This window comes from Zalophus californianus, chromosome 11, assembly GCF_009762305.2.
Source record: "Zalophus californianus isolate mZalCal1 chromosome 11, mZalCal1.pri.v2, whole genome shotgun sequence".
NCBI classification, from domain to species: Eukaryota; Metazoa; Chordata; class Mammalia; order Carnivora; family Otariidae; genus Zalophus; species Zalophus californianus.
The window spans coordinates 96,315,172-96,437,067 of record NC_045605.1 but is presented as its reverse complement, the minus strand read 5'-3'; the positions used below and the strand labels follow the sequence as shown (position 1 = coordinate 96,437,067).

General features: G+C 51.5%; 5 protein-coding genes across 17 annotated transcripts; 2 read left to right on the top strand and 3 right to left on the bottom strand.

The window, feature by feature from the left end:
- Positions 1-2,095: 2,095 nt before the first annotated feature.
- PEX16 (peroxisomal biogenesis factor 16) lies at positions 2,096-10,419 on the top strand. Of its 4 annotated transcripts, none has more exons than XR_003517640.1 (11): positions 2,096-3,136; positions 3,340-3,375; positions 4,160-4,236; positions 4,587-4,720; positions 4,857-4,957; positions 5,697-5,777; positions 5,863-6,018; positions 6,116-6,192; positions 6,323-6,442; positions 8,089-8,153; positions 8,708-8,783. XR_003517640.1 is itself a non-coding variant. In XM_027581275.1 (11 exons), the coding sequence occupies exons 1-11, from the start codon at positions 3,025-3,027 to the stop codon at positions 8,764-8,766; spliced, it is 1,014 nt and encodes a 337-aa protein (XP_027437076.1). In that variant the 5' UTR covers positions 2,096-3,024; the 3' UTR covers positions 8,767-8,863. The 4 variants fall into 4 exon arrangements, 3 of the variants coding, with proteins under 3 accessions (XP_027437076.1, XP_027437075.1, XP_027437077.1); XM_027581275.1 differs by having other exon boundaries at positions 6,120-6,192; positions 8,708-8,863; XM_027581274.2 differs by lacking the exon at positions 8,708-8,783 and having other exon boundaries at positions 6,120-6,192; positions 8,089-8,360.
- Positions 10,420-11,090: 671 nt separating this feature from the next.
- On the top strand, positions 11,091-12,873 carry C11H11orf94 (chromosome 11 C11orf94 homolog). 2 transcript variants are annotated; one of them, XM_027578059.2, is made up of 3 exons: positions 11,091-12,254; positions 12,487-12,560; positions 12,723-12,873. In XM_027578059.2, the coding sequence occupies exons 1-3, from the start codon at positions 12,151-12,153 to the stop codon at positions 12,842-12,844; spliced, it is 300 nt and encodes a 99-aa protein (XP_027433860.1). In that variant the 5' UTR covers positions 11,091-12,150; the 3' UTR covers positions 12,845-12,873. The 2 variants fall into 2 exon arrangements, with proteins under 2 accessions (XP_027433860.1, XP_027433861.1); XM_027578060.2 differs by having other exon boundaries at positions 11,956-12,254; positions 12,487-12,873.
- Positions 12,874-12,938: 65 nt separating this feature from the next.
- MAPK8IP1 (mitogen-activated protein kinase 8 interacting protein 1) lies at positions 12,939-32,128 on the bottom strand. Its single transcript, XM_027578053.2, has 12 exons — positions 31,907-32,128; positions 20,962-21,067; positions 18,756-19,061; positions 17,068-17,149; positions 15,967-16,779; positions 15,706-15,781; positions 14,968-15,140; positions 14,646-14,755; positions 14,437-14,553; positions 14,275-14,345; positions 14,045-14,143; positions 12,939-13,702 (listed from the first exon to the last, which is right to left on the bottom strand). Exons 1-12 carry the CDS (start codon positions 32,005-32,007, stop codon positions 13,630-13,632), a joined length of 2,127 nt encoding a protein of 708 aa, XP_027433854.1. The 5' UTR covers positions 32,008-32,128; the 3' UTR covers positions 12,939-13,629.
- Positions 32,129-34,849: 2,721 nt separating this feature from the next.
- CRY2 (cryptochrome circadian regulator 2) lies at positions 34,850-70,219 on the bottom strand. Of its 5 annotated transcripts, none has more exons than XM_027578055.2 (12): positions 69,974-70,219; positions 60,464-60,572; positions 57,490-57,632; positions 55,728-55,912; positions 54,891-54,979; positions 49,881-50,021; positions 48,482-48,793; positions 48,086-48,237; positions 47,759-47,961; positions 47,341-47,427; positions 45,828-45,969; positions 34,850-37,149 (listed from the first exon to the last, which is right to left on the bottom strand). In XM_027578055.2, exons 1-11 carry the CDS (start codon positions 70,186-70,188, stop codon positions 45,830-45,832), a joined length of 1,776 nt encoding a protein of 591 aa, XP_027433856.1. In that variant the 5' UTR covers positions 70,189-70,219; the 3' UTR covers positions 34,850-37,149; positions 45,828-45,829. The 5 variants fall into 5 exon arrangements, with proteins under 5 accessions (XP_027433856.1, XP_027433859.1, XP_027433857.1 ...); XM_027578056.2 differs by lacking the exon at positions 34,850-37,149 and adding an exon at positions 45,189-45,641; XM_027578054.2 differs by lacking the exon at positions 34,850-37,149 and adding an exon at positions 45,191-45,572.
- Positions 70,220-99,489: 29,270 nt separating this feature from the next.
- On the bottom strand, positions 99,490-107,798 carry SLC35C1 (solute carrier family 35 member C1). 5 transcript variants are annotated; one of them, XM_027578524.2, is made up of 3 exons: positions 107,776-107,798; positions 105,561-106,087; positions 99,490-101,813 (listed from the first exon to the last, which is right to left on the bottom strand). In XM_027578524.2, exons 2-3 carry the CDS (start codon positions 106,054-106,056, stop codon positions 101,254-101,256), a joined length of 1,056 nt encoding a protein of 351 aa, XP_027434325.2. In that variant the 5' UTR covers positions 106,057-106,087; positions 107,776-107,798; the 3' UTR covers positions 99,490-101,253. The 5 variants fall into 5 exon arrangements, with proteins under 5 accessions (XP_027434325.2, XP_027434323.2, XP_027434322.2 ...); XM_027578522.2 differs by having other exon boundaries at positions 107,664-107,795; XM_027578521.2 differs by lacking the exon at positions 107,776-107,798 and adding an exon at positions 107,446-107,656.
- Between the last annotated feature and the right edge of the window lie 14,098 nt (positions 107,799-121,896).

The window sequence follows — 121,896 nt, the reverse complement described above, 5'->3', positions numbered from 1 at the left end:
TCTCTCAGCCTCTCTCTCTCTCTGTCTCTCATGAATAAACAAATAAAATCTTAAAAAAAAAAAAAGTGAGGGCCTGGGAGACCCTAACCCCGAAAGAAGCTGTGGAAAGCAGGCCAGCATTAGACCCCTCAAGTCTCCTCCTTCAAGACGCTGGGATGCCTTTCTCTGGGAGATGGGGGTTTTCCAGGAAAGTCCAATTTTGGAGGCCAGGGGTAGTGGTTGCCACAGATACTGATGGTGGGTCTCTGCACATCTGGGAATTAAAAGGAGATGAGGGGATGCAGGGGCCATCCTGGCGTCTGGAACTTTGAGCCTTCAGCATCCCCTGACCCTCATCTCTAGCCTGGAGCTGGAGTGGGGGTGGACGAATCCCTCCCCAAGCCCCTCAACAGAGACTGGGGATGGTGGAGGGGGGTAATAAATGTGAGGGAGAGGGTACAGCACACAGGTCAGGGCCTGGCCAGGGAGTGTGACAGGAGCTGGGGCTTTTGGAACTACTTGGTTACTCACAATGCTGGCCCCACCTCTCCCTTAACCTTACCACTCAGGGGAAGCTGCTTGCTGAGCCACTTCCTGGGCCTCCAAGAGGTTGCTCTGGGGCAGGGGGAATGGGAGCCAGGGGGTGGGCCTATGAAAGGGTGCTGGTCTTCTAGGCCCGAGACCTGGTTTACCCAGCTCTGCCCAGGACTTTGCTGTGTGACCTTAGTCCAGTCAGGCCCCCTCTCTGGGTCTCACTGTCCTCCTCTGTACTTGTTAGACTGGTCTAGCTCTCTTCTCCTGTGGCTCAGGGCAGACTGAAGGAGGGAGGTTCTGGGCCACCTGCCCAGAGGCCCTTCCAGCCCAGCCAGGTGACCAATGCCAGGCAGGCACCCAGCAGGGTGGGGCTGCGCTGGGTGCCTCCGGCACACACGGTCCACTCTTTGTTTCTGGGACCTAATCAGGCCTGAGATCTGGAGAGGAAATTCAGGCAGCTCTGCTGCTGCCAAAGTGGCTGGGCCCACGCTCCTCTCCCAGTCCTGCAGGGAAGGAGAGGTTCAGGAACAGGTTCATTAAGATGGTGGGGTACATGGGGCACCTGGGTGGCTCAGTCGTTGGGCGTCTGCCTTCGGCTCAGGCCATGATCCCAGGGTCCTGAGATCGAGCGCCACACTGGGCTCGCTGCTACGCGGGAAGCCTGTTTCTCCCTCTCCCACTCCCCATGCTTGTGTTCCCTCTCTCACTGTCTCTCTCTAATAAATAAAATCTTAAAAAAAAAATGAAGATGGTGGGGTACAGGGAGGAAAGGAGAAAGAGCCCCACACTGAATGCCCTGAGCGCTGGTCTTAACCCCAGCTTCTAACCTGACTCACCACCAAATGGCTTCACTGTATCACTGCCCTTGCTGGGTTGTGGGCAGTAGGAGAGAGAGCAATGCTGTGGGAGACACACATTGTGGTCCATTTGGCCAATGCCATGCTATGTGACCTGGGACAAGTCCTTTCACCTACTGGGGCCTCTTATTCCCCAACTGTGAAAAAGAGTTCATACCTAGCTGGCAAGGTGGCCAGGAGTGATGTAGGAATGAGTCTGGCCCCCAGGAAGTGGTGAGAAACGATGTTGGCGATGCCTACGACCACCCTGTTCTGCAAGACCTGTAGCCTCTCCTGAGGCCCCTGGACACATCTCCCTGGGTCATCATTGCTTGGCACGAGAAGCGAGAGCAGCTCTGATTCCTCACCTGATAGAGAAAACTAAGCTGGAGAGGAGGGTGGGGAAGAGGGAGAGGGGAGGGAAGGAGAGGCTGTGGCTTCCTAGTAAGGTGTGTTGCTTAAACCGCCTAGATGCTGTGGTCAGACCAGACCAAGATTCGAATGTGACTGGGCGTCCTTAAGCAGATCCTTTCCACACCTGCAGATAACATCCCGTAGAGGGAATCAGGTAAAATAATGTATTACTCCTCTCAGAGTACCTTGAGCCAGTCCGCAAGGGCTCAGCCCCTTGACCCCACCCAGGCTCCGCCCCTTTCCCCACGGAGCCAATCAGTGGCGGCCTCCCCGGAGCGTCAGATTCCCTACCTCTGGCCGCTCCTCTCCCGCCACAGCCCCTATCAGGGAGGCCGCCCGGTTTGGGAAGATTCCCAGGCGTCTTCCCCGTCCCTTGGGGAAGAGCTGAGGACCGGGAGGTGCATCCAAGGGCCGAAAAGCGCTTTGAGATTGAGCCCGAGTTCAAGGACCAAGTCTCCCCTCAAATCATTTTACAGATGGGAAAACTCGAGACCCAGAGAAGGGAAACACTCGACCAAGTCACCTCAAGCCAAGAGCGGAAGGCCGAAACAGTTTTCTCCGCGAAGATGGGAGTGCGTGTCCGCACAGTCCATGCGGGAGCTGTGGCCGAACACTAACAGTGGCTGACCAGGGAATCGAGACTGCGTGGAAGGCTGGATTCTTCCTTGCCTCAGTTTCCCCAGCACTACGTCTAGTAGGGGTCCGGGGACGAGGCAACTGGCTAAACGGGCCCCTGCCAGGACTCTCCCCGCACTCCCCAAGTCTGATCGAAGTTCCTTTAGCAAGCTACCTCCCAGCCCTTTAAAATACGGTCCTCCCGTTCGAGCCTCTCGGCGTTCTATTGGAAAGACTCCAGGATCCTAGTCCATTCTCTAGAATGAACTGCTCAGACTACCGCGGGAGCTTTCTTGGAACTGTTAACTGCGCAGGCGCAAAAAGCAACCCACCCAGAAGGCGGAAGCAGAGCCTCCCAACAACGCCGGGGGGTCGGGGGCGGAGAGTGTGCTTAACCAATGACCTGAAGGAGCAGGGAGGGCGGGATTAGGCCCGCAGTTGCTAAGCGCTACCATAGTGGGAGGTGATTTAAGAAATGGGGTGAAGGGTGGTTCAATGGCCCTTCACGTCATCATCCTTCTGGCCCTCGGAAGTTAAGCCACGAGGAGGCGGGCCTAGGACCGGAAGCAGGAAGGAGGGCGCAGGAAGCAGGGTGCTACAGCTCGTCGTACTGTCGGTCCGTGAGTCTGTCGGTCCCGAGGGCAGGATGGAGAAACTGCGGCTTCTGAGCCTCCGCTACCAGGAGTACGTGACTCGTCACCCGGCCGCCACGGCCCAGCTGGAGACGGCAGTGCGGGGCCTCAGTTACCTGCTGGCAGGTGCTACCCTGACCTTTGCCCTACCCCTTAGGGGCTCTGACCTCTGACCCCACGGGCCCCTTCCCTTCGGAGTCAGGGTAGTGATCGCTGTGCTTGAGAAGTTCCTTCCACGTTCCCATAGGGCACAGGGAGGGGATGTCCAGGGCCCCGAAGCCGCAGGCTGAGGCAAATGCTCACCGTCGCCTCCTGTACCTTCTCCCCAGGTCGCTTCGCCGATTCGCACGAACTGTCAGAGCTGGGTGAGTGGGGCTCTGGGGTGGATGGGGGGCGGCGGGGCTTCCCAGAGGGGGGACCACCCCGGTTCGCTGTCCTAGGTTTTCCGTTACCTGGTCCTGTGCTGAGTCGGACCGAAGGTCCAGAGTCCACTGTCTCAGGTCCCCCATAGTCCAGAGACAAATCTGGGGACCTTGACTGGTCAGGCGGCTGGCCCAAGTACCTTGCCTGCCTTTGCCCAGTTAATCCTCCCTGTAGTCCTACGATGTACTGTTACTGTCCTCAGTGTCCAGTAAAGGGAACAAATTCAGCGAGGTTAGGGGACAGCTACTGGTGATCCCGGAGCCAGGATTCAAGCCCGGATTTTGCACATTCGAGAAGCCCCAGACTGTGACTGCCTCAGGCGTGTTTGCCCAGGGAGCCCCGGAGGGTAGTGGAGGTAGAGGTGGAGCCGCCTTTCAGGGACAGGCCGCAGGGAGCTGAGGCCTGGAGGCGAGACCACACATCCATGGCTGCTGAGAGCGATGGTCAGTTCTGGGCAGCTGGCTGACCAGGGCTCTGCAGCAAGGCAGTAGCTGCTTTCTCAGAGAGACGAAGCCCTCCTTTCTTGTTCCAGCCACCCACACAAGATCATACTGGGGAGTGGGCAGCTCTGAGGAAGTGGGTGGGGAGGCGGGTGGGTTTCCACACGGCCTGTGGCTGGCGGAGTAGAGCAGGTAACAGGTGATCCCTGCAGCTGTGGGGAGAAGGGGAGGATGTAGAGGCCGCAGAACCAGCCCCTCACGGCCACACTTTTCCCCCCGCCCTCAGTGTACTCTGCCTCTAACCTGCTTGTGCTGCTCAATGATGGGATCCTGCGGAAGGAGCTTCGGAAAAAGTTACCTGTGGTGAGAATTCTGTCAGGAGCTGAGGGCGGGAAGCATAGGGACTTGGGAGTGAAGCAGTAATCGCCAGTCCAAGTGTGTAGCGTGTCTCAAGAGTGTGAGACATGCCTACGTCCATCTGAGCTTCAAGCCATCTCATTAGGTGGAGGGTCAAGTTGTTAGTGCCCCTGTCGCAGATGAAGAGACTGAATTTCAGAGACATAGGGTAGCCTCTGCTATCTGGAGAACTCAGGCCTGCAAGGGTAGTCTTAGGGGAAAATCCACCTCTCCTGTCAGAGGAATCACCTAGGAGGAGGGCCTGGGACTGGGCCCCCCCGCCCCAACCCTGATCTCTTGGCCTGGGGTCCTTGCAGTCGCTGTCCCAGCAGAAGCTGCTGACATGGCTGAGCGTGCTCGAGTGCGTGGAGGTGTTCATGGAGATGGGGGCCGCCAAGGTGTGGGGTGAAGTGGGCCGTTGGCTTGTCATCGCTCTCATCCAGCTGGCCAAGTACGTTGGGACTGAGGAGGGCAGGCCCTGGGTGGGGGTGACTCAGGCCAGCAGTTCGTGTGGGGTTCACCAGAGCACCCCTGGCCCCCTGCTGGCTAGCCACCTCCCCCGCAGCCCTGTCATACTCCCAACCCAGGGCTGTCCTGCGGATGTTCCTGCTGATCTGGTTCAAGGCTGGCCTCCAGACCTCACCCCCCATCGTTCCGCTGGACAGGGAGACCCAGGCACAGCCCCCGGGTAAGCTGTTTCCACGCTCTGGAGTGGCCTGGCACATGGAGCTAATTTGTGGGTTTAGAGCCAGCCAACGTGAGTAGAGTGTTGTCTGTTTATGGAGCACATTTATCCCCATCAGCTCAGTTTGCTGTCATCACCCTGTATTGTACAGAGAAAAAAAAAGAAAGATGAGGCTAGGGGCAAAATCAGAACTTGAACTCAGGACTCCTGGTGCCAGAGTCCTCATTCCTTTTTGTGGAACGGCGGACAGCATGAGTAGGAGATAGAGGTCCTGCTGACCATGTCTTTGGGCCTCGTTCTGTATATCAAGAGCCAGAGTTGCATAAGGCAGGGTACCTGGCAGATCTGTCCCTTCGGGGCTTTGGACTCCTCACTGGTTGGCCTCCAGGCCTGATGCCTCTGGCCTTCCGTGGGGACCGTTCTTTGCTTCTCCACCTGGTCATATTGAAAGCAAAGGACTGAGAAGACATGGGCCCTCCCTCCATCACTCCAGTCCCTGGGAGGCCTGGCTTCTTGGCTGGCTCCCCTACCACGAGTCATGCTGCGCTTTCCCCATCCGGGGAGAGTGCTGACGCACAGCTCTGGCGACAGCGTCCTGCCTCAGCTGCCGCTGTAGTACAGGCTTACCCACGCCCACCCATTCCCCCCTTAGCCCGGGGGCGTTCACTGCTTGTGGGTTCTCCGCGGGCTCTGCTGCAAACATGTTCCTCTGACAGCATGGCCTTCTGTCTGTCCCTGCTAGATGGTGACCAGAGCGCTGGTGGCCAGGAGCAGTCATACGTGGGGAAGCGGTCGAACCGAGTGGTACGAACCCTCCAGAACAGTAAGTGTAGGAGTCATGGCCCCGGGTGCCTCAGGGCAGAGGTCAGCCTGGGCCTGACTGCTCATCCGCTGCCCTTGTGTTCTAGCCCCATCCCTGCACTCGAGGCACTGGGGAGCGCCCCCGCAGTGGGAGGGCCGGCGGCAGCAGCAGCATGAGGAGCTGAGGGTCACCCCCCCCACCCCGCTGGGGCTGCAGGAGACCATCGCAGAGTCCTTGTATATCGCCCGGCCCCTGCTGCACCGTATCCTCTGCCCGCCACTGGCTGGCCCTGTGGGGCAGGCCCCATGGGGAGTGGGTGGGTGGGCCGTGTGCCGGAGACCTCCTTGACACCTTGGCCGTCAGTGCTCAGCCTGGGCCTATGGGGTCAGCGGTCGTGGACACCCTGGCTCCTGTCTGGGGTCGTGGACGTGACCAGGTGAGCCCAGGCCTGCCTGGGGAGTCTGCTCCCTCTGCCGGGCTTCATGCCGCGGGCCTGTCCTCACCTGAGCAGATGCCCCCCTGCCCGCCCCACTGCTGGCCCTGACCTTGTCCCCTTCTGCCCCCAGCCTGAGCCTCCTGAGCGACAGGAAGGGCCTGAGCCGGAGGGAGCGGCTGGAGCTGCGGCGCCGGACCATCTTGCTGCTCTACTACTTGCTGCGCTCCCCGTTCTATGACCGCTTCTCTGAGTGAGACCTGGCCCCGGCCCGCGCGCACGCCTCCCCCCCACCCCAGGGGTGTGCCATCCTGCGCGCAGTGGCGAGTGCCAGCCCGGCCCTGCCTCGGGGCGCTCCGGCCACAGGCCCGGGGCTGCGGGAGGCACGCAGGGGTGGCGTGCCTGGGGCAGGGCCCCAGGGATGGTGGCAGGACCGGGCTTTCTTCTTGCTCAGTAGTTTGGAGCCCCACTTTGCAGAGAGGCCCTTGAGGTTCAGAGAAGCGGGGCACCTTAAACAGAGCTGTCCAGCTAGCCCATGGCAGAGCCAGGGGCCACCGCCATGCCTGTCCCTACCTTGCCCGCCCCTGCTCTGTCACCTGTGAGGGCCCAGCGCTTCCGGCCTCAGCCAGACCCAGAGGGCCCACTGGCAGCAAGTAGGGGGGGGCTTGGGGCCAAGTGCCCCAAGGCCTGCCGGGTGACTGCCTGAGGTCAGACTGCAGTCTGAGGAGGGGTCTCTGTACGGCGACGGGGACCAGGAGACAGACTGGAGGCTCCCGTCTTAAGTCCTCTGCTGGAAGACTGCAGTAGTCCCTGGAATTACGTTTAATAAGATGGCCGCACAACCTCTGTTTGGGTTTGGTTTGGCTTGCTTTGGTTTTGAGGCAATAGGATGTGAGTTTGTGCCATACTTAATACCACCTTGGTGAAAATAGCGTGGCCTGGTAATTCCTCTTTCCAGATAAGTTTGCAAGCTCACAAGGTACTAAAGCCAAATCCTGTTCCCTGCTCTAAAGGAATATTCCAGAGACTTATATGGACCATATGAGCTCCCCCCACAGACAGCCTGCACTTTGCAGAGGAAGCGAAGCCCCAGGATCGCGGAACTGAGGCATTTTGAGGCGACAGGACCCGCAGAGGTGGTCCCACAGGTGGCAAGCCTCTAGTGTGGCCCCTGCTGAGCGGACCAGCCTAGCACCCTCACAGCAGTGGCCCAGACTGAAAAAGGTCTAGAAACCTGCTGGAGAAGTTCCTGGTTACCCCAGAGGACAGGGAGCAAGCTGCTGAGCGGCTCTGGGGTATAGGCTGTGCAGGGAACGCTCTGTCCTTCCTGTCAGAGGCCGAGTGTCATCTCGGGCCAGGCTGCCTTGCAGTCGTGTGACCTGGGCCAAGTTACCAAAGCGCTCTGTGCCTCCTCTGTGCAACGGGGACGTGCTCGGGCCTATCTCATAGGGTCGTGGGAGCCCTTAAATGACCTCAGACATGGAGGAGCACCTGGTACAGAATCACTTAACAAATGCCGAGTCTTACCATCATTTCTCTTGTTCCCGTCCCCAACACTGTCGTCTCACCCCAGGTTCTCCTGTGGGAAAGCCCTGTCTCTTAAAAACAATAGGGCCTTGGCCCCTGCCCCCGCCCTGGGCCTGCTCACTCAACATTGGCTCATGAGGTTTCAGTGTGGCTCAGCGCTTCTGGCTTACTGGGGGTTTCTTGAAGGCAGGGCAGGGCTGGCCTTCCCTTTGGGCCCTCACCATCCCTGTGCCGGGACTGCCCCAGGAGTGTGTTGGCTCAGGACGAGGGAGAGAGCGGCGGGAGTCTGTGGGACACTGTGAGGAAGCACCAGTCCCAGGCTGAGCTGTGGGCAGCCCGGGCCAGCCTGTTCTGCTCATCTTCTCTCTGCAGGGCGAGGATCCTCTTCCTGCTCCAGCTGCTGGCGGACCACGTCCCGGGCATTGGCCTGGTCGCAAGTAAGTGCAGGGTTGGGGGTGTGATTACCGAGTATCGCAGATCTTTCGAGTGGCCCTGTGTCCCTGACTTTTCTCTTTATCTCCTTGTCATTTGATTCTTGACACAGGAGAGGGAGCCCAGAGGTCAGGTTGGGTGGGTGGCAGCTCCTGGGCAGGGCCAGGCCGGCCCGTAGAGCCTCAGGTTGCTGGAAGGCGTCCTGTACTGGGAGGAGTGTTGGGCCACACTAGGCTGTCAGCCTTAGCCCGGCCTCGGGATCCTGGAGCCGTACACCCCTGGGGCTTCTCTGGGGCTTCTGTGGCGGGGCTGAAGCCCACCAGGCTGTTTGGAGCTCTTACCTCAGCCATGTGGCTTCTCTGAGCCTGAGGTCTTTGCAAAGGGGGACAGAGGTCGCTGCCGCTGCTGCCTCCCGAGGGGCAGGCAGGCAGGAGTCAGTGGGGCTCTGGCTGGACGGATGTGAGCAGCCGTATTGGGGCAGCGTGGCTGAGAAGGGCCTTAGGTAGAGCAGAGTCAGATTGGAGTCTGGCCCTCAGCCCCGAACCCTCTCTCGTTGCAGGGCCACTCATGGATTACTTGCCCACCTGGCAGAAAATTTATTTCTACAGCTGGGGCTGACCCATCCTGGAGAGGGTGCACGGAGGGGCAGGGGGTGCCCCGGCCGTCAAGTCCCCTGGGGCCTCTTTGCCCTAATAAAACTGACTCTGGCAGCGTCCCAGCACGTGGCCTCTCCGTGCCCGCCACCCAGGGCTCCCAGCTCTCCCCCCTGGCCCACCGGGCACCCCCCCACCCCGGACATCCTCTCGACTTTTCACCCTCTGGCGATGGAGCCACTGTGGCCCGCACGTTGTCCCTGGGCTGAGAAGCCTCCTGTCGGGACGGGGACCTGGGCTCCTCTGGCCTCAGAAAGCTGGGGTCTAGTGTCCTTGAGCGTGGGAAGCGGCTTGCTGTGGCAGCCGCGGAGGTGAACTCAGCTCCTCTCTCACTGGTCCCTGGTGACAACAGACAAGGTCCAATGGGGCAGGGGGTGACCGCTGCCCATGTGGCCTCTGGCCAGAGGCTCTGTCTGCCCCTTCCCTGCAGGGCCCTGTCCTCTAGCCTGCCAGCCTGTGATGGAGCCTGGTGAATGGTGGGCCCGGCTTGGTGCAGTGACACCTCAAGCCCCGAGCCCCTGTTTCACAGCTGGAGGTGTTCTCCCACAGGCAAAGAAGGTGAGGCACCAGCCAGCCCTGGGGCCGGTGCTGGGGGCGGGCGTTGGAGGGGCTGGGAGCCCGAGGGGGTGCAGGTTCAGGGGGGAGGAGCTGGGGGTCTCTGCACACACCCCCTGCCCGCTCCCTGGTGGCCAAGTCTCCTGGGGCCGTGCACAGGCTACGGCAGGGGGGTGGGGGGGCACAAGCACCCAGACGGGGCAACTGCAGCCTGGCCTTTCTGCCTGGCCCGTCCCCTTCCTCAGCCTCCGCCCCTGTCCCCTTTGCCCTGTGAATAGACCTAACTCTCCTGCTGGAGTTTCTAGCAGGGTGAGCCGCCTTCCAAATTCTGAGGGCTCCATCCGCACCACTTCTGCCCTGCCTCACTTCCTCTGACACCTGGGGGGAGCCACGGGAGGAGGGGCCAGCCTTCCTCTGCTACCCTCCATGCCCCGCAAGTGCCTCTGGGAAGGCACGCCCAGGTCCTGGGCCAGAAGGTGAAGGGACGAGCCTTCAGGTGGTCACAGCTTGGGGCCCCGATCTGTTGGGTACAAGGACCGTTGCTGGGCACGTGCCCTGTCAGTGGGCTCTGGGCCGGGGGCTGTGCGTGCGGCGGGAGGAAAGCCGGCCTTGCTGTTGGGCGCTAACCCATCCGCAGAGACACATAAATGCAGCACGCTGGGGCGTGGGAGTAGGTAGGAGCGTGTACCTGAGGGAGTCTGGGTCGGAGGTGGGTGAGTGGAGGTGCTCGCTGCCTGGACGGATGCCTGTGGAGGGCGCACCCGTCAGGGAGGCCTCGGTTCAAGCAGGGGTAACCCTGCGCCAGTGTGGGGCCGGTGGGAGAGCAGGTTGTGCAGTGAGTCACTGCTGGGGCAGAAGGGAGGGAGGAACAGCGGGAGGGGGTAAGGTCAGGGCCAAATCCAACAGACCCTCGCAGGCCAGGCAAGAAACTCAGACCTGCTTCCGGAAGGCAGTGGGGAGGGGAGCATTTTAAACCTCATCTCAGGGCGCCTGGGTGGCTCAGTCCGTTAAGTGTCTGCCTTCAGCTCAGGTCGAGATCCCGGAGTCCTGGGATTGAGTTCTGCATCGGGCTCCTTGTTCGGTGGGGAACGTGCTTCTCCCTCTGCCCCTCACCCCGCTCGTGCTGTCGCTCTCTCAAATGAAATATTAAAAAATAGGGCGCCTGGGTAGCTCAGTTGGTTAAGCGACTGCCTTCGGCTCAGGTCATGATCCTGGAGTCCCGGGATCGAGTCCCACGTCGGGCTCCTTGCTCAGCAGGGAGTCTGCTTCTCCCTCTGACCCTCTTCCCTCTCGTGCTCTCTCTCATTCTAATAAAATCTTAAAAAAAAAATCATTAAAAAATTAAAAAAAAAATACACCGCACCCCAGCGGTCTGGTGTGGGGGGCTTCCGACAGGTGGTACTGGAGGCTGAGCACAGGGACATGGCAGCAGAAACGTCCAACAGTGGTTGGGGCCGGATTAAGGCCGTGGCTGGGGGATGACAGGGTGTCGGTGGCACCCAGGCAGGCTAGGGACTGGGTGTGGATAGAGAGGGAGACGGTGGCCTCTCAGAGGCAAGGAGGATGAGGGACAAGGGACTGAGTTGGGCAAAGTGTCCAGAACTCAGGGTTTCCCGGTAGCGGTGAGGACAGAGGACGGGGACACGGGCTTGTGAAGGACAGTGGTGTCCAGGACACACAAAGGGAGAGGACCACTGAGCGGTTAGTGTGTGGGCTCAGAGCACGCGGGGACAGTCTGAGGAGATGCCAGCACCTGTCACCCTGGGGGTTACTGAGGACCAGGAGCCAGGGCTGCCCTCTCCAGGCCTTGGGCACGTCGGCAGTCAGGGGCACAGGACTGGACCCCCGGTAGGTCTGTTCTTAGAAGCGACGGGGTTTCCAAAGCTCAGAGCCCTGCCTAGCGCTCAGCTTCTGACTCCATAGGTCTGGAGGGGGCCAGGGGTCTCGGGTTTAAAGCCCCAGGGCTTCCGAAGGGAGCTAGGCCCGCGCGCCACTGACGGGGAGCTGCGCAGGAAGCAAAGAAAGGGCCCCACAGCTTTGCCTCAGCCTGAGAAGAGACCGGCTCCATGCTATCACGTGGCGTTTATTCATTCAACAAATATTTACTGAGCATCCACCAGGTGTGGCTGGGGATCCTGCAGTGAACAAAACCAGTCTCTACCCTCGGGAAGCTTCCACTCCAGGGAGCAAGTTGTGGGCTTTGCCACCTCACTCAAAATCCGTCTGTCCAGCTTCAGGGGTGGTGCGGAGCCCCGGGGCTGGGCTGTTGGAAGCTTCGGGGAACTGGGGAAGAACTCTCTCAGAGCAGGCTCCCCGCCCCCGCCCCAGTGTCATCTCTGAGTGGGTCGGAGGACGTTCTTGGCATCACTGAGGGAGGGACAGGGTGGTGGCAGCAGGAGGTGGGGATGGTTGGGGCTCTCCGCGTTGACCTCTCCCGTGTGCCACCCCTTGAGCAGAGGTATGTACCTTACCTCACAGATGAGAAAACGGAGGCCCACGACTGTGACCTGTCCACCTCCCAAAAGGCAAGGTGGGGGTGTGAACCGAGATCAGACTCCAAAGGTCTGTGCCCTTAACCCTCGGGCAGTGACACTAGAGCAAGGTGCGGTTTGGCACCTGTAGGCCGACAGCGTCAAAAAACCAAACCAAACCGAACCTCAGCGGGAGGTTTCTGGCCTCACCGCGGAGCCCTGGAACGACCGGCCTTTGTGAGGTGGCCCTGGCGGGTGGCAGCGGTTCCGTCCTCCTGCCGGGGGAGGGGCGGGCAGAAGCTGGGGGACAAGGGCAGGAGGAGATGGTTCTCGCCATGCTGGGGGCTCTGTATCCCAGGGCGGGGCTGAGCCTCTTCCTCCTCTACCTCGTCCTGGCTGCTGCACTCCTCCGCCCCCAGCCGCTGAGGTAACTCCTGGGAGCACAGGGTCAGCGGTCCACCGGGCGGGGGGCCTGGAAGGGGGGGCCCGGAAGGGAGGGGGACTGCGTGCTGCCTCCCGCTCCCCACCCTGCCCCGGGGGACTGGCTGGTGCTGTTACCCCGGGCGTCGGGGCTCACCCAGGCCCCCACCCTGAGCCTTCACAGGGAGGTGGTTAGCAGGCTGCAGGGCCAGGGCTGAGCACCCCAACATCTCCCACAGGCCTCAGCGATCTGTCCCTGAAGAACTTTCAGCCCCTCTGGAACTCTCGCAGCCACTTTCTGGCCTAGTAGATGGTAGTATCTCAGCCCTGCCCGCCCCCCTGCCCCCCCAATGTGGGACACATGCCGGGGGGGGGGCACCCACGTCCAGCCGCGGGGACTTTTCATCCCAAACAGCACTGTTCTGGGGTGATCTGGGCAGATTCCCCTGCCACCCACACCCCCTTCTCTCCTTAGACTATGGGGTTCGACCCAAGCACCCCTGGCCGCGAGGGCCTCGACCCCTTCTCTCCCGGGCCCAGCAGCGCAAGCGGGACGGGCCGGACATGGCTGAGTATTACTATGATGCACCCGTGTGACGGGAGCCCCTTATAAAGCTATTCTGTGCAGCCAAGGCTTGGGCTTTCCTGGCACGGACACCAGCTGGGGGCGGGGGCAGGGAGACACACCCACTGCGGTCCAGACAGGAAATGGCACTTTAATAGGAGGGGCTGGGGGCACAGGACCAAACTGGGGCTACAGCCGAAGCAGCCAAGAGGCCCTGGCTGGCCCGGGCCTGGCCCGAAGCCTCCTTTTCCTGCTGGGCCGGGGGCCCTGCCGCAGCGCTCTTCTTCCCTGGTGAGGCCCCACACGTGCCAGGGGCCAGCGTGCCGGCCACCCAGAGGCCACACAAGTGACAGAGGGGGACAGGGACTTCACCCCCACCTGCCGCAAAGTCCTTGGGAGGTGGCTGGGCTCAGCCGGGCGCTGGGGATGGGGGGGTGGGGTGGGCACTGGCAGGTGGCATGGGCTTGGAGAAAGAACCAGAGGCCCTGGCAGGGGAAGCGACGCCCTGGGTGGGGCCAAGCCCTCGGCTCCTACGACGGACATCCTTCCTGGCCAGAGGCCTGCCACCCCCCCAGCCCCGCCGCCTCCCAGTCCCTGGGCAGCCTGCTCTGTCCTCCATAGATGCATCTAGTCCCATATATTACAATAAACTGCATTTGCCTCTCCCTAGAAACCCCGCCCTCGGCCAAAGGCCCCCACTTCCCAGTCCTCGGGTGGTGACGGGCGCCCCTCCTCGAGCAGTGCCTGCGTCCCATCAGCAGCCAGGTGTCCCAGCGCAGCCTGCGGGCCCAGGGATGGAGAGGGCGGGGCAGCGCGGCTACTCCAGGTAGATGTCTTCCGTGGGGCACGTGTACTCCACGAACTGCTTGTAGAACTGCTGGAATGCTCTCCTAGGAAGCAGGCAGACACCCAGGTGACGGGAAGAACCCCATTTCCACCTGCAGTTTTTCACCTGGAGCCTCGGCTCCCCGGGTAGGGCTTGGGCTTCCCGGGAGGGAGCTGCTCGCTCTGCTGTCCCTATGGGGTGCTTCCTGCGTGACACTGCCGTTGAAGGAGGGGCCCAACAGCTGGTCGGGAGCTTCTCCTCAAGGCCACCCAGCAGGGCTCGAGGCCACAAGGCGTGCAGAGCTGGGAGGGGAACTGGCATGTGCTCTGGGGCTGGGTGCCCGGCAGGGAACACGCACACGCACGCGCGCGCACACACGCACACACGTGCGCGCGCACACACATACCCCACGGATTCTGCCAGGGCTTTGGTGGATTCCTCGGAAACAAAGACATGGCAGGCAAACCGGTGGTCAGCGGGGTGCTTGGTGATGAACCCAAAGTACCTGTATGAGGAGAGCCATCTGTCTGAGGGCGGCGCGGGGGCTCAGCCCCCTCCAGACATACTCACAGACCCACACCCGACACAGCCCCAGGCCGTCCCCTCACACATCACTCTCTGTCCCCTCCCACTTACTTATTGTTCTTCGGATGGTATCCACAGAAAGAGATGTTTTTTAACTGGAAAAAGTGGCTACATTTATTCCCCTGCAGGAGGGAAATGAGAGGCAGAGTGTCATCAGCCGACAGGGGCCACAGGTGGGAGATCTGGAGGGGGGCGGGCGGCTGGGGCGGTCACCTTGGCCTCCTGGGAATCATCAGCCTTGACGCCGATCTTCACGCCCCGCATGCTGATCTCCAGGACGCAGCTGGATGGCGGGTTAAAGTGCACGGTGAGCCGGCGGGTGGTGGCAATCTGTGGGTGAGGGGCGGGCATCAGGCACTGGGCGCCCCTCTCCCCAGGAGAGGGCGGGGGTCCCGGGCCGGGGGGGCGCGGGGAACAGGCACCTTTTGCATAGCAGCACAGAGCACGTCGTTGCCCTTGTGGTAGGGAACCTGGACGGAGCCCAGGAACTTCACCCGGAACTGGTCCACCCAGTCGCTGGTTTTGGTCAGGGCTGGAAAGCAAGCGGGAAGTGAGGGCTGGCTGAGCCAGTAGAGGGGGTCGCAGTCCCCGGGTGTCCCAACTCGGCCGGGCCTCCCTTTTCTTGGTGGGAGACGCACCTAACGTCCCCTTTGCCAGGGCCCTCCCTGGGGCTTTGAAGTCATCTGGCAGCAAAGGGGGAATGGCAGGGGGGCCGGTGGCGCTGAGGAGGGGAAAAGATGCTACCTGCCATATGTTCCGGCTCCTTGGTGACCTCGATGGCATAGTAGGCGGGGAAGACCCCCCGGGCGCCCGTGCGCATGTTGTAGGCCTCGTACCAGTAGTCCTCAGCCTGCAGCTCCACCAGCAGAGGGTCGTCCACCTCGAGCTCCAGCTCATCTTCATGTCGAGGCACAAACCTGCCCCCCCACAAGGGCAAGGCAGGAATTCACCTGCAGGGCCTCCCCAGCCGGGTCATCTCTCCGCTCCCCACACAGCCCTGGGGGCAGGCGGCTGCCAGAGCGGCACCAGTTCAATAAACCTCCGTAAAGTCTCCTGGGTCTGTGCTCATGCTAGTTCCCGGGGAAGAGCAAGATCGCGCAGACGGGCACCTGCCATCCAGGAACTTGTGGGCTCAGGGAGGAGGTACCCAGAGCCACTCGAGAAACACAGAGGTAACAGGAGGTGAGCACTTCCCTGTGGAGGGCGGGCAGGGGTGTGCCTTGTGCATAGCTGGGCATCATCTCTGCCGGGCACCCTCCCCGGGCTCCGGCCCCCAGCCAGACGTGCGGCTCGGTCTCAGGCCCCAGCAGCACGGCCAAGGCCACACTGCCCTCAATTCCGCCGGGGTGGACCCTGGCCCCCTGGGGCTGAGCAGAGGGATGAACGCCAGCGTGAGCGCTGGGTCTAGGCCACGCAGGGATGGCAGCGGCTGGGACGGGTGGCCCCACTGTTGCCTGGCTGGCCCAGCCCTGCGACTCTTACCTGAATATGGCCCGGTGTGTCTGCTCCCGCTCCTCGCCATTGATGACACAGGAGAAGAGCCCGAAGGACTCTGCACCTGCAAGCGAGGGGGATGAGCTGGAGGAGAACCGACCCACTCCGGCTGAGGTCTGGCGGGGGGACAGGTAGCAGGCTCTCAGTCCTGACACCTTGAAGCAGACGGGCAAGGCCGCCTTCCAGGAACACCCTCGATTCGGCGCTGCCCCATCCCAGGCCCCCCCACCGCGCCCGCTGCAGACTCACTGGAGGAGCGAGAGCGGCCGCTCATGAAGACGTTCAGGAATTTCTTGGAGAAGTGGACGTCAGGCTCGTCCGGCGTGGAGTCCTCGGAGAGACAGGCCGGGGGCCGCGGCCGGGGGGCCTCCTCGTACTCCTCCCCGATGGCCGACTCATAGGGCGAGGAGACAGATGCACAGTTGTCATAGACGGTAGCCGAGTCGCTCTCGTCGCTGTAGTCTCCGAAGCATGGCCGCAGACTCACCAGCTCCAGCTGTGCGTGCTCATCCACCACCAGAGTGTACTTGACCGAGTCGTAGGACAGGGCGCTGGTGTCCGAGCTCAGCGAGGCCCGTGGAGGTGGCGGCGGCTCCCCGAGGCTCCCCCGCCACCCCCCGCCCGGCGGCTCAGCCCGCTCCGGGGACGACAAGCAGTCGAAGCCCTCGTCCTCCTCACTAATGGAGGGGTGCGGCCGGCCCGCCGCGGAGGGGTAGGCCGCAGGGTCTGGATCGGAGCTGACTGACATCCGGCTCTCGGCCGGCGGTAGGAAGGCAGACGTGGGCTCTGCAGGGTCCGGTGGCCTCTGCACCGGCGTCAGGTAGATCTCCTCGGTGGCCTCTAGCCGCACGTCCGCCTGGTAGTGGATGCGGTCTCGGTGCGAGTGGCCCCGGCTGCTTGGGGGGGCTGCGGGGGGGCCGCCGGGAGGGGCCATCTGTGTGGCAGTGCTGCGGCGGCAGGGGCTGTCGGTAGAGGTGCCTCGGTCCTTGGTGGTGGCGGGGCTGCTTGGGGGCGGCAGCTCATCGCTCAGGCAGATGTGTTCATGTGGAGGCGTCTGCTCCCCTGGAGGGCAGGCAGGTCAGTGCTCGAGGCAGGAGGCCTCGCCCTTGACTCCCAGGCCACCTGCCCCCTCCACTGAGCACGTGAAGGCTCCCGGGTGCTAGGCCACGGTGGGCTCTGGGGCCAGTGCTCTCACTCCCGTCCCAGCCGACTTCAGATGGGCCTGCTCAAGGCTGTTTGATGGACGGTTTACCGCACCTCGGCAAGATGGAGCCTGCCGGGTTGCTCTCTGCAGGGGAAACTGAGTCAGGGCAGGTGGAGGGCCAAGTAAGGGAAAGGGTCCTGACTTACCGGTCTTCAGGGGTGACGATGACCGAGACACCCGATCCTGCCAACTGTGCTTCTTGCCCAGAGAATTATTATTCAATGTGTCCTGTGCAGAAAACAAAAGGCCCTTGTGACAGAAGGCGTCAACAGTGCCCGGCACAGGGAGGTCCTGGCCCTGCCCCCATCAGGCCATCCCTAGGCCATTTGCTGCACCCCCCCACACACACACACACACACTTGCCAAGGGCCTCACCCCCAACCCTCCTTGAATAGCCAGGAGGGGTGGCAAATCACAGCCCTCCCAGCCAGACCTAATAGCTCTAGACGGCTCTCCCTCCTGGCTCAGGGAAGCTGGCCAACCCTTGGGGAGATGCTCTTATCAGCCTCAGCAAAGGTGAAGACCAGTATGTGTGGTGGTGAGTGGGGGAGGAGAGAGGGAGAAGCACGAGCCGTGTGAGGACAGAGCCAGACCCCAGTCCCAGACACAGGGGCTTTACATGGTAGATGCTCACTTCCAGCCAAGTCCTGGGACTCAGGAAGCTATGGCCTAGGGAAGGGGCAGGGATATCCTAGGAGAAGCTGAAAAAAGGACGAGGAAGGGTCTCGCAGCAGCTGGCCTGGGGGCCCGGGATGAATCATCCAAGTGATGAATCAATAGCATGGCTCCCCCACCCCTCCAGGAGCACATGACTTGAGGAATGACAGATGTAGTTGTCAGCAGCCTTCCTTCCTGGATCTCCCAGGCCGCCCAACCCACATCGTTGGTGCCCTGGGACCCCTCTCCACCACGCCTACAAACAAGGCTCCCCACAAACGATTTAGGCTCCCTCCCCTGGGAACACACTCATAGGCCCTCACATTCAGGAGTCTGGCTGCCAAAATCCACCCCAGAGGATTCTGGGAAAGGGACCAATCCTTTGCCTGCAGCCCCTGCACCCTCCACCAACAGCCCCACCTCCCTGAGTCCCTCTTCTGTACCTCTCCTGACTGGGCCTGGAAGACAAAGGGCCACAGCCGGCTCTCCCCCACCCTATTCAACCCTCCTTGGCATCCAGCCACCCAGCCCAGGGGCCCTGGGCCCCCAACTCAGCCAAGCAGCTCCGCCTCCCATGCCTCTTCCCTGCCTTCTGGGAATTCCCAGCTGCCCACATCTCGAACTGCCTGCCCCCCTCTTCACAATTCCTCATGACCTTCCCCCAGCAACGACCACTGTAGATGCTCTTTTCTCCAGGCCTGTTTCTGCCCTTCACCAGGACCTCCACACCCTAAAGGGGAAACCCTGCCTCAGCCTGAGGTCCCAAGCTCCAAACCCTTGCGACTAGCCCTCAAAGCTCTGTTCTGTCCCCAAGCCCCCACTGCTCTCCTTACCCAGATCCTTCCACTGTCCCTCTCGCTCCCTTCACTCCTTCAAACCCTCCTCAAGGGTCCAAACCCTGTCGGCCTGACCTGGCCCCTCTCCCTCAGGGCAGATCGTACCTGCCCGCGGAGACCACCTCCCCTGGGCCCTCCCCCTTGGGAAGTCTCACCAGGCCGACTTCTCCCAGCGCCCGCCCGCAGCTCCCTCTCCCACAGCCCCTCCTCGTTCCTCTAGCCCGCGCCCCGCACTGGGCCGCGAGTTGCTCGGCCCCCACCCCACCCCCCGCCCCACGCCTCGCGCGCGCGGCCTCAGGGCACCGCCCCTTCAGCCCCGCCCCACGCTGCCGGCGCCTCACCTGAGACCGCGGCACCTGCGGGAAAAGGTTGAGCGTGGTGGGCCGCTTGGGCCGATACGTGTCTCCGCCGCCCTGGCCCTGGCCCTGGCCCTGGCCCTGGCCGCGGGGCGCGGGCTCCTGGCGGGGCTCGGCCTCCGGCGGCCCCGCTCCCGGCCGCCGCGCTGCGCGCTCCTCCTCCTCCTCGTCGTCGTCCTCGGCGCCGGGAGTGTCCCCCGCCGCGTCGATCAGGTCCATCTGCAGCATCTCGGCCTGCAGTCGGCTCCCGGCGCCGCCGCCGCCCCCAGACAGCAGCCCGGCGCGCGGGGGCTGCGCGGCGCGGACGGAGGGGCGTCAGGGGGCGGGGCCGGGGCGGGGCCGAGGCCGCCGCGCACCGGCCCCCGCCCGGGCGAGTCCATTACCTCGGCCGCAAAGGGGGAGGGCACGGGAGAGAGGCAGGGGGCCCGGCGAGAGGGGGCCGCGCCCTCCCGCCCCCCGCGAGGATGCGCGAGACCGACTGCTCCCCAATCTAGTCGGCGCCTTTGGCAGTCCACACCGTCCCCTCCCCACGGTGCCCGCCTTCCTGACTCTCTGCACCCTCCCTTTCCCTTGGCAACGGCCAGTGACCTCACCGGGGTTGTAAGCCGAGCCCAGAGTGAGGTCACCGCTGTTGCCATGGGGACGCAGGGTCGCCAAGGAGTTCGGGCCCCACAAGGGATGGACGGGGGGGGGGGGGAGGTTAGTATTTGAAGGGGGCAGCGAGGAAAACTGGGAAAATAGTCTCAGCCAGGCGGAGGATATGGAGGGAGGGCGGCAGTGCGAACAGGAGGACCTAAGCGCGGCCGGAAGAGGGGTGCCGGGGGGAAGGGCGGGGGGGCACCCGGACGCGGCACCTCTCCACAGTCCGAGGCCCCTCCAACCTGAGGTGTTCCCTCGGGCCATCCTAAAACTCGATAACTAGTCTACTTTCAGCTCTGCCACGAACTCCCCAGCACCCTGGACAGATCCCCTGCCCCGCCCCTGCCCCCAGCATTCCCTCACCTGTTAACTGCCTTCCAGCTTCCCAGGGAGGTGAGGACTCACTGGCGACAGTGTGTGAAAGCCCCCTAGAGCTTGTCTAAGGCCCCACAGGGTACACCTCCAGCTAGTACTGCCTCAGGGCCCTGGCTGGTCGCAGGGACCACCCTCTCCAAAACTCTGCTGGTGTGTGTTGGATGAAGGGGTGGTGTGGAATTCCGGAAGAGGTGTGTGACCTTAAGAGAAGCTACCTCAGGGCCCTGGGACCATTCCCTACCCTTGCTGGCCTGGTCAGAGCGGGGAGGGTTGGGGCAGGGGGTACTGCAGGGTCATCCTCACCCCTTGGTTTCCTCTTGCCTGGCAGAGCTTACAGAATCTCCGTAACAGGCAACAGGAGGTCACCCGGAAGCAGGCACCGCCCCCCCTCCCCCTCACACGGCAGCTCTCCTTTGCTAACCATTCTCCTAATACCACCTCTGCTTTGGCCACCCACCCTGCTGGGGGCTTCCAGAAGCTCTGGGCTCTGCAACCTAGTCCTGTGCTTTGCCTCCCGTTTCCTGGCCAGTGGCCCCTTCTTCCTGTTCTGAAAAGACACAGGGGGATCCCTGTCTGACTCAAGCTACCCAGATGCTGAGGACCTCCTGGCAGGATTCAGAACTCAGGGAACGGACAGAGCCATCTGTCCTCTGAAAAAGCCAGGAGACCAAAAGCAGCGGCAATGCTGGGTTAACCCTCCAGAGGAGCCTTCAGAACGGGGGGCTGGGGAGGGTGTGTGGGGCTGTGTGGCGTGGTTTGGTGCAATGGCAGCTGAGGGAGGGCCTTGGCTCTTTTTCTCCTGTCCCGAAGCACTGCAGATTCCACCAGACTCCACCCTTGCTCTGCCTCAGGCCCTCTGCCAAGGCCGCTCTGGAAAGGGTTTAGGGTAGTCCTGATCCTTCCTTTAAGCCTGGCCCTAACTGCTACTGCCTTCCATCTGAAGACCTCCTGCCCTCTCCCTTCTTGTGGGCAGTTGAGGGAGCTGCCTCTTGCCTTGGCCCCCCTGGCAAAAACAACCAAAAACTCCTGATTGAGCACTTCATTTCATTTCATGAGGATGCCATATAGACCCTGAAGGCCCTTTTGTAGATATGGGGATGCCTTCACTCCTGTCCCAACCCACCCTGTCCCTCACAGTCTCCCGCACCCCCCGGGGCTCCTGAGAGCCGGCTCTTACCCGCAAGGACAGAGTGTCTTTGCACTGCAGGCTAATGCCACACTCCTCGGTGATCTCTGAGAGGTCTTCATCCTCAAACTCCTCCAAGCTGATGTCATGGGTGAGCCTGGTGAGCATAGGAAGCCGAAGTTACCAACCCAGGGGCATTACTTAGCCCACGGAGGTCTTCCTAGTACCTCTTCTAAGGGGCGGCCCCTTGAAGGCAGATCACAGCCCCCAGAGGATGGGACTTGGTGTCCACCTGCACTGAGGCAAGGGGTAACAGGCAGGGAAAGGGGAGGCTCCAGGTTACTCCCACTCCTCCCGGCTGGGAGCTATCCACTCTGTTGCCAACCAGGAGGCAGTGCCTGGAAGGCCCAGCTGGTCAGAGCCTTGGCTCGGCCAGAGAAATGCCTCCCAGGGTCAAGGCAGGTGCCGAGGCCAGTTCACCCACGGAGAATGCAGAGTTGAGAAGCGACTCCAAGGGATGCCTGGAGTAGGGGGTTCCCCGTGCAACCCCTGCAGCGACAAAACCCCAGGTGCTGGCAGAGGCCCCTCCCCAGCCTCAGGAGAGTGCTCCATGCCCCTAGCCCAGGAAGACCAAAGCCTCTTGAGCCCTGTGAGCAAGTGAAGGGAAATCTGGTGTCAATGTGGCGAGTTTCAGCCTGTTCCATGAGAGACTACACCCCCATTCTGGGTTCTTCATTTCATCTCTTCAACCACAAGATTGCTTGCCCAGCGCACAGACCCTGAACAGAAGGCTGCAGAGGGCTCAAGGAAGGCCCGAAGTTGGGGCTAGAGGTGTCATGAGCTCAGGGGACAGACCAAAGCACATCGGTACCACAACTCTAACTGGCTGTGCCAGAACCCTCTCCCCCCGCCCCCCAGGCCAGTGCTGTGCCCCCAACCCCACTGCAGCGACTGTCGGCTTGTCCCCAGCGCCTGGCTCACCACCAGCCCTGGGCACTCCACCTGGCTTGGTGTGGCTGGGATGTTTGGGAGAATTCTGTTGGAGGAAGTTGGGGCCAGTTCTGAGCCTTTTTCCAAATAACACCAGGAGATTGAGACACAGAGCAAGGGACACCCAGGAGTCCAAGGTCACCCAGGAGAGGTGGTGACCCAGCCCCCGGGGGGGACCTAGGAGGCCCACACCCCCTGCCTCTTGCCTCAGTCAGACCAAACAGAGACCCAGAGCTCCATGGAGCTGCCCCCCCGGTGTCCCCCGCCCACCAATCCCTATACGCCCTACCAGCGCTCCCACTGATCCTCCAACCAGCTGTCATTGTCTGGGCTTGAATCCATCTTCAGCACCAACTTCATGGAGAGCCCTGCCCGGCCGGGGGGCTGCAGGGCCCCAGGGCCACCCTCTCATGCCCAGAAAGGTTGGGAGGCCTGGGCTCAGGGCAGGGCTGGGGCCTTGGGCCTCCACTGCCTGGGCCTGCCTGTCTGCGTCCTGCCCGCTGCAGAAGCCTGGGGAGCTCATTAAAAATAGATGGGCCAGCAGAAGAGGCAGTGGCTGCCGACCTGGGCCCCAGCCCCAGCACTTCCCAGCCCAGCCCTCAGCTGCAGGCAGCTGCCTTCCCAGCCCGGGCCGCCCCGCAGTGGCGCTGAAGCTGAAGCCGCCCCTGGTTGCCACCTCCCCCTCGGGATCGGGTTACTGCAATCGAAGCTACCGGCTCTACCTGCCCTTCTAATGCCCCTGTCGGGGGCTGCGGTGGCCCCCCTCCCTGGCCCAGGCTCATAAGCAGATGGCAGAAGTCTGGGATGTCTCCCCCCAAAAGCCAGCCCTGATCTGCTTTAAAGGGCCAGCACCACATTCAGGGTGCCCGGTGGTAAGATGGGGGGGGCTTCTGAAATTTTCCATGAATGGATGCCCCCATCTACACGGCAATGCGCTCAGCCCTCACACCTCCTCAGGGAGGCTTCTGCGGGCCCAGGCAGCATCCAGACAGTGGCAGATGACCGAGGAGGGTCTGGACTGCCTCTACCGACAAGCTGGATGCACGACAGAACCCCGCCACCCCCGCAGAGTTTCATCCTTCAGCACCCAGGACGTGCCTATGGGCACAGGAGGCTCCATAGCCAGGGCTAAGGACAGAGCAGGTGTGGACCTCTCAGGGCAGGGCTGGAAGGTAAAGAGCTTTCTGTCACCGTGGAGCGCCATCCACAGAAGCTGGTAGGCCCCGGAGGGAACAGCAGAGAGGGCTTCTGACCAGGATGAGGGAGCTGGACAGATGAGGTGCTCCTTGAGACCGGGGAGGAGGACCCAGGGGCTGGCACCAAGTAGGTGGTCAAAAAGCCCGGCTGCCTGGACAGTCAGAGAAGGCACTGCAGGGACTCTGCCAGCATCAGGGAGCTGCAGGATCACGGGGCATCTGACCCAGAGGTGCCCTCAGGTGCCCCCTGCTCTGCCAGGAATCCCTGCACACCTGTGCACCTCCTCCTCCTCTCTGCCAGGTCCTGGCCCGGCTCCTGTCTCCGCAGCCCCAGACCTCCCCACTGGCCTGCTCACCTCAGTGCCCCCATACCAGAAGCACTCCACCCCATCCACCACCCTGCAAAGCTGCCAGAAACACCACCCTTCTGTCCCCCCCCCCCCACTCACAATCCCCTAAGGTTCCCTGCTAGTGGCCGACCCCTTGGCTTGGCATTCAAGGCCTCCAGCTCTGGGTGTGGCTGCATGTGCTTCCTGCACCTGCCTCCCCGGGCTCTAGTCCAGGGCTTGCTTCTCGAGCTGTGCTTGCTGGAGAAGGTTCAGTTAAGCCCACTCCTCCAGGAAGCCATCCTAGCCACACCCCCCCCCCCCCCCCCCGCCGTGCCAGTGCCTTACAGCCCGCCTGGCAATGTTCATTGGTCCCCGGGCAACCCCTCACTTGTGGCTGGTGTCACCATCTGTGTGGATGCAAGGCAGTGTGGTGAGACAGACAGAACCAGGCCTCTGTCAGACACCCCACCGGGCTGCTCCGAAGGTGGATGGAGCTCGCACTGCCCACCCTCGTACCCAGCAGGTGAGGCACGCGGGCCCCCACCCGCCCGGCTCCAGCTGGGCTGCATGCTCCTGGAGGCTAAAGCTGGTGGGTCATCTTGCACACGCGAGGCCCCGAGTACACGCCTGCCAGATGTTTGTCGGCGGACATCCTTAGCATCTGCCTGCTCCTCCCCAACCACAGTGTTCAGGGCAGGCCCGCAGGGGAGCTTTCTCAGCTCATCTCTACACCCTCAGCATTACCCTGTATCCCACAGACCGGGATGGCAGGTCTGGGGGCAGGCAGGACAGCCGTAGCCTCCTTTACAGCGAAGGGCACTGAGGTTAACTGGACGGTAGCGGGGGGAGCATGGGGCCGGGCCTGAAAGCCCGCACCGGCTTCCAGCTCCAGTGGGGCAGGTGAAGGGAGTTTCTTATCTGACTTTTTCCTCCTAAGTGTGGCAGGATGGCAGAACAGTCCCCGCAGCAGGCTTGGGGACAGGAGGTGCAGGATCAAATCCTGGCTCCTTCACTTAGGACTGGCCGCTCCATTTCCTGAGCAGCTGTCGTGCCCCGGCCGCCAACTGGCTTCGTGCTCTGCGTCTCCTTCAGTCCTCACCACCACCTGGGGAGATGGTCTTATTTTGCCCATTTTCCAGATGAGGAGCCCTAAGGCTCCGACAGAAGGTGCCGTGAGGTTTCCCATAGCTGCGCACCCCCTCAAGGGCGCCGCTGGGGATTCCCCGAGTGGAGCGGTTGTGAGTTGGAGTGCTGCGAGGGGGCCACAAGCAAGGAACAAGGGGACGGACTGGTCAGGCAGTCGCCTTTGCAAGTCACCCCCCACCTGCCCTGCCCCTGCCCTTAGCTCTGCTTTTCCAGGCACTGGATGTTCTGGGTCTCCGTGGGTGGGGTGGGGGGAGGTGGGCTTCGTGGAGGGAAAGCTTAACAGACCCTTGGGCCCTCCAGGCTCAAGGCAGGCAACTGTGGGGAGGAAGGGAGGAAGAAGAAGCTGCAGGGGAGGAGGGAAGAGGGGAAGGAGGGAGGCTGTCCCCTCCTGATCCCACCAGCCCACCTTTCCCCTGCAAACTGGAGCCCTGAGCACCAGGGGGCCGTCTCCAGCTGCATCACACAAGCCCCCGCAGGTCGGCGTCCCTCACCTCCAGATCTGGAGGCCTCAGAAGCAGCCTGTCCTCGGCGCTGCTTGTCCGAGCTTCCCGAGGTCTCATCCAGGTTACCGTTCGGTGGCTCTGTGTCATGAGTTTGCTCTCCTGGGACCTCCCTGACCTCTGGAGTCTATCTTTATATTTGAGGCCCTTCTTCCTGCATGAACCTCACCTCCCACTCTGGTGCCCCAGTCCTCTCTCCTGGCCAAGCTGGGTCCTCACTGCGTTCTAAACATGCCGCCAGTGCTCCCCACCTCTTCCTGCGATGAGCTCTCCAAAATGAACAAACACGCCCTCGCGCGTGGGTGCTTACTCTGTGGCCTTTCCCCTTCCACGTGCCGTCACGTCTCCCTGCAGTCCTCCTCGTCCCACCAACAGCAGCCTAGCCCGCTCCAATTCCTCCTCCCAGCAGTGGGCTGGGTTAGGAGTGCGTGCAAAGTATGGGTTAAGTGGCAAAGGCTTTAGCTGAGTAAGGCTGAACCTGAGCCAGGCATTTGGCTGTCCAGAGGCCATTCCTGTCTCCCCATTCCTGGCTGTCTGGAAGCGGCATCAGGATGCCCCTGAGGGACCCTGGGTCCCGGCCATGGTGCCCACGGGCCCCTCTCATAACTGAGAGCATCTGTGGTTCCAGTGTCCAGCCTGTCCCTCTGTGGCCCTGTGCATGCTGAGCCAACAGCTGGCTCCCAATGGGTTCTCCGCTAGGCAGTTTCCCCACTTCCCACCGGCTCCTCTACGGGCCACTTTCCACGGGGCAACCAAAAGCAACATCTGACACACAAATCTGGTCTGGTCACCCCTCCCCAGCTCAGAATCCCTTAGTAGCTTTCCCTGGCCCTTAGGGAAAGGGGCGCAAATTCCCTGTGGCCTGAAGGCTCAGGAGGGCCCCCCTCCACTCTAGGGTGTCATCATCGCCCCCCCCTGCCCTGCCCACCCCCCTCCAGCCCCAACCAGCTCCCTCAAAACCTTCCCTGACTTCCCTGACCAGGCAAACAGCCCTGCTACTGGCTCTCTTAGGCGCACCTGCTGGGGTTTCTGACCACTGTGATTATAGCTTTGGGTTCTGCCACCAGTGGGCAGCTCCCCTTGGAGGCAGCTGGTCCACAAGGCAGGACCATGTCTCTGTTTTGATCAACAATGTGGTGCCTGGTAGCTACTTAATAAATGTTGACTGAGTGAACCAAAGGTCCTTCTAGCTTTTCCCCTTAAAATTCTCTAAGTCAGTTGTCCTTCCAGCGCAACTTTCTGTGTTCCCACCTACGTCAAAACCCGGGGCAGAATGTGCAAGCGGGGTGGGGGTGAGCCCTCAGCTCTGAGTGGACACTGGGGTCAGGCGAGGTTTATTCCTCTAGTCCCTACCTCCCTCCCCGACCATGTCCACGCTGGAGTCCTCACCAGCGAGCGAAACGCTGAGTCCAACCCTGGAAACAAGTCCTCAGGGCCAATCCCTACTTGGGGTTATAATGTGTCTGATGGGTTTACAGTGCTGGGTGCTGATAATGTAGCCGGAACTCTGGGATCCAATGATTGGGCTTTTGAAAAGCTGCCCTGAGAAAACAATCCCACATGTGGAAACCTTTATACCCAAGGATGCGTATTTTGCATAACTGCAGACTGAAAACAACCAAATAGCCAAATAGCTCAGCACGGGGCGGGGGGGGGGGGGGGGGGGGGGGGGGTTGCTGGTTAGATGGGGGCTGTCGGGGGTTGGAATATATCATCCAGTCTCTCGGACAAGCATTATAAAGCCTGGGCATGAACGTGGAAAACCGCAACTGGCATAACGAGCAAAGGGAACGGAGGACCCCATGGTTTCACGTGAGGAATCACACGCAGCAAGAAGCACGAACACGGACATGCCTGTGAGGTCTGGTGGGACCTGGGGAGATCTCTTCTCCTCTGCTCCCCCCCGAGAAGCTTTCTGGACTGGGTCATGCCAGCCTGGCCCCAGGCTCCCACTTGGGGTCTGGGGCTGCTGGCCCTGTCGTGGAGCACTTTCCTGAGGGCAGGGGGCCCTCATGTTCCACTTGGCACCGACTCCCTACCCTTGTTCCAATGCGTGCACAGAGCCCAGGCCCTGGGACACCGCCGGGAGGAAGGGGCAGAGGAAGGACGGTGCTGGCTGCTCTGGGTGCCCGGATGAGGCAAGGCCCACAGTCAGGGCTGGGAGAAGACTCTCCAAAAGAATACAAGAGGAGGGCCAGGGGACAGAGATAACATCCTAGAATGGGTAAGAACCCCTAAGTGGGGATGGTGGCAGTGACCCCATTTTGTAGGATCCGGCGGGGCGGGGGGGCCAAGCCAAGAATCCAGAGGCCGACTTCAAGGCTCCAACATCAAAGAGGCGAGGGGGCGAAGACCCTGCGTGGTCATGTCTGGGCAAGTGAGGCAAGTCAACACTCTGGCCCCACTTTGGGGTTCGCTAGGAGCACATTCTACCCCAGATTCTGCAGGGCTCGGAGTTGGGGGGAGGGTGGCTCCAGCAGCAACAGCGGTTCCAGAACTCCTCCCCGCCGCCGAAACAAGGCTGCTGGAACCAGCCTGGTGGCCACGTCCTACACCAGCTCCCTGCTCTCTGCTGCCCCCTGGGTAGTAATGTCCTCTCTGAGGCTTTCGGGGCCACCTCTCTAAGCTGAGACTCCCAGGGTCTCTGGCCCCAGCCCCATCCTCTCCAGTGACCCCAGGCCCCCAGCCAACTCTGCCTGAATGCTCCAGTTGGGTCCCCAGTGCCACCAACCTCAAACTCAGGAGGTCTACTAAGTTCACCTCCCTGCCTGCCACGCCTCTCATCTCCCACAGGGCAACCCATCTCCAAGGGGCCCAGCATCATCCTGGACTCCTGCCTCCCCAACCCCTTCAACCAGATACCTCCCCCAGTGGGCTAACCCTCCCACCCCCGAAATCGTCCTCACGTCCTCTCCTGCCCCTTCCTGTCACACGCAGGATGGCCAGCCTCCCAGTGGTTCCCTGCCTGCCTGTCCATTCTCTACCTAGCGGCCGGTGTGACCTTCCCAAGACAGCGATCCAATGCTGCCATTCCTGCTAAATCTTTGCCACTGCCCACTGACCCGCAGGCCTGGGCTTCCCTGGGCCTCTGGCCTCAGTCACTGTCACACCAGCCAGCCTGTCTAGTAAGGCCTCGTCTGTCTGTCTGACTCCCCTCTACACCTGCATGACAGTCAGGCCCACGGCTGTGCCTCTGGAGCATCTGTCCAGGGAGCCCTCCAAAGTGCAAGTATTTGTTGAGGGAAGCGAAGGAATGGCCACGTGTGTGTATAATCCCATGAAGAGATAAACGAGGAGGTCTCTGCGCCTCTCGGTAGCCACATCTCTCATCTGCAGGGCAGCTTGGGGAGGTTGAAACCACACCATCCTGGCAGTCACGAGGCCTGGGGTCTGCCACTCATGTGCTGTGTGTTCTTGGGGAAGCCACTCACCCTCTCCTGTCTCCTCCTCAGTAAAGGGGGGGCAGTCGGGATGAGCTGATTTCTGGGGTCCCCTCATCCAGAGCTCTCCTCCCCCATGTCCAGGGCAGAGGACCCGCTGTACTTTCCCGGAGCATCCTTCGTCCCTCCCACATGGCCCGCTCCACCGCCCCTCCCCTTTACCCCACCCCGCCCCCAGCTCAGTGTAGCCAAAGGCTATGTTTCTAAAGTCTCTTTTCTAGAGTTTTCCTTCTAATGAACATGTATCACTTGAATGTTAAATTCTCTCTTCTAAGGCGCCTGGGTGGCTCAGTCGTTAACCGTCTGCCTTCGGCTCAGGTCATGATCCCAGGGTCCTGGGATGGAGCCCCACGTCGGGCTCCCTGCTCCGCGGGAAGCCTGCTTCTCCCTCTCCAGCTCCCCCTGCTTATGTTCCTGCTCTCGCTATCTCTATCAAATAAATAAGTAAAATCTTTAAAAAAAAAATTCTCTCTTCTAATTTTGTAAGTTACAGAAGTAATCTATAGCTCCTTGTAGAAATAAGTCAAATCATAAGAGCAGTGTGTCAAATAAGTGAAATCCCTCCCCCAGTACCACATCTACAATAACAGGTAACTGACTGGAGCATTTCTATCATCAGAAGGGGGGGGGGAGAAGAACACCCATCTTTTTAAACCAACTAGCAACAAACGGACGCTCTCTCTCCAGCCTCCTCATCCACAGTGTGCTTACCCCCTGCACACACTCTCCCCGACTAGTTCCAGGCTCTCTTTTCAGGGTGGCTCCGAAATCAGACTACCTGCATCCAAACCCCAGCTCTGCCACTTACCTAGCCTCTGGAGGCCTCGGTTTCCTCATCTGCAAAGTGGGGATAATAGTAACGCTCTGTTTATATGGCTCTGGTGAGGACGAAACGCTCTTGCATAGAAAGCCCTTGGAGGGGCGCTGGGCAAAGTGAGCGCCTCCCAGGGACTGGCGCGTCCCCTCCTTATCCTCTGACAGCAGAGTCTGTTACTCTCTGAGCTCCAGGAGGCCTTCGCACACCTGATCCTGCATAATCAACCAGTAAGGCATTCTTGAGCACCGACTCTGTGCTGGACACTGCGCAAACCAAAGTTTAGGTATTGTGTCCTCTGCCTTCTGGAAGTGGACAGTGGTGCAGGGGACGCACACGTAGTAACAACCACAGCCCTCGAAACAGCCAATACATGCTGTCCCATCCAGGTCCCAGGACCGTCCTGAGCAGGAGCCAACCCTGGCATCGTAGAGAAGAAACGGGGGCTCAGGGGGTTAAGTGCCCAGTCTTGGGGCACACAGCTAGGAAGGCTGAGCCAGACTGCAAACCCGGGCCAGTGGGATCCATGACCCCACCAAAGAGCTGTGAGAGAGCAGTAACCACCCAGGGTTAACCCGAGCTGGGTGAAGGGCTGTGCAGGGCAGGACAAAGGAAAGGTCAGCGGGGGCTGCTGGAGCAGGCAGGGCGGGCCATGTGGGGCTGGAGACACTGCCCTTATTATTCCCAGAAGCTGGCCTTGTCCCCACAGCCAGGCCACAGTGTCCTGGAGGGCTGGCCCACGCCTTAGCCTTGGCGCGCTGCTGTTCTCACCCACCTGGCCCCGATAGAACACTCTCCCTGGCTGGTATCCACTTCATCGGTTCCCCTCACTAAAGCATCCATGATAACCTGCACTGTCACTGGGGATCTGGAAGCAGGTAGAGGGAGGCAAGGCTGTCCTTTGGGCCCGAGACAGGGCCTGGAGGCTGAGTGGCCAGAACACACACAGACAGCCCCAGGCTCTGACTTCCTCAGGGGCCCTCAGGCAAGCCACTGCCTTACTGAACCTCAATCTTGTCATCTACAAAATGGGCAGACCGATACCCACGCCCATGAGGGTAAATGAGCCTGCACTGGGAATGCTCTGAACAGTAATGAGCTATATAAATGCTCACCAGCATGGAGGGCGGACACTTGTTGAACACCGACTTGATGCACACTAAGGAATCAATATTAATTAGCTCACCTGACAGATGGGACTGGCGGGTCACTCAGCTAGAAAGCGGTGGAGCTCAAATTTGAACCCAGGTTCTTCTAAGCAGTTCCACTGCAGAGGGGCCTCCTGGTAGGCAGACAATATTTGCCTCTCGGCATTGCGGGTCATGCCAGGGGGAACCGGTCTCAGACCTCAGCCTCATGACCACAGGCACCAACCACAAAGGCCCCAGTCCCAGAGCCCTCACGCTTGGCCTCCTCCATCTGGTCCCCTCCCTCTCTTCTTCCCGGCTCCTCAGCTCAGGGCCTCAAGGGAGGTTTCCAGTGCTGATGATGCCATTAGAGATCCCCAGGGGTCCCTACCCACCTGAGGGCCAGGGAGCCAGCAACCCCTTGGTCAGAGAGGGGCTGGCGCCAGAGCCCAGCTGGGGCCTGGCTGGGGTGAGGGGCCCAGGAGAGGGGAAGGCGCCAGTTCGTTAGATGGAGAAACAATGGGGTAAGTCTAGGCCTCCTCTTAGGCTCTGCAGCAGTTACACCCTCCTCTTCCTCCTCTCCAAACGGGGCCAGGATTATGATGGAGGGATATCCATCCCTTCCCCACAACACCCACTGTCCGCCTCTCTAAAATCCACCTTCCAATACCAGATAGTGGGCAGAGAGTGGGGTGAAGGGGAGCTCAGAGCATGGTCCTGGGTACTTGCTCCAGCAGGAAAACCTTCCACCCAATGTCCTTGGCTACTCCTGGGCTGTCCAAACCAGACTTCCCCAACCAGAACTGGGCGTGGAGTCTCCTGGTTGAGTCTGAGCCTTCTGCACCTGCACACACCTGACCAGGTCAGTGCCTGCTCAAATCCACAGAGCATCCTGGCCATGCCAGTCTTGGGAGTTAGCCCCTCTGACCAGACAGGGCTGGGGGAGGGGTCCACGACTTCCTCCTTCCAGCACCAAGGTTGTCAGTTGCCCTGTGAAACTGGGACCCACGAGGCACCCCAGCCTGCTCCCATCTCTATTCAGAAGCTTTCGGACTGGGCATAAGGAAAGCCTTAGCCTGCCTGCCTCCTCCGGGATCTCAGTCCAGACCCCAGGCCCTGCCGCAGTCCCAGAGTCGGGGAGAAGGCGGCTTCCGCGCCCCCTCCTCCAATTCCAGCTCGGAATCTCCTAGCCTAGGACATGGAATGGCGGAGGGAGCTGCACCACTGGCTATGCAGCGGCTATCAGCCTGGACTTGAGGCTGAGGGGGGTTTCTGGGGACTCTGTCCAGGGAGGAGACCCCATCCCCACGCCGCCCTCTCGTTCTCGGGATCGGTGTGTGTGTGTGGGGGGGGTGTGGGTGTGTGTGTTGGGAGCTGGGGGCCGGGGGCGGCGCGGAAGCCGGAGCAGATCCGCCCGGGCTGAAGGGCGGGGCGCGGCGGCCGGGGACTCTCACCTGAAATTGGGCGGCGACGCGATGTGCAGCCCCAGGAACGGGGAGGCGGCAGGCGGGGACGCGGCCCCCCCGCTCAGGCCGCCGCTCTCTCGCTCCGCCATTCTCCGGCACAGCCCTGGCCATCCGGGCGGAGCGCGGCGCAGAGGCGGCGGCGGCGAAGGCGGCGGCGGCGGAGGGGAAAGAGGCGGGGGCGCGGCGAAAGGCCGCCGCCGCCGCGGGGCTCGGCTGGGGCGGGCGCGGCGGGCGCACCTGCGCAGGGCAGGGCGCGGCTCCGGACCGCGCGCCGCTCTCGGGACTAGCGCGAGCTCCGCCGCGCGCCCCCGCGCCGTCGCCGGGGTCTCGTACGCTCCGCCCCCGCCCCGCCCCCGGCCCCGCGAGCCCCGCCCCGCCGGCGCTCTCCGAGGTGCTGAAGTGGCGGCGCAGCGGCCCCTGGGCTGGCCCAGCCCGGCTCTGAGTCCCACACTGAGGACTCTGCCCTCTTCCCCATCCGGCAAGGTCCTCGTGTCCTGCGGGTTCTGCCCCTCGGGTGGGCCTAGAGCCCGGGTATAAGGGAATTGATGGCGGGACGCTGGTCCCCAGGGCCCTAGTTGGTCCCCAGCAGCAGACAAAGAAGGCGGACAGGAAAGGAGGGTCATTGGAGGAAGGCAGAGAAAGGCGAGATGGTGTCGGGTGTGGGCTAGAGCAAGCCAGGTTTGGAGTCAGGTGGTGTGAAGCCTGGCTTCCCAAGCGAATAGGTAGTGTGGCCTTGCATTAGTGACTTCACAGTCTTAAGTTTGATTTTCTCATCTGTGAAATGGGGACAATAATGGTCCCTCTCATGGTTGTGGTGAGGATGAAAAGTGATACAAGTATGTGGTCACTGGAGGCAGGGAACACTCCACCTCCTGCTAGGATCCAGGTCTCACTTGAGGGACCCTCTCATGGTCTTTCCCTAGAGGGTCTTCTCGCTAAGATTGACCCAAGCTCCCCTTCAGCCCCGAACAGCTATTAATGGTGAACTGAACCCTTCCTCTTGGCTTCTCTGTTTCTCCTCCCTCACACCAGGACTTTCCCAGATTTCTCTCACTTCTCACTTAGCACCTCAATTGCATGTCCTGCAGAGCACCTCTCTTTTGCACCCACAGACACCCCATGGCTGGCTTCTCACATTCTAAGACTAGGAGCCAGCCTTTATTCCTGCTGCCATAGTTGACTTCTTGGGATTCTTCTTGCGGTTTTTCTGTTCCCTCCAAGATGTCTAACCTCTGCCAGTTTCGGCCATGGGTCCCTTCTGGTCTATCCCCTAAGAGGGCTAAGCCCGTGAGTTCTTCTACAGAACACAGACTACTGGACACTCAAACTGCTAGCCAGGGCTAGGGCCCCAGCTTTGGTGGGTCAAGAGCCTCCGACCAAACCTCACTGGTCTCTCTGGCCTCCTGAGAACTGCAGAGGCCTGTCCTTACCTCTCTCTGAACAAGGGGCAGAACAAACTGTTTCACAGCTTCTGGGATCCTATTTGCAAATCTGGACTGCTTACTGATGTCACCCCCTTTTCCTTCAATGTAGCACCCAGAAAGGAGCTGCAGGCACCTGCCCTTCAGGAAACAGCTCCCCACCTCCAGCCCTGAGAACATCCTATTACCTAGTGCCAAAGGCTCTTCTCCCTGCCTGTGGGCCCAGAGGAGTGGCCACTTTACCTTTCCTGCTATCCTGGCTCAGCCTTTTTTTTTTTTTTTTAAGATTCTATTTATTTATGTGTGTGTGAGAGAGAGAGAGAGAGAGCGTGAGAGGGGGGAAAGTCAGAGGGAGAAGCAGAGCCCCCGCTGAGCAGGGAGCTCGCCGTGGGACTCGATCCCGGGACTCCAGGATCATGACCTGAGCCGAAGGCTGTCGCTTAACCAACTGAGCCACCCCAGCGCCCTCAGCCTCCTTTCACTAGGACCAAACAGTAACCACCTTCTGCTCAGAGGCCTGGCTTTTGCTCCCAGGAAAGCAGTCTTGCCACTGAGGCTAATAATTGTTGCTTAAGAGTGTGTGCTTGCCTCAACTAGGAGCATCCTCAGGTCAAGAGTGTGTGTGTAAGAACTCCATTTTCCAGAATCTTCTGCTTAAGAACAAAGCTATTGTAGCTCCTGAGGCCAAGCCAAAGCCACATTAGAGAGAAGCCAGGAGATGGGAGAGGGAAGGACAGGTCCAGGTCTTGGTGGGAAGGAGCTTCAAAGCAGAGCTAAGAATGAGATAAATCCCAGCACCAAGTTCCTCCCTTTCCCCCCTTTCTCACTCTGTGCAGGGCAGTTTGTGTATTCTTGGGCCCTGTCTGAGCCCCTGCCCACATGAAGTTGGGGTGTGGTATGAGCTAACAAAACTCTTCCAGGGATCCAAGGCTAGAAACCATTGTAGAAAAGCCCATATACACTGCAGAAAGAGGCAACTCTCTGGCCAGATGCCATGAGACAAAGCCAGCATCCAGGCCCTGGGCTTGGCTGTGGGCAGATCTCCAGCACCTAGCTAGAGTCAGTGCTTGCCGCTTGCATCCCCTCCACACCACACAGTGCTCAAGTGGCTGAGTCGAGATAAAGGATGGCTTGAGGGCCTGGAGAGAACCCTGCCGCTGACTGAGGTCAGCCCTGGGGCTTTAGGTGGCCCAAGAGGCTGAGTCACTGCAGGATAGCACTCAGGAACCTCATCCTGGGCATGGAGTGCTCTGTACCATTCTGATGACTAACCGCCCCCACCCCCAACTCTGGCCAAGCTCTGGAGCTGCCACTAGTCTGTCCTGCCTGCTCACCTAGGGGCCTCCTGCTTCCTCCATCTCTATCCATCACTCTCCTCCCTGCCGAGTCTGAGGAGAGGTGAGAAACTCCTGGTTCCAGCAGAACCAAGATGGTCTGGCATAAGGCTTCATTCAGGCTCAGCCTTACCGACTCCTTCCCAGACCTCCCACAAGATTGATGACAACACAGCTTTGCTCAGACAGGATCAGACATTTATGAAACAAGTGAATATTCACAAACTGTGGGAGAAACACACCTTCCCAGTAATAAGAAAATCTCTGTATAAAGTGCATTTTGCCTGCGACCATCTCTTCCCCATGCTGGCCCTTGGATTAGGATTTGGGTCAATGTTCTGTGGCAGCCCCGGGGACACCTGGGCCAGAAGAGGGGAGGCATGAAGCCATCGTGGAGCTCTGGGCCACTGGATGCACCCTCCCCTTACCCCCACCCTCCCAGCTCCAGGAGTGGACTGCTCTATTCCACTGGGAATGGGCCAGCTTGCCAGGGATGGTGAAGGAGGGGGAGGTGGTCCCGCCAACTTGTACCTCAGGGAAAAGGGCCATCATCTAATAGGCAGGAAAAGGGAAACATCCTGGTATTTGCAGGTGCTGCTAAACAAATCCTGACTCTGGCCCCAAGCCCTCGGGCATTCTCAGTTTCTCAAAATAGCCCTTCCAGACTCGCTCTCCTCCTCTTCTGGCAACAGCCCCCAATTCTCTTTCTTTCTGGCTGGGGCTAGGGGAACAGGGAAGACCCCAACTCAATGCTCTGAAAAGACACCATCACCCGCGCCCTGCTTCCCCCACATGATTACGGGACATTTCTAGTGGGGGTGACATACATACAACAGTTGGACTCTAAAGCAGCTCTCTGGCTGAGAAAACCTGAGGACATCTCAGGAAGAAGCCTGTCAAGGTGCTGGACAGCTGAGGGAACAGAGGCCTGACCCCAGGGTTCTGGTCCGAGGACAGAGAAGAACAACGAGGGACAGGGCAAGGGCCAAGGCAGTTAACAGCTATGAGGCTAGGGAAAGGTCACAGGGGAGGTAGAGAGGAAAAGGCCCAGAGGCCAGCTTAATGTTACACGAGGACAAAAATCCAAAGAGCAACTAGCCTCTCAGTTACACACGCACCTGTACGTACACACACGCACGCACGTGCGCGCACACACACAAACACACACACTTTGTGGCTCAAGTGCAGGCCACAGGGTGGAAGGAAGACTTGCTCCAGCTGACCACACAGTCCTTTTCATTATGTCTTTCTCAACATAGGCCTTCGACAGTGGGAGGGTCGAGGTGGGAGGCTAGGCCACTCCTGGAATGCAAGGCCTTGGCTTCTCTGGGTCAAACCTCCCACCTGCTGCTTCTGGAAGGGTTGGTGTGCTGGGTGAGGTCTCTACTCGGACATTTCCCAACTGTCCTGGCAGTTCCCACCCGAGGACACCTGCCGGGGTCCTTGGTGTCCAGCTACTGGGAGAGCTGATATGGCAGCTTGGATGCTGATCAGTCCCAGGCAGGCCCCAGAAGCCTACAGACCACGGGACAGAATGGCTTTCCCAGCTGGGTGTCAGCTGACCTCAGTGGCGGTGCTGCAGTGCGGCCAGGGGAGCCAGGGGGCTTTCTGCCACCCGAACCTGGCTTCTTCCCGGTGGAGGCACTGAGTCTCCACAGTCAGCGCTGAGGCTGGCGCTCAGCTTCTGAGGAAGGAACAGTAAAAGCTGGGATTCAATTCCTAACCTGAGGTTTTCAGCCCCAGAAAGGTGGATGCACTTTTTAGGCTGGCGTCTACAGTACTGTGTACACGGCACACTAGTCAGATATCTGGGTGTACCTCCCTATGATGGTGGCAAGTTTTCAGATCTGTTTACAGCCTCACGCTCAGTCCCAGATGCCTGAGAGGGCTCTGGAGGACCCAGTGGCAGGAAATTTTAAAATAAGGAAGAAGCCAGACCAGGTGATTGTATCTGGACAGCATCTGTCTCCTCCAGCCTGCCCAGCCTTCCACGTCATAAAGCAGGAACACTGCAGGGCCCTGGCTGCTTCTAGAATCCTATGCTCTGGACAGAAGCCAGCAATGTCGCCCTCCCGCTCCTCAGTCTGCTGTGATGAGAGAGGGGTGGGGTGGGGTGGGGCAGATGCCAGAATCCCAGCTAGGGTCCCACTACTCTTCTATTTGGACAAGGCAGCTGGCTCCCAGGGGCAGGTCTGGCTGAAAGTCACTGCCATGACCTTCAGCCTCGTGTCTGGAGGCTGAGGCGAAGCTGCTACATGTACTCCTCCAGCCCAAGCAGTGATCAGAATCACAAGAGTGTAAACAGATGCATGCACACGCAAACAGGCACACCACTCCTTCCCCCGCACACGCGTACACACATGCACACATGTTCGCTCCGTCTCCGTCGGTGATCAGCTTTGCTGCAGGTCGCACTCTGCTGCCGTGGCGGCTGCTCGGGCTCCCAGGCTTCACTCACGGAGCTACAGTGCTGCGGCTGAAAGAGAAAAACAAGGGCACAAAGGAGTGCTCAGGAGGCTGCTCGGTTGCCTGGGGACACAAGCTCCTCAGGCTGCTTCTCTGGGGACACTCAGACCGGGAACTAGGAAGAGCCTGGCGTGAACTGCATGGGCCACAGTACCTGGGATGCCACCGGGGGCCTGATCACTGCCCCTCGGAGGCATTGATGTAGGACAAGCTCCCCCTGCAGGCCCTCTGAGCCTCCCTGGTTCCAGGGCTCAGGGCAGGGGGAGGAGGCCATATGGACTCACCTGAGGCCTTGGGTGATACTCGCTCAGAGGACAAGGGCAGTTTTCAAATCGAGGCACAGTGGCGGCTGCCAGAGACACTCAGAAAACAAGCTGGAGAAGAGAAGCCAGCTGGGACCAGTAATTTGAAGACGAAGGCAATGACTGAGTTTAGAATCAGCAGGTGAGCACATTTCCACATACAGATAAAAGAACCCTGGCACTGTGTGAGAAGATGGGGGCGGGGGGGGGCAAGTATCACAGAGACACAAGGAGGAGTCATTTTCAATATTTATAACATCCTGAACTTGGAGCAGAGGGAAGCAATGGCCTCATGCCTGCTAACAGAGGACAGGGTAAGCCAGTCATAATGCTGGGTTGTCTGCTTAAATAGTTCTAGTGTATCTGAGAGTGTACAGAGACGCGGGGTTCCATTAAAGGTCTGTAAGTTTAAATGATGGTGAAGCAGATGATAATAAGGTTCACTGTACCTAGGGGTGGTCAGGCACTATACAGTTGTATTTTTTTTTTAAAGATTTTATTAATTTATTTGACAGAGAGAGAACACAAGCAGGGGGAGTAGCAGAGGGAAAGGGAGAAGCAGGGAGCCCGATGCGGGGCTCGATCCCAGGACCCCGGGATCATGACCTGAACCAAAGGCAGACGCTTAACCAACTGAGCCACCCAGGCACCCCTATACAGTTGTATTATGGCTGAACTGTGTCCTCCCCCAAATTCATATGTTAAAGGCCTAAGCCCCAGTGCCACATAATGTGACTGTATTTGGAGAAAAGGTCCTTAATCAGGTAATTAAGTAAAATGAGGTGATTAGGGTAGGGCCCAATCCCATATGACTGGTGACCTTATAAGACGAGATTAGGACACAGGCACACACAGAAAGAAGGCAGCCACCTACAAGCCCCGGAGAGAGAGAGGCCTCGAAGGAAACCAACCTGCCAGCACCTTGCTATCAGATGTCAAGTCCTCAGAACTGCAAGAGAATACGTTTCTGCTGTTGGAAGTCCCCCAGTCAGTGGCACCTTACAATTGCTGCCCTCACAATCTAATATAGCTTGCGATCCTGTTAATCCTGAAGATATGGTCTCCATTTTTACAGATGAGAAAACAGAAGGTAGCGAGGACAAGTGGCCCAGGATGATAGCATCAAAAGTCGCCGAGCCAAGCCAGGAAACTCAGGTCTGATGCCAGCACTCGTAGTTTTACCATGAAGCAATCTCTCTATCATAGTATTGCTCATCAAGACTTACAGAGGATATAAAAGGAAACTCAACATGGTGGCATGAAGGCCAATACACATCCGAGCAACATAAATGGAACTTCGGAATCTAACAGAAGAGGGAAAAATGCTCTGAAGAGTCAAAGACACTAGAGTCAGAGATTCAAAATCAGTCTTCTGACACATGCAACCCTTTGAAGACAAATGTGAAATGTGAAGATTTTATCTGGACGATGATAAGTTATCTAGAAGCTAGGGAATATAAAGAGCAAACGTAAGGGCGGGTACCTGAATGGGTTAGTAGTGAGTGCCTCATTCTTTAACATATGTATTATTTTCAATAAATATTTTCCTTTAAGCTTGTACCATAATAAGCTAGCCATGTTTTTCCTATAAATAAATATATCAGTTTCTAAAACATGCACATGTTTATTGAGACATGCTGTGATAATATATTTTACACACAGGTCTCGCTCTGGCCTCTGTTAAGCCAGAGATGACTTTGCTTCTGAAACTGCAAATTTCAGGATTGGAGAGCATACTGGAACAGGTCCTTTTCCCGATACCTCTGTTTATCGTGTTTTCTCCACCTTTTTGGATAGGGGAAGATAAAGAGTGCATAAAGATTCCTTAGAACACAGGCTCTTACTCTGGGGTTCTTGGACTCTTTAGTGGTCCAAGGATAGGCTTAAGGGGCAATCCATGAGGCCCTTTAAGATCGGTGCACTCTCCTGTGTGTGTGAATAGCTACCACTTTCTGGGGAGGCTCCAACCTTTATCAGACTCTCCCAAGCATGGGTAACACCAATAGGATTTGCGAACTAATGCCTACATATGGCTGGAAAAAAATATATTACTAAATTAATTTCACTTATTTCTCAATTTAGTTACTAGAAATTTAAAATTATACTTGGGGCATGCATGGTAGATCTGACAGGACTGATCTAGAGTTTGAAGCAATGAAGTCTTTGTAACTAGGGAGAGAAAAAGCCTCCTCTTTTCCAGATTCTCTGATCAAACACCTGGCAATCTAACTGTGTAGGCAAATTGTTTAATTGTAGCCAGTGATCTTCATAGCTTCTGGCAAATTTGTCTCTAAGTGCTTCCAATAGTTGCTTATAGAGCTAGGGCTTAGCAACAGAAGGTGAGTGGCTCAGAGGATACTGGGTATGTGTTAACAGACTAAGGACTTCCAGGCTCCCTCTCCATTTTGATCCTACAAGGAAAGAGACGTGCACTTATTTCATTGGTCAATGGCACTCCACAGTGGCTGTCCAGGGTCTGTATGGGGCCTTTATGGAAGAGCGGACAAGAGCCCCCTGCCTTCACTCCTGAGATCATGTGAATAATGGATCCATGTACTTGCTAACCGCATTGGCTAGCTTTTGGTTAAAAATGCCCTTTTCAGGGACAGGTTTAATTCAAATACTTAGACGGTCTTTTTACCAAAAAGCATCAGGATCCTTTCTCTCTCTCTCTTTTTCTTTTTTAGCTGTTCATCTTTATTAAGTTTTCTTGGGGAATGCCTAAGACTTCCCAGGTCACTGAATGTATAGCAAACACTATTTTTGAATCAGGTGACTTTGTGAGCATCTTTAATCAAATTTATAAGATTATTTTCTAATATGCTTTGCCTGTCAACTTTCTTGGTGATTCTTTTACACCCCACAGTGAAAACGACCCATCATACAATCTGTTGACAGCATTCACTGAATTCGAATTAGGCTTATAATGAATCTCATGTACTTTAAAGTATGATAATCAAGAGGCTATGTTCTTTCATGTGCAACATTTCCCTTTTTTATCTGGCATACACTGGTAACGAGTGGGAATTCCAGTCTACTACGAGAGCCTAAGATATACCCTGTTGCCTCCACATCTAAAATCCGAGCAATGCATTTGTCAGCTCAAGTACTCCGCATCACAATTCAACATTTTCCAAAGGAAAACAACAAATGCCTAAACTGAGAAAGGAAGCAGTCAGGTGGTTATAAGGCTAACACTTCAGACCCATGCTGACTTGGGCATAATTGTATTATGGGGCAGGCTCGGGAAGGGAGCTGATAGTGTGTGGCCATGGATAAGCCCCCGTGACCCAAGTCCCTCTATGACCGGTTCAAAACCACAAACACAGAACACCAAGGTTTGGAAGAACGAGCTTGTTCTTGTCCACAAAGTTAGTCAAAGGCCTAGTCAACTAGTTCCTCAAGCTGCTTGATCAGCAGATAACTAGACAGTTCCTGTGCTCTTGTTCTCAAGCCAGAGCATAAGTCTGCTGAAAAAAGGGGCTGGGAAAATGAAATGAGGCCCTGCAGGAAAGTGATGACAGCAGCACTAAAAGAAAGGGAAGAACAGCTTGGGGGAAGCACCAAGGGAAAAATCAACTCATGAAACATTGCTGAAAAATCAATCTCTCAATTGTCCAATTCTTTCGACCTGTCATTAAACACAAGAACCCCAGAAGCAGCTGCTGGAACACAAAGCGGGTTAATACTGCCTCCCTCAGTGCACCCAGTGTTAAGATTACCCCCCGGGTACCTGTGTACCAGATGCTAACAAGAAAGCCCAGTGTGTGAGGCCACCATGTCCCTGATCCTAGCCTAGGACAGGTGTGCGGATGAAGTGCACACAGGAGCTTGCGTCAGCAGAGGATTCGCAACAGCTCAAGGTTGGCGGAAACTTCGTTTGGAGCCGGTAACCAAGTCTCAGGGCCCAGCAGCTTGAAAGGAGCAGAGGCTTGCTACAGGCTCCAAGTTAGGAACAGGGAAGAACAGAGGTTCAGCTGGGCTCTGATGGGCCAGGATGGGGTACAAAGCTGGGCTCTCAGCTCCGTCTCTTTCCTCATGTCAACGACACACTTTCCCTTCCTGCACCATACAAATCCTACAGCAACAGGGAGGGGATGTCAGTCAGCCAACAGCTACTGGGGACAGGGTGGAAGGCAGTGCAAAGGGACACCACCATGTGTCCCAACTTCTCATTTCCATGGTGAGAAGTGAAGAGGGGAGGCAGCTCGGCGGGCAAAGGCTCCCAGGCCGTGAGCGGCAGGACGGCAGCGCACTGCCTGGTCTGAGCGGGAAGCCCGGATACCACAGTGTCCACTTCCACTGTGTTGCATTTCAGACTGCCCACTGCCTTTCACACATGCTGGTTCACGTAAGGAGGGATACACAACTGAAGAAGTGCCAAAATGACGAGGCGATCCCAGAGGTCAGGCTTTCCGCAGTGAAGCTCCAGGTCTAACCCAGCTCTGTGAACTGTGGGCAGGGGAGGGGAGGGGCGATCCTTGGCCAGGAGCCTTTTGTATTCAATGGGGCTTCTCTCAACAGATCGCGGTGTACCAGCTGACAGGCACACGGATCACGTGAGCTGGTTCCCCATGGTAAAATGTTTGGACCAATAAGAAAAATCTGTACACAATTGGAGGCTAATGGAATCCTGGGCAGTCAGCAGCTTTGCGGATTATGGGGAAGCCTCTGAAATGATAGCTATTTGGGGACTGGCTTATTTTTCCATTTAGTGAACACTGTACAATAAAACCAGATGCAGAACAGACATCGGTGTGGGTTTTAGGTAAGCATGAAACCTACTGATTATCAGGGCGTGTTTTACACTGTAAATCATTGTCTGCCCTGTGAACTGCCACAGGTCTGAGGCACTAGAAATAACAGAACCACGAAACGATAGAGCTCAGAGCTAAACAGGGCCTCAAAAGGTTCAGGATGGAGCCTTCAGGCTGGTAAAGATTGATTAGTCATACTTTACAGATACAGCGTCACAGAAAGGCTAAGTACCCTGCTCCAAGGCACACAACTAAAACTGACTGAGAGATGAGGGGAGAAGGGGCAAGTCTGCTTCTCAGTATAACACGGTGTCAGCTTAGGCCATGTGGCCACAGCTGCATGGTCCGCTTAGCCCAGAGTGCTGCCTCTGACAAACATAACAAAAATACAATCCAAGACGCCCTGAGAAGCGTGGGCAAGATGGGAACGTGATTTCATCTCCGTGGTGCATTTATTTGTTCAAAGGCTTTGTGTGCGTATGGTTTTACATTTTCTTCCCCTGCCGTGTATGCTCGATGGGCAGGGCAGGGCAGGGCAGGTGACAAGATGCTATTCTGTTTTATTGATGGGGAGGCTGAACGCCCTGAGGGCGAGGCACTACCGGCAGCGGACAGTGAAACACAAGTATACTCTCTTCGCTCAGGGTTTCCAAAGAACACATGACTTCTTCTCCAGTCTGTCTTGTCCTCTGGCCTCCTGGCCCTCACTTCTGAGCAATTAGCCATGATGAAGGGCACGGCAAGCCTTGAGAATCAGTCCTGAAGATCCCAACAGGCAGAAGAATTATTTCCTGGAGAGCAAGGCCAGAGACAGGCTGACCTCTGCACCCTTGTAATGTTTTCACTTGGGGCCATGGCTATCGCCTCTCAGCTGGCCCCCCGGCTGCCGCTGTTTCCTCTGCAGGACCCAGCCCAATGCTTCCAAGATTCCAGTTTGATCATTTCACTCTCCTGTTCCAAAATGTTCCTTAGCGTCCAGAGTATACCAAGGATTCACCTGCCTGACATTTAAGACCCTTCATGATCCAACCCAACGGTAGCCTTATATTCTTCTAAAATAACAATACCTGTAATAATAATACTGGATACTTATGAACTTATGAGCCAGGCATTGGGCTAATTGCCTTGCATATTACCTAGACACTGTTAGCGGTCTACCAGTATCCACACTTCCTTGCTACCAAAACCTAGATTTTGTTCAGTGGCTCATGGGCTGACACCGTGTTATACTGAGAAGCAGACAATGAATCATGATTGCTCTAAGTCAGTGATTCTCAAAGTACAGGCCCAGAACAGCAGCATCATCAGCTGCTGGGAACTTGTGAGAAATGCAAATTCTCAGGCCCCACCCCAGACCTACTGAATCAGAAATTCTGGAGGTGGGGCCCAGCAATCTGTGTTTTAACAAATCCTCTAGGGGATTCTACTGCTTACTCAAGTTGGAAAACCAATGTCTAAGCCAATCCTTGACAATCTGGATCCCCACTTCCCATGTTGGGGGCGGCTTTGTGACTTAGTCTGGGCTCATGAGACCAATGTGAAAAGCTGGGGGAGGGGTATTCTGGGAAAGCTTTTATTTTCTTGGTAAAAAGGAAGAGAGGCATCCCCTGACAATCTTCTTAATAAAATTGCAAACCTCCACTGTGCCCCAACCTTTACTCTCTATCTCCTTACCAACTTTAATTTTTCTTCATCCCACTTGGAGCCTCTTGACTCTACTTGTATATTGTGTTTCCTCCACCAAGATGTACCCAAGAGGGAAGGCCTTTGTCAGTCTTGTTCAGCATGTCCCAATAGCCCAATGAGAACAGTGTCTAGCAAACTGTGCTCAAAAACTTGGTGTGTGTTTATTGATGAATGAGTACAGCTGTCTCTGCGATTCCTCTTCTTTCTTGCTTTGAATGAGGAATTGATGGCTGAGGCTGTGGCAGCCACCTTTAGACCATGAAGCAAGAGAATCGCAGAAAAACTGGCTCTGACATTGCTGAACCACCAAGCAATGCCCACCTCAGGGCCTCTTGTTAGGGAAGAAAAATAAATCCCTATTTGCTTGAGCCACGGCAGTCAGCTCTCCTACTCCTAACAGCCCCATGCACTCCTACGTGACAGATATATTTAATAAATTTAACCTTTGCAACAACTGAATTTAGAGGTGAGGAGCGAAGTCTCATAACAGTTAAGTAATTTGTATAAGATCATGTGATCCTGAAGCTATTTTCCTTGTGGCCTAAATCCAACTCACCTTTCAGCCCCAGTGTAAACATCTGTGTCGCATTCCCTGATCACCCCAACCCACCAAGAGCCGGCTTGAGGTAAGCATGTGCAGTCTAGATCATCAGTCTAGGAATTGTAAGTTATTTGTCTTCTTTTTCTAAGCAGACTGTTAAATGCTTGTGGATGGGCATCATAACACATCTTATATGCTTATGTTCTCCTTCCTCACACACCTGCTGACAACAATTTCATTCTGAATTGGATGCCACTAGCTTACTGAGCAACTTTTTTTTGACCCAGACATTTAACCGCTGTATTCTTTGATCTTCTCACCTGAAAGTCAGAGTACCAGCCTGGCAAGCTCCAGATTTGTAAGACAGAATGAACTTTGCTTAGTACTACAGAGCTAAGGGATAACGAAGAGAGAATTGGTTCAGATACTATCTAGTAGTATCTAAGGGTGCCGGTGCTTCTAGAACAAACCAGTACAAATCTATCAGCAATGTCTATGACAAAGAGCCTAGTAGGGTAAAGGGCACAAGCATCAAACACTTGCTGTCTTACCCAGCACTCAAGCATAGACACTCAAACCAGATGGCCCCACCTGGCCCTGAAATGGAAGGGTCAGGGAAAAAAGAATCAATTGGCTCCACAGAGAAAAAAAATCACTCTCCAGTCTAATGACGCAGACGTGGTACATAAAGAACACCTGAGATGACTCACAGAGAAGAGTAATTTAAATTTCCCCAAGAAAGGCATGAAAGTCCTTCCTCCTCTGTGGAAGGAGCCAGTTTTTAATTTTTATTTTTTATTTTTTATTTTTTAATGATATTCAGGGGGCTTCCAAGAAAGCTGAGTGCTGACAGGGAAGTGCAGAGCCTCGGCCACGAGGAAGGTGAGAATGGAGGAGTGGCTTTAAGAGGCACAGATGAGGGGCAGCCAGACTCTACTGGTCCTCAGCTGGGGCGGGGCCTCCCGCCACACACAGCCCTCTGCCTTTCTTCCAAAGGTGAGTGCTGCCCTCCGCTGGCCTGCCTATGGGACAGAGCCTGTCCATGGTGGCAGCCGGTCCTGGAGCCTCCTCAGACCCTGCCCCGGGGCCATTTCTCCCACAGCTTCACCTCCGGGGCTCTGCTTTCTTTTTTGTTGGATTTGACTCACTTTGATAAGTAGAAAGAGCCAAAAAACATTTTTTTCCTTAGTTGGTAAAGGCTTTACTTTTAAATTTCCTTTTAAAATTTAAAAGGTATACAAGTCAGAATGATAGAAATTTAAAGTTGAAATCCTAAAAAAAAATCATGCAATCCCCACCCGGTTTTAATCTAGTTTGCTGGGTTTTAACCTTCAGCTCCAAACCCACGCCCCACTTCTCCCACCTTCCTTCCCAAAGGTGAATCTAAGCTGCTGTCACTCACTCTCAGACATCCCTGCTCGGCAGCTCTGGGGCGGGTACCTCTGCCACCCTGGCCCGTTTGCTGAGTTCTTCACCCGGTGGCTCCTCGGCTGCTTCCAACTTGCGCTTGGGGGACGCTGGGCCACTGGGTAGTGCTCTTGGGCCTATAGGGAAGCAGGTCCAAGTGTCACACAGACTGTGCAGCAAGCCAAAATGACCTGAAACTGGGCAGTGGCAGCTCTTTAAGGGGCAGGGAGCCTGCATCGAAGCCATGCCAACATGTTCCTCCTCAGGCCTGCTCCTCAGCCTTCCTTTCAGCAGTGACCTTGCCCGGAAATGTCTAAGGAGAGCACGACCCGGGATGCTGGCAGCACGGCCAGCTTTTGGGCCCCAAGCCCCACGGGCTCCAGGCCAGAGATGGGAGTTGACGTGTGTGCTGCCCTTGCTCCGGGGGTCAGGCATTCCCTCCATGATGCCGGATCAGCCTCCTGAAGCAGCACCCTCGTCTGTGGAGCCAGCCTGGCTGGGCAAACTAGAAAAAGCCCTGGAGTTCTCGCTGGTCTCATCTTAGTGATATTTATCCCTGAGCCAAGGAGTGGGGGAGGTTAAGAATTCAGCCCCATCACCGGCCTGTGCTGCCACCTCCTGCCTGGACGACCACGGCTGCCTCCTTTCTAGCCTCCCTGTCCTCACCCCTGCCCACACTGTCCCCTCCACACAGCAGGCAGAGTGAGCTTCTGACAACCTAGATCAGATCCCCACACCTCCACCCTGCTGACCAGCCGGCAGTGCCTTCTCAGTGCACCGACGACAGAATCCTACTTCTCCTCATGGGTGTGGAGCCTGGGGATGCTGCTCCTGCCACAGCTCGTCCGCGTCGCATTCCAGCTCCTCCCTCGAGACATGCCAGCCACACTGGCTCCCTTCCTCTGTTCCTTGCATGAGCTAAGCTCATTCTGTCTCTTGTCTTTTCTTGTTATTCCCTTTGCCTGGAATGCTCTTCTCCCAGTTCTCGGAAAGCCGGATTCTGCTTGTGACTTGGGTCCCTGCTTAGACTGGCGTTCCCTCACTACTCCAATCTAAAGTACCATCCCCCTTCCCTGGCCACTCTCGTATCAGGTCATTCAATTTTTTTTTTTTTAAGATTTTATTTTATTTATTTATTTGAGAGAGAGAGCACATGAGAAGGGGGAGGGTCAGAGGGAGAAGGAGACTCCCTGTGAGCAGGGAGCCCAGTGCGGGACTCGATCCCCGGACTCCAGGATCATGACCTGAGCCGAAGGCAGTCGCTCAACCAACTGAGCCACCCAGGTGCCCCAGGTCATTCAATTTTATTTTCCCCAAAAGCACCTGTTATCTGAAATGATCTTGCACGGTTCCTTTACTATTTGTCTCTCCCAAGTGGAATATAAGCTCTATATATGGGGCACAGACTCATTCCAGCTTTTGTCCTGAGCCCTCAATGACTCAAGTGGCAGTAGGTCTGTGGTGTCCTCTGGACGGACACAGGCCACAGGAGGCCAGCTGCTACTCACCTGCACTGCTCCCAGTCTGGCCCGAGCTGGGCTCTGCCACCGGGTTGCTGAGGTCTTCCACACAAGAAGGGACGGACGCCAGCAGACCTGGGAGAGAGGCACGGGAGCAATCAGAATGCCATCTCACAGGACTGCAGAGGGCCACAGGGCAGTTGAAGACAAGATGGGGTGACAGGGGACAGGGGGTGCTGGACCATGACTCTGACGTTCCACCTCTCTCCACTGGCCACAATTAAGAGAGGCCTGATCCAGCCCAGCCTGCAGTGCCCTGTGCCCTGAGAAGTCAGGTCAACTTAAGAGCTGAGAAGAGAGCACCTGGTCTCCCTTTGCAAATATCTGGAAATCCCCATAAAGCCCGCAGGTACGTCCTTCTCTTCAGTGAGCTGGGGGGTGGGGGGTGGGAGTAGTGGCTCCTTACAGAGTCCCCGGTAGCGGGAGAGCTGCTGGTAAATCTGCTTCATTCGCTCAATGTTGAGCCGGCTGGTCTCAGCATGGTTGACAATGGGCCGGGGGTAGTCCACACCAATGATGCACTTGGCTGCCTTCTGAATGGACTCGGGGGCATTCCAGGGCTCATAGATGTATCGAGAGGGGAATCCTTTCAATATGGGCAGGTATCGCCTGAAACACACACATCGGACAACTGGTCAGCACACGGCGACTCTCCTTCAAAGGGCCACGGGTATCTTATCTTAGGAGCCAGCCCCAGCAGCCAGGAGCCAGAGAGCCTGGACCGCAGCCTCACCTGATGTAGTCTCCGCTGGGGTCTGTGCGGCGGCCGAAGCCCACAGGGCAGTAGCAGTGAAAGAACTGCTGGAAGAAAGCACTGCAGGACAGCCACATCCAGCTGCCCGCATTCACGCTGAAATCTGCATCCAGGAGCAGCTCATCAAATACCTACATGGGGAGAGGGTGAGACAGTCAGCCTTGATGGGGACCTACTGCCAGGTGCTCCCCAAGTTACCACACGGCCCATGGAGAAGAGAGAGCCGAAGCCCTTCTGCTGAGGGCAAACCAAGAAGGATTTGGAGGGGATCCCCTGGATCCAGGGATCCCACCCCAGGCCTCAGGCCAGAAGAAGGCTGCCCTTGCTGGGCTTGACAAGAGGGTATGGGCTAGCTTCCCCGGAGAGCGCACTCACCCGGACCCCGCTCTCCCAGCTGACCCAGAGGTCCCCGCGGGTGAGGAAACAGGCCACGGCATGCCGGGCCAGATGGTGGATCCAGCCCTCCTGCCTCAGCTGGGTCATGATGGCGTCGATCCAAGGGAAGCCTGTCTTGCCCTCGGCCCACTTGGCCAGGGCCTCGGGGTTGCGGTCCCAGGGGATCTGGATGCAGATGGGGTTCCCTTCCATTCGGTCAAACCTGGGGTTGTTGGTGGCTGCCGTGTAGAAGAACTCTCGCCATAGCAGTTGCCCAAACAGGGAGAGGGGGGGCGTGCTGTTCCGCTTCACCTGGGGGTGGGGGTAGCACACGCATATAACACTGGCCCAGCTCTCGGCGCCATGTCACTCAGATCTCTCCCACAGAGCAGTCTGGAGCTGCTACAAATGTGGTGGTTCCAAACCCCTAGACACATGGAGGGGACCATGCCCTAGCAGTGGCCCAGCGTGCTTGCAGACTGAAACCCACAGCACTCCCTGGCTGTGTGCACCGGGAACCAAACTCCCCAGGCCTGGCCCATGATCCTTGTCCTCAAGGGTGCCTGCTTGGCTCTATTTTCTAGAGTCAAAAGGCGTTTACCCATCAGCATGCATGCATAAAAAATGCTCAGTTTAGATTCTGGTTAAATAAGTGATTACAACAGCCTGGATCTGGGGCCTTGAGGGAATTAAAAGATCAGACCAGGCCTCCAAGCAAATAATGACTTTCCTAAAATCACAAGATTCCAAACTGGCAAAGCCACCCCACGCCACAAAATCCTGCTACAGGCAAGGACAGGGAAACAGCATGAAACGACACAGACGTAAGGATGACTTGCTGAATGCGGATAGTTGGATGTGTCGCCCTCTTTCCTTCTGGGGGCAGGTGCACTACTACCACAGGGTTATTTGCCTATGGTCCATACAGGACAGCCCCGCATTCAGCCCGGGTCACTTCCCCGTTACTGGTAGGCAGGTTACTGCTCCTGGGCTCCCCCGTTAAATGCTCCGCGCCAGCCCCACAGAGGGTTGCTGTGCTCCTCCGCTTGGGACTGGTTCCAGCCTTGCCCTCCCCGCCTCCCAGCCCAAGTGCTTGCCCGGCAGATCTTCCACCTGGAGGGTCACACCCTGAGGTCAGCTTTTCGGCCTGTCCTGCTCTACTTGATACCTGGAGTTTATTTAGATCAGCAGTTTGGGTGGCGCTGGGTTCTGCCACCTCTTAGGTGGTCATCCTAGGGAGGATGTGACTCCTCCCTATCTTCTCTGGACTGTACACAAACATAAGCACCCCCAGAACCCACAACCCGGTCCCCACCACCAGGGCCAGCGGAGAGGGCTTCTTTGCAGGGTGTCTGGCCCGCAACCGGGGCAGGGCGTGCTGCCCTCGCCGCGCCCTCACCTTTTTATACAGGTCCCATAGGCGGTAGTAGAAGAGACGGCTCGAGAGGCAGCCAAAGCGCAGGTAGGGGCTGAGGCCCGTGGGGCTGGCCAGCAGGGAGTTGGCGTTCATTCGGGGTCTCTCATAGTTGGCAACCCAGGCCTGCAGCGGGAAGAGAAGGCGAAGAAAGGAAAGGCCTGGACGTTGCAGAGAACAACCCTGAGGCACTGGCACAGTGCTTTACCTCGCGGCTCACCATTACGTGGCTTCTCCCGTGGGGTCCGGACAATCCTCTGGGCCAGCACTTATCGGTACCTCCTTTTGGAAACGAACCACAAAGCTCAAAGGATTATGTGGCTCTTCTGAGGTTACAGAGGTGCTAAGAGACAGGGCTGGTCGGACTTAGCTTCTAACTCCAGATTCCAGTTACAGCTGATAACTGTTTCTACCTCAGCTCCTCGCACCCTCTTTTCCTCTTCGTGATGCCTCTTTCACAAACTTTACACCCTCTGCAGACCTCCTCCTCCACACTTCCCCACCACCCCTCAGCAGATGACTTCCCTTCCTTACTGTAAGGAAATGCAAGCCTTTGGCTGAAAAACTCCTCAACTCTTAGCCACCAAATCTACAAACTCACCTGGGTCCACACCTCCCCATCTCCTCCCCACTGCCTCTCTGGTGACTCTGCCCAAGGCCAAGGTCTCCCCTGGCTCTGGAGCTCTCCCCTCTTCCCTCCCCTGTACCTTCCATCTCTCCCTCTCCAGTTTCCACACCAAGAACATTGGGAAAATCATCTAATTTCTTTGCAAACAAAAGAAGAAAAAATAAAGAACCTCTAGGAAGCCTGTGGACCTCTGTCCCGTCCACTTTCTTCTCTCCACAGCCCATGTCCCATAGCCACCTGCACTTCTTGGCCCATCCCAGCATGGCTTCTGCCTCCACTGCTCCCTCCAAGCTGGCTCCCACAGAGTGCGGGTGATCTCCGTGCCACTGAGTCCCGCAGGCACTCGCCTGCCATATTTTCGGACCTCTCAGCATACCTCACCCTACTCTGGTCTCTACACCCTCTGTTCCCTTCGCCTCTGGACTCCACACACTCCTGGCTGCCTCCCACGTGGCTGGCTGCCTCCCCTCCCAATCCCTTCAATGTTGGCACCTCAGGGCTCTGTGCTGGGCCCCTACTCAACTGTGTTCCTGGGGAAGCACGACCAGTCCCATGGCTCCCAATGCCACCTCTGTGCGGATGATCAACACGTCGGTGGCTCCAGCTCAGACTGCTTAGCTACTGCTTAGCTAGACTCCCAGATCACTCTATCCAACTCCCTGCCGGGATCTCTACCTGACTGCTATCCAGGCCCCTCAAAGTGTAACAGCTATTTTCTACAGACCACCCTTCCCTGGGCATTTCTATCTTAGAAAGCGCACAGTCATCTACCTGGGTGCCCAAGCCAGAGGCCCGGTCATCACCTTTGACTTCCTTGTTGCCAAGTCCTGTCAATTCTACTGTTCAAATACTCCTCAAATCTGTCCTTTTCTTCCCCTCTTGCTACCAACCGGGTTCAGGCTAAGATGTAGACAAGACAACTGTGACAGCCTCCCAACTGACCTCCCTTCTCATCCCCCCCTAATTCCATCTCCACACTGGGAGCAGAGCAATGGCTTAAGAACACCCTTCTGCAGGAACAAACGTGTACTGGGATTCCTGTTGCTGTTAGGATCAAGTCCCAATCTTAAACATGGCTTACAAGCACCCCACTGTCTGGATGAGCCTGTCCTTCTTAGGTTCATCTCTTGCCACTCTCTTGTAAGCACCACACTCTTGCGGGCCTTTGCACACGCAGCTCCCTTGGCCTGGAATGCTGTCCTGCTTTTTACTCACTTTCCCTTGGTTAACTCTGACTTTTCCTTCAAGTCTCAACCTAACAGTCCCCTCCTCTGCAGGTAACCGCTCAGGTATCAGGTTAAGTGCCTCTGACAAACACTAGGTATATCTGTCTGCTCACACCCTTACGCACCTCCCTCTGAAAGCCTTTTTAAGTGAAATACAGATACGGAAGTAACACGAATGTGTGGCTTAATGAATTATTCTAAGACAAACACTAATGCAACAATCACCAAAGTTCAAGAACCAGAACCTTGCTGGCCACCCCAGAAACCCCAGTCACAGTCCCTTCCTGGCCCCACAAGTGAGCACTCACCGAACTTTTATAATAATCACTTCCTTGCATTTAAAAATGTTGATGTTTTCCTATTTTTGCAATGCGTATTTGGGAGGGAGGGCTTTATCTTTTTAGTCGTTCCTTGCATTTTTTAGAGGGGGGAGGAGCAGAGGGAGAGGGAGAATCTTAATCTGAGCCTGACTCGGGGCTCAATCTCAAGACCCCAAGATCATGACCTGAGCCAAAATCAAGAGTTGGACACTTAACCGACTGAGCCACCCAGGTGCTCCTATTCCTTGCATTTTTAAGTGGGTTTTTTTTCAACCACATGTGCATCCCTAGGCACTATAGTTTAGCCCTGGCCATTTACAGGACTTTGATGTGTTATTTAAGTTTCTTTTAATCTATGTATTTCCGGTCATTTCTTTCTTTCCCTTGCTTTGTGGAAGAATCCAGGCCATTTGACTTGTACTGATTCTCACAGTCTGCATTTTGCTGATTGCACACTCATGGTATACTGCCTGCAAATTGGTGGCTGGTACCAGAGACAGGATTGGACTCAGGTTTGATTTCTTTGGCAAGACTGTGGGGGGACAGAATGCCTGCCCTAGCTCTCTTTATGGGGTTAGCAGTCATTAATGTACAATGCGTCATCATTGAAGGCTGCAAAATGCTGGTATTCCAATTCTATCATTCCATTTTCATTTAAAAATGGGGATACTTTTAAAAAGAGATGCTTGCCCTCGTCTACTATTTTGGGTAACCCAGTAGTAAAGATCATGTGGATTGTCTCCCCTTTTTGGTGACAGCACCTAATTTTCTTGTGGTGATCCAGCCTTCCCTAATCTCAGTCCAAGTGGGTGCAGTGCAGCTAAGCTCACCTTCTGACTCTGGGAGTAGGCTCAGGATGCAAGTCTGACGAGGGAGAGCACCGCTTCCTTGGCCATGATGACTGAGTCAGGGACTGTCGCATGACCCAAGCCAGGCCAATGAAAACACTCCTCGGGACTTTTCCTGAAGCTTTTGGAAAAGAGGCATACCACACTTCCTCTGGTGTGCTAAGCGGATTGAAAATAAGCTGCTGTGACCACTTTGCCACTATTTAAGGAAAGCCTACCCGAGAATAAACTAACAGAGAGGAAAGCCGAGCTCAGAGATGGAGAATGTATTCCCAGTAGCATTATTTGGACATCTGGGTCCAGCTGTGCCTAAAGGCTACACCTTAGACTCTTAGTTACATGAGCTCAAAAACACCTTTTCAAAAGCCAGCCTGCAAATACAAACTGACTAATAACAAAAAAACTCTCTTGCTCTTTGCTCTCCTAACCCTTTGAACCACTCCTTTCCTGACCCACAGTACATGGTAATTTCTTGTTTCATGTCTGTCATCTGCAATAAACTACTCTCCTGGAGACAGACTCCATACTTGCCTCACTGGGCAGTCTTTCCAGCAGCTAAGCCATCTTGACATGAGTAGATAGATGCTCACTTCAGAGTCAGAAAATGGAAGACTGAAATAAACCTCCTCAGAGCCCGTTACACTCCTGCTCACAGGCCCCTTTTCCTCTCCCAGTCGTAGGACACAATGTCGCCATTGGCCACCAGGGAGTCTGAAGAATCCTGACACAAGGCCCTGTGACAGACCAGACCCAGGGTTATGTGGAAAAGGACCCCCTGACTTGGTGATCGAAGGGGCAGCCCTCCACGAAGTGCTTTTAAGGTGGTGATATTCCACAAGGCTGTAAGTTAGCTCTTTATACTTGTCAGTCTTATTCCACTCTTGCCATCCTGTTTGTCACCTCCACCACTCTGCCCCCTCGGCCTGGCCTGTGTCCCCAAACTGATCCCAAGAATCTTTGGGTAAAGCTCCTGATGTGGACAAGGACAGCTGGTCCTCCCCAAAGCCCTTGGACATCAGTCTCATCCTTTTCAGTTGGTGGGGCTGGCTGAAGGTAACACCCAGAGAGGGACATCAAGGCCTATGGACCTAAGGGAGGTGGGATCTGAGGCACATTTTCACTGCTGGTGAGGCACCTCCAGGGCTGGGAAGCATTTTTCCTATGTAGGTCTGCCTATTTTTCCTTGTTCCATAGTTATCACCTGGCTGCTGGGCCAAATGCTTACCTATCTGAGAATACAAAAGGTTGTGAACCCGTCTACAAACGAGCACTAGTGGACAGAAAACCAGCAACTGACTCAGTCACGAGAACCTTCTCTGCTCCTCTAGCCCCAGGGTCATGGAAGCCATGTGACATTGTTAAGGAGTGCCTTTGGGGCCTCTGCCTCTTTCCTTCCCCTTGTCAAGGCCCACTTCACCGGGAGGTGGGCTATTTGTTCTCTGTGTCCAAACAAATGGAAATCGATGCCTTGGAGGGGACCCAGCAAAAGGTGAGGAGAGGACACATAAACACAAAGAAATTAATCTTATGGACTTCCTTGACCAGATACCCTCTCAGGAAGGGGAAGCTGCATAGAGATGAAAGAAAAGCAATCTAGGGTAAGTTCTGGAATCACACAGAACAAGATCTAAGTCTACTATTTCCTAACTGTGTGACCTCAGGCAAGTTACTTATCCTCCCTAAACCTTACTTTTCTGATTTGTCAAATGGAGAGCTTAACACCTACCTGGTAGGGATGCTGAAAAGACAACAGGAAATAGCGCAAGTAGGTAATTTACCCAGTGACCAACATGTGGTAAGCACTCACTAAATGGTAGCTACTATTACTGCTGTTGTTACTGCCATCAGGGAGGTTTTTCACTTTCAAGCACTTTGAGCTAAGAGGCACTAAAAGCCATGAAGCTGACCCTCACATCCCCTGTCACCTGGGTGCTAGCACCCGAAGTTCTGTGTCCCAGAAGTGGGGGCCATACCTTCCGTTCCAAATGCTTATCCAGGCGGGCCAGAGCTTCTGTCTCTCCTCCTTGCCAAACAGCTGGGCCTAGTCCTTCGGTAGGGAACCCTACGCGAGGAGGGAGAGAAGGTCACAGGACCAGAGGTCAGGCCATTTCAGTGATAGCTCAGCAAGTCTTGACACATCGGTATGTTCTTTGAGCTTCATGGGAACTGAACCGTTTGTTCTTGGTGCTGCTGGGGTTGAGATCATCTTAACATTTCGGCGTTTGCCAGGTCATCCCGGTTCTCTTTCTGTCGTGACTTTTCTGTCCTCTCCCTTGCCTTCCCTACCCCTGCCACTCCTCACTCCAGGCACACGAGAACAATCCTGGCCTGCCCGCCCTATTGGGTTGGCGGGCAATGAGTGCTGTTTTCAGGTGAGAAAGGCTAACTTTATTCAGATCAAAAAATGGGGGGTGGGGAGGAAGGGGAGAAAGGGTTCAGTCAGTAACCTGAGGGGCTGGCAGACCCCCTCTCAGTGGAAGCAACACTAGTTAACTTGGTATTGAGGAGCCCACTGATGCCAGCACTATACTGTGCCTGTATCTTTGGAGAGAGAAAAGTACAAAAACAGAAGCAGGAATTAGAAACGTAACATTATGTACATGAGTAGGAGCAGAAAAGAGACTGGGAAGACATGCTCCAAATTAAGCAGTGGCTATCTCTGGGTGGTAGGGTCATAGTGATTGTTATTCCCATTCTGGCTTCACTGTATCTTCAGCACTGGGTATAATAACATGTACCACTTTGACAAAGCAGAAAAAACCTGGTCAGTTATTTTACAAAAAAGGGGGCTCTGGGCAGGAAGTACGCACCCAGCTCCTCGAGGGAGGGCACGCCATAGGTGTCATCATGGTTCTCCTGGATGTCGGCCCTGCAGCTCTCCATCTGCTGGCTCGTCACAGAGCCCACGGGCTTCTTGGGCAGCTCCATGCGGCTGATGATGGCCTGAAAGCGCTTGTAGGTAAGGGGCGGCTTCTGCCCATTCAGCTCAATAATCCTGGGAAACCCAAAGCACACCTAACGTCATGCACGAGGCCCTTCATTTCAGGTCCCTGCCCACCCAGAAAAGAGCCCAAACTTTGAAGGCTTGGAGCTTTTCTCATCCACTCATGGGTCCCACCCCTAAATGGAAACGAAGGGGCAAGGGAGGCTACACCTCCATTTTACCGAGAGGGAAAATGAAGCCCAGAGAGCTGGAGCAGGTGCCTCAGGTAATGGAGCAAGGCAGGGCCAAAGCTGGGACTCAATTCCGGGTTCCCTGGTGTCGACGTGGAGCCTCCTAAAGACAGAGACTGACCGTATCTCTCTAATCACAGAAAAATCCCCGCTAGCCTTCTTGGTACTCAGCCTGTGTGTCCAAGTCACGGGAATCCCCATGCGCCTTCCTCTCCATCCCAGCGTAAGCCTTCAGGAAGTTCTTTGATAAGAACTGCAAACATGTTCCTTTGTTGAAAAATCATTGCCTTCTTGGCCCCAATTTATTAGAACAGAGAGGTGGAGAACAGCCTATTCTTCATAGATCAGAGACTGGGACTGGGATTAATAGCAACAACTATTTAAAGGGTGTTTGGCAGCTTACAAAATCTGTTTTCATGATCAAGGGACACAGAGCTGCATTCAGCTAAGAAAAGAAAATACTGGACTGAGGAGGAGAATCAGGCCATTTCTATAGAATGCCTTGGGGTGGTCTGGAGCCAGATTCCCAGGGCTCTTCCTGTTGGCCAAGCGGCAGCTTATGCAAGACCTGGCTGGCTGGGTGAGTTCACTGTGGGGATATAAGGTTGGCTGCAGCCCCTGCATACCTCCCCCGTCCTCTGGCACGCGGCAGGAGGAGGAGCTCCACACCCAGCAGCTCCTCCTGAGAACTAGCTCACGTGCAGAGATGTGTGACCTGGCCTCCTGGCAGCCACCACTGGGTCTGGGAGAGGGGGGCAGGGACCAGTGACGGCTGCTGGCTTGGCAGGAACAGCAGCAGGAGGGTGACAGCTCTGCCAGGGAAGGGGAGGAGAGGGTTTCCTCCTAGATACTCTGAAAGCAGAGGCCTGTCCCTAGGGAAGGAGGCTGCTCTGTAGTGATGGGTCCCCTGCAGGGAGCTCTAGAGCCTCCTGCACATCTAAATGCATGGCCTAGAAACCCAGATAGCCAGAGGAGCCCAGGGAACCCGCATTAGGTACAGAAACAGGACCTATGAGAACAGAGCTCTGTCGGGAAGGCCATAACAGGCAGGGTCCACTGAGGTCAGAGGACAGCCTTTCAGGAGCAGGACAGAAGTGGAAGCATGAGGAGGGGACAGGACAGCAGATTAGGAGCAGATCTATGAAGATCTTGCACGGGGATCCTCACTGTTCTCACCCCTCGGGCCTAGTAAGCCTCCTTGCACCCAAATCGGGTAAAGCTCTTTGTGATCTGTTCCACAGGCCCCAACTCCGGCCCATTCCCCTCCAGCTTCTAGAAAATGCCATACTTCTTGTGCCAGGTGGCTTTATTGGTAAATCTCCCAAAGTTCCGCTCAGCAGGGGCCCAAACCACCAACTCCCACAATTGGCAACCTGACCCCTGGGACCCATGTCTTACTTGTCCAGGTCATAGAGAGTATGAGAGTTCTCAGTCACCACCTCCACGCCGGCCTCCTTGGCCATCTTCATGATGGCTGCATCCCGTTCTTTCCCAAAGGGTTCAGAGTCATATTCAAAGGTCAAGCGGGTCACCCCCCATTCCTGTGGGGAGAGAATCTGTTATGCTAAACACTGTCTGGGGAGAAGAATGCAGCTCAGGACTCAGCTCCTTCCTAGGAAGAGACGAGTCTAGAGACCTGTCAGAATGGGCTGCAGAACAAACTAGGGACAAAGATTTGAACTGGAAAGCAAACAATCTGAGGTTCCCAGGGTTGAGGAAAGCAGGCCTTTGAGGTGAGGCCACCAGCATGGCAACAGTGGAGCCCGAGGCTAGTGGAATTAAGAGAGAGGTGGGTAGCCCTGTACATTTGCTGTGTCCTGGGGTAGGAGAATGCAGCAGGAGGGTATAAATACAATGCTCCCAAGGGAGGCCCCAGTCCCAGAAAGCAGCACTGACTCACTGGTGCAGACAGTGGGGGAAAAGATCACTGCCTCCCTCCTGCCCAGCATGCCTTTCCCAGAGCTCCTCAGAGCCCTACAAACTTCTGGCTTAGTTTTCTTGGCAGACTTGCGCTATGTGAAGTGTCCTAATGGTTTCCATAGCAACCCTCCTGAGGCCAGCAGCAAACAGAACTAACAGGCTCTAGCTCTCAGAAAAGCTGGGGAAGGAGGAGCAATCCTTAGTCCAGAGGTCAGAGAAATCAGATCAGAAGGGCCACATGTTAAAAAAGAAGGGAATTCTTTTCCAAGCCTTTAGTCTTTTCTGGTAGAATTTTCTAGATTTCCTTGCAATGCTGGGAGAAAGCTGGTCCAGTAAAAGGTTGTACAGATAACCCACAGAAAGCCCTAGAACATGACTAGCAAGAAGAAAACTGCATTCCAACCAAAGTCTCTGGTCATGGCCCCTTAATACTCTAAACCCCTAGGGCAAATGTCCTGGTCACGCAGGACCTAACTCAGTCCTGCCTGTGGTGTGGGTCCTGAGCAGGGCTGGCTAGCCCTCATCCAGGATAACGGGACTAAATATTTATTGAGCCCTATGAGCCAGGTACCATGCTTAGCAATTCATATAGATGACATTGTCAAAAACTCGTTAACTTGGTGAATAATAAAAAAAATATTATTAGATGCCACTTTCTCCAAGAAGCTTTCCTTGACCTTATCTTTCAACAGGATTTTCCTGCACGTTGCCCTTTTCCCATCACAGCATTTATCATATGGCAGTGAAGTTGCTCATTACTTGCCTGTTTCCCCCATTAAGAGTGTGAACTCTCAGAGCAGAAACCATGCTGTCTCATCATTACCCTGGTACCTCACTGGGGGCCTAGGACATGGTAGAAGCTCAATAAGTATATGGTAGTCACCTCCTGTCTGCAGGGATGCGTTCCAAGACCACCAGTGGATGCCTGCAACTGCAGATAGTACTGAACCCTACACAGACTGCTATGGTTTTTCCTATACATACTTACTTAGGATAAAGTTTAATTTATAAGTTAGGCACGACAGATTAACAAGAGTAACTAATAATAGAATAGAACTATAAAATATACTGTAGTAAAAGTTACGTGAATGTGGTTCTGTCGTAAAACACCCCCTTGCTGTACCTTACACTGCACTGTCCCTTCTTCCTGTGATAACGTGAGATGATATAATGCCTACGCGAGGAGGTGAGTGAGGGGACGGACGCAGGTATTACAATGTGGTGCTGAGCTACCGATGACCTACTGACTCTCTGTCAGGAGGAGGATCATCTGCTTCCAGACTACGGTTGACAGCAGGTGACGGGTAAGGGGACAGGGGGACTATTATATGCTAAAGGACTGAATGATCTCTCTGTACCTCTGGGCCATTGCTGGGTTGGCCTCTGAGGTGCTAGGGGGAGAGAGGGGAGACAACGCAGAGGAGGAGAAGAGGCCACTGTGTTTAGTGGTATGCTGGTTAAGAACACAATCTGGAGCCAGAGAGCCGGGGCTCGAATCTCCGATTATCACCTCTCAGCTCCACAACCACGAAGCTACTGTTCTGTCATCTGTAGAACAGGGATAGCAGCCCATACCTCTGGGGCTGCTATGAAAATTAATGTATGTAAAGCATTTACTTAGAAGGGCTCTTGACTCCTAGTCTGTCCTCAGTGAACACCAGCTATTTCCAGCACGGTGTGATTTACATGTGTGTGTCTGTGTGGGGGTGTGGGGAGGTGAAGTGAATGATGAGTGAATGATGAGGTATTTCCTAAGCTGCCTGCCTTGACAGCAGACCTTTCCTCTGGTCTTTTCCCCCCGGGAAGGGTAGGGAAGGGAGCTGGAGTGGAAGGGGGTATGAAAATGATCCTGCAGTGCTGAGGATGCGGAGAGACTATCCTAGAGCCCTCTGTCCACGAGTAGTTTTGCTTTATAAAGAAAGGGGTTGGAGCGGGGGTGGGGAGGGGGGAGCCGGCTACCTGATAGAATAGACTGAGGCCTACATGGTACCCAAGTGAAGATTTTATCAACCATTTGCCCCAGGAGCACGGAGCTCCCTCAAAAAGGCTGACTTTTCCACCAATAAACAGCACATAGCAAGACAGGAAACGCCCCGTGCTAAAAAGGAAAACTTGTCCTCAAACTCCTGGCATAGGAAGAGCCCTAATAAATCTTGTTGGCTGGAGCCAAGGAAACATCTGAGGAAGCCAGTGGCATCCAGGGTGGGATAACTTGCCACATCCCTTGTCTGGACTGAGCTGGGAACTTTCCAACAAGACACTGGTTTCACAGAACTTTTTCCTTAACACAGTTTCCATTCTGTTGGCAAACTGATCAGCTTTGCTCCCAACTTCCCTACAGACCAGCACTGACCAGTTTCCTTTTCTGAGTCAGAATATCACCTCATTCAGTCTGAGGGGAAAGTCTAGAGAACAGAACCTCCCCGTCTTCTCTAGGGCTCTGCACACTTACCTTGAATAATCTTGGGAATACGTCAGCGGGCTGTCCCCGGACTACAAACAGGCGAGAGTTCAGTTTCCTTAAACTTGTATCCAAATCTTCCAGAGACTGAAGTAGGAACCTGCAGAGCCCACACAGGCCTTTTAGGGGTAACGTTAAGAAAGAGGCACTCTTTTTCCTAACAAAGCAGGGAGATTCTGGTACATCATTAGTACTCTACTCCAGCCAGAACGTGGTGGTGCATCAGCACAGCCTCCACTGAAATCCTGACTTGGCCACTTCCTAGCTGTGTGACTTCAGGCAGTTACTTAACCTGTTTTGTTTTGTTTCTTCTTTCTAATCTGTAACATGGAGTTGATGTTAGTACCTAGCTCCTAGAATTGCTAAGAAAAGAAAATCAAATAATGCATGAAAAACATTTAGTACAGGGACTGACATACAGAAAACCTGGGACAAATGTGAGCTGCTCCTAGAAGCCTGGGTGGCTCAGTTGGTTAAGCGACTGCCTTCGGCTCAGGTCATGATCCCAGAGTCCTGGGATTGAGTCCCACATGGGGCTCCCGGCTCAGCGGGAAGCCTGCTTTTCCCTCTGACCCTCTCCCCTCTCATGCTGTTTCTCACTCTCTCTCTCTCTCTCAAATAAATAAATAAATAAAATCTTTAAAAAAAAATGTGAGCTGCTCCTACTCTGGGGTTTTTCTGTGATCTGAGGCAAGGCAGTCCCTCTCAGCCTCAGGCACTGTGTGTAAATATCCACCTATCACAAGGCTGTTGTGAAAATCAAAAGGGAGAACAGGGGAGAAAGCCATCTGAAAAACAAAAGCAGTACCTCGGTATAGAAGCCTGAGGTCCTACTAGAAAAGAGCAAGACTGCAATAGCGCTGGCAAATCCTACCTACCTTGTCCACCCTGCCTTTCTGTATTCATGCTTTGGGCTGCACATATGTCTACTGCCACAGCCCCATAGCCTGGGCTGGGTCCCCAGTTCCCAGGGTTTCGTGTGGCAGGTGGCTCATCTTCCAGGGCTCTGGCCACCAGATTCTCATCCCAAGAGGGAGAAGGCCTTAGAAGGTAGTTCTCTATAGGATATCCTCATATGCTTTTGGGGGTGGAGGGCTAGGGGGGCAACCCCAGATACTCAAAAGACCTAGCCTTGAGAGCCGATCACTGTGAAGAAGGAAACAGCATTCACTGAATGCCTTTGATGTTTATTTTCATTTGACCACAAACATTTATTTACTGTTCAGTTAGGCACAACTACCCCTCTGAGAAATCTATCAGTACATTTTTGTGACATATGTTTTATTTTTAATTTTTTTAAGTTTATTTTTTTTTAGTAATCTCTACACCCAATGTGGGGCTCGAACTCACAACCCCGAGATCAAAAGTTACATATTCTACTAATTGAGCTAGCCAGGTGCCCCTGACATATGTTTGTTTGTTTGTTTGTTTGTTTGTTTTAAAAGATTTTACTTTTAAGGAATCTCTACAACCAATATGGGGCTCATACTTATAACCTCCAATCAACAGTCGCATGCTTGGGGCGCTTGGGTGGCTCAGTCAGTTAGGTGTCTGACTTTTTTTTTTTTTTTAAAGATTTTATTTATTTATCTGACAGAGAGAGACACAGCGAGAGAGGGAACACAAGCAGGGGGAGTGGGAGAGGGAGAAGCAGGCTTCCCACCGAGCAGGGAGCCTGATGTGGGGCTTGATCCCAGGACCCTGGGACCATGACCCGAGCCAAAGGCAGACACTTAACGACTGAGCCACCCAAGTGCCCCAAGTGTCTGACTCTTGATTTTGGCTCAGGTCATGATCTCAGGGTTGTGAGGTTGAGCCCCATGCCTAGCACAGAGCCTGCTTAAGATTCTCTCTCTCTCAGGGTGCCTGGGTGGCTCAGTCAGTCAAGTGTCTGCCTTCGGCTCAGGTGATGGTCCCAGTCCTGGGGTTGAGCCCTCTGTCAGGCTCCCTGCTCAGCAGGGAATCTGCTTCTGCCTCTCCCTCTGCACCCCCACTTCTCCACTCATGCTCTTTCTTGTGCTCTCCCGCTTGCTCTCAAATAAATAAATAAAATCTTAAAAAAAAAAGATTCTCTGTCTCCCTCTGTCCCTCTTCACTTCCCTCTCTAAAAAAAAAAAAAAAGAGTTGCATGCTCTACCCACTAAGCCAGCCAGGCATCCCAGCATGTGTTTTATTTTTAAATTAAATGAAATTAGCATTTTAAACAGATAATTATGTAATTTAAAATTCAAGTTATAAAAAGGTACCTCGCAAAAAGTCTCCTCTTTATCCGTCAGGAATTTAATTCCCCTCCCCAGAGGCAAACAGTGTCATCAATGTTATTATCTGTCTGTTTATGCTTTTTAAGCATGTTTTTTTAGTTCTTTCAATACATTTTGAAGGGAAATATTGTCTTCATTTTATAGATGAGGAAAATGAAACACAGGATAATTAATTTGCTTAAGATCATAATTATTAAGCAACAAAGCTGCCATAGGAAGCTGTGTCCCATCTCTAAAGCCTTTTAGTGGCACACTGGACACGACTCCAGGGGCTGAGATGCTGCCAGACCTCAACTGTTTGGAATCGCTCTCCGACAAACACAAACCTGCATATAGGTAATCCATGGACATTTGGAACCTCATGGGGAACTAAGCCCCGAAAGGTCAGCCTGCTTCACAGATACCCTTGCTATCTACATTTTGCCATCTCCCACCCATCTCCGTCAATGGTGGAAATCACTAGATTTTATTCTGAACCCAATGAAGCCCCATGCCTCTTCTGCAGCACATTGCATCCCCTGACTGCTGCTGGCTTACAGGAGCAGCCCCTGTTCCCAGGCTGCCAACTAGAACCAGTACCCTGCTGCTGCCTCTGACGTCAACATGACACTCCTGGGGCAGCAAATGCCGCAGACCCACATTCCAGCAGAAGTGGAGTCCCATGCTCAGCCCAAAGCATCCTGCTAGCCTGCAGAGACTCTCCAAGAGAGGCAGAGATGAGAGACTATTGCTTTCCGAAACGCCAAGCTCTGCCTCTGTGAATTTTTGTTTTTAAGAAACTGACACCCTCAGAAAAGGAAAGCTAAGCCGGGAGTGACGCACTTGCACTTGTTTTGGCCTCTTCCCAGGTCACACTGTTCCTCTCAAGAGGAAAAGAAGAAAGGCCCCTGGGAACAGCCTTCTACCACCTTGAAACCTGGGCCCTGCTGGGGAGAACGCTCAGAGGTAACTGGAAACTTAAATTCCATCACCTCAGGGCACCAGGTACCCCATGTGAGGCTCTCAGGAATGTCCCTGCCATGCCCAGAGGTAACTGGAAACTTAAATTCCATCACCTCAGGGCACCAGGTCCCCCATGTGAGGCTCTCAGGAATGTCCCTGCCATGCACATTGGTGGCTTCCTCCCTCACAGGCCACCAGGCTGCACAGGTTTTCAGTTTCAAGCTATAAATAAGGCTGACGTGAATGTGAAAGCTAGGCTCCAGCTGCCTCCCCAGAGCTTTATTTCTAGACCTCATTTACTAAAAGGAGAAATTCTGAACTAAGCATCTCTGAAGTAAGATAAGTAAGATAACCTCACGAGAGCCCTTTTCTTCTTTGACAAGAGAAGTCTACAGCTGAGGTAGGAAGCAGAAGGCCCAACTCTGAACTCCGCAGCCAAATGACAGTAACGGTAACACCATTAACTAACATTTAATCAGCATTTGCAATGAACCCAGCACTGGTCTACTTATTTTACATACATTATCTCATTTCCTTTTCAAATAGATCTGTGAAGTAGGTACTATGATTATTTCCATTTCACAGATGCGGAAACTAAAGCATAGACTGATTAAGTAATTTGCTAATAAGTGGCCAGAATTCAAACCAGGCAGTGTGGCTCAGCGTCTGCATTCTTAGCCACCAGGCTCTACTGCTTCTGGAGCAGGACCTCCTGCCTGAGCACTGAGGCTGTGCTGTCCAAGACGCAGCCTCAAGGGGAACCACAGCCAACACCTTTGGCCCCAGATCCTTGGTCTTCTGAGGCTCAACAGCTGTGAATCACTCAGAAGCTTGTTGAAATGCAGAATCGCAGGCCTCCAGGATCAGAATCTGCATTTTAGCAAGAGACTCTGGTGATTCCTTTGCACACTAAAGTTTCACCAGCACTATTCTAGAAAACTGAACTCCACTTCTAGCTTCTGTTTATAAGATGCCTTTCTTTACTTCTAATTTGTTTCTACTAAAACTTCTCTCTTTGAGATCCTGGTTTCGGCCTCCTCTTTGATGCTCTAGATATGCTCTGTTACTTCCAACTTCCCTCCTGAGTCCAGCCCTACAGGGCTTTTCCAGGAAGGAGGTTTAAGGATGGCCCCCATAAAAGGCAACAGGCCCCCAGGAACCCCAGCCACCAGGCAGCCAGAGAAAGAGAACCCACTGCTACAGTACCTCACCTGCCAGGTGACAGTTTTGCATAACACCAAAGAAACAGGGAGCGGCATTACCACTGGGCAAATGCTTGCTGGGGCAGGTGTATGCATTCTGTTACTGGAGAGAATTTTGGGCCTTTTGCCCTCCTTTAAAACCCTCCTCTCCACATGGCCAGTTTCTCTTTACTCCAATGAGGGTGGACTCTAAAGAAAACTGGCCTGGGCATTGGAGATGGTGGCATTTGGGGCTGGCGGCTCACCCTTGGCAGCTCCAAGCTGAGCTCACATGGCCAAAATTCAGAGCACACGGTCCTGTGCGAACAGTCAAAGCTCACCCTTAGGATTAGACAACATGTGCGACTGAATTACATTATGTAAGTGCTCTGGAGCTAGAGGGGGACAGCACTGGAGAAGACCAAACAGGGATTTCCAAAAATACAGAAAGGACTCTATAATTCAGGCACTCTATGGGGCTAGCCCTTTAGAATAAGACAGGCGGATCTTTAGAGAAAACCTTACCTAGAGATGGCAGATTCTGCATTGAGGAATATTTTATTTGTTGTTAACAGGAGGAGGGATGATAGTGAACTCCTTTTTGGATCCAGATTGCCCTTGACCAAGTCTCTCTGCATCCAGCCAAGGTTATCTAGCTGTATGATGGTATCATAGGCCTGCCCAGACTGGCTACATAGGATATTAACAGAAATTAATTTATCCTAAGTAAGAGAGCATAAGCCCCATGAAAAAGGGTGGCCCAAACCCACAATCCATAGCAGGGATTGATCTCTAAGTATCACTCACTTAAAAATATATTTATTCTTTCCTAATTTCAAAGAAAAAGATGAAGATTTTCCTCCCTTTTCGGCACATGGAAACATTTCCTCAGCAGCAGAACAGTGAAGTGACTCTTTTGGGTACCAGTGTGAAAAGCTCAGAGAAACTCAGATTTCTCCCCCAGTAGACTACAGTTCTCAATCCCCTGCTTGCTGACCAAGTCCCAGGGACGAACCAACCAAATCGACAGTCTCATAGTGATCAGCTCCCAGCACCGGGATGAAAGACATATTGTTCTCACCAGGCATCCTGGAGTTCCCAGTTCACCTCATTAATTAATTCTGAGCTACATGGGCTGATATTTTGTTTCTACCAACTCTCCCTGTCTGGAAGCTCCTGAATACAGGTGCAGCACAGAACTAGGGAGAAAATGATTTAAATACATGGTGCAGTGAACTGTTGCCAACACCAATCGAAGTTGCAGGAGCAAGAGGAAGGCAATGAAAACCCATTTTGAGTACCCATTTTTATTTTTTAAAGATTTTATTTATTTATTTGACAGAGAGAGACACAGCAAGAGAGGGAACACAAGCAGGGGGAGTGGGAGAGGGAGAAACAGGCTTCCCACCGAGCAGGGAGCCCGATGTGGGGCTCGATCCCAGGACCCTGGGATCATGACCTGAGCCGAAGGCAGATGCTTAACGACTGAGCCACCCAGGCGCCCCGTGAGTACCCATTTTTATTTACTTATTTATTTATTTAAAAGATTTATTTATTTATTTATTTGACACAGAGGGAGAGAGACAGCGAGAGAGGGAACACAAGCAGGGGGAGTGAGAGAGGGAGAAGCAGGTTTCCCGCTGAGCAGGGAGCCCGATGCAGGGCTGGATCCCAGAGCCCTGGGATCATGACCTGAGCTGAAGGCAGACGCTTAACAACTGAGCCACCCAGGCGCCCCTTGAGTACCCATTTTTAAATCTAGAAGCTGATCACTCCCCCTTTTTTGGGTGGTTCTCACTGCAGTACCTCCTTCCACATGCAGCAAATCTGGGCAAGGTGGGGCTGGGAAAAATGGCAAAGGGCTTAGCCAACTAGTGCTTGACAAAAAAAGTCCTGAGGCTCACTGAGCTACAGTTAGCCCGTCAGCTTCCCACTACCACCAAGGCAAGGAGTATGCCAGCCTTTCTGCTCTGCTAATATACATATTTCTTGGTTGCCTTTCTCTGTCCTCTTTGACTCTTAGAAAGTGCCATTTATGGTTATTGTAATCTGATTCATCTGCTGAAAAATGCTGTGCAGGAGTTAGTGTAAGATGTGCAGGAGAATAGACATCTGAGATCTTGATTTGCCCCACCTCTTGCAGATGGCCCATGGCTCACCCTTTCTAGGGAGGCTCCTCAAAGGCAGCAACTGAAGTATCTGCAGAGCTAGGATGTTATGCTGCAGCACAGTTGTCCCAGATCACTCCCAGATCCAGAAACAGCCACCGGAAGATTACACAGACCGTAGTTATGCAGAGGTATAGCTGGCTCCATCACTGCCCCAACCCCCAACTGAGTGTGTAAAACAGTCTGCAGTTCTGCCCTGATCTGATCACGGGAGCAAAGAGAATGGTGGCGGTGGCAAGCGGCGTATCTGCTTCCAGGCCCAGGAGCAGTTATCATATTCCATCTGTTTTGTGTTTTTTCACCTCTTCCTTCTTCTTCTTCTTTTTTTTTTTTTTTTTAAGATTTTATTTATTTATTTGACAGAGAGAGACACAGTGAGAGAGGGAACACAAGCAGGGGGAGTGGGAGAGAGAGAAGCAGGCTTCCTGTGGAGCAGGGAGCCCAATGCAGGGCTCGATCCCAGGACCCTGGGATCATGACCTGAGCCGAAGGCAGACGCTTAACAACTGAGCCACCCAGGCGCCCCTCACCTCTTTCTTCTAAATGCCAAAGCTAATTAGCCTCCCTGACAAAGCACTGCAACACATTTCCAAAGCTGTCAGGCTCAAGTCTGTGGTTCTCCAGTCCAGTGCTTCTCAGGCTTCACTGCACATGAGAGCTTTAAAAATTCTAATGCCCAGGCCATACCTAGAACCATTAAATCAGAACTGGGGGAGGACGGAGTCCAAGCATCTTTTGAAGATCCTTCAGTGGTTCCCATGTGCAGCCAGACTAATGACACTCTAATCTGTCCCCCTATTTTATTTATTTCATGGCACTCAGTTCTACTAAATTATGGTTGTTTACTTGTCTCCCTCCACTAAAATGTAGGCTCCAGGAGCTCTGGACACAACTGCTTGTTCACTGCTGTGTCCCTAGCAACACCCAGATCAGTGCCTGGCAGATACTAGGCATTCATTAAAATCATTGTTCAATTAATATCTACATTCCTACATGGCCTTTGACTTCAGGATTTGACTAAGGCATCTGAGCTGCCACATTCCTTTTCTCCTTCACTTGCTCAAAAGCACTGTCACAAAAGAGTGACCCACAAAAATCCAGAAACACCTAGTTCTTAGCAAATCTGAGTTTAATCAGCAACAGAGGTTTTGCTGATTTTTAATCTCCACTACCACAAAGGAGTAGACAGTCCTATGCAATGTCCCCCCAACCCCGGTAAAATAAAACAAAACCTCCTTCATGACAACGTAACGAGCACATAGTAGTCAGATTTATTTACTCTGCTCTAATTGGCACACTGCCATAAACAGAGGGCAAAGTCTGAGGCTTGGTTTAATGCCCATGCCAGGGATGGCCATTTGAAGATGTTTGTCAAACCCAACCTCCTATCTATAGAAACTGGAGCAGACGCAGAGCAATAGAGCAGCCTGAAAACTGTGTGGGCAGGCTCTCCACGGGACTATCTTTAGTTGTTCTCTCTATATAAATGGGGCAGGAGGGGGCATTTAATAGACCCACTGCTTGGGCTACTCACTCTCCTAGCAGGGCACACACCTTGGGGAGGAAAAGAATGGTGTACTGATAGCCACCGTAGCCTGGGAATAACACTGCCCATCAGTGCAACATGGCCACAAGCAAATATCCCCCAGAACAATGCAAACAACCAAAGGACAGCTGCGGGGTGTTTTAAAGAGAAAAGGGTACAGGATGGTTCAAAACTCCTTGGTTTTAAACACTGATTACAGAGAAAAGACATCAGCTACCTACCTGTTAATCCTTTCCCATGATTCTGTTGACTGCATTTCCTGGGAATCATCAAAGAAGGATCTCCTTGATTATCACAGCTATTCTGCTCGCTAACCTCAGCACATCAGTTGATAAAAGTCTAAGCTATAGTGGCTCAACTGTCCTTTAAAATCAATCTCATGAGAAGAGAAGGAAGGAAGTGATGTTTTGGCTTTTCTTTCTTTCTTTCTTTCTTTCTTTCTTTCTTTCTTTCTTTCTTTCTTTCTTTTTTTCTTTCTTTCTCTCTCTCTCTCCTTCCTTCCTTCCTTCCCTCCCTCCCTCCTTCCTTCCTTCCTGTCTCTCTCTCTCTTTTTTTTTCCCTAGCAAGCTCATAGCTACCGGTTGAGGGAATTCTTCAAAATGGGTTTAAGTACTACTTTCTAGCTCAGGACACAAAGTGCCTCTAACTGGACAAGCTCTTGGGGTCTTCATAATAAAAGGGAGATGACACCTGCCTTATCTAATGCTAAGCCAGGGTCTCTAGGCATCTCCAGAGGCAGGAAGGTCTTGGTGGAGGGAAACCAGGATGGGTGAAAGGATGGATTCAAACAAACCAGAAGCTTAGAGATGACCTTCAGGAGCCCAGCAATAGGCTCTTTTCTTGAAGAATGCCAGAAGCACCTGCTGTGCTACCGACTCGGAAACCCACAAATGCGTCCCTGCCCTCACATCCCAGTATCTCCTTTCTTCCCCTCCCTGAGCACACCCCTAAGAGCCCTGGACCAGGACTCTGCCAGAGCCCTCTCCCTGCTCTGCCACTCCCTGGCTTCAAGTCCTTGGGCAGGCCAACTCTGCGTCTCTAGGCCTCAGGAGTTCCACCTGTACAATAGGGAATAAGATCTCCGTCCCACAGGAATGCTGTGAGGGCCCCCAGGGGCTAATACACAGTGCGAACGCGCTCTGTCAGAGGTCGAGTCCTGGCCCACCCAGGCCATTACTAAGATGACTAATTGCTTCCTTCGTCCGCGTCCCGGCTTCTCCCCTCAGGAGGCCCGGCTCCGTCTCCCTGTCCCACCTCCCTCAGGCCGGGGTCTTCCGGCCGTGGGGCCTGGGGGGCAGAGCCTCCCTCTCTGTAGGGCGGGGGCGACCCGGGCTGTTCGCGGGGCGCCCTCGAGGCCAGGCCGCTTCCCCCGGGCCCATGACCCCGCTCTTGGGCCCCCTTACCTCCATCGGTTGATCCCCACTGAGGAGGAGGCCGCGAACCAAGGGTCCAGGATGTAAACGCAGCGTACGCAGCGCGCCCCGCGCACGGCCGCCAGCAGCGCAGGGTTGTCGTGGAGCCGCAGCCCTTTGCGGAACCAGTGCACCGAGGAGGCGCCATCCACTCCGGCTGCCGGGACCGGGGCCGCCGCTGCCGCCGTCACCACAGCCGCCGCCATTGCCACTCTGAGTGCTCAGGCCTCCGCCGCCCCGCCCCCGTCGGCCCCGCGGGCCCCACCCCTGGCCCGCCCAGTGACCTACGACGCCGCCGTTCCTCTCTGTGGCCCCACCCCCGAGGCCCTGGAGCGCCCCTGCCATTGGCTGGGCGCCTCCCGCCGGGCGATTGGCCCAGCGACGCGGAGTCCGGCCCCGCCCCCTCACGTTCCCACCATGTGTCGGTCGGCCGGGGAGGAGGCGGCTGGCTGAGCTGGTGACGCAAGTTGCCGATCCCTGCAGAGGTCTGGGCGTGGAAGGAATCTCAAAGGACCGAGGATGTCTTACATGCGTCCTGTTGTAAGCCTGTCGCGGGAAGCCATCTGGGCTGGTGGGGGCTCTAGCTGTGGTGCTGTGACTAGGGTGCTGTGACTCTAGCCAGTGACTTAACCGGCATCATGCACTTCTACCTTTAGTCTACCTCTAGACATCATCTGCAACATCCTACTACAGCTGTTATTTATTCAGTGCATTTTATATACCAAGCAACGTGATAATATTCTTACATAGACTGTCTCATTTACTATTCTTAACCCGGTTACGTTCACTCAACAGATCCCAGTGAAAGAACTGTTATTATTCTCATTTTAGATACAGAGAAATCTGAGGCTGCCACAGCTTGAGTGACTTGCTCTGTATCAGAAAGCGAATAAAAGGATCCCACTAGATTATTCTGAATCTGAAGCTTCTGCTTTTATCCACAAAGCTATACTTTTATCTGCGTGGAGCTCCTTGGCATTTGAAAGTGGCAGAATCTAAAGAGGGAGGAGGAGTGCCCTGATGTGTGGCACTGGAGGGGTTGGGGGGTAAGGATGGGCAATGCGGAGGATGTGGGTCAAGATAGTAATTATGCCATCAGATGAATTTTTCTTTTTGTTCTCTGTTTAGTAAAATATAGAACAATGGTACCTCTGTGCTCCCAAAGCACTGAGCTGGATTCTGTGTGGGATTCAGAGATATGGAAGACACTGTCTCCACTGCTCCCCTGGGAAGCCAAGTGGAGCCCTGTTAATTCTTCTGGAATCTAGCACTGGCCTTGCTGATAGACTGATTGGCAAGAGAAGCATATGAACACCTGCAATGAAGTGTTGATGGTGGGCTAAGATAGCCTAATTTAGATTGGAGCTCTGTGGTTATCAAGTAAAGAGTTTGTTTGAATTTGGCCCAAGGTTGTGTCCATACTCACATCCCTTCCTGAATTTGGAAATGAGCGATGAAGGAATTTAGCAAATTAGTGGCATTATTTGGCACAACTCTATAAACCACTGAATGGTTCTCAATCCCAGGTTCTCTCTCATTTGCATAAATTGTTCCCTCAAGCCTGAATCACACTCCTCACCGTCCCCCCTTTTTTTATTTTTTAAAAGATTTTATTTATTTATTTGACAGAGCGAGCGCCAGCTAGAGAGAGAACACAAACAGGGGGAGTGGGAGAGGGAGAAGCAGGCTTCCCGCCCAGCAGGGAGCCTGATGCGGGGCTTGATTCCAGGACCCCGGAATCATGACCTGAGCTGAGGGCAGACGCTTAAGAACTGAGCCACCCAGGCACCCCACCTGTCCCCCCTTTTTAAAAATTTTTATTTTTCTCTCTTTTTTAAAAAGAATTTATTTATTTGGCAGAGAGAGGGAGCGCGCGTGCGCGTGCACACACATACAAGCAGGGGGAGGGAGAGGGAGAAGCAGGCTCCCTAGCGAGCAGGGAGCCCAATGCGAGGCTGGATCCCAGGGTCCCAGGATCATGACCTGATTCAAAGGCAGATGCTTAACTGAGCCACAGAGGCACCCCCTACCCTGTCCCCTTTTTAACTCCGGTTTGTTCTGTGTCACTGCTCAGTATAGATGTCACTTTCTTGCTGTCTGGTCCCAGCCCGCATAGTGCCCATCTCATTCTATGCTGCTTCTTATCACTGGCTTTAGTACACGGTACTGGAATTTCTTGTCTCTCTGTGCTATTAGACTATAAACTGTTGGAGGGCAAGGGCCTTGCTTATTCACAGGTGAATTTTCAGAGTTTAGCTCAGTGCTTGGCACTATTTGATTGAGGATTACTTGAGTAAAAGGTGAACAGAAACTAGTCTCAGGTTGGCAGGAACCTTAAAGGTCTATCCAGGCCTGACTCTGTCCTTGTTTTTGAATCCCAAATGCTTGCTGGAAGAATAGATGCCACCTCTCATTACTTTTCTCTTGAGACTTTGTGTTTCCCCCTCTCCTATCCCCTTTTCTCTCCACAAGGTTGAGGAGGAATGGAACAGAGAGCGTAAGGAGGTGGTTCTTTCCCCTAGCCTCAAAGATGGGTACTCTTTCTCTGCTAAACTCCTGTAAGGCTTTCTGTGTAGACTGTGGGTCCATGAGGGCAGGGACTGTGCTTATCTTGCTCATCAGTATAGTCCCAGCACTAGTTTGGTACTTGACATTAGTAGTTGCTCAATAAATATTTGATGAATGATTGAATGTCATTTATCCCTATCTCATTAGGCTATGATGAGAGGCAGTGTAGTATGATGGTTAAGCCCAAAATATTGCACATCTGGAGTGGCTGGATTCAAATTCTACTTCTGCTTTTACTCTGTGTGACCTTGGTAAACTAGTTGACCTCCCTGTTCCATACTTTCTTAAGCTATACAATAGGGATGACCATAGTAGCGAGGACATAGTAAGCATTTTATGAGTCAGCTACTATTATTCTGAACAGCAGGGTCTCTGTCTGCTTTTATCTTCCTTGCAACACCTTGTTCTTGGTCTTACACATAATGAGCAATCCATAAGTTGCTGAGTGAATAAAAGATTTTAATCAGTTTTTTAAAGACCTCAAAATTGGGGCACCTGGGTGGCTCAGTCGTTAAGCATCTGCCTTCGGCTCAGGTCATGATCCCAGGGTCCTGGGATCGAACCCCGCATCGGGCTCCCTGCTTCTCCCTCTCCCACTCCCCCTGCTTGTGTTCCTGCTCTTGCTGTGTCTCTCTCTGTCAAATAAATAAATAAAATCTTTAAAAAAAAAATAAAGACCTCAAAATTATACCAGTAAAACAACAACAATCCCCCAAACCAGTGCAGTGTTGCCTGCATTTTTAAACAAAATATTAAGAATATTCTATATTGCTATGTCATTGTCTTTGTGTTTGTTATTTTAATGACTATAATCCTTCATCGTGTTGATAAGGATGAATTATTTTATTGAATGATTGCATATGGTTTGAGTATAATAACAGGGTAACATTAAAGAATCAATCTGGAAGTAAATCTGGCCCTGGATAGAATACTGGAGTGCAGAGTTCACTTTTGAACTTGACACTTTAAAAGGGACCTAGAGAGGGGCGCCTGGGTGGCTCAGTCGCTTAAGCAGCCCACTCTTGATTTTGGTTCAGGTCATGATCTTACGGTCATGAGATCCAGCCTGGCTTTGGCTCTGTGCTGAGTGGGGTGTCTGCTTCTCTCCCTCTCCCTCTGCCCCTCCTTTCTCTCTCTGTCAAATAAATAAATAAATCTTTAAAAAAAAAGAGACAGAGAAATTGAAGAGAGACCAAAGAAACCTATAAATTGCTAGGGAGGTGAAATGTAGCCGAGTACTATTGTATCTTTGAGAGAAATAAGAAGGAGGTTTGACTTCCTAACTGTATACCTCGTAATTTACAAGCATCTTTGAAGAGTGGTTGCCATGAGGATGCCAAACAGTTGTTCCTTGTTTCCATTAGGAGTAGAGCGAAAGAATCTAGTTTAAGAAAAAAAAAATCTAGTTTACGCCACGAAGAGTAAGAGATTTAAGGAGGAACTTCGTATTCAGTGGTTTAGGAATGAGACAAATTAGTCAGGTAGTGGAGGTTTCTTTCTTCGCTGAAGGTATTAAGAAGACAGAGATCAGTCCTGCGTTTTTTGTTGTTATATAGTCTTGCATGGAGACTGGATTGGGCAACTTTTTACATTCCCTTTGAGCTCGGCTTTGGGTAAATATTTGATGATTGGTTGAAAGGTAACTAGGGGCGGGAGGGAGGGAGGGACGTCCCTGGCGAGTTTAAGTTACCCGCGCCCTCTAGTGGTGGGACTGGGAAAGAAGCGGCCGTTCAGTGTCGGGCTGAGCACCCAGCATCAGGGCCCTACCTTCCTCCCTTTTGTTGTGCAGCCGTGGCATTCCTATTCCCAAGATTTCGCACAAAACCCACTTTGATGTTCTTTGAACCCTTCAGCTTGAGAACCTGTAATTTATGGGGATTTATGGACCGGGAAGCCAGACTCCTTGTTCCATTTCCGGCTCTGCCGTGAACTAGCAAATTACTTGGGCAAGTTACTTAGCCTTTCTGTGCTTCAGTTTCCTCTTCTGGAAAATGGGGATGATGATGATGGTGATGGTGATACACGTGCAGCATGGAATTGGAGCATGATAAATAGGCAAAAGTCTCAGAATTGAGAGTCCAGGAACAGATTTTCACATAGCTGGGTATTTACTCAGGACAAAGATGTCTTTATACTGAAGTGGGGTAAGGCGGTTTTTCTTGTAATGGCAATCAAACAGATATCCCAATGTAAAAAAAAGAAAGAAAGAAAGAAAGAAACTTGACCGCTATCTCAGAACATACACATAAATCAATTCCAGGTAGATTACAGGCTTAAATGTGAAAAGTAAAACAGTAAATAAAGCTTTGGGAAGATTATATAGGAGAAAATCCTTATGACCTTGAGGGTAGACAAAGAATTCTTAAATAAGACATGGCACGTGTTAACCATAAATGAAATGATTGATAAATTGAACTACATTAAAATTATGAACTTCTTTTTTGGTCTTTTTTTTTTGAAGTATAGTTGACATACAATATTATATTAGTTTCAGGTGTATGGCATAGTGATCCAACAATTCTCTACATTATGCAGTGCTCACCACAGTACGTGTTGTCACCATCTGTCAGCATACAAAGCTATTACAATATCATTGACTATATTCCCTGTGCTGTACTTTTCACCTTCAAGACTTATTTATTTTATAACTGGAAGTTTGTACCTCTTAATTCCCTTCACATGTTTTGTCCACCCACCCCACCCTCTGGTAACCAGAGTTTGTTCTCTGTAATTATGAGTCTGTTCCTGGTTCCTGGTTTTGCTTGTTTGCTTGGGTATGAACTTCTGTTTATCAAAAAACACTATTGGGCGCCTGGGTGACTCAGTTGGTTAAGCGACTGCCTTCGGCTCAGGTCATGATCCTGGAGTCCCAGGATCAAGTCCCCACATCAGGCTCCCTGCTCGGCAGGGAGTCTGCTTCTCCCTCTGACCCTATCCCCTCTGATGTGCTCTCTCTCATTCTCTCTCTCAAATAAATAAATAAAATCTTTTAAAAAAAAACCAAAACACTATTTAGAGAGTGAAAAAGCAAACCACAGAATGAGACAAGATCGTTGTAACCGTTATCATTCTTAAAGAGCTCAGATCCAGAATAAAAATGCAAAAAGAGACGGGGAACCCACTATGAAACTAAGTCAGACTTGAACAGATCCCCTTCTCCCCCACGAGGGATAGATATGCAAGATGCTAATGAACACAGGAAAAGGTGCCCACGTGCATTAATTAGTTCTTGGGGGAAATGCAAATAAAAACTACAGGCTACCACTATAAACCCACTAACATGGATAAAGTTAAAAAGATGGACAAAACCAAGTTTGGGGGAAGATGTGGGCAATTGAAACACTCACACATTGCTGTTGAGAGTGTAAACTGATGCAATCAGTTTAGAAAACTGTCTGGCATTATATACTAAATTTGAAAAACCAAATACCCTTACAGATCACAAACAATATACCCTCTGACCTAGCAACTTAATTCCTAGCACATATCTAGCAGAAATTTGTCCATATGTGCACCAAAGACATTGTCAAAGGTTCAAAATAGCCAAAGTAAAACCAATGAATCACTGAAGTAGTAATTAGTAAAAATTTATTGTGCACATACCAAAAGGGCAGCTTGCAACCCAGAGCAGTCAGAAGACAACAGAAGAGAACATGGAATGAGGCTTAGGGGTATATTGTTATAAAGCAGTTTATGCAGGGAGAAAGCAGTGACTATTTATTCTGGGTGATTGGTTACAATATTACAATTTTCAGTGGTTACCCCATATTAACCTTGGGAAACAGTTCAAGTTTTGCTTATCATTTCCAGAGGCAAAAGCAAGAAACAATCCAGGTCAAGTTAGTGCAAAAAAGGTAAATTGAGCTTTGTCAGCATGACTACATCTGGTGCTATCTGCTTAGGGAACTTTCAAGGCTGACCTCTGTCTGTCCGTGACTTTAACAACTTGTATGGAAATAGTCATGGTAGTGGTGTTCTTAGGAATAGTCTTAAACCAGAAACAGCTCAAATGTCTCTAAGCAGTAGAATGGATAAATAAATTATGGTGCATTCAAACAAAGGAATACTATACAACAATGAAAATGAATAAACCATAGCTATATTCATACATTCGGGGTTGAGTCTCCCCAATTTTTTAAAAGATCTTATTTTTAAGTAATCTCTACACCCAATGTGGGGCTGAAACTTCAACCCCAAGATCAAGAGTCGCATGCTCCACAGACTGAGCCAGCCACGCTCCCCCAATCTCACAAATTTAATATTGAACAAAAGAAGTTGGACACAAAAGCAAACATTGTTATGTGTGTGGATCCACCATATAAAGTTTACAACGTGGCAAAACTAATGTTTGGTGTTAACAGCCAAAGAAGTAGAAACAACCCAAATGTCCATCATCTGATGGATGGATAAACAAACATGGTATATCCATACAATGAAATCCACTTAGCGATAAACAAGAAGGGAGTACCAGTAGACGCTTCACTGTCCATGAACCTTGAAAACATCTTGCTAAGTAAAAGATGCCTGTTGAAAAGTACCACATATGGTAGGATTCCACTTATATGAAAAGTTCAGAATAGGCAAATCCATTGAGACAGAAAATAGTTTTCTAGATCAGGGAGGGCTTTGGAGAAATGGGGATTAACGGCCAATGGATACTGAATTTGGGGGGATAATGAAAATGTTATAAAACTGATTATGATGATGGTCACATGACTCTGAATTCAACAATGGGTGAATTGTATGGCATGTGAAATGTATCTCTATAAAGCTATTATTTAAAAAAAATATAGAGAGGGCATTATAAATAAAAAATAAAGTAAGCCTCAGTGCTAGAGTGAGACTTTAAAAAGATAGGTCTTCCACTCAGAAATGCCAAAGTCAAAAAGCGTCCTTTATATGAAATTTGCCCATGTAAGTACTCATTTTTATTTTTATTTTTTTTAAAGACTTTTATTTTTTGAGAGAGAGAGAATGAGAGAGAGAGCACATGAGAGGGGGGAGGGTCAGAGGGAGAAGCAGACTCCCCACCGAGCAGGGAGCCCGATGCGGGACTCGATCCCGGGACTCCAGGATCATGACCTGAGCCGAAGGCAGTCGCCTAACCAACTGAGCCACCCAAGCGCCCTGTAAGTACTCATTTTTAATTGATATTATGGGGTCTTTTATTTTTCTGAATATATGCATTGTATTAACATGTACAGTGTTATAGACAGATGAGTGGTTGATGTCCATATTTAAAAGATCTTCAGCTCATAAATTAGAAACAAAACCAAAAGCTAACCTAATCCATGGTGCTAGATACCACATGCCAGGATGGTGGTGACTATGGACCAGGACGGAGGGATAGAGTTGGGGGCACCTAGGGGAGTTTCTGGGGTGCTGATAATGTTCTATTTCTATTTCCCTCAGAGCCTTCCCAGACTCTTCTGCTAGTCAGAGGAACTGAGGAAGCTGGACGGGCAGGATCTGAGTTCTTACAGACACACCCGAGTTTCCACCCGAGCAGGAAACAACCAGTATTATTGCTTTGTTCGGTCCTACTGAGGCCTCACCATCTGTCAACCACCAAGGGACAAGTTGGGCCTAACTTCCTGCTAGCCACCCCAGAAACTCGTAGCCCTGAACAAAGGACCAAGGAGATGGGCAAGTGAGTGCTTTTCTGATCTTTGCCACAGCAGACCAAGAGCATACAGGATGTTCCTCTCCAGATGAGGTGTGGCCATCAGATCTTGAGCCAGGGGCCCGTAGCCAACGGGGGATGGGCAGGCGACTGTGCTCTGATCTCCTGGGACTGAGACCTCAGTCACCCCCAACACTCAGGAAAGCTGCACCCCATTCTCTCCACCCCTGAGAGGCAAGGTCCCAGCCTAGATGCCAGACCACCCAGTAACAAAGAGCAAACGCAAGAAAGAAAAACCAGGAGAAAGGGCTCCAACCAAGAGAACGGGGATATGGAACTTGGTTTAATTTCAAACTGAAATTTCAAGGTTCTTGCTCAAGAGAAGGGCAATTATTCTTCGGGCTCTTCAGGCTCATGTGGGAAGTGTGGGGTGTGTGTTTGCAGGTCTGTGTGTGGTGGGGATGAGAGGGATAAAGGGCACGTGTGACATTTGCCTCTCAGCCACCAGGAAAAAGGACCTCGCTGCTGAGCCTTTCTCTGCTCGTCTGTCTCTGAGGCCTGGGGAGAGATGATGTATTAGAGGTGACAGATTTGTGAGAGACTTGCCTCAGCCTGCCCTTAACTACAAGCCTCTGCTGGAGGACTGGAGCCCCAGGCACCCCTGAGACTGGGCTTTGGCCACTAATCCAGGACCGTGGTCTTCTCTGAGATATTAGTACATGGTCATCCTCCCCTCCATTTTTTAATTTAGAAGAATAAAGTGCGAGAAATGGAACCTTCCTTCTCCAGGACATCGGAGGTTGATGACTCCTCCTGTGAAGGAAGCATCTGGTGACTGCTTGCCTTCTGTGTGGTGGGATAGACTTCCCAAAGGGAAGTGGGATGCAGGCTGGTGGAAGGAGCTCACGTAGCTGCCACGCTGTGCCCCAGACCCCTCGGGCCCCTGAGTCAAGCCAGAAACTGCGTGTATGTGACCTTAGTCCAAATCCTTCTGGTGTCAGGTAACCAAAACCTTTGAGCTAGCTGAAGCAAAAAGCAAACATACATTGGGAGGACACAGGAACATCTCATGGGACCCCAGGGCCTGGCATGCATCTTGCTTTACCAGAATTGAATGCAGGAATCATTCAAGTGGCTGGATATGGGGCAGCCATCTTCCCTCTGTTTCTCTTTCTCTGGGATCCGATGGTCTCCTGTTTGCTTCTTTTTGCAACTTTCCCCATTTCCTGTCTCTGAAGTCGTGTTTTCTCGGTCTGCTCTGTGTCCAGGGCCGAACGTGGCTGCCCCATAACGTCTGGCTTCTACTAGGAGACTACCAGTATCTTTCAGATCCCGATTCAGGAACTGTGGGCGGCCTAGGACATTGGTCCAGTCTGCAGGTGCAGGGGATGGGAGGCTGTGGTCCAAATGTGGAGTGAGAACACAGCCCCATGAGCTAGGGGGGTGTTGGAGATGGAGGTTTGTGTGCTGAGCAGATGTTAATTATCATTGCCCTTGCTTATGAGGGTATTAATCATTCACTGAGCAAACCTGACCAAGTGCCTCTTGGGTCAGGCTCCCAGAAGTTTCTCAAAGATACAGAGCTGGGCTAGACATAATTCTTGCCCTTTGAGAAACTTATAGTGAAGGAAGAAAGCGTATTGACATTTTTTCTTGTTATAGGCTTCATGAGAAGTACAATAAAAGAGTTTTGTGCAAACTAAGATCTTAAGATCACAAAGGAATATTAATCGCGAACATAAGTTGAGCTTTGCTCAATGCCAGCCACTGTTCGCTTAACCCTTGACATGACCCTCTAAAGTAGGGTCTCTTATTGTCACTCTTATGTTAGCAATGACCTCCATTCTCCGAGGAGGACACAGGCTTGCAGCGGCTGAGCATCCTCTAAGTGACAGCTAGGAAGCAGGGAGCAGGGATTCCAATGCAGGTCTGTCTGAGTGTAAAACCTAAGGTCTTCCCACTTCGGCAACAGAGATTTTAGAAAATACCAAGAAATTATATATCATTTATATTTCAACAAAAAAATAAAGAGGATAGGGGCTCCTGGGTGGCTCAGCCAGTTAAGTGACCGACTCTTAGTTTCTGCTCAGGTCATGATCTCGGGGTCCTGGCGTTGAGCCCCCTGTTGGACTCTGAACTCAGCTGGGGAGTCGGCTTGAGATTCTTCCTCCTTCTCCCTCTGCCCCTCCCCCTGCTCCTGTGCCCTCTAGCTCTAAAATAAAATAAAAAAAATCTTAAAAAAAATAGAGGATAAAACTAAATGTACTTATTTATTTAAAAGCTAAATTGTAAAAATAAAAGCCAGCTATGAAATAGTATGTATAGGATGATCTTACCTCATTTACATATTTTTTCGGAGAAAGGTTGCACATGTCTCTAAGTTTATAAAAACGAGATAATGAATCATAAACACATCTTAAAAGGTAATAGGCGCCTGGGTGGCACAGTTGGTTAAGTCTTGGTTTTGGCTCAGGTCCTGATCTCAGGGTCGTGAGATCAAGCCCCCTGTAGGACTCTGTGCTCAGCGTGGAGTCAACTTGGGCTTCTCTCTCTCCCCCTCTGCTCCTCCCCCACCTCTCGTGCTCTCTCTCTCTCTCAAATAAATCTTTTTAAAAAAGGTAGTAAGAGTCAACCCTGGGGAGGGTGACATAATTGTGTTTTCAGGGTTGGGTTACTGAAGAGGGGGAGTGATGGGGTAGAAGGAAAATTGACCCTGTACATTTCTGGACTATCTGAATTTTTAAAATATGCACTGTTCGATTTGTGGTTAATGAATACATTTTTTTCCCCAAAAGATACCAGGTTAACAAATTAGCTCAAAAAAAGAAAAAAGAAAATGCCAAAGACAATGACCTTGCTTAGGCCTCATGCAAAGTTAACATGTGCCCGTCCACGGCGAGGGACTTCTTATCAAGGGGTGAGGACTTTGCCTTTCCCTGCTCCCCACCATGTCACTCCTCGCAACCCTGTAGCCCTGCCTCCTTTTGCAGAGGGTGAAGAGAGAGGGAGGTGATAAGGTCTTTCCCCTGCCTGCTGGCAACTGGGTGGGGTCCAGGAACAAGATTTCGGCCTCTCCCGGGGAGGTTCTCAAATGCAAGGGTTCCTAGATGTTCAAAATGCAGATTCCCTGCAGAGTCCGACTCAGGAGGTCTGGGGCAAGGCCTGGGAATTTGTATTTTGAACCATGCATGCAGCAACTAAGATGCAGGTGGTTCTGCATGGACCACACTCTGAAAAATACTGCTTTAAGCCATGGGTGGGGCATTCTGGGTCCCCAAGGCTGAGGCCCCACTGTCAAGTCAAGGGAGACTAGCAAATCAGACTGAGCTGGGGCTAGGCCTGCCACTATTGTGTTTCCCAAAGCCTCTTTTAATCCCTCTAGCGCCCCTGCCTCCACCCTCCACTACCCTGAGACTAAGGTGGAGACACAATGGGGCTTTGGTAACACTGGCTGGGGGAGGAAGCCAGCCCCCAGGAGAGCCCTCTCACTCTGGCTTGGGGCATGGCTGGTGAAGTTGACTGTAGTAGTGAGAACTCATAAACATATGGAGCTTGTTCTATGCCAGTTCCTCTACTAAGAAACAGATGTGAATATGCTTAAGATCTTATTTATTCTTAGGAAAAAAAACAATGAAGTTGGTATTATTATCTTTTCCTTACAGAGGAGGAGGTTGGGGCTCAGAAGGGTTGAATAATTTGCCCAGGGTCACCCAGTGGCAGAGCCAGGATTTGAGCCGGAATCTGGCTGACCTAGAGAAATGAACCACAGTGCTGAGACTGGTCCTCACAGGGGTAGCGCAATGGGTCAATGTGGTTTTCAAAAAGGCTCGCCAAATGTGAGTGTAAGGGAGCAGTGGGAGAAGCTTGGTTACAAGGCAGAGAGCATTGCCAAAGCCCAGGCTTTAGGGGCTCCCATGGTCCCCCAGCAGCTGGGGTTCCAGGCTTTGGTCTATTCACGATAGCAGGATTCCAACCCCCGAGGAAAATATTATACACATGTTGGTGATCATTATTATAATCTGTCTTCTTCAGACGCCAGAGAGTTCCTGGCCCAACCAGATGTGATCCACCAGAGTGTGACAGGATCATCTTCCGTCAGGGAGGTCTCGTGGGCTGGGCCTGGGTCCCTTGGGGCCTTTTATGGGATTTGGAGTCAGGTAGGCCTGGATTCAAATTCAAATCGCACTGCTGTGTGACCTGGGACAAGTTACTTAACTTCTCTGGGCTTCAATTTCCTTGTCGATAAAACATATAATAATCTTCCCTCCCTCTCGGGGCGATTTTAAGGATTATGTCCGCTAAATCCTGCAATGCACCCTGCACAGTGCCTTGCGCACAGAAGACTCTCACCAAATGACAGTTGGGACTACTGGGGTTATCATGATTGGCACGGGCGCGTGCTTGTCTCAACCTTGGCGTCTTAGATCAGATAATTCTTTGTTGTGGGGGCCGTCCTGAACATTGTAGGATGTTTAGCAACATTTCTGGCTGCTGTCTGCTAGTTGCTATAACAATCCCTCAGTCATGACAGCCTCATGTCCCCTGAGAGGCCCCCCACCCCTGGCTGAGAACCGGTGAACACAGGGTAAAGGCATGAGAAGGTCTTCAAAGGGAACAATCATGGAGGTTGATCCAAAACATCTGGCCCAAAGGAGGGGTCTGACGTGGTGGTGGTGGAAACGGAGGGAAAGGTCGTGTGCTCAGGGTGAAGGAGCAGAGTCAAGCTGGGAGACCCCAGCTGAGCCAAGAAGGGGTGGGCTCCAAGCAGAAGGGACCAGAAACCCCTGGAGATGGTACAGCCAACAGCTGCATCTGGGTTTTTATTTCTTTGTTTAGTGGAATTTTGTTTTTCCAGTTGTACAAGTAGTACAAGTTCCTTTTAGATGATTCAGAAAAGTCTACTTTCCAGAAAATAAAGATCTCGAGTAATTCCAGCATTTCACGACGGAGTCTGAAGTGCTCATTTGTTCTCCTCATTCAGAAACATTTATTGAGCGCTCACTGGATGCAGGCCCCTGTCCAGGTGCTGGAGGTTCTGGGGGTGTCTGTGTGGGCCAGGGTGGGGGAAGGGCTGTCGGCCTCTCTTCCAGAGGCCCCTGCCTTGGAGGATCTGTGTAGCATCCTGACTCTGGCTCCTTCACCTCGATCTTTCTGGAATCTGCCCATTTCTCTCCATCTGCATTGCCCCAGCCCCTTGCCCTCCTCTTGCTACCAGCCACTCTAGTGTTCTTTTTACTGTTTCATTTTCTTTTTTTTGTAGTTTTTAAAAAAATTGGGGTAAAATATGTTTCACATCAATATACCATTTTTTGATTTTTAAGTATACAATTCATAGCCATTAGGTACATCCATAATGTTGTGTGACCATCACCACTATCCCTTTCCAGAACTTTAAAAATCATTTCAAACAGAAACTCTGTATCCATAAGCAAGAACTCCCATTCCCCGTCACCAGTCCCCAGTTACCCAGATTCTATTCTCTTGTCTCTGTAAATTTGACTTTTCTAAGAACCTCATTTAAGTGGAATCATGCAGTATTTGTGCTTTTGTGTCCGGTTTATTTCACTTAGCATAATGTTTTCAAGGTTCACCTACACTGAAGCATCTATCAGAATTTTATTCCTGTTTAAGGCTGAATAATACTCTTCTGCATAGATACATACGTATATGCCACATTTTGTCTATCCATTCATCTGTCCGTGGACCCTTGGGTTGTTTCTACCTTTTGGCTATTGTGAATAATGCTGCTCTGAACATTGGTGTACTCTGTTTTTAATTTATTTTTTATCTTATTTTTATTTTTTAAAATATTTTATTTGAGAGAGAATGAGAGAGAGAGAGCAGGAGGGGGGGGAGGGTCAGAGGGAGAAGCAGACTCCCTGCTGAGCAGGGAGCCCGAGGCGGGACTGGATCCTGGGACTCCAGGATCATGACCTGTGCCAAAGGCAGTCGCTTAACCAGCTGAGCCACCCAGGCGCCCGTACTCTTCTTTTTAAACAATTTTATTGAGATATAATTTGCATACCCAAAAAACCGCACCCATGTAAGTGTGCTGTTAGATGTGTTTTACTACATTCACAGACTTATTTTAGAACATTTTTTCTGACTGACTCCAAAAAGAAGCCCCCAAACCCATTTGCTGTCACTCCCCATGCCCTTACTCCCGACCCCAGCCCTGAGCAGCCACTAATCTCTTTTCTGTCTCTAGAGATTTGCCTATTCTGGACATTTCATATAAATGGAATCATACATTATGTGGTCTTTTGTACCTGGCTTCTTTCATTTAGCATCATTTTTCAAAAAAGATTTATTTATCTGAGAGAGAGAGAAAGAGGGGGGTGGGGGAGAGGGAGAGAGAGAATCTTAAGCAGACTCCACACTGAGCTCAGAGCCTGACCCCATGACCCTGAGATCATGACCTGACCTGAAATCAAGAGTCAGACGCCCAGCCAACTGAGCCACCCAGGCGCCCCCCATTTACCATGTTTTAAAATTTCCTCCATTGCTACCTGTTTTGCAAGTAAAATGTTATTAGAACCCAGCCCTGCTCACTTGTTTATGTATGGTCAATGCATGCTTTGAGCTACAAGGCAGAGTAGCCACAGTGGGCACTATGGACAGAAAAGCCAAAAACAGTTACTATCCAGCCCTTTATAGAACAAGTTTGCCAACTCCTGACTTAGGGCCTTTGAGTTGTGACTTGGGTTTTTTTTTGTTGTTGTTGTTCGTTATTTTTTGGCATCTACACTGAGAAACGTCCTTAAAGAGAAAGAATAGATGGAGGAGAAATTGATGCCAAGAACCCAGGTCAACAAAAGCCCCCACTCTTGGGCCAGAGTGGTGAGACTGCTCTAGAGCAGTCTCCCAACCAGCCGGGCAGAGAAACACCGCGCAGGCAAACCCCCAGGGCCTTGGAGCCAGGAGGCAGAGCCGCTCAACAGAAGTCATCTTTTCTATCAGATGATGATCGCTTGGGGCTCTGAATAATATGGTGAAAGCTACAGGGGAGAGGCCTGTTATGGGAACTGCATTGGCCTTTCCTGTGGAAAAATAAGCAGAAAAGTAAGTGAAGGTTCTGTTAAGGGCAAAAGCTTCCGCAGACCCCGGATGCTGGAAGCCAGAGAGGCCGATCGGCTCAACATCTGGTTGAAATTTGGAACATCCTGAGACAGCAAACAATTCCCCAGGGCTCTTTTATCTTCTTCCTCTGCGGCTATCAGCTGCTTACAGGCTGGGGGTCATTTACATGATACTTACGAAGGGCAGGCTATGCCATTGTTGCTTAGCCAGGACTGGGGATTCAGACAGGAGCAGGAGAGGCTTCATTGCTGCTGTTGAAGACCTTAGAGTCGGGGGTTGGGGTGGGGGTGCTGGGGGAGAAGCTTTCCTCCCTGTGGAGGAAGGGTGTAGGGGCTCAGAGATCATGTCCCAAGAGCGAATGTTTATTAAGCGCTGTGTCCCAGGGACCTGCTCAACTCACGTGATCCTCACAACAATTTGTGACATGGATCATTTTATTATTGCTGCTTTACAGATGATGAAACCAACATACAGAAAGGTTAAGGAACTCACGTAAGGTCACACAGCTAGGCAGAGCTGGGATTTGATCCAGGCAGTCTGGTTCCAGCATCTAAGTTGGGTGGATAAAGGAGGGCTTCTCTGAGGAACTGATGTGAACCAAGCGTTCACAGTGGCCCATTTCTTACTCTCTGCTTTGTCTTGACCAAACTTTAGTCAGGCTTCTCTCGCCTACAGGTCCGTGAGCTCTGCTTGTCCCAAGCCTGAGCAAGCACAAAAATGTAGAACGTGTCTCCCCTTATCAGCTTCTGGAAATGTGCTGACCATGACCAAGACCCTGTTCCTATCAGACCCCCATGGGTCATTTCCCATTGCCTGTCTGGCTTCCCCTCTAGAGATTCTGCTTGCCTCCTCCTTTATCCTATAAAAGAAAAACTTTTTTTCTGCTGGATATTGAGATGCTAACAGATTTCTGAGACAAAAAGTGTTCTCTCTTTTGCAATAGTATCTTTCTAATAAAAGTATTTCCCTATCTATGTCCAGATTTGTTTTTATTGGACAACGTTTGAGCTGAGATCTGAGGGGGTAGCAGGTGCAACTCTATGAAGAAAGGAAGAATAGTGCTGCAGATAGAGGGAATAGCATGTACAAAGGTCCTGAGGTGGGTGGGAGCATTGAGCACTTTACGAACTAAAAGATTAGATGTTAAGTGAAATAAGCCCCTGATCAAGCACCCAAGTTCCCTCTATCTTTCTGCTCATCTCTCCTCAGATGTTGGCTGCTTCCTTCATGGTGGCAAAATGGCTACAGCGCTCCTACACACACCTTCTGGAACCCTTCCTTTTGCTCCTTTGTAACAAAGGGGAAAGTCTTTAGGGAAGCACCCCATCAGACCTGCCCCCAGGTCTCATTGGTCAGAATTACATACATGCTCTTGCCCAGACCTCTCCATTACTGTAAAGATTTAGACCAATCACAATTCGCCCTTGGGGTATGGACTCAGGGAGGCAAGAGGTCACTGGACACTTGAACAAAGTGAGGGCTCTTTTGGCCAGGAAGAGCGGGTTATGGGTGAACAACCAGCAGTAGCTGCCATTTGCACCTGCTGTGAACATGATTATTAACCCGGAGGAATTTTTGGAGGAAGCCAATGGGACGGAATTGACTCTTCCAATCTCTCAGAATAAGCTATGAAGCCTCATGCAAATGTTCCTTACAATAACAGACGGCTTTGTTAGTGGTATGACTGGTATGTAACCATCGCTATTATTTCTAGTAACAAACGCCACCCCAGAGCCGACTAGATGTGCTCCAGCTTCCCTGTCCTTTGGCAGAGACACATTGGGGGTGGGGGGCGGTGAAACCTTTCACATACTCCAAGGCCCCTAAATGTTTATAATACTCATTGCTGCTGGGAAGTGGTGAAAACAGCCAGAGAGACGCTCTTCGGGAAGCTTCTCTTGGGGAGAAAGAAGGATGCTTTAACTGGGACAGGCAAAGGGGCAATGCCATCAGCTCTGGTTCACAGGGATACCGCCATCTCGGCCTGTGGATTCTGTGTCCTATCGACCTCTCTCAGATGTGACCGGCTGCTAAGGAAGTTATGCTCTAAGAAAGAGATGTGAAAGATGGCCCGAGGCTGAATCCAATCCATGCAGGAACCACAGAGCTGATGCGGTAGCTTATAAATTTGAGCCATTGTTCAAAAATCAGGAGCTTGCACATAAAGGTTCAGATTTCCAGCTTCTTTGGCAAGATTAGACATTCTAGCGATCCAAGCCCTCACTCCCCAATGGCAGCAAGTGACAGGAACTGAGTTGCGAATCCCTTGTTTACAATTGTCCACCACAGTGCCCCCCCATCCCCCCTCCCCAGCTCCCCTTCCTCATTTTCGTTCCTGCTTGTCCCTATTGGTGTTTTCGTGAGTTCACTCCTGTGATTAAAAAAAAAAAGAAAAAAAGGGTTTTCATCTTCCCTGCAAATGCAGTGGGAGGGAAGGAGTAGAGATCCACTGAGCCAGATGCAGACAGCAGAGACAGAGGCAGCCCAGATTCCTGGTCTCTCTAGCTCCTGCCAGGGCAGCCCTCTCGCACCAGCAGGCTGCAGGCTGCCGTGGGCCGGCCTCGGAGCTGAATCCACAGGCCCGTGTGGCAGAGGGACAGAGTTACACCCTTCTTTCTGGGGCAAGCTTCCCTCTAGCGATCACATCTGCTGTGTATGTACTAGAAGGTGCGCTCAGCATGCACTATGCATTGTCTCATCCAATTATTGTAGTGCCCTCTGGGAGTAGCAACTATTATATCCTCACTCCACATATTAGGCCAGCAAGGCTCAGAGACATCAAGTCATTTGCCTAGGGTCACACAGCAAGGAAGTGGACAGGAAGCTGAGACAAGTGAGGTTAACTCACTCAGCTGAGGACACCCAGCCAACAGATGGCAGAGCTGGGATTCCAGCTCAGGTCCAATTGACTCCAAAGCCTAGGAGTTGAAAGCTGGTGGCCAGAGGGGCAGGCTGGTTTGGCCAGCAGTATTTTTGGAAATGAGAAATTTTTTACCCTTTGCTGGACTTCCTGGTCCCCAGTTTGCCTCAGGTCCCACCAATACCTGTTGATTCACACCTTGGCCTCTTCCCTCATGCACAGTACTTGCTTGGCCTCTGGAGAAGATGACAACCTTCATGTCCTTTCCACGTCCTCTTGCCTCCCTGCAGAGTCCAGCCCAGATGACTTTGAGCTCTTAGTTCTAGGACAGAGCTGGAGGTCCATGTTTGCCTTTGTTGAGCCCACCCCACCAGGCATTATGGGAGTCGAGGGCAGAGATCAATGAACTATGGTTAGAGTTCAGGTTCAACTCCATGATCATGATGCTCCATGCCTCGGTTTCCCCATCTGTGAAATGGGCATGCTAATTGTACCTGTCTCAGATGTTAATACATGTGAAGTGTTTAGAAGAGCATCTGGTATGTGGTGAGTATCCAACAAATATTAGTAATGAAAATATAATAATAAGAGTAATTCTTATTGAAAAATTATTATGGTGGTGCTCCATGGGGGGCACTAGCTTGGATTCTGCCCCATGACACTGAGTCAATTGTGCAAATCAGTCACAGTCTCCCAGCCACAGGCTTCTCTGTGGAATCTGGGGCTGGACTCTCATTTCCGTTATGAATTCCTCACTGGGAGCTCAGTGCCAGCCTGCTGTTGCGTCCCCCCTCCCCACTTCAGTGCCTCCCCTCCCCCACACCCACGCAGCCTTCCTCCCAGCACACCTGGGCCAGGTGCTCCAGCTCAGAGGGCTCTGCTGGCCCCATTTCAGCTAGCTTCAGACCCTAAATTTGGCCCTTTCACGGAAGCCACGGTTTGTGGTGGGGGCAGGGCGAGAGTGAGGGTTGTGCCTGGGGAGGCAGCTTCCCCACCTGACCAGTGCCGCGAGAAGCAAGCAGGGTCGGGAGGGCTGAGAGCCACGCTCGACCTTGTCATTGCATCTGACCCTTATGGGCCTTGGTTTTCTTATCTAGCAACTAAACTGAGCGTATGTTGACTCCTTAAATCATCATGTTTTCTCTTCAGTTAAAACAGCTTCCTTTCCTTCATGTGAGGAAAAGCTCAGAGAGGTTAAGTGATTTAGCCAAGCCCACACAACTAGTGTGTGATTTGAGTCATCTTTTAACCCCAAGATCTAGTCTCCTTTGATCTTTTTTTTTTTCCTTTTATCTTTAGATGAAAGGTAAAAGCCATGGTTTTATGGTTGAGAGACAGACTGCCTGGGTTTGAATCCTAGTTCTGCCACTTATTAGCTGTGTGACCTCAGACAGATTGCTTAACCTCTCTGTGCCACAGAAAAACTGTGCCTCAGTTTTTCTCATCTGTGAGATGGGAGATGATAACTGGACCTACACAGTGTTGTTATGAGGATTAAATAAATTAATGTGTAAAATACTTTCAGCAGTGCCTGACACTAAGTAAAATTTATTTAAGTATTGCTGAATTAATAAAATAGCTCCCCTGTCAATCAGGCACATGATCTTAAGCATGTAAAAAAAACACTTTAGATCAGGACCAGGAGACCCGTGTTCCACTTTGGGCTCAGCCACTAATTTGTTCTCTGCTCTCAGAGACTTCCTTTAAATTTTCTGTGCCTTAGTTTCCTTAGCTACAAAATGAGGGTCTTGGACAAGTTCATCGATGAGCAGCATTTTTTGAAAAACATCAAAACTTTTTGGATCACATTTTCTTATCTATTTCCATCTATCAGGGAGAATATTCCAGTGTAGTGGGTGCTATCTGGGCTGCTGTCCCAGCACCCCTGGGAACTACCCAGGGGCCCCGTAACAATGGTCTGGGTGATGTATGTGACTTTACCCGACCCAATCATACCTTCCTTCTAGGAATTGGGGAAGTGGACCCCAAAGGGAGACTGAGCCATATTACAGGTAGCACTCAGGCAGGAAGGTCATGAATTCCTGCTCAGGTAGCTGTAGGGTTCTGGTTCCTGCTCTTTTTTTTTTTTTTTTTAAGATTTTATTTATTTATTTGAGAGGGAGAGACAGAGATAGTGACAGAGAGCACAAGTGGGGAGGAGTGGGAGAGGGAGAAGCAGGCTGAGCAGGGAGCCTGATGCGGGGCTCGATTCCAGGACCCTGGGAATGATGACTTGAGCCACCTAGGCACCCCATGTTTCCTGCTCTTTCTGAGGCTTGGCCTATTTTGAATTTGTGAAATTCAAATATCACCCCTCCCCCATTTATAGTTAGCTATCTTATCAGCTAAGTATCAGTTATCTATCACCACATAATCAATCACCCTATAATTTAGAGGCTTAAAACACCAATTTCCTGTTTCTCTAGCTTCTTCTGGTTGACGGGGTGGCCCTTCGGCTGACCTTAGGGTTACTCGTGTGGCTGCACTTACTTGGTCCGTAGGCAGGGGCTGTTGGCTGGGGTGCCTTCATTCTCTTTCCTGTGGCCTTCCCATATGGCTAACTTAGGCTTCCTGAGTGTGGTCTCCAGATTGCCAGGGAGAGAAACAGAAGTCCAGTTAAGGCCTGGCCTCAGAAGCCCCAGAATATTGTTTTTTCTGTATTCTCTTAGAGCAAGTCACAAGATAGGACATGATTCAAAGAGTCAATAGTTTCCACCTCTTGATGGAAGATGCAGAGTGTGCATTGGGGGTGGGAGGAATGGAAGGTGCTGGGTATGCAGACAAATACCACACCAGTTGCAGTGGATTTCTTAGGTGCAGACAAAAAAAAATAAGTGATATATCTTGTGATTAACATATTCCCACCTAACACACTCTGATTTCATTTCTCACTACCTCTCAGCCACCTGGGCCTTGCCTTTCTTCACTCACACCAACCACACTCCCACCCCAGGGCCTTTGCACTTGGCAATCGCTCTGCCTGGCACATTCTGACCCCAGATCTTCTTCTGACTGCTCCCTTGTTACTTTTAGATCTTTACTTACATCTTTACTCCACGAAGTCTGTTCTGATCCCCGATCTAGTCATACCGCTGACATTACCAGGGCCCTAATTAGGCCTTCTCATCTTTGTGGCACCTAGTATGTATTATTTATTTTTTGCCTTTTGTTTACTGTTATTCTTTTCTCAGCAAGGTCCAAGAATGCCAGGACTGTGGCCTGTCTGGATCTCTGACGTATGCTTGGCTCAGGGTAAGTCAAACAGTTACTGAAAGAAAGAATGAATTTCATGCTTTTTAGATATTATACTATTAATATGCAAAAAGTTGTGATGAGAGGCAGCTTAAATGACATGACAGATGATTCCAGGAGGTGATGTAGGGAGCTCATACCAAGGCTGGATAATCTCAAGGACTCTTGCCCTTTCCAGTTCTGCTAGTCCATGACTATAAGCACTATTCAAAGTGCTTTGAAGATCTAAAGGTGCGATATAAACACCTAGTTATTACTACTGAGAGCGCGCTTGGGAGTTCTGTGAAGGATGGGGCTTGGGTGTTCATTATACGTGTGATCCAATGGGGTTCCTCACTGAGCTGCAGGAATAAACGCTTATGTGTGTCATCTGTATTCCCTACACCTCATGGGTTACCAAGGGGCTGTTGTCAATGGACAGCCATAAGAAGGGCTGGATAGTGGTAATGCATGCCCCCAGTGGTCTTGGACTCTCCTCCCATGGAAAGTGTGGACTCCTGTCTCCTACCCTTGGTTCTGAGTGGGCTTGTAATTTCTTCAACCAATAGAGAAAGGCAGAAGGGACATCACGTGACTTCCAAGGCTGGATCAGAAAAGGCCAGCTAACATCTACCTACTCTTCTTGGGACATGAACTCTGGTGGAAGCCAGTAACCAGTAAGGGGTCTGAACACCCTGAGATCACCATGCTGGAGAGACCATGCACAGATCAATAGTAAGTAGAATAGGCTCCTTTTTAGTGCTTTCTCCTATACAGAAACTTCTAGAGCCCTAATGTCCCACACTCTACTTGACATTTCCCACTGGATGATGTCTCGTTCCAACCAACCATCTGACCTCTTGGACTTAACATACCCCCAAATAAACTTTTGGTCCCAAGCCCATCTCTCACCCCTTGGTCTTCCTGGTCCAATAAATGGCACCTACTTCCCCAGTTCTATAAGCCAGGGTCTGGGCATGACTCTTGAATTCTCCCTTTCTCTCAAACCACGTCCAATCCCTCTGGAACGTCTATTGGCTTCACCTTCGAAATGCATCTCAAATCTGTCCCCTCCCCTTTTCTAGGGCCACCACCCTGGTCTAGGCCAGCATCATTTCTTCCCTGGCCACCACTGCAGCCTCCCGACCAGTCACCCTGACTCCCTGACTGTGCCTTTGCAACCCTTGCCTTTCGTGCCCATCCATTCTCCTCATAACGGCCAGAGCGATTTGTTATTTTTAAATTTTATTTATTTATTTGTTTTAGTATTTTATTGCATTTTTAATTTTAATTCCAGTGTAGTTAGCCTACAGTGTTATATTAGTTTCAGGTGTACAATATAGTGATTCAACAATTCTATATATTGCTCCGTGCTCATCACCATATGTGTATTCTTTAACCCCCTTCACCTATTTCTCCCATTTCCCGATCCAGGATTGTCTTAACACATAAGCCAAGTAATGGCGCCCCCAGTGGCTGCCCGTGGCACTGAGAAAAAAATCTAACCTCACCGTGGTCAGTACCGTGCTCCCTGGCTGGAGCTTGGCCTCTGACTCCTCTATTTACACTCCTCCCTGGGGTGAGTGGAACCAGAAGGAACCAGTGTTTCCCAGTAATGTCAGGAAGTTGCTAAATCTGCTTCTACCCCTTTTCCTATTTCTGGGATTTTGTCTTCCTCCGCCCACCGGGAGGAGGAACCCAGTGGGAATGACCAGTTGGGTTCCCTAGCTCTGTTCCTGCCACCCTGGCCTTCACTCTGGTCCTTGACCACGCCCAGCTCTTTGCCCTCCTCAGGGCCTTTGCATGGGCCGCAAGCTCTGCCTGAACACCATTTCTCTAGCCCTTCCTATGGCCGGCTCCTTCCTATCATTTGGGTCTGAGGTTAAAAGTTGTGCTCACAGGGGCACCTGGGTGGCCCAGTCAGTTAAAGCGGCCGACTCTTGGTTTCTGCTCAGGTCTTGATCTCAGGGACTCGTGACATCTAGCCTGGCGTCGGGCTTCTCGATCAGCACTGAGTCTGCTTAAAACTCTCTCTCCCTCTCCCCTGCCCCTCCCCACCGCTCTCTCAAATAAATAAATAAATCTTAAAAAAAAAAAAAAAAAAAAGAGTTGTGTTCACCGAGAGGCCTTCTCTGACTATTCTGTCTAGAAGAAGTTTCCTCTCTGATAGTCTCCATTTTGGCTATTTGTCTTTTTCATTGTTCTTACCATACTGCGTGTATCTGATTGTTTACAGGGCCTTGTCTGCTGCTTATCTCCCTAGTGCAGGGGGCATGGTTAGCACTCAATAAAGAGGTGGTCGTTGGTTGATGTTGATAACAGTGTTAAAACAAAGAAACCCACGTGCCCAAAATGATGTCCCTATCTAACTGCATAACTGTTCTCCCTGCCCCCGACCCCACCTGCCAGAGATGTAGCTTTAACCCATCAGGACATTTTTCTTCTCATCAGTGCCAATTGGTCTCTGGGACTTCTCCGTATCCCAAAGAAAGATGAAGTAATCTGCATGATAGGACACTTTGCTTTTCCCCTAGCAAACAGCTTCCTTTGGAATAATCCTTTCCCTTTGCTAATAACTCTCTGGCCCCCAACCTCTGCCTAGATCAACTTGCCATTTTGTACAACTCCTCTGAGTGCCTGTCTCCTTGCTACATGGGGTGCTGCTCAATTTGTGAATCATTTAATAAAGCCAATTAAATCTTCCCATTTACTTGATTGAATTTTGTTATTTAACAAGAGCAATAATTCACTGTATTCTCAGGACTAGGCTGAGCACTAATTCACCACCATGTCGTGTGGCAGGAAGGACAAGATTATCCCCGAATCTCGGATTGAAAAAGTGAGGCCCTGAAGCATCAGGCCGGGTCCTTGTTCCTCTTCTTCATCTTCACCTACCAGGTTTTTACTGGGAAGTCTGACTTCTACAGCCCTATCTTCAGAAAGGGATGAGAGAGAAGGCGGACAGTCTGGGCACTGGGTTAACGGTGGGGAGAAGCACTACTTCTGCCTTCTTGCAGGGGAAACATTCCTGGAGGCCATCCTGTTCCCTTCAAATTCCGTAGAGATCAGCTGGGGGTGGTGCTGACTGTGGGAGCAGGCTGGGATGCCGGTCAGCTGTTCCCTGGGCTTCATCTGTATCCAAATTGGGGTCCATGGCAGCGTGTGGATCCAAACCCATCTATACACACTGGCAGTTCTTTGTACATGTGTGTGTGTGGGGGGGGTTTTGCAGTGAGGTGGGCTGGCCAATTGTGTTCTGAGAGTTGGGGCTCCTCTGAAATTTTTTTAAACTTATGAATTAATTTGGTATTGGAGATGAAGCCAGAAGCCAGACACCTTTTTGTCTGCACTGTAAAATTTTTGGTAAAAGTTAAATGTAGAATTTCTCTTGATGTTATCCAAGAAAGTACAAACAACATTAAGAATGTGGTCTCAATGTTCTGATCATGCAAAGGACGCAGAAATGATCATGTCCCTTCTGTTGAAGGAACCTGGCAACGGCTTAAAAATTGATAGGATCAAGTTTGTTTATTTATTTATTTTAAAGACTATTTATTTATTTGACAGAGACATAGCAAGAGAGGGAACACAAGCAGAAGGAGAAGCAGGCTTCCTGCCGAGCAGGGAGCCGGATGTGGGGCTCAATCCCAGGACCCTGGGACCATGACCTGAGCCAAAGGCAGCCGTTTAATGACTGAGCCACCCAGGCGCCCCGATAGGATCAAGTTTAGATTGACCACTGCATTCGAGGCCAAAAAGACGTCATTTAGAATTTGATTTAGGGAAGTTTGTCTAAAATATCAAAAGGTTTTGGACACTTGCCTAAATAGGATCACAGATCATTATGAAGCAATACTTACTTATTTAACCAAAGTGACGATACAAGATTTTAAAGGCAAGTACAGAAGGTTATACAGTTGTGAGTAAAATTTAGCTCTTTTAATATTAAGAAAACTCAGTTTTCCTAAGTAAACAAGGACTCGATGATAAAGAGAACATGAAATACAGGAAATTATTTTGATAAGACAAAAAATTTTAGCTTTCTAGACAGATGACTTAAAAGGTAAAGAAAAAGCTTTTTATAATCTCTTATCAGGAGCAGATCAATAGTCCAAAAAAACTTTATCTTTTTAACAGATGAAGGAAAATTAAGTTTTACTTTTATGTAAGTACATGACTGATTTTGAAGGTCAATTTTATAGCCCTTGTAATAAATTCATTCAATTTTAGCCAACTTGACCCTACAAGGTAAGATCCTCTCTCTCCTCAACTTTTTGTATCATTTTGTCCTTTATTTGCCTCTTTCCCATTCTGAACTAAACAGTTTTACTTGAGGACAAATTTGCTTTCTTTTCCTTTAACAAAAATGTATCTCCCTACTTCATACCATTTCTTAGCCAAAAACACTTCCTACTCTTCTTGCATAATTTCCCTTATTATTTCTTGTAGCTTTAATTACAAATATTAATTAGAATTCTTCACCCTTAGGAGCCTTAATTTCCAGTGAAAACTAAGAAGTAAGCAATTATGAACTGTTGCACTAGCGTTCTTTAGATTGGCAATTTTGTTACTACATTTCAAAATTTCTAGAAACCCACATTTTCCCGTGACACAAGTTTTCAATGTGGCACAAGACATCTTTACTAACAGACACCAGTACCTTCAGTTCCTCTGTAATGAAGGGTCAAAAGCAGGCAAACTTAGGCTTGTTTAGGAATTAATAATTAACATGTCAGTATTTTATCTTGTTTGGAAATGATCTAGACATTAAATGAGTTCCTATCATTTAATTTAACTTTGCAAAATCCTAAGGGTGAGAGCTCCCAAAGATTTGGGAAACTATTTTTAAGTAAACATACCATAATACATAACTGTTGCTGGAAAGTTCACCTAAAAACTCATATCCTGCTTACATCTCTGAAAATCTTTTTCTCCCAACAATTATGTTTAGACTACCCACAAAAACTTCAGTAGACACTAGACAAAGTCAGATATCATCCTAAGCTAACTTTTCTTGCTGACACATTTTGCAACAGAGATAACGTGAACGTATTTGATCTTTAGTAAACCTAGTTAGAATAAAAGTATTGTATTTAATGCTGATCACTCTAAATGTATTTTTTTTTTTAAGTAGTCTCCATGCCCAGCATGGAGCCCAAATGCTGATCACTCTAAAGACATAGCTGTTCTAATTAAATAAAAAAACTTGAAAAACAGTTGGGTTAATTACTCTTATATTTCTGAGAGTTTTCAGAATCCTTAATTTACAAATGCACTTGTTTTTTAGCCAATTGAATAGAGCTCTGTACAAGTTAATTTTGGTAAAACCATACAGAGGTAGAAATAGATTTCACATTTACAACATACACATGGATGTATGTTGCGCTCCCCTAATGACAAGGCAACAGTACTCCCTTTTCCTGGGACTGCGGTCACCACCCAAAGGTGCTTAATGTCCTCTCCACAAATATTAGTAAAAAGCTGTAGCCATCTGGGGCACCTGGGTCGCTCAGTCGGTTAAGCCTCCGACTCTTGATTTCGGGTCAGGTCATGATCTCAGGGTCATGAGACTGAGCCCTGTGTAGAAATGTAGAAATGCCCTATGTATAAATAATAAGGGAAACTATGCAAGAAGAGTAAGGAAGTGTTTTTGGCTAAGAAATGGTATGAAGTAGGGAGATACATTTTTGTTAAAGGAAAAGAAAGCAAATTTGTCCTTAAGTAAAACTGTTTAGTTCAGAATGGGAAAGAGGCAAATAAAGGACAAAATATATTTACTTACAACATACACATGTATGTTGTAAATGTGAGATACAGACACATGCAAACATACAGACAGATACAAAACAGAGACCTTACAGCTTTTGTTTTAAACTTTTAGCCCTGAGACCGGTACGATAATGCAGAACTCGCAAATTTATAAAAGAGCAGTTGGATCCAAATTTTGTTTGTCAGTTGCAGTATGCATTCACCTGCTCAGATGGCTAAAGCTTTTTTTTTTTTTTTGATGGGGGGAGATGCAGAGGAAGAGGGAGAGAGAGAATCTGAAGCAGGCTCCATGCCCAGCGAGGAGTCGGACACGGGGCTGAGTCTCACACCCTGAGATCATGACCTGACCCGAAATCAAGAGCTGGAGGCTTAACCGACTGAGCCACCCAGGTGCCCCAGATGGCTACAGCTTTTTACTAATATTTGTGGAGAGGACATTTAAGATTTGTATTTGTCCTTGAGAAGTAACCTCTAATTACCTCCTAGGGTATTTCCATGCCAACATGGTAAGATTTACCTATTCAAGGGACAGAAAGAGAAGGTAAGTTTTCTTCTAGGAGATTTAGCACCTTTGGGTGGTGACCGCAGTCCCACTAAAAGGGAGTACTGTTGCCTTGTCATTAGGAGAGCACCCTGCAAAAATACTTCTCTGGACTTAAGGTTAAATGGGGCCTCTTCAGGGTTGGAAATGGAAGAGGGGGTCATTTGGGTCACTGTGGTCATGGAAATGATAAACCCGTTGGATCATGTCAATTTCGTGCAGCAGGAGATGGGCTTCATCTCGATGTTTTCCACTCGCTGTGAACCTTAGCAGTGATCACTGTGTTGGAAGGATGGAGCACAGTGCCAGGCAATCACCGTCCAAGTGAGAAGGAGGGCCCTGCTACAAATATGAGTGGCTTTAGGGGCTTATGCCTTCCCATTTCCCTCTTCCTCCTCACTGGAGGCCCCGATAACCCTGCCAACTTTCCCCTTAGTGGCAGGGATGCCTTGAGAGGTGAGCTTTTAGTTCTGCCCAGTTCAGGGGAAAGCCAAGGGGGCTCAAGATCTGTGGGGTCTCTTCCAAGCATACAGCCAAGATGGATCTTTAAGAAAGGTATGGATTTGGGGGTTTTTAGAGATATTAGGCAGTTGACACCTTTTGGCAGCTGTAACAATTCAGAGCCTATTGCAAATGAATAAGAAAACCCACAATAGCTGATTATTTCCCCTATCTCCTTGTGCATAAAATCCTTAGGAAAGGTTTGAATTTCAGTTCGGGTATAGTTTTTGATCTCAGTTTCTGTTTCTGTTTTTTTTTTTTTAAGATTTTATTTATTTATTTGAGAGAGAGCACGTGAGAGAGAGAGAGAGAGAGAGAGATCACAAGCAGGGGGAGGGGTAGAGGGAGAAGCAGACTCTCTGCTGAGCAGGGAGCCCGATGCGGGGCTCGATGCCAGGACCCTGAGATCATGACCTGAGCTCAAGGCAGACACTTGTGACTGAGCCACCTAGGCACCCTCTGCTTCTTGTTTTTATCCTATTACCTTAACCTTATTTGTTGTTACTGGACAATTTTGGATGACGTCACAGTGAACCCTCTTCGTAGATGGCCACTTTCCTTTCCAGGGTGTCCCAAGAGACCTCTCCAGGATTAGGATCTGCCTGCACTAGCACAATGTATGCTGGGTCTTTGGGAAAAGCCCCCAGGCCTCTGGAGCCCAATCGCAGAGTCTTGGCTTGTTGGTATGCATGGCACCGAATAACACCGAGAATGACATCCAGCACCCACGAGGGTCTGCATTTGTCAAGGAGCTGGTGTACCTCCTCAGGGCTCTTAGGAGGCATTGGAACCAGATGTTGAGGACATTTATAGATGCGTTATTTTTTTTTTTTTAGGTAGTGCCGATAGCCTTGCTATCCAACCCACCCTCCTTAGCTCTCCTTGGCCTTGAATCTATAAGACCCTTATGCTCATTAATAGTCAGTTAAAGCCTTTGTAATTAGTGGTCTAATTGTCTCGTTAGACCATGTGACCTTGATCATGCTGCTCTGGGGAGATCATTGGATAATCATGGCAGCCTCAAACTTTTGGGTGGGGCTACCTCAGGCCACATGCCACAGAGGCAGTATGAGAAAGCCCACGGCAAGGTGACAGACCCCCAGCAAGCCGAGTTCCTTTTCCAGAGAGTGTCACCCACCTGACTCGGGTGGTGTAAGCAGGTCGCAGGTAGCAAGGGCATTCCCCTTGGTTAATTGTAAGGGCAATCATGCAATCCTGCCAACTACACTGATTGTTTTGTGCTGGTCTCAGCCTGCCAACAAGCAATGTTGCGGTGGGACCGGCCCCTGCAGTTCTTATGATTGCAAGACACCCTTCAGCAATAACCACCAGGAAACTTTGAAAAAATAAAGGTTTATTACTTACAGAATCTGGAAACTACACAGCACACCTGGGGCCACACAGTGATGTTGGCGGGGGGGAATGTGTGTGGGGGGGAGAGGGAGAGAGAATGAGAGAGCACACACAGGCCTGGGGTTCTGCTTTTATTGGGGTTGAGGGTTTTGCGGGCTCACTCTTTACTGGTGAATTCAAAACATAAGAGTGGAAATTTAAAGTCTTAGGAAGAGAGGAAACAAAACAAAAACAAAAACAAAACGAGCAGCCCAAATGATCAGTTATTGAAATCAACCAAGATCTTAAAAACCAAGGGACCTCCGATGGGGGAGGTGGCCTGGCTCCTTGTCCCGTCCTATGGCTGGCAATCTCTGACATGGATGCCTCAGCCCTCTGAGCTAAGTCAGGCACTTGCTTTGCAGAAAAGAAAAGAACCCCAACGGTCAGGGTTTACACAATGTCTTACGCCCATTTTTTAATGAAATCCACACTCCATTCAGGGCATCAGGCCCTCCTCACTTCCTTAGAAACCACCCACCATGAATTAGAAGATCACCCTTCCCCAACCTTTTCCTGTGGGGGCTAAAAACATTAGGGCATTACCCCAAGGAGATGGAACAGAATTCCCGACAGGAGCGACAGGGGTTGTGAAGGCCGTCCGAGACCACGGGGCAGGGGGGAGGGGAGAAGCTTCTCTCAGCCCGAACCTCAGGGAAGAAACGTTAAGTGTTAGTTTATCACCTTCATCAGAGCCAGGTTACAACACCTGCACAGGGATCAGGCTCTGGGGATGGCACAGCACCGCTGAGGTGGGAGGCTCGGAGCCAGGACCCTTGCTCCATCAGCCCCCCTGGGGGATGCAGCTCTGATAAGGCAGAGTGGGGAAGGCTACCTGGCTCCACCTCCAGGAGGTCTCACCTGGGCCAGGTGCTCCTCAGGAGGGGCGGAATGACACTTCCCAGTGTCAGGGATTGGGATGGGTGTTAATGACCCTGCGTAACCTCTACAAGCTGTGTGGTTTCCCTGTGTTCAAAAGCTGGGAACATAGGGTGCAGATGGTGGGAAAAGGGTGCTTTCCCATGAGGTACCCGATTCCCAGGCCAGTTTCCAGCAGTCCCTCGGGGTGCCAGGGCCAGGGTTGAGGACAAATGATCCTCTGTGCCCTTCCATGGGGCCTGCTGGGCTGGACGCAGAGAAGAGGGAACACTTGTCTGTTTCCTCCCTCAGCCCTGCCCACACTTTCCTCTAGAGGAAGGCTGACTTGTGGGATCAAAGCTTCACTGCCTGTCTTGGGACCCAGACACGTGAGGTTTCCCAAATCCCTTTAGTTGGCCTGTGCTGGGGTCGCACCCCCATCTCCCCTGAGTATAAGTGAAGACTTACTGCTGTCTCTTAAAGGTCATGGCCTGTCTCCAACTCCAAAGGTCATGTGGAGGTAGAAGGCCCTGGAAGCAGGACAGGGTGATGCCTCCCGGAAAGCGAGTGTTCTTCCAGAGAACCTAACTGGCTGTTCCCATGGGGTCCCTCCTCCCTAGAGGAGGACAAAACCCAGAAACAGGACAGGGGGTTGAGATAGGTTTGGCAACTTTCTGACATCCCTTGACAACACTGGTTCCTTTTTAACCACCAGATTGTGATCAGGTTTATAAACAATACCCCCTCCAGATCACCTTCTCAGGGTCCAGAGAGATGTCTTCACGGCTATTCTGGCCCCACCCCAGGCGTTCTCCCTGACTGGGGCATCCCCAGGTCCCCAGAGGAGCTCACACCCCCATGCTGCTCTTCTCATCCTCCTTGGGGCTGGGCTCCTCCTGAATCTTCTTCATCTCCCAGCCCCGGACCCAGGTATAGGCAGAGGAGCCCCCCAGCACCATCATGTTGCTTGTCCACCAGAGGAAGCTCTTGGTCTCCTCGTAGTAGAGCACTGCCAACACTGTCTGGGCACAGGCTTTGGCTGTGCCGGACACGTTATGGGTCAGGGGGCTGGTGAACTTGATCTGTAGACCGGTCACGTAGCCAATGGCAAAGCCGAACAGGCCGCTCAGCGTCATCATGCCCCAGAAGTGGGCGCTGCCCAGCTGGGAAAAGCCCCGGAGGGCCTGCAGCTCCCCCAGCAGCAGGAGCAGGGGCAGGAAGAGAGCACAGGCGTTGACGTTGTTGTAGAAGGTCAGGCGCCAGACGCTGCCGTCCACTGCCGGGAGCACCTTCTTGGTGTAGATGGCGTTGAGCGAGACACAGAGGCTGGCCAGGACGCCAAAGAGGGTGCCCGTCCAAGACAGGGTACCCTCTGCCCCCTCCTGGTCCACGCCAAGCCAGAAGCCACCTGCAGGAGGCAGGAGGACGAGGAGGAGGGAGGAGGACGGGGAGGAGGGAGGACAGAGTTTTGCCACCAGAGTTCACAGAGCGTAATGCAGTCCTGACCCTCCCAACCCTCCCTGCCTCTCTGCCACAGATGTGTCCAAACGCTCCAGTACATGCAAAGCACCGTACGAGGGCTGGGAGGTGGCCCCAGACACAAACGCTTTCTCCGGAGCTTACATTCTAGCAGAGGAGGAAGACATTAAAACAATTCATTTCCCAATTATTTAATTACAATTGTAATAAGGGCCATAAAACAGTGCAGTGTGCTCTGAGAACCCATAATCTGCGACTGTGCTGGCCTGAGGCATCTGGAAAGTTATGCTGGAAATGAGCTCCAAAGGGCTGAGTGCTTCGTGGCTAAGGTGACTTTGGGCAAGTGACTTAAGGTCTCAGAGCCTTGGCTTCCTTGTCTGTAGAATGGCAGCCTGTAATGAGGTAGAATCACTTGTGGCCTGAGGTCTTTGGGGACAGTCCACTCTTTTGGACACTTGGTCTGTGTCACCTCCTGCTCACAGAGCCTCCATGGCTCCCCATTGCCCCCCATCAAGACTACACTCTTCCGCCTGGCATACTGGGCTTCCCGCACCCTTAGGCAAGGGTGTCTGTCCTGTCTCTGTCCCACGATTGTCCCAAGTTGTCTCTCTCGTCTCCCTGCTTCTCACGCTGGGACTCAGTGTCCCTGTTCATGTCCTGCCCTAGAAACACCCTCCTCCTTCTTTCTGGGAGATTCTACTCATGCTTCAAGATCAAAGTTGGCCTCTCCAGACCCCCAGTCCCCAGACCTCCCCCAGGCCTCATCCTGCCTAGGATTCCCTGCAGGACCCCTTGCCTGCCTTAGGCTGTTAGGCACCTGCCCTTGGGGACGACTACACCATCTCTTTAGCGAGACCCCACCTTCTGAGGAGGCAGGGCCCGAATCTTGGTGTCAGAGAGATTTGGGCTCTCATCGGGTTCTGCCATTGAGAGGCTGGGTGGCCTGAGGAAAGTTGGCTAAACTTTTCTGAGCTCCCATTTCCTTCATCTGTAGAGACCTGGGTCACTTTCTTGACCCTCTCACTCAAACCAAACTACTTCCCACCTTGCAACCAGAATGATCTTCCTAAAGTACAGATAGATCTGCTCAAGTCCTGCCCTGGCTTAAAGCCCTTCCTCGCCTACTACCCTCAGGAAATCTTCCAGACCCATTTAACTTGGGCAGCCTCCTGTCTGGGGAGTCCTGCTCTGGCCCAAACAGGAAGAAACGCACAGGTACTTTTCTCTGTCTAGAACATTCTCTCCTCACCTCTTCCTTATACCCATCTAGTACTTCCTCCAGAACGCCTGCTTGGATTACCCCGTTCCCAACCCCGTCTTCCTCTCCACCCCCACCAGGTTCTCTTCTACACCCCCATCACAGCCTCACCCCCGCAGCAGAACTCACTGCCAGGCACCACCACCACGCCCTTCGGGAGCACAGGCGCCCCGTCCACCTTTGCCAAATTCGTATCCCCAAAGTTTGGCATGGTCTCTGTCATGTGCCTGGCCGGCAGTTAGTGTTTGTTGACTGACTGAGCGACCACGGGAATGGAGGTTGTTCGGAAGGTGGCTTTGAGGGTTGAAGGAGATAAAGCATCTGCTACATACACTCAGGCACGGTATTCTCTTTCTTGGCAGAGCCTTGGCAAACAGCTGCCTGTACACCTGCTCTGGGGGTGTGGAGGGTTGGCCAGAGCACCCTCCGTCCTCCTGCTAATTACTTTCCAAGTCCAAAAGGGGCACCCACCACGAGGTTCTGCATCCTAGAGGGGCTCGCACCCAGAAGGAGCTCTGAAAGGTACTATGAAAGCTGCACGGGCCCAGGAATAGTCACTGGAGACCCATCTTAAGGGGAAGCCCAACCGAGAGGGGGCCGGGCCTGGGGCCAGCAGGGAGCACCAGCCGCCCCGGCCTGGCCCCATCAGTATGGCCAGCGAATGCCCTTTCTCAGGAGCCATCAGCTACTTTGATTACTTTTAGGATCTGGGCCTAGTTTCCCTAGTGACTTCACCTTTCTGTATGCAAACTGTCCCCCACCACACCCCAGGTTCCCCGTTCTTCCCCTCCCCCCCCACCTCCTGCCAGTCTGCAGGGCTCAAATGGAGATTCCTGGGGCATTTGGCTAAGTGAGGCCTGGGACTCTGCATCGGCTCTGGAGGGACGGGGTGGCGGGGGGCTCTGAAAATCTGCCAGGGGTCTCAACAGCTCCTTCTGTTCTAACCTCAGCCTTCTCCCCTCTCCCATCTTGGGGCTGGACTGAGGAGTCTGAGATCCAGCAGTTGCTCGATGATGGTGACATTTTCTAGGACAGGTGGCACCAGTGTGCCTCAGCCGGACTCTGAGACACCAGCAAAGAGTATGTAGGTCAATCAACATGAACTTTATGGCCCCAGGAAAAACACGTTCGAAGAAAGACCACATTCCTGAATGGCAGAGCGCTGGGAGGATTCTGAGGGAAGTGGGTGCTCCCTTACCCAGAATGCTGCAAAAAACCATTCTGTGATGATGGAAATGTTCTATCATCTGCTCTGCCCAATGCAGTAGCTACTGGCCACATGTGGCTACCGAGCGCTTGAAATGTGGCTACAGAATCAGGTTATAACACCTGCAACTGAAGAACTGAATTTTAAAAATGTCACCACATTTAAATGAACTTAAATTGAAATAGACACATGTGGTCAGCTAGTGCACACACAATCTCTAGTGCACAAGAACAAAGCAGAGGGGTTAAAAGCATAGGCCTGGGAAGCTGGCCAATCTGGGTTTGTGCCCCTGCCTGGCTACTTCCTAGCTGTGTGGCTCTGGGTAAGTAACTTAACCTCTCTGAGCTTCAGTTTCCTTGTTTGTCGGGAGTTGATGAGGGTGATGCTACCATTCAGGGAACCTCTGGGGAACAAAGGAGATGCTATGTGTGAATGATCTGCACAAAGTCCCCATAGATAATTCTTCCTTTCTAAGGGTCAAGTGGGGAAAGACAGCTAAAACTTCTCAAAGCTTATTCCTCTCTACTCTCTTAGCCATTACTACGAGCCTGCAAAGTCAGAGGGTGATGGTATATTTATTAGAAGATGTAGTCTCCTGGGCGCCTGGGTGGCTCAGTCATTAAGCGTCTGCCCTCGGCTCAGGTCATGATCCCAGTGTCCTGGGATCGAGTCCCACATCGGGGTCCCTGCTCAGCGGGAAGCCTGCTTCTCCCTCTCCCACCCCCCTGCTTGTGTTCCTGCTCTCACTGTCTCTCTCTGTCAAATAAATAAATAAAATCTTTAAAAAAAATAGAAGATGTAGTCTCCTTTGGAAATAGTGCTCGATGGGGAGTCAGGGCACTTGAACTCTTGAGAAGCAATACAGTGGTTAAGCATATGGAGCCAGACTGCTTGAGATCAGATCCCAACTCTGCCGTTTATTATCTGTGTGATCGTCCACAAATTACTGGACTTCTCTCTACCTTGGTTTTTTGCCCCTCTGTGAGATGTAGATTATAATCCCATCTTGTTATGAGGGGCCCTGGCTGGGCCCCTAACTTGCTGGCGACCTCAGGAAGCTTATGCTCTCTGGGCCCCAGGCTCTTCCTCACATGACTTTGGGCAAGGGAACCGGGAGAGATAAAGTCCAAAGATGCTTGGCAGGGTTGCTCTTTGGGGTTTTGCCCCCCCCCATGCCTCCCCACTCCCCATGGCCCTGGCTGGCCACTCACCGATGATGATGCCGCAGGTGAGCAAGGCATAGAAGGAGGTGGTTTGCTTGAGCAGCAAGTAGGAAAGCAGCACATTGAAGACGGTGGTGAGTGAGCGGCCTACGTTGTAGAAGGCCACCCCGACATACTTGAGGCAGAGGTTGTTGAAGGTGATCATGCCGATGAAGACCACGGACAGGGGCAGGACACTGCGGGCCACCCTAAGGTCCAGGCGCAGGGAGGGAAAGTCCATGGTGCCAGGGCAGAGGGCCGCCAGGGTGCTGAGGCTCTTGCACAGCAGGGTGGTCACCAGGCACTGGTAGAAGGTGACGAAGATGGGGGTGTCCAGCTGTAGGGAGGGGCTGTCCAGCAGGTACTTGTTAAGGAACACCATGGAGATGGAGGTGGCCCAGTAGAGTGACACCACCAGTGTGATCTGCAGAGCCCGCAGCAGGAAGGGCTTCTCCTTGTTGGCCTCTGCCTCTCCTGAGGGGTCGGAGGCCCCCATCAGTGCCATGTGCAGGATCCGGGACCGCTTCAGAGGGGCCCTGTTCATGGCAGCAGAGGAACTGGGTCACTTTACAGCCAGAACTCGAGTACAGGGCAGTACACTCCCGTCTGCTTTCTGCAAGCCGCAGCTCTCAACTGTCACATGGGGGGTGGCCTAGAGGCTTCCCCACCAAGAGGTTCTGTTTTGGGGGGAGCCCTACAACCTGCTCCCACTCTGAGGGGGCTCATGAGACAAGACACGGGGAGGGGTGAGGAAGAGGCTAAGGTTAGACAGAAGACCTGTCAGGGGAGAAGGGGCTGGCGCCTGGGAGGGGTCTCTGGAAGAAGAGAGGGGAGAGGGAAGGAAGAAGAGGGAGGGGGAGGAAGGCAGGGCGAAGGTGCTGGAGCAGGGCGGAGGACAGCGTGGGGAAGAGAGAGGGAGGCCTGGGCGGCTGCAGGGAAAAAGGGGAGGCATGCAGGAAGCTGAATGGAGGGAAGGCGTGCGGGGGCGTTTGTAAAGAGGGGTGCAGGGAAGGTCAGAGGTGCTCAGGGCGGGGTCCGAAGGACGCAGGAGGAGGCCGGGCCGGCCCTAGCCCGCAACGCGCTGCCCTCCGGAGCCCCAGCTCGCGTTCAGCCCCGGAGCCTCCGGACATCCGAGGCAGCGCTTTCCCCGCGAGGCGGGCCCAGGACTCATTTCCTGACACGCCCCCGACCCCTCCTTAAAGGGCCCGCGCGCCCGGCGTCAGCCTTAAAGCCACAGCCGGCGAGAAACAGCCTTCAGAGTCAGGCTCGCGTCCGGACCCCCCAACCGCCTCTCGGCTCCTGTGCACTCCCCGCTCGGGGATGGGGTGGGGGGGCGATCGGCCTCTGCGGAACGTTCCTATAGGTGCTTGAGCCTCGGCCCCCTTCCTGAAAGCCCTCCCCAACCCCAGCTCCGTCTCCACCAGAAGCTAACTACCCCCCCGCTCCCCGACTCCGCTCACCAGCAGGTCCACCGCCCCCTTCCCCCATCCCGGGCCCGACCTCACCCCCATAGCCTCGGCAGCGCCTAGAGTCCCTGGGCGAGAACCCTTACCAGTCCCCCATCCCTATACTAGCCCCAGCTCACTCTCCCTTGTCGCATTCCCTTCCTTTCCCCCACTTTCACTTCCTCCATCCCTCTTCCAAGCCTGAGCCACCCCCCCTTCCCCCCGGGGCGCTCCTTGAGGCCGGAGGCCACAACATCCCTTCAGGACTTCAATCGCTCTGCGCGTTCTCTCCCCGCCCCGTTTGAAAACAGCCATGTGCGAGCCTCAAGGCAACACACCCCCCCGGCTCCCTCCCCCTTCTAAGAAACCCCTTCCCCAAGCCGGGCCCAGCCGCTAGCTCTGGCCCCAGGGCTGGCGTTCCCGGGCCTCGATGGCGACCCCGCGCTCACCTCCTCTAACGCACTGGCCTCCCGCCCGCTCTGCCGAGCGCTGCACCTGCCGCGCCGCACCTGCCGGGCCGCACCTGCAGCACCGCGCCTAGGGCCGCGCCCGCGGGAGACGACTTCCTGCTCCCAGCCCCGGGCGTGGGCGCCAAGCCAACTTCGCCCGCCTGCTCCCCATGTGGCGCCCGGAGGCGGCGGCGGGACGACCCGGGGCCCAGCCTGACCTCGGCCCTGGGTTGTCCTTCCAGTCGTGGGAGCAAGTCTCCTCCTGTTTCCAAGGCCATCCGAAGCCCAGTACCCTGGCCCGGCCCGCTCGGGATACTCTACTCGAATTACCGCCGCTTTCACGTCCCGGGACCCGGCTTCATCCCTGGCCCGCCGCGTGCCCCGAGCCCCGCCTGCGCATCCAGAAGTGCGGCAGGGACCGCTTCCTGCCGGTGGTAAGCCGGAGGTTCTCTGCCCTGTTCCAGGAACCGGGCCTGGGAAGTCTGGCACCAGCTGGGGTCCATCACTCACCAGGCAGCCTGGAGGGCCCACTTCTCCCTGGTTCTTGTTCTGGCACCAACATTGGGCGGCTCACTTCTGAGTTCTCTTTGTAAAAAGGAGGGGGCCAGCAGGACTATAACAGGGGGCCCCAACTTCCTTGCTCATTACTCTGGCTGGTATGGTTGAAAGTAGGGACTACCATCTGTTTGTAGTATTTCAAATACCATTTAATTAGTACCATTTAATTTACATGTGAGATGTGTTAGATTCGCTTTAAAATACTCAGAATACTAAAGAGGAAAAAAAAAAGAGATGGATGGGTAGGTAAAACAAGATAGGCCCAGTGTTGATAATTTTCTAAGAGTCATTTTACTTTTGTATACATCTGAAACTTTCCATAAGAGGGTAAAAGCCGTGGAGTACATTTAAAGTCTCACATGCTAACTGCATAAACTCTGGGCCCAATTTAACACAGCCCTTGGTGGGCTATGCAGAACCGGAAGCATTCCAGGGAAATAAGCACCTTCCAGCAGCTCCAAGGCAGGTGCAAACGCCCCAGAGTGAGCTTTGCCCCAGGCCTATTCTCTTCCATCATTTGGCCTCTGGCCTTGCTCTCTGGGTCCCCCGCTGCTCCCCCTTCCTCCAGAGATGGGACTTCCTGCTTCCTAGTTATGGGCTGGTCTCCTGGTGGAGATTGCCATCTGGTCATCTTACCATCTTTGGGATCAGATTACCCTTTTGGGGACCAAAGGACTGAAAAGGACTGCACTGGTCATCAGAATTCTACTTGGAGGGTCTCATCCCAGGGCTAAACTTTGAAGGCTGTGGGTTTCAGTGTGTTAAGAGCAATCAAGTCCTCTCTGCTCTTCTCTCTTAGTCCTGATGTCTCACTATGACAAATCATTTAATGACAAACAGGGCAAACTGGTTTGCAAGAGGCTCTGGTTTCCTGGAAGGGCCCTTCTCCTTGGCACATTAACAATTAATTTATCTGATGAATGTGCTACCACTTTGAGGCCCTAGGGAAGAAATGCATACTGTATATAGGTCAGATGCTCTTCCCTGAGAGAGACCAGGGACAGTCCATGCTGGGTATGTGGGGCATAGCCTGGGCTTTCTGCAGGCCAGGTGACCAAAATGTATCCCTGTATCTAATCTCTCCTCTTCCTTACATTTTACCTGAAATTCCACCATTAGCTTAGGGTTGTAATAGGCCAGTGGGGCAAGTTTCCCACATTACAATCCTTTTTGTTCCTCATGAGGGAAAGGGGGGAGGGGTGTGTTTCTTAGGGGTCTAGGGCCTCGGGAGGTGTGCACTTTGCACAGTTGATTTGCTTTTGAATTTTTCTTAAGGATTCCTAATTGTCTAAACCGTTCAACAAGGGTGAGGTTTTAGGTCTTGTCAAGAGTAATTACCCAGTGTGTGAACTTGGTGTGAGGGAGAACATAAGGTCATCAATGTGGCAGGTGTAATGCTGTAAGAATCCAGGAAGGAGGGCCCCTTATGGGTGGAGTTCTATTCTTGCCTTGGCTAGGAGCCACTAATGAAGTCAGAAGGCAATCTTTACCAGACAGAGTGACCAGAACTAATCTCCCAGGTGTAGGGGACAGTGGATCTGTACCAGTAGGGCCTGAGAATTTCTGGGAACACACAGATGTCAACTACCTCACCCCTGAGTTCAACAAGAACTCACGAGCCTACTTTGTGTGGCAGACACTACCAGTTGTCTACCAAAATTCATTCTCTCATTTGTCTAAGATAATTGGATGGTAGCTGGTCATGTGGTTGCCCAGCCAGAGACTACATTTCCCAGCCTTCCTTGTGGGGAGGTGAACCATGTGACTTAATGGACGGTAAAAAGAGGTGATAGATGCTACTTTCCAGGTCTGGGCCCTACGACTTCAGGTGTGTGCCTTCCATGCTCTTGTCTCCTCTTCTCATAACCTGGGACCCAAAGGTGCCTATAGCCTAGCTGTGACCATGCAGGCAAAGTGAATGTCTTAGGGGCTCTGTGAGCAATATGATGAAAAGAGCCAGGGTCCCTGATTGTGTGGAGCAGAGACACTTGCCAATGTGGACTGCCTACATTGAAACTGTTAAATGAGAAGGAGATCAACTTATGTTCTTTATGTACCTGTGCAGTTATAAAGGGATCTCTGATACAGCAGATTTGCCTTTAGCCACATACCCACTGTAGTCTATATTCCCTTCTTTTTATGTACTTATTCTCTAGGCAAAATTGAGAAGGCATGACATAATTACAATGACCTCCGACTCTCTTTCTTGCTCTATCTCAGTTTATCTATCTACCTACCTACCTACCTGTCTATATCTACCTACCTATCTATCCATCCATCCATCCATTTATTCAGCCATCTATTCATCCATCTTGTACTTATCCAGCACCTGGCACACACCTGCCATAGTAGATGCTCAGTACCTATTTGTGGAATGAATGGAAGTCAGACCACCAGAAGAAGTGCTTGAAAAATCAAGGCCAATTTAAGACCTTTATTGTCCCTAAGCCCTGAAAGTTTATGAGGCTCCTCATTTATCCTATATGTAATTCAAAATTAAAAATTAATACTAAACTGTAACATAAATGTAAGCAGAGCAAAAAGTGTTCTGATTTTTCTTTTTAAAAAATTTTTAAATTTAAGTTCAATTTAGTTAACATACAGTGTATTATTAGTTTCAGGGGTAGAATTTGGTGATTCATCAGTTGCATATAACACCCAGCACTCATTACATCACGTGCCTTCCTTTATGCCCATCACCCAATTACCCCATCCCCCCAACACCCCCCCACCTCCCCTCCAGCAACCCTCAGTTTGTTCCCTGTAGTTAAGAGTCTCTTATGGTTTGCCTCCCTTTCTGTTTTTATCTTATTTTATTTTTCCTTCCCTTCCCCTATGTTCATCTGTTTTGTTTCTTAAATTCCATATTGGAGTGAAATCATATACTAATTGTCTTTTCTGACTGATTTATTTTGCTTAGCATAATACTGTTTAGTTCTATTCACATCATTGCAAATGGCAACATTTCTTTCTTTTTTTTTTTAAGATTTTATTTATTTATTTGACAGAGACACAGCAAGAGAGGGAACACAAGCAGGGGGTGTGGGAGAGGGAGAAGCAGGCTTCCCGTGGAGCAAGGAGCCGGGATCATGACCTGAGCTGAAGGCAGACGCTTAATGACTGAGCCACCCAGGTGCCCCAAAATTTCATTCTTTTGATGGCTGAGTAATATTCCATTGTATATGCAACCACATTTTCGTTATCCATTCATCTTTCGATGGACATTTGGATTCTTTCCATATCTCATTTTTCTTATGAAGATTGGAATGTTCTTTTGAAAATAATATATTCTTTCCAGAAAAAATATTATGTCTTTCCTTTGCTGGTACTTGTGGTAGACGCCACTAAGTGTCTACCCTATGAGCTGGCAAACTTTTTCTGTAAATGACCAGAAAGTAAATATTTTAGACTCTGTAAGCCATACAGTCTCTGTAGCAACTAGTCAACACTGCTGCTATAGTGTTGTAAAAAAATGGGTGCAGCTGTGTTTCAATAAAACTTTATTTATAAAGATAGGCCATGGGCCAGATGTGGTTCACTGCTTGTAGTTTGCTGACCCCTGTTTTACCCTATATTAATTTATCCTTTTTCCTTACTAACATTACTCATATTTTATGTGTATGTCAGTGTTTCCCCCTAAGAATACCTACTTCTCAGACTCCCTGGTAGCTGGATGTGACCATGCGACATACTTTTAGCCCGTGACTCATAAGCTGAGGATTTCTGGGAAAGCTTTGATTTTTGGATATAAGTATAGTCTTTGTTGCTTCTTTTTCTTTTTTTATTGTTATGTTAATCACCATACATTACATCATTAGTTTTTGATGTAGTGTTCCATGATTCATTGTTTGTGCATAACACCCAGTGCTCTACGCAGAATGTGCCCTCTTTAATACCCATCACCAGGCTAAGCCATCCCCCCACCCCCCTCCCCTCTAGAACCCTCAGTTTGTTTTTCAGAGTCCATCATCTCTCATGGTTCGTCCCCCCCTCCGACTTACTCCCCTTCATTCTTCCCCTCTTGCTATCTTCTTCTTCTTTTTTTTTTCTTAACATATATTGCATTATTTGTTTCAGAAGTACAGATCTGTGATTCAACAGTCTTGCACAATTCACAGGACTCACCATAGCACATACCCTCCCCAATGTCTGTCACCCAGCCACCCCATCCCTCCCACCCTCCACCACTCCTGTTGCTTCTTTTTCTTATCTGCTATGTGTGTGTATGTGTTTTAAGATTTTATTTATTTATTAGAGAGAGAGAGGGAAAGCACAGAGGGAGAGTGACAGGAAGAAGCAGACTCCCTGCTGAGCAGAGAGCCCACGTGGGGCTTGATCCCAGGACCCTGAGATCATGACCTGAGCTGAAGGCTCAGGTGCTTAACTGACCGAGCCACCCAGGCACCCCATATGTTCTGTCTTTAATGCACGCCTGAGGTCTGGAAGGGCGGCAGCTATCTTCTAACGATGAAACAAAAGATCTGAGGAAGAAAGCTAAGGATGGCAGAGCAGAAGTGTGGAGATGAGCTGTCTTCCCAGCTCTTGGCTGCATATTCCTTATTGTAGGAGATGAGTAAACCCCTATCAGAGCAAGCCATTGCAGCACGGTATTCTGTCTCTGGCAGGCAACCAGAGTCCCAATTGCAATAGTGCTCTAATGGGTAATTCATTGTTGCTGGAACTCATGTGTAAGGTTCCGGGAAGGCTTGGGATTGGCTGGCACTGGATCTGAGCCAGCAACGTAGGGGATACAATTATCAGGGAGTGAAGCCAAGCTGCAGAGCTGGCGGTAGGTGGAGAATTCTAAAGGCAGGGCCCATTTGCTTAGAAGGATGAGGAGCAGAAGAGCCAATATCAGGATAGGCGAATCCCAAAGCATGGGGTGCATGGCCAGGGATGAGGGCTTTTCGACAAAAAGGAGGTCCCCACATGGGAACAGAGTGGGAAAACTGCAGAGGATTAGCAAAGAGCTAGCTGCTCTTTAACAAATAATGTTTACCAGAGACGTCACCTTTTTTTCCCTGGTCTGGCTTCTGGAAAGCACCTCGCTTTGGACTGTGCAGACCTTTTTGTTTTTGTGAGATCTAGAGTAGCCAAAGGTGTTACTCTCTAAAGCCCCTGTAATATGCATCTGGGTAATCTATGAGCAGGCTTGCTGTCTCCCCCAGATTAGCAGTTTATCTATGGGGATTGAGAACCAGTCAGTCCTTCTTGGCAGAGGATGTTTTACTAACAGCTAACACGTGTTGGAGGGTGGTTTCAGGCCTGAAGTTTTATATGCAACATGCCAGTCCTTGCAATGATGCTGTGAGGGGCAGTCCCATTATCACCCCTATTTTACAGATGAGGAAATTGAGACCCAGAGATGTTGAGTCACTAGACCAAGGCCACCCAGGGAGGAGGTGAGGACCAGATTTGAACCCAGGTCAGTTTGCTGAGCTAAAGTTTGTCCTGTTGCATGAACTCAGCTCATCCCGAGCCCAGGTTTTCCAGTTGGTCTCCTGGGTCCCTGGGCCTAGGGAGTGACCCTGGTCTCAAAGGTAAAAGGCTCTGAATCTTATCCCAGATAGTATATGGAGTGGCAGGGGAGAGCTTGTTGAAGCAAAATGGAATTTACTGGCTCAGGTCATTGGAAAGTCCAGGGGGAGTCCTGGCTTTAGAAAGTGCAGCTTGACCAAGCAGCTCAAAAAATGTCATCAACTAGATCCTGGTCTGGGCCCTTTGGCTTTCTTCTCAGGCTCCATGTGATGGCAAAATGGCTTCAAGCATTCCAGACCTTACAGCATTCAGAGTTTTGTTGTTGCTGTTTATTTGTCTGTTTTAAAATAGACTATTTTAAAAAAGATTTTATTTATTTATTTGAGAGAGAGCACACACGCAGGACCAAGGGGGAGCGGCAGAGGGAGAGGGAGAAGCAGGCTCCCTGCTGAGCAAGGAGCCCGATGCGGGACTCGATCCCAGGACACTGGGATCATGACCTGAGCTGAAGGCAGACGCTTAACGGGCTGAGCCACCCAGGCGCCCTAAATAGACTATTTTTAAGAGCAGTTTTGGGTTCACAGCAAAATTGAGCAAAAGGTACAGAGATTTCCCATTTCCCCGACATTCAGGTGTTTTAGTCCAGTGGGAAAAAAAGAATTCACCGTTTCTCAGAAGCCTTGAGGTTTACTCTGAGTGGTCTGGCTCAGGTCATATAATCACCCTTGACTGATCATTATGGTCAGTTGGATAAACCCAGCCTCTGGCTTAAGCCCTGCATTCATCGCAGGCTCCACCCCTCGAGCCCGCAGAGGTGGTGTGAGGGTGGGGAGAGGGTGGCTCTAGGAATGAAATTTAGGAGGTATTGCCAGAAGAAGAGGGATGGATGCTGGCAAGTGACCAATGTGCCCTGTGAGGGGCCAGGATTCGACGGGGGACAGGGTATCAGGACGGTTGCATGGACCTCTTCCCTCCTTGGCTCCTGTGGTTCACCTTTGTTCAGGGCTTTTCCACACTCACCCTTAAACCTGGCTAGCTTCTTGTCCTGCAGGACTCTGTGCAGACCTGGCATCCACAGGGGACCCTCCAGTTAAATTAGATCTTCCTGATAATGTACTCTTGCTGCTTCCCTCTGTCCGTGAGAGGTGAAGAGAGTACACACAGAAGGCAATGATTCTCTTTTTGAGTAAGAACTTCCCAGGCTCACTTTAGGACTGCACCCCCCACCCCTACTGGCTTTTGCAGTCTTTGGGGGGCCATCAGTTCACAAGCTTGCTTTCCTCCAGCCAAAGGGGTGTGGGTACACGACACAGGCCAGGCTGATGAACCCACAGATGATTTTTTTCTTCATTTGAAACGAAACAACAGCCACCACCACCACCACGAGACCTAAAATTGTTTACAGCTGATTTATGGTGGCAGCCATAACAGAAAGCCTGTTCACCGTTTCCTGCCCCAGAGCTGCCCTGCTTGCTGTTCCTTCCCAACTCCATGTTGCTTTTTCCTCGGTTCTGCGAGCAACCCTGAACTCTTCCAATGCCTTTTTTACATACATTGGCCGACGTCTGTATCTGTTGCTTGCAGTCAGAGAACCCTGGGTGCTACTGTGGGTATTTCCTTCTGTCCAAGAAGGGTCAGGGTGAGAACCAGCCAGCTCCAGGCAATAAATCTAGTTTCCATAACCCCATTTCTCCCCAAGTGCTGGGGGTTCCAAGAGCAGGGTGGAGAAAGGAAAAGGACAGGGCAGCAGGAAGTGTAGACCAGAATGTGTAAATACTGGCGTGTTTGCAGAGGCTGCCAGCAGGTGGGTGTAGTCAAGGTTGGCTTCTTTCTTTGGGTCTTTGCTCTAAACCCAGCAGGGGGTACATAGCAGTGGTGAAGTGGGCTGGTGTGGCTACCTTGGAATTTGAAATTGGTTTACCTAACAAACATCTTCTAAATGGTCTTTGTGTAGGAGCCCTTCCTTCGCCCTCTCCCCTCTGTTGGGCTCACTCTTCAGTTCATAGGATTTATGGGACACCTTATGCTGGTATGCTGATGGCATACATTGGGGCCAGGATGCAACCACGTCTATCCTGCACCTGCAGTGTAACAGGTTACTTCTCTCTCTCCAACCAGACTCTCTTGTTTGCCACTGTATCCCTGGTGCCGAGCACAGAGCTCGGCACATGGTGGCATTCAATAAAGGTTTGTTGCCGGGCTGTAGAGCTGTTTCTGGCATGCTGGGGAGCCAGCTGCCCTGCTGACTTCCTGTAAGAGTCATCCCAGTCCAGATGAGAAGCGTGGTAAGTCAGCATGCACCCAAGTTTGGTTTCAGCCTTCCGACTCATCCAGGCTCTCCTCTTGGATCAGGGCTTCAGCCTTTGGAAGGTCAGCTATTTGAATGCCTATTTCGGTGTCGTGCCTGAGATCTCGGAGATTGTGCACGATCGATGTTTCTGTGATTAGGAGACAGACATCATATGTAACCAGTGTAATTACATCAGGAATACAAACAAGGCAGGTCATTTGAATTTATTATTAATATTTGAACATTTTCAAACATAGGTAAGCATTTTAGAAGTAACTCAAACTGAAAAATCTTCTATTGTGCTTTATATATTGAAATTATTTCAATCAGTACGTGAATACACATATATGTATTATTTTAGGGTAATATAGTACCATGATGAATGATAACTGAAAGATGTTAATTTTATGTGAAATAATTGCTAAGTTTCAAATATTTAAATAAATAGGAAAATAGACTGATAAGAAAATAGACTCATATGCATGTTAAGAGAGAATGTATTAGCTAGATAACTTTAGGAATCTTTTATTCTTTTGGAACCAGTAAATGTTTATACAAATTTAAATAAGAGTAGTAGGCAGAATAATAGGGTTTCAATTATCTTTCATAATTCCAATCTTTATGGAATTGTTTGGCAGAATAGCATTTTTACCATTAAATAAAGTAACTTCTAAGAACTGTATTTAATTTGTAGTTATTTAATTCCATTTAGACTATTAATCTTTCAAGAAAATGTCGATTTGGGAATTATTCATATTTTGTGGTATCAATTAAAATCAAAACGGCTGTTTTGCCACCTCAAAATTTAAAGAAAAATTCTATCAAGTACAATACAATCATTGATAAATTAATTTCCATTCAGACATGGTAAAGAATATAAAAAGTGTGAAGGAAAATGGAAGGTGGTTAAAAATAAGGGGGTACCCTCCTCTTTTATAAATACAAATATCTTGCCCTTCCATTAAGCTCAGTTGAAAACTGAGACTACTTAGTGTAGCAAATGTGCAGCATATAATAGGGAGAGTGATATAACTGCCAATGGTACAAGGCTGAATTCTTGTGGATAATATCGAATTTCTCTAAAGTTAGGTTTAGGGAGGTGTACGTTACGTTCAGGAAAAGCTACCATTTTAGGTGTTTGGCTCTATGAGTTTGACAGATGTATACACTTGGGTAACTACCACAATAATCAAGACAGAGAAGTGTTCTATCATCCCAGAAAGTTCCTTCTGGTCATCAGTGAAATGATATCTGTCCCTATCATTTTGTTTTTTTCCAGAATGTCATACAATGAAATCATAAATAACTGTTTGTGTCTGACTTCCACTTAGCATAATGCTTTTAAGATTTCTCCATGTTGTTTGTATCAGTTGGTTCCTTTTACTGTGTGCCATAATTTGATCATACAGTCACGTTGATGGACTTCTGGGATGTCTCCAGTTTGGAGGGGGTTATCCTTTCACCAGAATTAATAGTAATTTATTATATTTATAATAAATAACATAAACCTTATTTCTGCAGCTTTATCTTAAATCTTAAAGTCAGATACAGTGAACCCTCTAATTTTGACTCCTTTCTAAACGATGCTTGACTAGCCTACATCCTTTACTTTCTCGTATAAATTTTAGAATCAGCTTACCAATTTTTTTAAAATTAACATATAATGTATTATTGGTTTCAGAGATACAGGTCTGTGATTTATCAGTCTTATATAACACCCAGTGCTCATTACATCACATGCCTTCTTTAATGCCCATCACCCGGTTACCCTATCCCCCCCCTGCCCTCCAGCAACCCTCAGTTTGTTACCTATGATTAAGGGTCTCTTAGGGTTTGTCTCGCTCTCTGGTTTCGTCATGTTTTATTTTTTCCTCTCTTCCCCTATGATCCTCTGTTTTGTTTCTTAAATTCCACATATCAGTGAGATCATATGATAATTGTCTTTCTCTGATGACTTATTTCACTTAGCATAATACTCTCTAGTTCCATCCACATCATTGCAAATGGCAAGATTTCATTTTTTGATGGCTGCGTGACATCCCATTGTATGTTTATACCACCTCTTCTTTATCCATTCATCTGTTGATGGACATCTGGGCTCTTTCCATAGTTTGGCTATTGTGGACATTGCTGCTATAGACATTGGGGGTGCAAATGTCCCTTCAGATCACTACATTTGTCTCTTTGAGGTAAATACTCAGTAGTGCAAATTGCTGGGTCCTAGGGTAGCTCTATTTTCAACTTTTTGAGGAACTTCCATACTGTTTTCCAGAGTGGCTGCACCAGCTTGCGTTCCCACCAACAGTGTAGGAGGGTTCCCCTTTCTCTGCATCCCCGCCAACATCTGTCATATCCTGACTTGTTAATTTTAGCCATTCTGACTGGTGTGAGGTGGTCTCTCATTGTGGTTTTGATTTGATTTCTGATGCTGAGTGATGTTGAGCACTTTTTCATGTGTCTGTTGGCCATTTGGATGTCTTCTTTGCAGAAATATCTGTTCATGTCTTCTGCCCATTTCTTGATTGGATTATTTGTTCTTTGGGTGTTGAGTTTGAGAGGTTCTTTATAGATCTTGGATACAAGCCCTGTATCTGTAATTTGCAAATATCTTCTCCCATTCTGTACGTTGCCTTTTAGTTTTGTTGATTGTCTCCTTTGCTGTGCAGAAGCTTTTTATCTTGATGAAGTCCCAATAGTTTATTTTTGTTTTTGTTTTCCTTGCCTTTAGAGGCGTGTCTTGGAAAAAGTTGCTTTGTCCAAGGTTGACAGGTTGCTGCCTGTGTTCTCCTCTAGGATTTTGATGGATTCAGGTCTCACGTTTAGGTCTTTCATCCATTTTGAGTCTATTTTTGTCTGTGGTGTAAGGAAATGATCCAGGTTCATTCTTCTGCATGTGGCTGTCCCATTTTCCCACCACCATTTGTTGAAGAGACTATCTTTTTTCCATTGGAATATTCTTTCCTGCTTTGTTGAAGATTAGTTGACCATAGAGTTGAGGGTCCATTTCTGGGCTCTCTATTTGATTCCATTGATCTATGTGTCTGTTTTTGTGCCAGTACCATACTGTCTTGATGATTACAGCTTTGTAATAGAGCTGGAAGTCTGGAATTGTGATGCCAGTAGTTTTGGTTTTCTTTTTCAACATTCCTTTGGCTATTTGCAGTCTTTTCTGGTTCCATACAAATTTTAGGATTATTTGTTCCCATTCTGTGGAAAAAGTTGATGGTATTTTGATAGGGATTGCGCTGAATATGTAGATTGCTCTAGGTAGCACAGACATTTTAACAATACTTGTTCTTGCAATCCATGAGCATGGAACGTTTTTCCATTTCTTTGTGTCTTCCTCAATTTCTTTCATGAGTGTTCTATAGTTTTCTGAGTACAGATCCTTTGCCTCTTTGGTTAGATTTATTCCTAGGTATCTTATGGTTTTGGGTGCAATTGTAAATGGGATAGAGTCCTTAATTTCTCTTTCTTCTGTCTCATTGTTTGTGTATAGAAATGCAACTGATTTCTGTGCACTGATTTTATATCCTGCCACTTTGCTGAATTCCTATGTGAGCTCTAGCAATTTTGGGGTGAAGTCTTTTGGGTTTTCCACATGGAGTATCATGTCATCTGCAAAGAATGAGTTTGACTTCAGCTTGCCAATTTAAAAAAAAAATTTGCTGGGGTTTTATTCAGATTGTATTCAATACATAGATCAATTTGGGGTGAACTGACATCTTAACAATTCTAAGTCTTTTGATCTGTGAACATCACGTATCTTTTCATTTATTTAGGTCTTGGTCTCATCAATGTTTTATCGTTTTTAGCATAGAGGCCTTGCACATGTTTTGTTAAATTTGTCTCTGTTTCAGGTTTTCTGTTACTATTGTAAATGGTACTTTAAAAAAACTCAATTTTTGCTTATTTATTTCTATATATAGAACACAATTGATTTTTGTATATTGATCTTGTGTTCTGCAACCTTGCTTAACTCACTTATAAGCTTTAATAGCTTTTAAAAAACAGCATTATTGAGATATAAATCATACACCATACCATTTACCCACTTAGAGTGTACAATTCAATGGTTTTTAATATATTCACAGGGTTGTGCAACCATCACCATGGTCATTTTAGATTATTTTCATCACCCCAGCAAGAGTCTCCCACATCCCTTAATAGTCATTCCTCATTTCCCCCAACCCCCTCAGTCCTAAGCAGACAATAATCCACCTTCTGTCTGTATTGACTTGCCTATTCTGGGCATTTCATATAAATGGATTCATACAATATGTGGTCTTTTGTGATTGGCTTCTTTTATTGAACATAATGTTTTCAAAGTTTATTCATTTCGTAGCATGTATCAGTACTTCATTTTCTTTTTTATGGCTGTGTATTAGTCAGAATCCCCCAGAGAAACAGAACCAATAGGATATATATATATATATATATGTGTGTGTGTGTGTATGTCTATGTATGTATATATGTATAGATGGAAGGAGATTTATTATGAGGAATTGGTTCATCGTGGAGGCTGAGAAGTCCCATGATTTGCCATCTGCAAGCTGGTGACCCAGAAAAGCTGGTGGTGTAATTCAGTCTGAGTGTGAAGGCCTGAGAATCAGAGAATCAAAGAAATTAAATCCCAGTCTGAGGGCAGGAGATGACTGTGGAAATGTACGGTATGGAGATTCCTAAAAAAATAAAAAATACAATAAAATCCAGTAATTCCACCGCTGGTTGTTTACCCAAAGAAAACAAAAATGCTAATTCAAAAAGATGTATGCACCAGTATGTTCATTGCAGCATTATTTACAGTAGCAAAGATATGGAAGCAACCTAAGTGTCCATCAATAGTTGAATGGATAAAAAAGATGTAATACACACACACACACACACAGAGGAATATTACTTAGCCATAAAAAAAAATGAGATCTTGCCATTTGTGACAACATGGGTGGACCTAGAGGGTAAGTGAAATAAGTCAGAAAAAGAGAAGCCATATGATTTTACCTATATGTGGAATCTAAAAAACAAAACAAATGAACAAACAAACAAGTAAACAGACTCATAAATATAAAGAACAAACTGGTGGTTGCCAGAGGTGGGGAATGGGGGGATGAGCAAAATAGATGAATGGAATTAAGAAGTACAGATTACCAGTTATATAATAAATAAGTCACAGAGAGGAAAATTACAACATAGGAAATATAGTCAATAATATTGTAATAATGTTGTATGGTGATGGATGGTAACTACACTTATCATGGTAAACATTACATAATGTATAGAATTTTCCAATCACTATGTTGTGCAAATAATATAACATGATATGACACTATGCTTCAGTAACAAAAACTTAGAAAAGGGGGCAAATTCCTCCTTTCTCCATCTTTTGTTGTACACCCTCAGTGGATTAGGTGATGCCCATCCACACTGGGGAGCGTGATCTACTTTACTGAGTCTGCCAATTCAAAGGCTAATCTCATCTGGAAACACCCTCATAGAAACAACTAGAAATAATGTCTAATCTGGACACCTTGTGGCCAAATTGACATGGAGTTAACCATCAGAGGCTGAATAATATTTCAATGTATGGATATACCACATTTTATTTGTCCACTCATCAGTGAACGCACATTGTGTTGTTTCCAGTTCCTGATATTATAAATAAGACTTCTGTGAATGCTTGTGTTCAAGTTTTTGTGTGGACATATGTTTCAATTTCTGCAGTCGTTGGGTGGAGTGTTCTACATAATTCGGTTATACCTAGTTGGTATATAGTGTTGGATAAATATTGATTTCCTTATTGATCTCTGTCTAGTTGCTCTATCCATTTCTGATAATGGGATATTGAAGTCTCCAACTATTCTAGAACTGATATTATGGACTGAATGTTTGTGTCTTCCCCTCCAAATCCATATTTTGAAGCCCTCCCCAGTATGGCTATATTTGAAGATGGAACCCCTAAGGAAGTAACAGAGTTTAAATAAGGTGACAAGGGTAAGGCCCTGATCTTGTAGGATTAGTGTCCTTTTAAGAAGGGACATCAGAGAGCTCTCTCTCTGTGCATGCACACAAAGAGATCATGGGAACATATAATGAGATGGCAGCTGCCTATGAGCCCCGAGAAGAGG

Bases quoted from the DNA above. Each gene is read 5' to 3' on its own strand.
- PEX16 (XM_027581274.2), top strand. From the start codon at position 3,025: ATGGAGAAACTGCGGCTTCTGAGCCTCCGCTACCAGGAGTACGTGACT. The intron at 6,019-6,119 runs GTATCCTCTGCC...CTTGGCCGTCAG, and splicing joins CGCCCGGCCCCTGCTGCACC to TGCTCAGCCTGGGCCTATGG. The intron at 6,193-6,322 runs GTGAGCCCAGGC...TTCTGCCCCCAG, and splicing joins GGGGTCGTGGACGTGACCAG to CCTGAGCCTCCTGAGCGACA.
- C11H11orf94 (XM_027578060.2), top strand. From the start codon at position 12,151: ATGGTTCTCGCCATGCTGGGGGCTCTGTATCCCAGGGCGGGGCTGAGC. The intron at 12,255-12,486 runs GTAACTCCTGGG...CATCTCCCACAG, and splicing joins CTCCGCCCCCAGCCGCTGAG to GCCTCAGCGATCTGTCCCTG.
- MAPK8IP1 (XM_027578053.2), bottom strand. From the start codon at position 32,007: ATGGCGGAGCGAGAGAGCGGCGGCCTGAGCGGGGGGGCCGCGTCCCCG. The intron at 14,346-14,436 runs GTGACCGCCCCA...TCCCTCCTGCAG, and splicing joins ATGATTCCCAGGAGGCCAAG to GGGAATAAATGTAGCCACTT. The intron at 13,703-14,044 runs GTATGTGTGTGC...CCTGCTTCCTAG, and splicing joins GCCCTGGCAGAATCCGTGGG to GAGAGCATTCCAGCAGTTCT.
- CRY2 (XM_027578055.2), bottom strand. From the start codon at position 70,188: ATGGCGGCGGCTGTGGTGACGGCGGCAGCGGCGGCCCCGGTCCCGGCA. The intron at 48,794-49,880 runs GTGAGGGCGCGG...CCCCACCCCCAG, and splicing joins TATGGGACCTGTATAAAAAG to GTGAAGCGGAACAGCACGCC. The intron at 47,962-48,085 runs GTGAGGCTGCGG...TGTGTGTTTCAG, and splicing joins CCCAGCGGAGACTACATCAG to GCGATACCTGCCCATATTGA.
- SLC35C1 (XM_027578520.2), bottom strand. From the start codon at position 106,095: ATGAACAGGGCCCCTCTGAAGCGGTCCCGGATCCTGCACATGGCACTG. The intron at 101,814-105,560 runs GTGAGTGGCCAG...TGCCTCCTGCAG, and splicing joins CACCTGCGGCATCATCATCG to GTGGCTTCTGGCTTGGCGTG.